This window comes from Mus musculus, chromosome 10, assembly GCF_000001635.26.
Source record: "Mus musculus strain C57BL/6J chromosome 10, GRCm38.p6 C57BL/6J".
NCBI classification, from domain to species: Eukaryota; Metazoa; Chordata; class Mammalia; order Rodentia; family Muridae; genus Mus; species Mus musculus.
The window spans coordinates 31,008,609-31,152,787 of NC_000076.6; the positions used below are offsets into that span (position 1 = coordinate 31,008,609).

Sequence of the window (144,179 nt, forward strand, 5' to 3'; positions counted from 1 at the left end):
CAGGCAGCTGGCAAAGAAGAGGCGAGAGTGTGTGCACAGGAGGGCATTTTCAAGACAGAGGCAGATGACAAAGTTTGGAAAGAATAATGTGGGCAGACACTTAGAGTGGGAAAGACAGGCTGAGAAATGTGTGCAAACATGGCATTTTTAATTTACCGTATAGTCTTACTGACTGGCATATTCAATTATTATTTTCTCTAGGGAAAACACATTAATTCTGTTCTCTGTAAAAGTAGAAAAAAAAAGCTCTATCATTCAAAATGGAAATAATTGGCAATAAGAGAAAAAAATTTTTTTTCCAATATCTGCGGACACAAGTTACTTTATTGTCCAAGAATTGGCTGGCAAATGCCCCTTAGACTTTACTTTCTGAGACAGTTGGCATTGGCCTGTCCTATAGGACATGGGTTCACACATACCTCCAGTCAAAGCACTCTACACTACCTTTCTCAGTGATCTGGTCTCAGTGACAGAAAAATGTACAAGTGGCAAGTTACTTAATGCACAGCCCCCCCCCCCCCCCATCAATATACCTCTGCAAAGTGCAGCTGGCAAGATTCGGAAGCAATATACTGGCAGAGTGAGACTTCCCTTTTCTTCTCAATTAATAACAACCTATGTGACAGAGACCTTTCAGATATGGGGGTGTCCATCCTGTATTCCTTCTTCAGCCTAGAAAGGCCTGTGCTATATAAACAGCCTCCTGTAGGGCAATTGCCATAGCAGTGCATATAAAAGGCACAGTGGAAAGGTGCAAAAGTCATTAACAGGAGAGAAATAGGAAGCAATCAGCAGCACTTTAAGCAAATGATTACCACAAAATTACACTCCCAGCTTGTGATAAGTGTCTTGGCTCTGTTAAAGCTATATACACTTCACTGGTTTGGCCGTGGCTGAGGAAACTTTTCCTGTTTGGTTTATTGATGAAGTGTTAAGTCATGATGGACAGGCCATGAGGCTAGTGGAGGAGAACTCCCCGCTTCCAGAGCTTCCTTCAAAGCCTTGCTTCCTGCACAGAGGACCTGTGAAGGGAGGCTAGAGGAATGCTCCATTGGACCACAGGCCTCATTTGGGGCTGGATTGGAAACCTAACTGGAAAGATGGGGTTTACCTCCAAGTTGTTTCATGGACAAAAGCACACACTCTTTCCTAGGGCGTTGAGGGCAATGACTCTGGGAGTAGGCAGCCGGATTCACATGGCATTTTCATGGTTCCCTCCTGCAGCTGGCTAATAATTATCTGCATAATGGGAAAGGTTACAATCTACTCCTAGCAATCCTGGGCTGTCCCCCACATACTCCTGCAAGCATCATCCTCTCTAGCCCCACCTTTTCAGTTTCTATGTCTCAAGTTGTTCCTGTTTGCTTTCCCACCCACCAGCCTATAAGACTCCAGATGCTGAATTGAGGCTGATGAGGATTGATCACTTAGCCCTCCAGTGCAGCAGTGGGGGAGGTGGGGCACCGAACTGGTCAAGCAATTAGAATAGCCAACCCTTCAGAATGTTCCACTCCATCAGATAGCTGCCTTTGAGCTTTTCCTCTCTCTGTTGGTGCTTGAAACCAGCATGTCTCACTAATGTCCTGCTTTTGATGGAATTGGGTTGGTATCCTGTGGATCTGAAAATGTTGCTGCTCAGTGAGTGTTTCTGGCTGACATATCAGCCTCTCCACATAGTGTCTGTGGACTGGGCCCAAAACTCTCATCACATACGTTCCCTGAATGCATCCTTCTGTCTCCTAGCAGCCAAGTGAGAGGCAGCATTTTCCTCTGTTAAACCTTCTCTCTTTCCTTTCTTGTACCAATCATAAAAAACAAAACAACCCTGTGAGGAAATAATGCAAAAAGGCATTACTTTATCTTTTTCTCACCTTGGTAATGACTTGAGTTTTGGGTGCTCATTCTGCCGAAAGGCAATGTGGCTTTGTAGTATACACAATGCACTCTGAAGGAAATACATGGAAGGAAGGCGTAGTAAAAGCATAAGAAACATAGTTAATGGATCTTGGCATTGCTGCAATAACACTCTTCCTACCTATTATATGTGCTCTGAAATCTTAACATCATACAACCTTGGCTTTGAAGACTGTTTTCTTTCCTTTTGCTGCTGTTGTAATCAAATACCTTCCAAGAAGCAGCTTAAGGGATGAAGGGCCTATATGGGGCTTATATTAATGGTTAGCAACATTCTAGATATGTTTCACTCCTGGGTGTCTGTGCAGATGACACCTTGGGTCCAGGGAGCCCCAAATGAATTTGTGACTGAGGACACATAGGCCTGTTTCTTTAGGTAACCAGACCTACTGACACAGCTCTGTGGGAATATCACCAAAACCAAGTATATCCATCTCACTGTCATTGACAAACAGGGCTGACAACTTGGTAAAACCACCCTGAAACTAACCTCGCGTTTGCGGTCACAAAGTCACACTTCACTCAGCAAGCACATTGCCTGTATTGGCCAAGGCCAGTACTGTGGAGACATGGCCTGTCCTTCAATAAAACTGTCCAGGCCAGCCAGTTTCAGGCTTCTTGGAATCAGGACTCAGATGTGGCCTGCTTAGTTCAGCATGTAGTTGGATAATGTCCTTCACGTTCTGGTCACTGCCAACCACTATTCATTTTAAAATATTTTCTGAGCTTTAATTTCTCTTAAGAAGTCAGTGGCCCCTTTTGAAGAGTCAAACTACAAGTGAGCCAATCTTGTTAAAGAACAAAGTCAGACTAAGGCATTTACATCTAAAAATGATCTTGTCTAGCAATCTACACATCTAGATTTCATTATGCCTCCTTGTATTTGGCATAGCTCTGGCTGCTCCCCAACTCTTTACAGACTGCTCGAGCCCCACTAGCCTAAGCAAGATATTAGTCAGTTGTAACACTGTTGCTAATTCCATCTATAATTTAAGGTCCTTCTGAGAATACATTTTTCTCCAAAATTGGTATCCTAGCAGGACACATCCCTCTCCTCCACCCTCAGGTCAAATCTCTTCAAGTGGTCACTCTGTTCTGAAGTAATCCCTCTGGGTGCTGGGCTATCTAGCCACTGTGGTATGACATCTTTCTGGCTTTAACAGGCTTAGTCATTGTCTATAGCTATAGAAGAATGGCAGGTGCTGGGTGTCCGAAGAGTAGAGGTGTGTGATTAAATTTCGGGAGGCCGAGGACAGTGGCATGGTGCTGGCACTGGCTCAGCTTCCAGTGCAGCCTTCTGCTCATGGAGGTAGGTGGGTGAGGAGAGGTGGGACTTGCTGGACAGCAGGGCTTTATGACACTGTGTTCTCATGGCAGTTTTATTATGGCTGCCTGCACTCTGCAGTCAGTGAGAATTTGCACCTGTGAGAATTAAGCCGGTCCCTGAAGGCCAACATTCGTCTTTTTACTGGAGCAGAGCCATAGTGACCAAAGCACCTTTAAGAGTTTCCACTTCCTCTCAACACCTTGACACTGGGTATCAAGTTTCAACATGAGGGGACAACTCAGATTCAAACCACAGCACTAACATACTTCTAGGTGTCTCCTTCTTACCACCCAGCCTTATTAATAAGGCTTCAGCCTACCTCGTGTCTGAGCAAGCCTGGATTAAAATTTCAGACAGGAATAATTCTTAGAAGAAAAAGCTATATTAAGCTGGCAAAACACCCACAAAAACAACAATAAAGTTTTAGAAGGCAAATGAAACTGAAAGATTATCCAGCCAGGTGATTTTTTTTTTTTTTGTCTTTGCAACTGAAACTTTTGCTTTTTGAAATGGAACAATTCAGATGAGCATTCATATGCAATTAATCAAAACTGATATTAAGGAAAGAGACTAGGAATTTGGTTCAAAACCTCTGCACGATAGTTGGAGAACTCTTGGCCTTTCCTAATTGCTTCTTTTAAAATTCCACTGAAAACTATAAATGATAGTAATTTTCATGGGATCAAGCATAGTTTTAGGTTGGATTTACAGTTTGTACATGCCAGGGTTCAGAATTCCAAGAAATTAAACCTAATGGGCTTGTTCTTTTTGGTCATATCCACATTCAGTTATATTTTTCAGTGCACAGCGCATGCAAAATAGTACACTGGTCCTTTGAGAAGCGAAGGTGTAAAGAACACATGGCCTCAGAGGGCATTTCCCCATGTTGTAAAAGCTGCCGGAAGCCTCAACCCTGAGGCCACCACAGCTGCCCTCGCAGCAGCTGCACTTCCAGCAGCAACAGGTAGTCATGAAAACCAAACCTTGGAGAGTGGGCACAAGTGATAAAGAACAACGCATGCCCACCAACCGAGCCTGCGGTGGTACAACCCATGGACCACATCCACAGCTCTAGATAACTATGAAAACCAGGCCATGGAGAGGGCGTGCGTGTGATAAAGAAACGCGTGAAGTAATGTGGAACGCCCTAATTGAAATTGGCTGAATTTAGCTTAAAAACTCTGGTCTGGCAGAGCAAAATCGCTCACCTCCCCAGGGCCCAGCAGAGACAACATCGTGCGGAGAAATAATCTCCATGGCCCCCACGGAACTGCTCATGCAGACATCCACTGCTCAGACCACAAAGCCTGCACTGCGGCTGCTCAGCTCCAGAGGATTGGCGGTTACCTGCAGTGCCCAGAGCCAGACTACACCTGCCAGACTGGAAAGGATAGCGAGGACTGTGTGTGTGTGAACAAATGCAGGCCCCTTTTACCATTTATTTGCTTTTTGCTATTTATGAATAAATATATAGTGTTAGCACCTTTTCCACCAGGTTTCAAGGAATTTGCTTTTCACCCCATTTTATGACAGGTCTCCACAAAAGGCAAAATACCCTCTATGGGCATGAGCAAATAGACACATCCACAACTGTAAAGACAGAGTCAAAAATCGTATAATAGAAACAATAAACAAACAAACAAACAAAAGTTTTAAAAACAGTCATGTAACTTGGGGGTTGGGAGGAGGAGTGTTGTTTTAAGGATTTGGTTCTTGTGATTGTAGCAGTAAGACCTCTAAAGATGGGAAATAAGCTGTTGCTATTACATGAGCTAGAGGAAATCTGAAGGCATCTCCTTATCTTTGGGGGAGGTCAGTATCATTATTATTATCATTATTATTTTCAACTGATTAGATAGTCTGTTCACATTATATAGTTTTGCTTTATTCAAAGCTCATTGATTTAAATGTTACTCTCATTTAAAGTTATCTTCACAAAGATGTCTAGATTAATGTTTTATCAAATATCTGGGTACCATGGCCTTGCCAAGTTGACACACAACAATTATCTATTGAAGTGCAGAGAAGTATATTTTGGTGCAATAACAAGGAAATCCTCAGATACGGTAAGGTATGAGAGAGTTAGCCTGTTTAGAAAGGGTGTATGTAAGGAGCAAACAGACAAAATTCTTAACAGATTAATTGGGGCCAAGTTCATACAAATAAACTTTAAAATCAACTGCATCCAGGCAATAGTTTGAGATTGGTTACTTTTACTCAATCTAGCTATTCCCTCCCCTACATCTCTAACTCGTTAACATATAGACATTCCTTTCTAACTTTAATCCTATCATTAGAGTTCACAGTCACAAATTCTTCCTTCACTGGAACCTAACTGCCAAACTTCTTTGTGAAAAGGGATCAAAGACTTTTATAAGGTGACAACCTTCATTTGCTCCTGTTTGCTGTGTTGCTGTGTGTTATAAAACAACTGTGAAGTCTCACCAGTTTTCCAAAAATACATAGCAATTTGCTTCCAAAGATTGGTACCAACTCACCTACCTTTCTATGTGATAAACATAGAAACTTTAGGAGCAAAATATCAGCTACCTATTTTATGTTAACTATTTGTTCCTTTTACATTTTTTTGATGAGGTTACACTTGCTTTTATATTAATGCTATTAAACAGTTTGCTGCAGTCCTTTTGAATGTGTATTCAAAGCAGGGCCAATTATTGGAAATTGTAATATTTAAGAAAGAGTAAAGACATTTTTTATTAAATATTTTCTTTATTTACACTTCAAATGTTATCCCCTTTCCTAGTTTCCCCTCTGAAAATCCCCTATCCCCTTCCTCCTCCCCCTGCTCCCCAACCCACCCACTCCCATTCCTGGTCCTGGCATTCCCCTATACTGGGGCATAGAGCCTTCACAGTACCAAAGACCTCTCCTCCCATTGATGACCGACTAGGCCATCCTCTGTTACATATATAGCTAGAGCCACAAGTTCCACCATGTGTTTTCTTTGATTGGCAGTTTAGTTCCAAGGAGCTCTGGGGGTACTGGTCAGTTCATATTGATGTTACTTCTATGGGGCTCCAGTCCCTTTCAGCACCCTGGGTATTTCTCTGGCTCCTTCATTGTGGACCTTGCAACTAAGACATTTTGATATTACTATATTTTTGTGGTAATGACTGTAGAAGGTAGCATTATGCATTGAATATTGTTTTTTCCTCAAATTTGAATGTCCTAACCTCTAGTATTCTGGAACCAGTAAGTAGAACCTTAAGAAGAAAGAAAATTTAGTTTTGACCATGTGGGTAGAGTCCCCATGATTGGATTAGTGTTAAAATGAGAAAACTTGGCAGAGCTTTCTATTGTCATCTTGTAAGAATAGACAAAAGCAGCCATCTGCAAGCAAAGCCCCAGGCCAAACCTGCCAAGATTTTGACCTTGGTTTTCTAAACCACTCAAAACACATGCCTCTTGCCTTAAGATCCTAAAGCTAGTTAACTAGATTTTTAATGTCACACATCATTCAAATATTTTAACTTTTATATGTTTTAGCCTTTGGGGAAGATACTGGAAAACAGTTGGGAATGGGGAATTAATCTAGCTATAGGATTTGGTTGCCAGAACGTGGTAGCTACAGGACAGTAGTAACATGCCAGAGTGATTTCAGGTTTGCTGGCCAAAGAGGACAAAGGCACCTTTCCAGAGAAGGTGGCTCTGATATGTTTCTTGGAAGCTAAGAATGGTGGCCTCAGAGGTAGGCAGTCACTTCCTATGTAGAGGAGAAGCATAAGCCATGTTGACCAATCATGGCATATCTGGTTTGCTCAGAGATGGCCAAGCTCTTACAGAATGACTGGTAGGGATGTGTAATGGGAAGGAAGAAAGGATGAGAGACTGCCATCTAGATAAATGGACAGAATCGTGTTAATGATCATTTTAATACTACTTTAGTCTTGTATATTTATAGTGTATTAGTCGTTGATTTTTTTTAACAAGACTCACAACACAGCTCTTACAAAATCTTCTTTTTGAGGCTTAATTCTTTATATTTTAAAATTTTTGTACATTTACTAGTATTATTATATATTCTTTTAATACTATTTTAATTTTGTACTCTATTAATCGTGGATTTTTACAAAAGAAAAACATATAACACATACAATATCTTTCTCTTTAAGTCTTAATTCTTTTATTCAAATGTGGCTATATTCTGAAACTTGAAACTCACTATTCTGTCTCCTTGGGTCAATGTAGGACTGAACTTTAGTCAATTTAACCCCCAAATATAAATATTTTGTTCTGTGGAGTTTTTACACCACTGTTTTTCTGCCTGAAATAGCAGATACAATTTTTGAATGCTGAGCAGTATGTGATCAAAGAGATTGCAGTATCTGGATAGTCAGAGAGAAGCTGTATTGTACCACCTTAAATACTAATACTAACTACTAAAATAGAGCTTGCAACTGACTAGTTGCAAATCTAGATAGAAATAGAGATGGAGAATATAATGTTCTCTATCACTGCAATGGCTGAACCAACTGCAATTGGAAATGGTCAGGTTTGAAAGTGTTTTAATACATTTTTTTAAAAGATTGATCTGTTTTTATTTTAAGTCAATAAACTGGTGACATAAATTACCCAAAGAATGTCTCCTGCCTTTATCTTAACACATTCTCATAAATAAGCTAAGTATCCATTTAAAGTGACAGAGAAATAGCTTCTATGAATTACTCAATCTCTGCAGAAATGCTGACTGCCTTTCTTGTTTCTCTCAAAAGTACGGTGCCATTGATTAAAACCCTTGTCCCATTTGTCTCTTAAGAGAGACTGTTTTAATCTGCATCCTCCATGGCAGATCATTTGTCTGCCTACCTGTCACTAACTACAACCTTCATATGAGCACACAGAACAATTATTTGGTTGTGATATTCAACTCCATTCAGCTCCAAACTCACAGAGTTCTGCCTGCCTCTGCCTCCTGAGTGCTGGGATTAAAGGTCACCAACACCTGGCACACTCTGATTTTGTTTTTATGTGGGGTGATTGTAGAGGCAAAGTATTCAAAATGAACTATTATAAGTCTTATGTTGAATATTTTTCAAAGTTTAGTTAACAAAACCAAAAATATACTGAAGTGAAAAACAAAAGAAAACATCAAAAGTCAAACATTGAGAGAAAGAAGCAACACCTCAGACATTTTGGTAGTTGAAGCAGTCTTGCGTCCCCATGCCACTGCTGTGGCACCCATTGCCTCTGGAGTTTCTCTGGATTAAGGTTTGAAGCTACTCTAGGGATAAGGTAAATATGCAAAATTTGTACAGAGCTCTTAATTGAAAATTTCAGCCTTGATTCTGCTGAGACTAGTCTCTGCAGGTGAGAGTGTGAACTATAGAAGCTACACAGATTCTGGGACAAGCCCTGTTTCAGGCCTTCATCCTCTGCCAGGAGGCAGGTCTGAATGCCAGATATTTGTCCACCTTCACTGCAAAAGGAGAGCTTGCCTACAGAGAGTGCTCTAACCACTGAAACTCAGGAGAGATCTAGTCTCCAAGATCTGCTGATAGAGGCTAACAGAATCACGAGAGGAACAAGTTTAACTAGAGACAACTATAACAACTAACTCCAGAGATTACCAGGTGGCAAAAGGCAAACGTAAGAATTTTACTAACAGAAACCAAGACCACTCACGATTATCAGAACCCAGCATTCCCACCTCAGCCAGTCCTGGGCACCCCAACACACCCGAAAACCTAGACCCGGATTTAAAAGTATATCTCATGATAATGGTAGAGAACATCAAGACAGACTTTAATAACTCACTTAAAGAAATACAGGAGAACACTGCTAAAGAGTTACAAGTCCTTAAAAAAAAAGAACAGGAAAACACATCCAAACAAGTGATGGAAATGAACAAAACCATACTAGACCTAAAAAGGGAAGTAGACACAATAAAGAAAACCCAAAGTGAGGCAACGCTGGAGATAGAGACCCTAGGAAAGAAATCTGGAACCATAGATGAGAGCATCAACCACAGAATACAAGAGATGAAAGAGAGAATCTCAGGTGCAGAAGATGCCATAGAGAATATCGGCACAACAATCAAAGAAAATGCAAAATGCAAAAAGATCCTAACTCAAAACATCCAGGAAATCCAGGACACAATGAGAAGACCAAACCTACGGATAATAGGAGTAGATGAGAATGAAGATTTTCAACTTACAGGGCCAGCAAATATCTTCAACAAAATTATAGAAGAAAACTTCCCAAACCTAAAGAGATGCCCATGAACATACAATAAGCCTACAGAACTCCAAATAGACTGGACCAGAAAAGAAATTCCTCCCAAAACATAATAATCAGAACAACAAATGCACTAAACAAAGACAGAATATTAAAAGCAGTAAGGGAAAGTAACATATAAAGGCAGGCCTATCAGAATTATACCAGATTTTTCACCAGAGACTATGAAAGCCAGAAGATCCTGGACAGATGTTATACAGACACTAAAAGAACACAAATGCCAGCCCAGGCTACTATAACCAGCCAAACTTTCAATTACCATAGATGGAGGAACCAAAGTATTCCATGACAAAACCAAATTCACACATTATCTTTCCACGAATCCAGCCCTTCTAAGGATAATAACATAAAAAAACAAAATAAAAAAACAATACAAAGACGGAAACCACGTCCTAGAAAAAGCAAGAAAGTAATCGTTCAACAAACCTAAGAGACCCACAAGGACAGAATGCCAACTCTAACAACAAAAATAATAGGAAGCAACAATTACTTTTCCTTAATATCTCTCAATATCAATGGATTCAATTGCCCAATAAAAAGACATAGACTGGCTACACAAACAGGACCAAACATTTTGCTGCTTATAGGAAACCCATCTCAGGAAAAAGACAGATACTACCTCAGAGGGAAAGGCTGGAAAACATTTTCCAAGCAAATAGTCTGAAGAAACTATTTGGAGTAGCCATTCTAATATCGAATAAAATCTACTTCCAATCCAAAATTATCAAAAAAGACAAGGAGGGGAAATTCATACTCAATAATGGTAAAAACTTCTAAGAGGAACTCTCAATTCTGAATATCTCTGCGCCAAATGCAGCCACATTCATTAAAGAGACTTTAGTAAAGGTCAAAGCACACATTGCACCTCACACAATAATAGTGGGAGACTTCAACACACCACTTTCATCAATGGACAGATCATGGAAACAGAAACTACACAGGGACACAGTGAAACTAACAGAAGTTAGGAACCAAATGGATCTAACAGATATCTACAGAACATTTTATCCTAAAACAAAAGGATATACCTTCTTCTCATCACCTCATGGTACCTTCTCCAAAATTGACCATATAATTGGTCACAAAACAGGCCTCAACAGATACAAACATATTGAAATAATCCCATGCATCCTATCAGATGACCATGGACTAAAGCTGATCTTCAATAACAACATAAATAATAGAAAGCCAGCATTCACGTGGAAACTGAATAACACTCTTCTCAATGATACCTTGGTCAAGGAAAAAATAAAGAAAGAAATTAAGGACTTTTTAGAGTTTAATGAAAATGAAGCCACAACATACCCAAACTTATGGGACACAAAGCATTTCTAAGAGGAAAACTCATACCTCCAAAAAGAAACTAAAGAGAGCACACACTAGTAGCTTGACAAAACACCTAAAATATCTAGAACAAAGGGAGGCAAATTCACCCAAGAGGAGTAGAAGGCAGGAAATGATCAAACTCAGGGGCAAAAATCAACCAAGTGGAAACAAGAAGAACTATTCAAAGAATCAACCAAACGAGGAGCTGGTTCTTTGAGAAAATCAACAAGATAGATAAACCCTTAGCCAGACTTATGTGAGGGCACATGGACAGCATTCTAATTAACAAAATCAGAAATGAAAAGAGGGGCATAACAACAGATCCTGAAGAAATCCAAAACACCATCAGATCCTTCTACAAAAGGCTATACTCAACAACACTGGAAAATCTGGATGAAATGGACAAATTTCTAGACAAATACCAGGTAACAAAGTTAAATCAGGATCAGGTTAATGATCTAAACAGTCCTATATCCCTTGAAGAAATAGAAGCTGTCATTAATAGTCTCCCAACCAAAAAAAGCCCCGAACCAGATGGGTTTAGTGCAGAGTTCTATCAGACCTTCAAAGAAGATCTAATTACAGTTCTGCACAAACTATTCCACAAAATAGAAGCAGAATGTACTCTACCCAACTCATTCTATGAAACCACAATTACTCTGATACCTAAACCACAGAAAGACCCAACAAAGATAGAGAACTTCAGACCAATTTCCCTTATGAATATTGATGCAAAAATACTCAATAAAATTCTCGCTAACCGAATCCAAGAACACATCAAAATAATCATCCATCCTGACCAAGTAGGTTTCATTCCAAGGATGCAGAGATGGTTTAATATATGAAAAATCCATCAATGTAATCCATTATATAAACAAAATCAAAGACAAAAACCACATGATTATTTCATTAGTTTCAGAGAAAGCATTTGACAAAATCCAACACCCATTCATGATAAAAGTCTTGGAAAGATCAGGAATTCAAGGCCCATACCTACACATGATAAAAGCAATGTATGGAAAACCAGTAGCCGGGGGAGTGGGTGGGTAGGGGAGTGGGGGTGGGTGGGTATGGGGGACTTTTGGTATAGCATTGGAAATGTAAATGAGCTAAATACCTAATAAAAAATGGAAAAAAAAGAATTTAATGAAGAAACTTTTATAAATTAAAAAAAAAAAAGAAAAGAAAACCAGTAGCCAACATCAAACTAAATGGAGAGAAGCTGGAAGCAATCTCACTAAAATCAGGAACTAGACAAGGCTGCCCACTTTCTCCCTACCTATTCAACATTGTACTTGAAGTCCTAGCCAGAGCAATTGGACAACAAAAGGAGATCAAGGGGATACAAATTATAAAATACCTTGGCATAACTCTAAGGAAGTGAAAGATCTGTATGATAAGAACTTCAAGTCTCTGAAGAAAGAAATTAAAGAAGATCTCAGAAGATGGAAAGATCTCCCATGCTCATGGATTGGCAGGATCAATATAGTAAAAATGGCTACCTTGCCAAAAGCAATCTACAGATTCAATGCCATCCCCATCAAAATTCCAACTCAATTCTTCAACAATTAGAAAGGCCAATCTCCAAATTCATCTGGAATAACAAAAACCTAGGATAGTAAAAACTCTTCTCAAGGATAAAAGAACCTCTGGGGGAATCACCATGCCTGACCTAAAGCTGTACTACAGAGCAATTGTGATAAAAAACTGCATGGTACTGGTATAGTGACAGACAAGTAGACCAATGGAATAGAATTGAAGACCCAGAGATGAACCCACACACCTATGGTCACTTGATCTTTGACAAGGGAGCTAAAAACATCTAGTGGAAAAAAGACAGCATTTTTAACAAATAGTGCTGTCAGAACTTGCGGTTATCATGTAGAAGAATGTAAATTCATCCATTCCTATCTCCTTGTACTAAGGTCAAATCTAAGTGGATCAAGGAACTCCATGTAAAACCAGAGACAGTGAAACTTATAGAGGAGAAAGTGGGGAAAAGCCTGGAAGATATGGGCACAGGGGAAAAATTCCTGAATAGAACAGCAATGGGTTGTGCTGTAAGATGGAGAATTGACAAATGAAACCTCAGAGCTAAACAAAGAATTCTCACCTGAGGAATACTGAATGGCTGAGAAGCACCTGAAAAAATGTTCACCATCCTTAATCATCAGGGAAATGCAAATCAAAACAATCCTGAGATTCCACCTCACACCAATCAGAATGGCTAAGATCAAAAATTCAGGTGACAGTAGATGCTGGTGAGGATGTGGAGAAATAGGAACACTCCTCCATTATTGGTGGGATTGCAAGCTTGTATGTACAACCACTCTGGAAATTTGTCTGACGGTTCCTCAGAAAATTGGACATAGTACTACCCGGAGGATCCCGCAATACCTCTCCTGGGTATATATCCAGAAGATGTCCCAACCGGTAAGAAGGGCACATGCTCCACTATGTTCATAGCAGCCTTATTTATAATAGCCAGAAGCTGGAAAGAACCCAGATGCCCCTCAACAGAGGAATGGATACAGAAAATATGGTACATTTACACAATGGAGTACTACTCAGCTAATAAAAAGAATGAATTTATGAAATTCCTAGGCAAATGGATGGACCCAGAGGGCATCATCCTGAGTGAGGTAACCCAATCACAAAAGAACTCACATGATATGTACTCACTGATGAGTGGATATTAGCCCAGAAACTTAGAATACCCAAGATATATGATCCAATTTGCAAAACACATGAAACTCAAGAATGAAGACCAAAGTGTGGGCACTTTGCCCCTTCTTAAAATTGGAAACAAAACACCCATGGAAGGAATTACAGAGACAAAGTTTGGAGCTGAGACGAAAGGATGGACCATCTAGAGACTGCCATACCTGGGTATCCATCCCATAATCAGCCTCCAATCGCTGACACCATTGCATACATTAGCAAGATTTTGCTGAAACAACCCTGATATAGCTGTCTCTTGCGAGGCTATGCCGGGGCCTACCAAACACAGAAGTGGATGCTCACAGTCAGCTATTGGATGGATCACAGGGCCCCCAATGGAGGAGCTAGAGAAAGTACCCAAGGAGCTAAAGGGATCTGCAACCCTATAGGTGGAACAACAATATGAACTAACCAGTACCCCCAGGAGCTCGTGTCTCTAGCTGCATATGTATCAGAAGATGACCTAGCCGGCCATCATTGGAAAGAGAGGCCCATTGCTCTTGCAAGCTTTATATGCCCCAGTACAGGGGAAAGCCAGGGCCAAGAAGTGGGAGTGGGTGGGGGGGGGCAGGTTATGGGGGACTTTTGGGATAGCATTGGAAACGCAAGTGAAGAAAATACCTAATTAAAATAAAATAAAATTTAGAATAAAAATAAAGTGAAAAAAAAAAAAAAGAAAATTTCAATGAACCAGCAGAAGAACTGAAGTCCAGGGTGTGAACTGGAGATAAGTAATCATTGTTCTGTGCCTGAATGTATCAGGTGTCTCTCAAATGTGTCTTTAACCTTGGTGTGTGTGATGTGTGGAGGAAAAGCCACCAGAGACAGATCTGCACCCAATAAGGGTCCTTTCTGTAAAAAGCATCTTGCCTCACATATGTAAAATGTGAGTCAAATGAGAGGATTTCAAGGCTTTCTGAACTAATTTTAACTAGTCAAACAAGCACCATGACCACCCCACTCCTTGCAGGTTCTGATTCCTCTCTTTACCTGTGACTCTGACCCATGGTGGTAAGGTTTGTTTCCCACATACCTGAACGATAGTAGCAGCCAGGGTCAAAATTGTTAGAGACAAGGATTTAATGTGACATAATATAGAGCAACCCTCATGTTCTTGTTTTTGTCATAATGGAGACAAACAAGACGGCAGATGCACTGCACGTTTGTGTGTGTATATGTGTGTGTGTGTGTGTGTGTGCGCGCACACGAGCGCGTATGCTGGAGGGTGAGGTTGGAGTGAGGGCAGTGAGTGGGTATAGAGGAAGGGAGTGGGTGAGGAAGGAGACCTAGGGAGGAGAACAAGGGATTGGGAAATAAGCCCAGTGCTGGTATCTGGGGAAAGGAGAACCAATACTCCTTTTGTTGTCAGGAAAACCCTGGGCACAAAGGGTGAGTTTGAGTTTCGCTTCAGGTCAGTTGAGGGCATTGTGCAAAAAGGCAGCTTTAGACAGCAAAGGCAACCAACTGACTCTGAGGCAATTAAATCACTACATTAGGCTGCTGACCATGAAAGCAGAAAAATGCCAGCACACAAAAGGAAGAAAACCAAACCTTACATTTGTATCCAATTATATAATTAAAATGTTTACTGTTCCATGTAATAATTACGTGGCTCACATTTGATCATGGTGAAGTTACTCTAATTGGTTAAAAGTTTTACCCATTCTTCTTCTGGGACAAAATTGGATTTTATTTAGTCATTTTTCATCCAGGCATGGAAGACTTCATGCCATCTGACTTTGTTTTATTCTGACTGGGCTTTTTGGCAACTCCTGTGTTAATTTTCAGTTTTATTTCCTCCCTTCACTGATGTCTAAAATTATGGGTAGCCAGTTCCTTGAGAAAGGAATTATATCTCCCTCTCCCACTTCCATTCTTTTTTTGGGGGTTGGGGCACAGGGTTTCTCTGAATAGCCTGGCTGTCCTGGAACTCACTCTGTAGACCAGGCTGGCCTCGAACTCAGAAATCCGCCTGCCTCTGTCTCCCAAGTGCTGGGATTAAAGGCATGCGCCACCACATCCGGCTTCCATTCTTAAGATAAGTTTTCTTTTTACTGGCTTCACAGCACAGTAGGGTTGTAGGAGAACAGTTCTCTGAGCCATTCCCAAGAAAGGCCCCTAAGAGGACCTGGTGGCCTTTCTTCAAGACAGCCACGAATTCCCTCCTTCAGCCTGGTGTCTCCCGCAGCTGGATATCTTGATTGATAGACGGATTAATCGCATTGCCAATTACCCAGCACTTTATTTCTCCTCCTTTTTTCTTTTTTCTTTTTCTTTTTCTTTTTTTCCCTGAGCCAGGGTTTCTCTGTATAGCCCTGGCTGTCCTGGAACTCACTTTGTAGACCAGGCTGGCCTCGAACTCAAAAATCCACCTGCCTCTGCCTCCCCAGTGCTGGGATTAAAGGGGTGCTCCACCACCACCCAGCTTATTTCTCCTCTTCTCCTACCTCATTTAAATTTAATTACATACCCACACACATACACACACACACTTGTGTGTGTATTCCAACAGACAAAGTAAGGCTTGTGAAAAGAAAAATGGAAAAAAGGAAAAGCTCTCATATGTTCTATTGGTTTTTGGTGTTTGTTTATTTATTTATTTATTTATTTATTTATTTATTCTTTCAGGTTTTTTGCCTTTAGTAGTTGGAGAAAGTATGTGTTTAGGAATACTATTAGATTTTAATTTTATCTCTGGAATTTATTATCTGTTATCAGTTACTTGAAATAAACAAAGATGTATTAAGAATTCACAAAAATCAGGGACTAGAAAGTTGACTCAGTGGTTAAGAGCACTGGCTGCTCTTGTGGGAGATGTGGATTTGAGACTCAATACTCCACAGTCATCTGTTTAACTCTAAGTCTAGGGATCCAACATTCTTTTCTGGTTTCTGCAGGCCAGGCTTTGTATGCATGTATATGTGTGTGTGTATATATATGTATATGTGTGTGTATATGTGTGTATATATATATATATATATATATATACACAAAACCACTTATACATATAAAGTAAAATAAATTTATTTTTTCAAAAAAAAAAGAATTCATAAGAAATTCAAAGATGAGACAAATTTTTTGTTTAATTCAAGGTGGGTGGGTGCCAACAAGGTGATTTGTAGTGTGATATCCAAAAGGGACATCAGAACATGTTGATGTGGGAATACAGTTTACTAGCCCTCTAATATGCTTTTCATCATGGACAAAAACACTGTGGTACTTCCTAGAGGCAGATATCTTTGTCAAAGCAGAGTCAACTCTGGTGTCCTGGTCACTCACTCAAACCTTGGAGTGAGCGGATAGATAGAAGACAAGCTCAGGACGGAATTACCTGAATGTACTCAGTTTCAGATTTTGCAATACATACCTCCACTTTGCTCAAGTCCAACATGAAGCTACTGCCATAGACAAGAGTATTGATAGCTTTCAAAGTGATAATAAATTGAAAGATCAAAGAATCTTCTTCATACTGACCAGGAAACATTGGGTGTTATCAATCAGGGCTTATTGTATTGCTCAGAGGACTCATGGCAATATGTGGAGACACTCATATGATCACTACTGATTGGCATCAGCTAGGTCAACCCAGTGATGTTTCGACATCAGTGTAGAAAACAAAAAATTATCTAATCTGAAATATTGTAGAATTAGAATTTCCAAACTTAGGCCTCTACTTACATTTCTTAATTTGTTTCCAGGGTAACAGGTGCTCTTTTTGTGACATGCCTCTATCCATATCTCAACATGATGAGAAAAAAAAAAACCAAACTACTAAAAATAGGTAGTGTCCATGGATGACACCATGACAACATTTTCATATGGAGCCTGATTAACTAATGATTGCATTCACTAATAAACTCTGGAGAGCTCAACAGAGGAATTGAAGCTGAATATCCCTAATCTGAAACATTTGCCACAAGATTTCAGGTTTGTTTATGTTTGTTTGCTTTTAATTTCCATGTATTATAAATTGAGAATCCTTAATTGAAAAGACTAAAATGTTTGATAGAACATTTAGAATTTTGAGTCAGGGTTCTTCCCCCCTCAACAATCACACACATACATACACACAAACACTTGCACACACATATATTCACATACACACACACTCTCACACATACAGACGCACACACACACACTCACACACACACACATACACTCATATACACATATATTATTCTCAAAGCAAATTTGTATTTGTTAACTGTTCAAGGAAACATCTTGATCTTTAAGCTCATTGATGATTCTAAAGATCTTAAAAGTTTTGTCAGCCTCAATGACTTTATGCTTTCTCATTCTACCCACTAAATATTTAATGTTCTCAAAAAAACCCACATAAAAACACATACAAACACAAAACAAACAAATGAAAACCTCTACTACTATCACCAAGGAAAACTTACCTTAGTATAGCCTTCAGGAGAAACACAAGCACCAAAGACTGTCTGTTAAGGTTCCTTGGTTGTCATGGCAACTCACCAGGCACTAGGTGGTTTAAAACAGCAGCAATTTATTCCAACACACTTCTCCAGACCGGAGGCTGTATGTTAGGTTATCAACAGGATAATGACTCCTTGAGGGAAATTAAATTTTCTTCTGGAGAAGGCTGGCATTGCTCCCATCTCTGCCTTTGTCTTCATATCATCTCCTCTGTGCCTGTATGTGGCATCCTCTGCCCCTCATAAAAACATGTGTCACTGATTTGAGGACCACTCTAAATCAAGAACAAACTCACCTCCATAATTTAATTACTACAGCTACATCCCTTTCTCAAATATAGTGATACTAACAGGTTCTAGGGATTTGAACACTGACTTTCTCTCCCCTCAGCGTGCCCCTCTCTTTCTGAACCACTACTCATGGGCCAGTTGTCACTCTTCCACAGACAATGTAACTTGCTGCTCCACAGCTACAATGACTGAGAACTTTGTTCTCCCTACCCCATGAAAGGTTTTGGGGGATTGTAGAAGTTTTAGTGAAAGAACACAAAACAAGGGAATGAGTGTTCCAAACAAATCAAGATGGTTCGTAAGCTCAGAGCAGAACAGAGCCTCTGTGATCCACATTTTCAAGTCTAAAGGTTCAGAAGTCATTGCTATCTGTGCTTTGTGCTTGTCTTGTTGGTGAAGGTGTGAGCTTTCAGCTGTTCTTGCTCCCAGTTGTTGCCTTGCCTCGATTTTGCTATTGTGGACTCTAACCCTCTGGAGCTGTAAGCTAAAATGAACTCTTCTGTAAGGCTGTGGGGACAATCTCAAAACATGAAAAGGTTAGTAAGAACCACATCAGAGAAGTAGCCTGGCTGGGGGTTGGCCTTCTCCTCCTCCTGTCCCCTGCTTTGGCAGCTGTCCTGATAGATGCTTGAAGGAGAGCCCTGACCAATTCCTCCCACCTCCCACCTCCAAGGGACTGTGGTGGTTTGAATGAGAATATCCTCCAACAGATTTGGGTCCCAGTTGGTGGCATCAGGAGGCTTAGAAAGCATGGCTGTTCTGAAGAAATCATGTCACTAGGCTTTGAGAGCTTATGCCTTTCAGTTGGCTATCTCTATTTTTGTGTTTGTAGGTTAAGGTGTGAGCTCTCAGATGTTCTTGCTACCACATCCTCCATTAAGCCTTCTGTAAGCTGCTTTGGCCATGGAAGTTTATCATAACAAGAGAATAACCAATATGACACCACCACCATTTGTGTTATTGAAGGCAGCTGAGGCAGGGATCACTGGCTGGTTTCATTTTAGCTACCCACCCAGATCTACTTCAACAGAGCTTGTAGAGGTAGTAGTGGTTGATGTGGCTTGCTAAGACACCCATCCTCCTTTCTCTGCCCACCCCAGTTCACCCAGCTCCATCAACGTCCTCAGATGGAGAGCAAAGAAAAGCTGTAAGGAAAGCTAGGGCTTTGATCTTCTACAGAAATGGGCCCCTTTCTCTGTACACATGACTAGGGGTCACTGAGGAGCTGACCCCAGTCAGGATCCACAGGTCTAGTGACCTGCTTTGAAGAGTCCCTCAAAGCCAAGGACAATGAAAGGGATCTGTTCACTATGAGGATGTCTGGTTGCAATAGCCCTCGACCCTGTTCTAATGACTTCTGTCTTGGGAGGACAAGATAATCCTGCCTTTGAGCCAACTTTATGAGCTCCTTGCTCTGCACATCTTCTCCTCTGACTTGGGGTCTCTGTAGGGATGAGGGCTGTATCTGCTTTCATTCTTAACTCTGTTTTATTCCCCATGCAGAAAAAGATAAGCCTCCTTGTGGGAAAGCAGCTGCTTTGGATCAGGTTAGAAGCAGTAAATCTGGAAACAAACATAACATGAATGAAACGGTATCAGGACATGACGTCATGATGATGAAAGCCCAGGCGTTTGGCTCTTGCACAGTCAGCCTGCTCTAATCTTTCATTCACACAGACTTCACACTGTTCTGTAATTAAAAATTTTCATCGCCTGATTTGATAATTCACACAAGATCCTTTCATCAATGCCACATACAATTTTGATCATCTTCAAATTCTCATGGGTAATTGTCTTGATTTATAACAATTTAAATAAAACTATGTTGTTCTCCACAGCTAATTTTTATTTATCCATTTCATACTAATTTAAAAATTAAATATTCACTTTAGTTATCTTTTAATTTAAATATAAAATATAATCAGTGTTTTGAGCATAACTTTCCCAATGTTTGGCCCCCAGCCTCTGATACACATATATATCTGGTTTTAGTGTTGTTTTGCTATCTCAGGTACAGTTTAGAAAACCAACTTTTATTCTGGCTCCATTACTGCCACATTTAAAAAGTGTAATAATTTCTACTTCCCTTGTGTATACATATCACAATATCTGATAGTTTTACAACATTTGATCAGGCATCAAATAGTATATAAAGGTCTCATGAAAATTTTTATTTATAGTAATACATCTTGGGTATATTTATAATATTTATGAATATCCATTATAATTATCCACTTTCCCTTTTTTTCTTATGGAAGTTCAAGTTGTCTTTTGGAATTGTTTCACTCCTATATAGAGAACATTCTTCAGCCATTCTTGGCTAGCAACAGACTTGCATAGTACTTCCTTTACCGGAGGTTATCTTCATTGCCCATCTGTTGATGAAGACGTATTATTGAATTCACAACCTTAGTTTGACAATTATTTGCCCCTTCTATGTAAAAATTATTAATAGAAGTTGTTCTTTCTCTCTGGTAAGATCAGAACACTCATTTTCTCTGGATACTCTGAAGATGTCTTTCTCTATCTCCCTCTTTCAAGTTTAAGTGTGATACACTTTGGCCTGGCTTTCCTTCAGTTTGTTCTGATTGGTGGCCACTTAATCTCTTCAATGAATACAGATTTTACTTTACACACTCACAATGTTTGAGTAATTTTCTCTAATCTCCTCTAAAGACAACAGTGACTTGCACTCTTTCTGCCATCTTAGGAGCTCCTAGGACTCTGTTTTCATCTAGTCTGTCTTCTTTGTTTTGTTGAGACTGATCCTCCCCAGAGCTCACTGCATTTATCCTGTCATGTGCTGGCCTCTTGGTTAATTTCCTGCTGCTGTCACTTCTGTTCCTTTGCTGGGATTTCCTACATTTTTACTTGTTTTGGGAGGACCCATAATTGTTTGTTAGATCAATTTTGTCATGCCTCCTTGAAATCTCTGTAAAGTATTTCTAATACCTGATTCATCCCAATGTGTGGATTAATGTCTCAAAAAAAAAAAAAGTTGTGATTGCCTTAATTCTTGGGATGATTTGCTGATTTTCTTCTTTTTGTATTTTTGAATACTATGAAACTGTTGATCTTATTTAATCTTCTTTATTTAACAGGTATAACATGAATGCAGGGTATATGTGTACATTGAGTTTCATGATGAAACCTGCCAACTGTGTGTCAGCAAAAGTAGACACTTAAATATACTTCTTACTTGCCGTTAAAGAGAATAAGCCTTCAGGTTCTGCCTCAATCCAATGAAACTTTTCAGAGAAGGCAGGGTATGACTCATTTGTCTCTCTGCTGGGTTGTAAATTCAATTCTTTCAGGCTTTGTTGGTACCAAAGAAAGAACAGGAAAATATCAAAAAATTCTGTCTTCCACTACCTCATGGATGCAGGGGGTGGGGCTGGAGGCGTGGTTTTGTATCAGATTTCACTACAGAAAGATTTAGAGAGCCAGGTGAGGATACTCCAGCCTCCACTCATAGAGCACCTTTCTTACTGATATCAAATGAGGGATGGAAGATAACAATGCTGATCAATCAGTGCCAGGGCTAGCATCCTGGAAGGACAAAGACCTGCTGACAAAACAGAAGACACTCTGGGGCATTGAGGCATCCTGGCCAAAAGATGTTTCCTTTGAAACATCACTATGTGATATCTACTGTACTGTTTTTCATTGACCCCAAAAGAAGATAGAGGAAAAACCTGAGCTCTCTAGGAGACAGGAGTGAGCAGAAAGAGGGAGTAGAAAATCATGTGCTCACAAGGATAGAAAACTCTCACCTTACAAAGACACAGCCTTAACTCCCTGACTTTGGTATGTCAGTGAACTAATGTTAGGCCCAGTTGCAAATAATTCTGACACAGGAGGGTGATATTGGGATTACATGAGATAATATTCAGAAAAAAACCTGTACAATTGTGTTACTTGTCTTCCACCCTTCTCCGTCTGCCTTGTTTCCTCTCTGTTGCTGACTGCTCATATATTACCATGCCAGATCTTCCATGCACATTACTATTTGGAGATTTTAGTTGGAATGCAAAACGAAACAACATGTGTAGCTAGAACCTTCTGTCTTAGTGTAGAGACATCTGTTTATATTTTAAATGGTTTGTGATAACATTTTAAAACCAGGATTTCACAAATAATATAAAATACCTTGGTGTGACTCTAACTAAGGAAGTGTGAAAGATCTCTGTATGATAAGAACTTCAAGTCTCTGAAGAAAGAAATTAAAGAAGATTTCAGAAGATGGAAAGATCTCCCATGCTCATGGATTGGCAGGATCAATATAGTAAAAATGGATATCTTGTCAAAAGCAATCTACAGATTCAATGCAATCCCCATCAAAATTCCATCTCAATTCTTCAACAAATTAGAAAGGGCAATCTCCAAATTCATCTGGAATAACAAAAAACCTAGGATAGCAAAAACTCTTCTCAAGGATAAAAGAACCTCTTGGGAATCACTATGCCTGACCTAAAGCTTTACTACAGAGCAATTGTGATAAAAACTGCATGGTACTGGTATAGTGACAGACAAGTAGACCAATGGAATAGAATTGAAGACCCAGAGATGAACCCACACACCTATGGTCACTTGATCTTTGACAAGGGAGCTAAAACCATCCAGTGGAAAAAAGACAGCATTCTCAACAAATGGTGCTGGCACAACTGGGGGTTATCATGTAGAAGAATGCCAATTGATCCATTCCTATCTCTTTGTACTAAGGTCAAATCTAAGTGGATCAAGGAACTCCACATAAAACCAGAGACAATGAAACTTATAGAGGAGAAAGTAGGGAAAATCCTCGAAGATATGGGCACAGGGGGAAAATTCCTGAACAGAACAGCAATGGGTAGTGCTGTAAGATGGAGAATCGACAAATGGGACCTCATAAAATTGCAAAGCTTCTGTAAGGCAAAAGACACTGTCAATAAGACAAAAAGGCCACCAACAGATTGGGAAAGGATCTTTACCTATCCTAAATCAGATATGGGACTAATATCCAATATATATAAAGAACTCAAGAAGGTGGACTCCAGAAAATCAAATAATCCCATTTAAAAATGGGGCTCAGAGCTGAACAAAGAATTCTCAACTGAGGAATACCGAATGGTAGAGAAGCACCAGAAAAAATGTTCAGCATCCTTAATCATCGGGGAAATGCAAAAAAAGCAACCCTGAGATTCCACCTCACACCAGTCAGAATGGCTAAGATCAAAAATTCAGGTGACGGCAGATGCTGGCAAGGATGTGGAGAAAGAAGAACACTCCTCCATTGTTGGTGGGATTGCAAGCTTGTACAACCACTCTAGAAACCAGTCTGGCGGTTCCTCAGAAAATTGGACATAGTACTACCGGAGGATCCAGCAATACCTCTTCTGGGCATATATCCAGAAGATGTTCCAACCGGTAAGAAGGACACATGTTCCACTATGTTCATAGCAGCCTTATTTATAATAGCCAGAAGCTGGAAAGAACCCAGATGCCCCTCAACAGAGGAATGGATACAGAAAGTGGTACATCTACACAATGGAGTACTACTCAGCTATTAAAAAGAATGAATTTATGAAATTCCTAGGCAAATGGATGGACCCGTAGGGCATCATCCTGAGTGACGTAACCTAATCATAAAAGAACTCACATGATATGTACTCACTGATAAATGGATATTATCCCAGAAACTTAGAATACCCAAGATATATGATCCAATTTGCAAAACACATGAAACTCAAGAAAAATGAAGACCAAAGTGTGGACACTTTGCCCCTTCTTAGAATTGTGAACAAAACACCCATGGAAGGAGTTACAGAGACAAAGTTTGGAGCTGAGACGAAAGGATGGACCATCTAGAGACTGCCATACCTGGGTATCCATCCCATAATCAGCCTCCAAACGCTGACACCATTGCATACACTAGCAAGATCTTGCTGAAAGACCCTGATATAGATGTCTCTTGCGAGGCCTAGAAAACACAGAAGTGGATGCTCACAGTCAGCTATTGGATAGATCACAGGGCCCCCAATGGAGGAGCTCGAGAAAGTACCCTAGGAGCTAAAGGGGTCTGTAACCCTATAGGTGGAACAACAATATGAACCAACCAGTACCCCCCAGAGCTGGTGCTTCTAGCTGCATATATATCAGAAGAAGGCCTAGCTGGCTATCATTGGAAAGAGAGGCCCATTGGTCTTGCAAACTTTGTATGCCTCAATACAGGGGAACGCCAGGGCCAAGAAATGGGAGTGAATGGTTAGGGGATTGGGGGGGGAGGGTAGGGGGGACTTTGGGGATAGCATTGGAAATGTAAATGAAGAAAATACCTAATAAAAATTTTTTTTAAAAAAAATCCAGGATTTTAGGCCTCAAACCTTAGAGTCATCAACATATTGAACATCAACTACTATTGTGATATTATATCCAAAATCTATTTTGCTCTAACACTGGCATAGCCACTACTATCTCTTTTTTTGTAATATTATTCCTAAATGTTCATTTTGTTTCCTCCATGTTCTCTGTCTGTCCATCCAGTCTCAACACACTTATTAGAGATTTTTTATCATATGTATTTATGATTGATATTGTGTTTAAAATTCATCTTCAGCTTGCCTACTCACTCAGAGGACACACCAAAGTCTTTACAGTGGTGAGCAAGACTCTGCTGTCTGGATTACTTGTTTCATCTTGTCCTTTCTTATGACTATTCTTACCCTGACTCAGTTTTCTACTAAAGTTGATCTGATATTTCTGAGAGTGCAAAGTGGTATCCAGTCATTTCAGAGCATTTGTCTGATTGTGATTGGTTTCTTTTGTTTAGACTGTTCCATGATGCTCTGCTTCTTTCAAAGGGTGCTTTCTCAATAAGACTATCCTGGGCGCTATTGTTCTAAATGATAACAGTCTACTCTAGTATCCTCTGCAAGTACTTATTAGCTCAATGCCTCACAGTGTTTAATTGGACTCTAAAGGCCATCACTGAAGGGGATCAGTATTGAATGTGCCACCGTAAGTGCCAAGCGTGATATCACCATCAGTTTTCAAATGCCTGCTGTGTCAGTTAACTTTTTCGTAGTTGTGACAAAATACCCACATCAAGTAAGGAGTATTGATTTTGTCTCATGGTTTCAGATATTTCAGCTCACTGTGGTGGGGAGGACATTCTGTGCTAAGCAGACACAAGGGGTGAAAAACAGCACACATGGCCAGGTGCAGAGCGTCTAGATGCAGTCCCTTGCCTCTGGGTCCTATTTTCTCCAGCCCTTTCCATCCTCTGAAGCTTTACCACCTCCCAGTTGGTGCTCTTCTAAAATGTTAAATCCATCAATAGAGTAATCTCTTCATCAAGTTAGAGCTCTTATAATCCAGTCTTCTCTGAGAACACCCTATGAGATTTCCGTAAAGGTGCGCTGTATCAAGCTTGTAGGCCCTTGTCAAACTTACTCATGCATATTAATTTGCAGATGTTAAAATGTGAAAGGATATGCTAATAGTCAATGGAATGCTATATCAGATTTACTCAGTACTATTGTTAGATGCCTCATTTGTCAGCAAATGTATCTACTCCATGGGAGCAAGGATTTTTGTCTTGTTTGTTGTCTAGAACAGGGCCTAGAATTTAGCAGGTACTTAACATGAGTAACTGAATGGATGTTTATGTAAGATACAGACCTTTCCCAAAATGAGGGCATTGCACCAAGGAGGTCATTTGCAGACCTCTATACCTGTGCTCTGCACATCCTCAAGGAAAAGGAAGCTAACATGCTTGCTTACACTTTTATTTTAGTTACAAGCATACTGCGTAGCTAAGCCTGATAGGTATTAGTAAGGCACAAGACTAACTTTCATTCTTCTTTGCCTGGATAAGGAAAGAGGACTCTGGCGTGGGCTAATGGCTCTCTGAGCACACATACACATAGCATATATAATCATGTGCTTTTTCTTTCTTTTTTCCTCTCATGTGCATGCACTTGACCTTTGCTTCCCCCTTTTCACCTGGAGCTCTGCAACAGCTCCATGACAAGGGCATGTAATCGTTACTAGCATGCAGCAGCATTTGGTTTAGATTCCCTTATCAGCATTACCTCTGCTTGGCTCCCACTTGCCACCCCCCTCCCCATCCCCTGACCCTGCTCCCCACCTTAACAGAGTCAGGGAATGCGGCTCCAAGATCAGTGTCACGTCCACCACTTCTTCAAACACTTCACACAGAGAATCTTTTAGAGCTGTGATTGTGGGACCCTGGACCTGGAAAATACCTGTCATCAGGACCTGTACATCTGCCAAGGGGGCTCATTCCAATGATATTAGTTGGTGTCTGGCACTTATTTTGTAGTTAGGAGAAGAAGAAAAAAAATCAATGTACACTCATGGGCTTTATTAAAAAATAGCTTAAAATAAATACAGCTACTCTTAATTTACTTCCATTTGGTATTTATAAATCAGTTTATTTAAATAATTTGAGAACTCTAATGTGATTTCTTTTGATGGTATGTATAAAGGAGGTCTCAGTTATGTTTGTAGGGCTGAGGTTTTGTTTTTGTTTTTTACTTTGAAAAACACATGGATAACATTATTTTAAATATGCCTCATATTTTCAGTAAATTTTCTTTATGTATAATTACTATGAAACTGAATTATTTCTAGTATGTATTTTTAAAAATATATTTCCCTCATTTCATCACCGTATTAGTGTTCAGGGCATCCGCTTCAGCTACAATGAAGCAGTTAACACAGCATTTAATTGACACTTAGGAAATGAAAGGTGTTGAAAGGGTTGCCTTCTAAAATCAGTGTTGACTTCAGATTTCTATAGCATCTTTACTCTGTAAATGCTTCAAAAATGCCAAATTCTGTGGGAGGAAAAATTGGAATCTCTCACCCTGTTGACCTTTGAATTTTTTCATGATTCATTTGAGAAATATCACATCTTTGAAATTCTAATGCTCTGTGTAATTCGTAGTGATTCAGTGCGAGCCATGGAACCTAATAGAGAGTAAGAGAAGTTCCTCACAAATGAATGTGAGATATCCTTACAGGCACTCAGGTTCTTTTTGTTGGGGGAGGGGGGTTCGAGACAGGGTTTCTCTGTATAGCCCTGGCTGTCCTGAAACTCATTTTGTAGACCAGGCTGGCCTCGAACTCAGAAATCCACCTGTCTCTGTCTCCCGAGTGCTGGGATTAAAGATGTGTGCCACCCACGCCTGGCTGGCACTCATGTTCTTAAGCAAGGTGAAAAAGTGAAACCAAGTCGTCATATGAGTCCATGAGCTTTCAAGTCATTTAATTCTTAGACAAGCTTTAAAATTTTAATCTTATTTTTATGAGACTATCACATGTGACACAGGGACTTCATAAATCTTTATTGTGATTTCTTGCAAGAGTGACTTTTTTCCTGTGGTTTGTTTTCTAGACGATTGAGAGGTGAGCAGTAGATGGGAGGAAGGAATTTGAAAGAGTTCTGAAGGGTCGGCTTCAGCTACAATAAGATATTTAACACAGCATTTATGCTCACTCGAGCCAGTGGTGCATCTTGGCAAGATTTTAAAATTTGAAAAAACTCTATTGATTTTTTTTTCTCATTTTTTTTTCTTTTCCTTTCTTCTCTATTTTCCCCTCAAGACAGAGTCTTATGATGTACTCATTTGGGCTACACTGACCTAAAACTCAGATCCTCTGTATCATCGATACTGGGATGAAAGCATCAGCACTATGCCCAGTTTTAACATTGTTTTTAGTGTAACTCCACCTTTAAGTTTAGTTGCTTTTAAATGTAGTGTCAACTGCTACTACATATTTTGTAGTAATTTTTTTTGTAAATCATCCTAAAAATAAAATTGGTATCCAATCCTGAAACTGATAAGTATGCCACATTCTCGGATTTCATCAGGATAAATGTAAGAAGGACAGTTCAAAAAGAAGGCACAGGGAAATAAAATATCTCGATGATATTTGAATTTGAGTTAAACAACATCTTTATCTTGAGAAAGACTTACAGATATATTTTCTTCAAAGAGTTATGATTTTCTTCTTCTGACATTAAACTTGAATGAGGCTATCTTCCATTTTAAATACATTTTAAAATTTGGATGTTTCAAATTATAATATTTTATTTACATAATACATGCACTTACTGACTAGAGATTTTGGTTTGTTTCTTTCTTTCTTTTTGACAGGGTCTATCTGCTTTCCCAGGGCTGGCCCTAAATTCATGGAAATGCACTTGCCTCTACCTCATAAGTGCCAGGATTAAAGATGTGTGCCATTGTATCTGGATGGATGACATTTTTTGTTTTGTGGGTAGCAATATTAAAATAATATCTTTCCTTTCATTGAAAGTAGATATTACTTTCTTACATAATATCTTTTCCCTCCCTCTACTCTTCTTAATTCTTCCCCATGTTCTCTCCTATCTTGACCCACACTTTTTCTGTCTTTCATTATGTAAAAAATAAACAGATTTCTAGAGGATAATGATAAAATAATTGGACAAAACAAACACACAGAACAAAAGGAGCCAAAGAGAAAGGCACCAGAAACAGAGATCCAATCACTAACTTGGGAGCCATAATATATACACAAAGGCTCTGTAGGGTATAAGAGAGAAGAAAAAAATAATAATAATATACTTTTTTAAAAAGGAAGAGTCCTGATAAAACACTATGAGACAGGAAATCTTCAAAGATGCCTTTTAGTTCATTTTCCTTTGGCTATCTCCTGCTGGGCATGCAGCCTACACTTAAGAGTAGTTTGTTTCCTCAGGGAGACTTCCATGCAGAAACAAAATTTTCATTTGCAAGTGGTGGTCAATGGGAGAATGCTTCTGGGTTAGGCATGGGGTCATGTGTCCACTTTTCCTTTTATCTATAGTACCTCAACTGGTACAGACCTGTGTATGCCCTATACATGGTTCCTCAGTCTCAGTAAGTTTTCACATGTATTGACCCTGTAGATTCAGAGGGCCTGGTTTTCTTGATGTCCTCCATCCCCTCTGGCTCTCACACCCTTTCTACTTCCTCTTTCACAGGGTTTCCTGAGCTCTACGAGGAGCAATGGGATGGGAGCATCCCATTTATGGATGAATGTCCAAAGGACTCTCATTCTACAAACTCTCTGGCTGTGGGTATTCGTTCCCATCTTGTGCAGGATGAAGCCTCTTTGATGATGGCGGAGCAAGGTGCTGAAGGGTATCATTAGGAGTCATATTATTGCCACACTTTGTTGTTGTGTGTTGGTTTGTTTTATAGAATAGTAGCATTTGGCTTTATCCTAGGTCCCTGGGCTACCTACTCTCAGGTTCTTAGTCACTGAAGTAGTCCTGGGTTTGGGTTCCATCTTGCTCAGTGGGTCAGTCTTCAGTCAAATCAGATATTGGTTGGTCACTCCCACAAGTTTTGTGCCACCACTGTACTAGCACATCTTGCAGGCAGGACACAACTGTAGATTAAAGAGTTTGTTACTCAATTGGTTGGTTCCTTTGGTAACATGCATAGTACGTTCCTGTTCTAAAGACACTAGGTGTTTTGAAGGCTCTATGCAGGCACCAGCTGGACTTCTTGTTCAAGGAGTTGTGCAGGTGTTGTCTTCAGCAATGGGAACTCCCTGTCAGTTTATGGAGAACAACCTATAGTCTTGACAGTAGCCTGGGTTGTTTGGGTGTTCCTAAGGAACTCTTTTGTCCAACAACTCAGTTAGATGTAGCCTAATCTGGAAGCTTCATCTGGTAACAAGAGGTGCCCAGTTGGGGTTTTGTTTCACCTGTTCTTTGGAGATTGTGTTTAGATTCATTCACACATGGATATTAGTTTACAAAACTTCTACTGTATTAAGTTTTTATGATATCCCTCAATGACCCTTAATTTTAGCTGTCTCTCTCCATATTCCTTTCCTTGTTTTCCTCTTTCCCCCCTACCCCCAACTTGATCCTACCATTCCAGCCCCACATCCAACCATAGCTATCTACTCTATTTCCATTTCCTAGGAAGATCTAATTGTCCCAGCCTAGTTCCTTATTCTACACCTAACATCTGTAGTTCTACGAATAGCAGTTGGCTATTGTTGACTTAACAGCTAATATCCTCATATAATTGAATACATACTATATTCTCCTTTCTGGATCTGGGATACCTAACTCTGGGTGATGTTTTTTCTACTCATTTACCTATGAAAGTTATGAATTCAATTTTTAATTACTGAGTAAAATTTCACTGTGTAAATGTACCACATGCTCTTTATTCATTCATCTGTTGAAAGTCATCTAGGTTTTTTCCAGCTTTTGGGTATTAATACGGCAGCAATTTAGTAGAGTATCTCTGTGGTGGGATGATATGTCCTTTGAGTATATGCCCAAGACTGGTATAGCTGGATCTGGAGGTAAAGCTATTCCCATCTTCCTTAGGTACTGCCACACTGATCTCCGCAGTAGCTGTACAAATTTTCATTCCCACCAGCAATGGATGAGTGTTCCCTCGCTCCACATCCTCACCACAAATTCACACTTGTTTTACTGATCTTACGCAATTTTACTGATGTAAGGTGAAATCTCTGATTTGCATTTCTCTGATGACTAAGGATATTGAACATTTCTTTAAGTGTTTCTTGCCCAGTTGAGTTTTCTCATTTGAAAATTCCGCTTAGATCTGTACCCTATTTTTTTTTACTTTTCTGGGGATAATGTGGTATTTCAAATTCTTTATATTTGGATACTATAAATCTCTAGAGAATGTGTAGTTGGTTAAATTGTATCCCCATTCTTTAAGCTGCTGCTTTGTCTGAATGATGATTTCCTTTGGTGTAGAGAACTTTTTGATTTTATGGCATCTCATTTATTAATTTTTATCATAATGCCTTTGGTTATAATGTTCTGTTTAGAAAGCCTTTCCCCTTGCCAATAAGTTCAAGGATATTCCACACAATCTCTTCTATCAGGTTCAGAGTATCTGGATGTATGTGAAGGTCTTTGATCCAGTTGAGTTTCATATAAGGGGATAAATATGGATCTATTGAATTCTTCTACATGCAGCCTCTTTTGATTTTGTTGGTGTGAAATTACTTCTTCCCTGTGTTGTCTTGGGTGACTTAACCTCTTCAGGTTGGAATATTCCTTCTAACATGTTCTGTAGAGCTGGCTTGTAGATAGACATTGCTTGTTTTGTTTTGTTTTTTGATTTTTGTTTTTTACAAGACAGAGATTCTCTATATATCTCTGGCTGTCATGGAAATATCTCTGTAGACCAGGCTAGCCTCAAACTCAGAGATCCACATGCCTCTGCTTCCAGAGTGCTGGAATTAAAGGCATGCACTGCCAAGCCTGGCCTAGACTTGTTTTTATCATGAAATGTCTTATTTTCTCTATCTATGGTGATTGAAAAAAGTTTTGCTGAGTATAATAGTTTGGGTTGGCATCTATCTGTGTTGTCTTAGAGTCTGTAGAAGATCTGTTCACGGCTTTCTGATTTTTAGAGTTTCCATTAAAATGTCAGGTATTATTCTAGTAGGTTGACCTTTATATGTTAGTTTTTTATTATTATTATTATTTGCAGTTCTTAATATTCTTTTTTGTTGTTATTGTTCTGTACATTTAATATTTTAATTATTATGTCCCAAGGGAACTTTCTTTTCTAGTCCAGTCTATTTGGTGTTCAGTATACTTTTTGTACCTTGATAGGTATCTCCTTTTTAAGTGGGTGAAATTTTCTTCTATCATTTGATGAAAATATTTCCTAAATTTCTTATCCTTCCTCTATTTCTATTATTTATAGATTTGTAAGTCTCCTATATTCCTTGGATCTTTTTTGCCTATATTATTTTAATATTTATCTTTCCTTTTTTTGACCAAGGTATCCATTTCTTTTATCTTGTCTTCAATGCCTGAAATTCTCTCTTTCATTTCCTGCCTTTCATTGGTAAAGTTTGTCTCTGAGGGTTGTCTCTGTTAGAGTTGTTTCTGAGGGCCTGTTACAGTTCTGACATTTTTCATTTCTAGTTTTGTCTCAGTTTTTTTTTTTTTTCATTTTTGATTCCATTTCCACTTTTATGTCTTGACCTGTTTTCTTTCATTCTAGTGTTTGTTTCTGTTTTCATAAATTTCATTACTGTATTTACTCATATTCATGTCCTTAAGCTCATTCATAAGAGCTTTGTTTAAGTCCTTGTTATGTGCTTCATCTATATTGCATTGTTTCAGGTCTTGCTATAGTAGAATTTCTGGGCTGTAGTGGAAATTTCTGTCCTGGCTGTTGTTGATTGTGTTTTTACACTGGTATCTATGCATCTGGGTTTGGGATGATTATAATCATAGCGTTGACATCTGATCTTGTTTTTGTTGGGTGAGTGTTATGTTCTTTGGTTTCTGTTGTCCTGTCTGGTTCTTAGGAGAGTTTGGTGCCTGTGAGCTGCCTGGTCAGGAGTGCTTCTGAGTCCCTGCCAGGTATGATGTGGGACTGCAGGTGAGGCTGCATGTGGAAAAATTCAATAGATCCATATTTATCCCCCATATAAACCTCAACCGGATCAAAAACCTTCACATACATCCAGATACTCTGAATCTGATAGAAGAAAAAGTGGGAAGTAACCTTGAATTTATTGGCATAGAAAAAGGCTTTCTGAACAGCACACTATAACCTCAGACATTATGATCAAAAATTAATAAATGGGACACTGTGATAGAAAGTGTTTCTAGGTATTGGGAGCTGCCATAAAGGAATGGGTATTGGCAAGAATGAGGGGGTGGTGCTAAGAGAGTCTACTGTCATAGTCCCCTGGGAATGGGAGCAGAGAGGAAGGAGAGGCCACAGCAGGGGGCCTGATACAAAGGTAGAGTAAGACTTGGGGATTGGAAGTGAAGTACAGGATGGAGACTGAAGATTTCCTATCTGATTCCCTGACCAGTGTGGTGTCTTGGGAGTCAATACATGCATATTTTACATTTCTTCTAAACTAAGGCGTAGCAGCCGCCATATGGAGAGGCTAGAGCAGGTGGTCTGCTACAGAGCTGGAGACTTAGAGATTACATGTGGAGAAGAGGGAGAGTGAAAGTCTGAAGTGAGCTTACCTGCTTTGCTGGCCTTCTTGCTTCTCAATTAGGCTTTGGGTGGTGAGTTCCCAGAAAGTGTGCTGGAGTTGAGGGCAGGTATAACAGGAGGAGTGAGGCAGAAGGTTCGGGAGATCTTTATGATCTGCTGGAAATGGGGCCAGAGAAAAGGGAGATGCTGCAACAGGTGGTCTGATACAGAAATGGGGTAAACTAGGTTTGGAGGAGAGGACAGAGTGATGATCTGATGATCTGCAGTTAAGCTCCTTGCTTCCCTAGCCAGAGTGGACTGTGGCTTCCCAGGGGATTCCTCTTGGAGTTGGAGACTGGGATAACGGGATGAATGGGAGGAAGGAAGGTTGGAAGAGAAGGTCTATGTGATCCAGGACCTGTTGGAAATGTGGGTCAGAGACTGCAGTAAGTGGTTTGCTACAGAGCTGTTGTTAAGAGTGGGCAACTATACTCAGTTAGGTGGAGATCCATAGTTAGCCCACCTGCTTCCCTGGTTGGCATGGTCTGTAGGTTCCTAAGGAATACCTGCTGGCATTTTGGGCTTGGATAAAGGAATCATGAGGGTAGGGAAGTTTGGAGGGCAAGAGCTGTGTGACCCACCAGAAATGGGTTTGTAGGAGTAGAGGGAGAGGAGATCTGCAGGTAGCCTATCTAGTGTGTCCCTTAATAATCTACTTTGTAAAGTGTGGAATTATAATGGAAGTTTAAGGTAGAATGCCATTTAAAAATTAAATAGTAAGTATTGATAGGATAAATCCTGACAAGACTTACCAATACACAAATTAAGATATTACAAGAATTCCAAACAAAAACTCTATAAAGGTTTTTCTTTCTTTCTTTCTTTCTTTCTTGCCAATGTATTAAAAGGCAAAATCACTGTATTGGTAGCTGATTGGAAAGCATGGGTTGAATCCTATAACAGTTACAATTGTAACAAGTTGCAATTGGCACATGTTTGTTGTCTTTTTGATTTCCTAATCAAGTATGTCCAGAAGCACTTTGCTCTTCATAATTTTATAGAATATTTCTATTGATTATGAAGTTCTATGAAAAACTATTCCAAGATTTTGACAACATAAAGTAACATTTGGAAACAGAATTTATCTATGCATATATTTAAATGCTCCTCTTAAATACAATCATAAGCCAGGTATGTAGCTTACTCAAGCCAGGAACTGATAAGAATTCATTTGTTTGCAACTTAATTTTTAATGTATTGTGACATATTTGAAAACTAAACTGTCAAGTACAGCTATCTTTAAACTGCTTAAAAACCTATTCACATTGTCCTTAGTGGCTTCCTAAGTGGTGGTGTTAGTGTCTGTCTAGATGTCTGTCTAATGTTAGCTAGATGTCTGTCTAATAACAAATTAGTTCTTTCTCATTTTATGCCATACTAATTCTTTTTAAAAATGGACATATTGAAATATAATTCACATACCATGAAAATTCCTTTAGATGTGTAACTCAATAAGTCTCCATGCATGTATAAAGCAGTTGGACAACCATCACTATAGTAAATTCTAAACTGTTTTCTTCACTCCCCAGAGAACCACTTCATAAAGCTCCCATACAGGCTTTCTGTCCTTATACCACCACTAATTTATTTTATTTCTATAAAGTTTCCATTTTCTGCGATTGATATAAATAGAATTTTAAAAATACTTGGCCTTTTGTGACCAAATTCTTTCCCTTGACATAGTAATCCTAAAGTTTATCTATGTACTTTTATCAATATTTCATTCTTTTTCATTATTAAATCATATTTCACAATTTATCTTCTTTTGTTAAATCATTGCCCGTGAAATCCTGTTACATCCCAGAATAACTTTGTAGTTTGATTCTGGACAGAACCAACCCTTATCTTCTCAGTAAGGAGCGATACATTACTTCTCCTGTAGTTCATGTTCATTCATTTGTATGCAAACATTGCTATTCGCATAACCTCAATTGGTGGTTGCACCAGTCAAATGAGATAAGCCAGCCTACCAGTGTTAGCTCAGTTTTCCAGAAGGGAGCCTACAGTTCTGTGAAATCCGTGATTTGTTTCTGTTCGCAGAGTAAAGGCAAGGACTGGAGGACTCATGACTTCCTTATGCATCGACCACTGTTGCTCCCGTGAAGGATCTGCTCATCGGGTGCAGATGGTATATCATGGGGGCTAGGGCAAGAGAATTCAGGTTTTGTGGCTAGCCTGATCTAATCAGCATACTGTGAAGAAAGCAAAATCTAAACTGAAAAGGAGCAATACAATAGATAAGATCCCTAATTTATGGTAGTTGGCAATATGCTGCCCACTGCAGGAGTCATGATTTCCATATTAGTGCAGAACCCTCACCCCACCCACCCAAATAAATAGAACATAAACATTCTTTGTTTTATAGATGTGGGAGTAGGACAAAGTATGAAAATCCAGGGAAGAAGCAGCGAAGTGATCAGCACTGGCAACCCCCGAGGCACTAGCTACAGAGGGTGTACTCATCTGCCCTTTCTGGCCAAGGTGAGGAGCTGATACCGGCTGATAACCCAGAGGGAGGTGGTGGAGTAACAGCAACAGTGTAGAGCACAGTTATCAGCTCCTAGCTCAATGAGATCTCTGCCTAACCAAAGTAAAAAGAGAAATATAGAAGCTTTTTTTCCCCCTTGAGCTTTCCATACCTCTTTTGTCTTAAAATATTTTAATATAATCTGAGAAGGAATATAAATTTTCAGATACTTTTGCATACATAACCATCCTGTGGAAAATACTAAAGTACAGCAATTGCTACTTTTTATGCTTTACACCGAGAGACTAAGACTGAAAAGGTGTCTCAGCAATTAAAAACACTCAGGTACTGACCTTGTGGAAGATCTGAGTTTGGTTCCCAGCACCCATTTTTAACTGCAGTTCTAGGGACATATCACCCTCTTCTGGATTCTTAGGCAACTGCACCTATACACACACACACACACACACACACACACACACACACACACACACAGGCATGCATGCATACACACATCCACCCATAAAAATAAATAAATAAATTATAAGGCTGCAGAGATGGCTCAGTTGTTTGGAGCTTTGGTGCTCTTGCAGAGAACTTAGGTTTAATTCCCAACACTCATGTGGTGGTTCACAACCATCTGTAACTCCAGTTACAAGGGAGCTGATACTTTCTTCTAACTTCTGCAGACACCAGGTATGTGGGTGGTACACATACTTAAGTACATGCAAAACATTCATACATATAAAATAAAATAAAAATCTTTAAAGTCTGAAATAACTAACTAAATAAATCTTTAACTTTAGAGAGTAATTGAGAGATTTGGAGTTCCCTGTGTCCTTTTCCCCAAAATCATGTAGAATCATAGGAACAATGTTTTAATAAAGAAAGAAGCTGTGGCCTCAGAGAACATGTAGGTTTATTCATTTGTTTGTTTGTTTGTTTATTCATTCATTCATTCATTTATTTGGTAATGTTTTTATTTAGAAGAATTTGCAAAGCAACCAGTAACGTAGATTAGTGAAATATACAATCCACCAGGAGAGGTATATAAGGGGAATGACTAAAGGATCAAATAAAAAAAATCAATTTAAATCAATTTTTCAACAATTTGATGGTGGTAAAATCAACATTAAAAATGGTGAATATATAAAAATGGTAAGCATATGCATATATTGAGATGTAGAAAAGTTCAGAAACATATATCTTAAGAACAGTGTTCTCAATTTATTTCTTAGTACTTACTGTAGGGGCATGATCAGAGAAAAATTATCACCCTAAATATTTCTGGCAAGAATACAGCTAAATAATAGAAATAATTGAAATCAATGTTCAAAAATGGGACATGGTATATTGCAGCTTATTTACCTGAGGTAATATTGCATAGCAAGTATAAAATGATAAAATATCATGTAAAATACACCATCATTAGCAGTTAGGTAAAAAAGGAAAGTAGTGTCTCTTCAAAAGCTTTTCCATGAGGTGGAATAATACATGTAAAAATAGCGTAAAAATAATGTAAAAATAAGCGCAGATAAAACTCGATTGAATTTGCTTGTAAGTCTCCATGGTCCCACGTTTTGGTTCCCACATTCAAGCAGACTGGATTGTTTTTGTGCATTAAGTTTTATTTTGTGAGAAAGAAATAAATCACAAGTTATTGTGAAGATTTTATTTAGAAGTGCACATCCCACGTTTGCTCTGTGGGGAGTGAGTTTATGCTCCCAAAGCTCTTAAAAACGACATTGTTTAATGTTGGCCCAGAGGCTCGTTACACTCAGAGGCGCCTTCTGAATCAAGCATGCTTTTGCTCAATATGGTTTTAATACTAGGTGTGATGCTGTCTTCTAACTTCTTTGAAAAGTAGTCATCTCTGTACAGGATATTTAGGAATCTTATGCAAATAAAGGAGTCAACTAAGCAGGAAAAGCAGCACTCTCTACTTTGTGGTTAACCTGACACTTACAGTCTTATGGAAGCCAGTTTTGTTCACTTAAGAAATTAATTTTTGTATTAATATTTACTTAATTAGTGGATCTTACTTGGTTCCAAATGGACTCCCATATGAGAAGGTCTATGTGTAAATACCGAAAATAAGCAGATGTCTTTGGGCAACTTCAAATATCAACTCATGCCAACTTTTAAGTAACAATTTCCACTGTTAACAAATGGAACCGTGAGACTGGAGACAGGCCCCCCAGTGTGCCTCCCACAGGCCACTGTGTCTTCCCTGTGTATCTCCCCAGTGTGACCAATGCGAGCTTGGCATTTCTGCAGGAAGTGAAAGCTTCTTCTTCATATTTTAAGCCACCACATGTTTTGAGTTGACGCTGATGCTTTCAAGGTTTAGCAAAGTGGCCACAGGGCTTTGCTTGTTGATGAGCCTTTGGACGGGTTTCTGAAGACCGTGTCCCGTAGCCATTCAGGAAATTTTAACAGCTTTGTTTGCAATTAGGCATACATATGGCCTGGCATCAAATATAAACTTTGAATTGGAGTCAAAGGTTTAAATGGGCTACCAAAGATGTTTTCCTTCAAAGTGTGTCAAAACAGCAGCTTGATTTTGTGCGGTACATTTCTGGGTTTACACAGGCATGGCTCTGAAGATTGCAAGTTCCAGGTGTTTGGAGAACCCCTCTTTTTGATTAGTGACCCAAAGTCTGATGTCTGAGCATCTCCAGTTACTACTCCTAGATCTTTTCTGCTTTTTGCTCCATCAAACCTCTGTATAACTGGATCCTAGTGGCTAAATCATTTAGGATCTATGTTAGACTCCAAACAATAAAGCTACTGTCTTTATAACTGAATTTCTCTGGAAGAGGAATCACTCATGGATTAGTGTATCAGGTAACAAGCAAGAAGCTGATGAGCAGTTAAAGGAAGTTCCTGGTTAAAGGAAGGAAGGAAAAAGTTGCTTTGATGGAGGCCTTTTTATGTTTGAGTTACTGGGATGCAGATCCCAGAATCATAAGGATAAATGAATGTGTATACATTACTTGATACAAACTGTAAAACAATGCCTAGATGGGAGCATATATGACTTGAGCAGGTGAAGTCTGTAAGAACGTAGAGAGTACAGATAGACTTAAATAAAACAGTTGGAGGAGATTCGAAGCAGGTTTTATTTGGAGATATATTGGTTTTACTTTTGCTCATTGGAATGACACTGTCTAATACAAGAAAACGATATGCTGTGGTCCAGGACTAATAGAGGGTTTAAGCATGAACAAACTCAAAGTTAGAGTTGGTGGAGTTAGGGTAGGGACTGCAGTAAGAAATATATAGATTTGGGCTGGAGAGATGGCTCAGCTGTTAAAGGCTAGGCTCACAACCAAAAATATAAGAAATGCTAGGCTCACAACCAAAAATATAAGAAATGCATAGACTTAATAGCCTCCGGAGACCCCTCATTGGTAGAAAAAAAATTCTCTGCAGTTAACAATGGTTAATACAGAGAATCCTGATAGGTGGAGGGACTATGAAGTAACGTGAATGCTTAGCCTTACCTAGCCACTTCCCTCCACAGCCCAGAGAACACCATAGAGGAAGGAGCCAGATGATGGGGAGGAGGGCTCTTCAGTCTTACAGGTATGACAAGGCTGTGGCACTCATCAACTCACAGCACCCGCAATTGCCTCTTGTAAAGGTTTCTTAAGACATAAATGTTCAGTCACAGATGGTAGAGGGGATGATGAGGCCTGAGCCTAGGGAGCTAAAGGAAGGCAAAGGCTTCCAGGAGAGAGGAAATCATTGTCCCCAGTGGTATATAGCCACTGAAATTACTCATGGCCCAGCAGATAGTTCTGACCTCCCATGCCCAACCAGGTGGTCCTGAATAAACCATGTGTCTCACAGAGAAAGAAAAACCAAAACAACAAAGATTAGAAACTGGGAGGGAAACTTAGTGGGAAGAAAAAGGATAGGAGAGGAAGAGAGACAGTAGAGAGATGAATCTGGCCAGTAGTATTAGACACATGTATGGAAATGTCGATTACTAAAACTAAAAAGCTTGCAAAAGGTTGAAAAGTCCAATGTCTACAATAATGTGAACTCTTCTGATGAGGAACAGGACAAGGCATACAGCTTTGTACATGCAGAAAGGATACACCTAGCTCTCAGAGGAATAGCTGAAAACCTTACTTCACTGTACATGCATAGGAACACACACACACATCCAAATAATACCTCCTTCTACTGAGTCTCTATGTTTACTTTTTTATTTTTATTTTTTAAATTTTTATTTATTCTATAAGTATATATCAAGAATCATCTCTGTCTCAGACACTCTGATTAGTGCTGGGAGTACAAAAAAAGACAGGATCCCTGACCCAAAGAGACTGGGAGTCTGAGAAGTATAAATAAATCGGCAATTGAAGCACACTGTCCCCAAAGCATCACTATTGCATTTATTTATGTAGATGTCTCTTCTGTCTATTTAGATGACTTAATTTAAACTATATGAATCTGGGTCTCATAGATGAATTTTATTCATTAGCATTTGAGATAAATCCTTTACACTTAAACACATTGCAAATTACTGGTATAGATGTAGCTCCCATATTTGTATTTTGCTCATTTTATTATGACTCTTTCAGAAAAAGTACTTTTTATATTTATTCTAGGTTGACACAGACAGATCTAAGTCTAAAGGGCTCTTGGAAAGGGTTTAGGCAATGAAAATAATATAAAGGCTAACTTATGATGCCAACCTAAATGTACCGGAGTTATATCACGTGTTCCTGGGGCTAACTCTCAAGTCTACCACTGGACCTGGGTAACCCTGAACACATTCACACATTCAGAATCTCCCAGAGTCCATGAACCCTCAGTTTGAAATGAGATAATAAATAACACCCAAATCTTTGCTACTTATTATCATCATTATTCTGTATTTGTGTGTGTTGTATGTATGTATGTATGTACATGTGTAGAGGACATACAAGTACATACACACATTGATTATGGGTATCTTCAGCTATAGTTCTCAAACTCAAAGGAGGCAGGGTCCTTCCACTGAACCTGGAGCTTAAGGTTTCAGCTACACTGATTAGCCAGCGTGGCTTCTATATCTGCCTGTCTTCATGCCCCAGAGTTAAGGCTACAGGCATGCATTACCATGCCAGTTTGTGTACAAGTGCTGAGATACGGACTCAGATGCCCCCCCCTGCCTGCACAGTGAGTACTTTACCCACTGAATGTTCTTCCCAGCCCATGCTTGATTATTTTTAGAACCCTGACAAACTGATCTCATTTGTCACACATTTACAACTGGACAACATTGATAAAGACAATATTGGCATCTCTTTTGCCAACCCAGAAAGATCCTGTTTTTATACAAAAAGTACAAGGAAGCTAGAAGAAGAGTCTGTGAAGTCAGATCTTAAGATAAGGAGAGGGTCCCTGCATATGGCAGTCTCTAGATGGTCCATCCTTTTGTCACAGCTCCAAACTTTGTCTCTGTTACTCCTTCCATGGGTGTTTTGTTCCCAATTCTAAGAAGGGGCAAAGTGTCCACACTTTGGTCTTCGTTCTTCTTGAGTTTCATGTGTTTTGCAAATTGTAAATTATATCTTGGGTATTCTAAGTTTCTGGGCTAATATCCACTTATCAGTGAGTATATATCATTTGAGTTCTTTTGTGATTGGGTTACCTCACTCAGGACATTGCATACACTAGCAAGATTGTGCGGATAGGACCCTGATATAGCTGTCTCTTGTGAGACTATGCCGGGGCCTAGCAAACACATAAGTGGATGCTCACAGTCAGCTATTGGATGGATCACACGGCCCCCAATGGAGGAGCTAGAGAAAGTACCCAAGGAGCTAAAGGGATCTGCAACCCTATAGGTGGAACAACATTATGAACTAACCAGTACCCCGGAGCTCTTGACTCTAGCTGCATATATATCAAAAGATGGCCTAGTCGGCCATCACTGGAAAGAGAGGCCCATTAGACTTGCAAACTTTATATGCCCCAGTATAGGGGAACGCCAGGGCCAAAAAGTGGGAGTGGGTGGGTAAGGGGGTGGGGGGAGGGTATGGGGGACTTTTGGGATAGCATTGGAAGTGTAGATGAGGAAAATACCTAATTTAAAAAAATAGAAAAAAAAAGACTGCAGATTCCTTCAACCATAATTTTCCCTTTCCTGTTTACTTGAAAAGCCAATAAACATGTTTTCTAAGGTGTATACAGAAGACTATATAAAGTAGTAGGGTGCTTTCCTAGGGTTAAGGCCTCATCATATGTTTAGAGCCCTTTAGAATTGTCAAAAAGGAGAGAGATCTTATTACAGAGGAAGTCTTTATGGTGAGCCTAATTTTATTGTGACCATTCTTAAGGGATTGGTAGGAATCACAATGTTTGTACTATTTGAAAATAGGTTAGCCTTTAAACTGAATATATGGGGCCAGAGGCAGCTCTTGTACTCAATGGAAAGAGTAATGCCCTGAGCCCTGAGCCCTGAGCGTTAACCTTCACTGTCAGCTCAACCAGATTTAGAATCCTGGGGAAAATATTTCTGAGTGTGAGTGTAAGTGTGCTTACAGGAAGGACTGATGTAAGAGGGAAGATCCACCAGCATCTGGATGGCACCAGACCATGTGCTGGGATGCCAGACTGAATAAAAGACAAAAGGAAAAAGCCAGGTGGGCACCAACACTCAGATTGTTCTTAATCTGAGATGTGCGATGTCTGCTGCTACCAGAGCTGTAAGCCATCCTGCTGTCATGCCTTCCATGACATAAAGACGTCTGTCTTCAAAATGTGAGTCATTCCTTCTCTGCCATGAAGAAGGAATCTTTCAAACTGTGAGCCAGAATAAACCCTTCCAGCCTTAAGCTGTTCATTGTCAGGAATCTCAATCTCTCTCTCTCTCTCTCTCTCTCTCTCTCTCTCTCATTTTCTATTTGTTCAGGATAATATGTAAATTTGAAACAAGTCAAAAATTGAATTTCAAGAGATCTTAATAGCTGCCCAAGTGTTCTGGTGCATAAAGCTACAATTTGCTATTCTGTAGTGTTGATGAAGCAATCATAAGTGACAACTGTGAAGCCTTGTGACAAGCATGTCAGTCATATTTACCGCAGTTGTGCAGCTGTCACATTTGCTTTATGCTTAAAAAATTATAAACAACTGAAATTCAGGAAACTGTTAGCTGTACAGCCACTTACTTTACAAAGCAACTACATGAATCACTAATCTGCTCAGTAACTTGAAGGCTATAAATATCCATTTTACAGAAGAGGAAATGGAGAGCTTAAACTGCCAAAGCCACCAGGACAGTAAGACTTGAACCCAGAACACAATTCTGTCTAGTTCAAAGATTTGATAATTTCCATCACCCCTACTGGCACATTTGATTTATTTTGTTTGTTTGTTTGTTTGTTTGTTTGTTTCCAAGACAGCGTCTCATTATAGGGCTCTGGCTGTCCTGGAACTCACTCTATAAACCAGACTGGCCTTGAATTCACAGAGATCCAACTGCCTCTGCTTTCCAAGTGCTGGAATCAAAGACATTTACTTTAGTGAGAAGTCATCATGAATTATACATGTGTCCGTCAGGAAAAGTGTGTTCCATCTGAGATGAAGACAAGGCATGAATGACCCTGGAAAAAGCAGATGTGTGGGAAAAGCAGGTTAGTCTCAGAAAGCAGTAACTGACTGTGTTCTGCAAGATGACAGTGATGAAAGAGAACTCTTCATTTCTAAACTAAATTTTCTTGGGCCAATCATTTTTCTAAATTCTGTTATAGAAAACACTTGTTCGTGGAACTGGAGAGAATGACTAGCATTTAAGCATGTATATTGCTCTAGTAGAAGCCTGATGCTTGAATCTGAGAACCCACAATGGGCAATTACGTATATAACTCTAACTCCAGGGGACCAGGTATTGGATGACCTTTTCCAGCTTCTGAGGGCATTTACATTCACATGCACACACCCACATACATACATAAGTTTAAAAATATGTCTCAAGTTGTTCAAATCACTGTCAGTAGCTGAAAATGATGGCTCATGCTTATAATCCCAGGACTTGGGAGGTAGAGGCAGGAGCATCAAGAGTTCAAGGCTAATTTTGGCTAATAGTGAGTCCAAACCCTGATTTTAAAAACTGTATCACTGTTAACAGGTCTTCAAGAGATAGCATATACTCAGCCCCATTTATCTATTGGCAAGGTTTTGTTAATTAGTATTTGGCAATTGGTTTTGTCTGGGACAGCTAGTTAAGGATAAAGCAGAGCAGGAGGAAGTGCCAGACAGAAGAATAAAATTTTATGCTCTGGTAGGTAAAAAGAAAGTTTTGAGATGGAAACTATCCAAGGGCAGAAAGATGGAGGTAGGCAATGCGTTGAGGAATGTTTGTTGTTGAAGGAATCAGTGGAAGTGAAGGGGACTGATAGTTGAACCAGAAAGACAGACAGTCTCAAGAGTCTCCACTCCTCCTGTTACTTTTATCTTAATACTTAGAATGAATGGGGGATTAAGACAGATGGGATGGGACATCAGATTTGGAGCAGAGAATACTAATTAATCTTGTAAAGTACAGCTTAATGTGGAAAAGGATGGAAGGCCAGGGAGCTATCACTTTACCAAAATACAGACCTGGGGAGACAATGAGTCTAGAGGTTGATAATAGAAAATCCAGGCTGACTGGAAGATTAAAAATGGCTAGAGACTTGTTACACAGGTGGGAACCTTCTCCTGCAGTGAGATGGGAAGTCAGAGACAGTAGGACAAGACCACCCTGAGAAGACATACATCTCTAAGAGAAGTTATCCCTGGCACCATGGATCATAAGGAAGGACATTTCTGTTAACAGATCTGGGAAGACTGGTAGCTACTGAAGGCCTAGAGTGTCTGGCTTGACCCCCCACTTGACTCGTGGCACCTCTTCTGTGATGAAGACCATGAGCTACTCCCAGGCCTCCACTTGTTGAGTGTTGAAGTGTTAGGCCCATAATCCAGCCTACAAGTGGTTAGTTATATGGGCGCTTGGAGCACAGCACAAATTCCAGCGCCTTCGATAAGTTATCTGGTCCCAGGCTTGGGCTGATCAAAAGGTGCAGACTGGGATTAAGATTTGAGATAAGTAAAGGCAGTATCTAGGGGAGTGGCCCCTGAGTCCTTTGTGGCTGACGGTTGGAACGTGTGATCTTTATTTAACCCGTGTACAGGCAGGATTCATTTCTATTTCTGCTCAGTTTAGTGGACAGCCTGTCTCTCTAATGGTCTGAAATCTACATACTGCGCACACTAAAGTGAGGTATTTCCCCACACAAAGCCAGAGGCTGGTTTCTGAATCTCCTCTGGTAAGGGGCACTCTGAATACCATGAACATGTAGTTAAAACAAAGGAAAGCAAAAGGCAGTGTTATCTGCTCCTTCTCGGAACCTAATGAAACCGCTTGTCTCTAGGTTCCTCACTTGCTTTTCTATGCAGCCTGTCTGCTGCCAGTGGAAGTTTTGAAAATCCTACCATTGAATATCTTTGACCCTAAGAAAATTAAGTCAATAATCCACTATTTAATGCTTGCTTTGCCTGTGTGTGCATAAATGTAATTTGGGTAAAACAGGTATAATTAGAAAAACAAAATAGCCTGGAAAGGATATATTGTAATAATTGATTGTGAAAGAGCTTGATTTACAAGACTCAGTCGTGAGCAGGACAGGGAAGGAACCCAGGAGAGAGTCCAAGATGTTCTGCCAGAAAATACAGATGTTCCTGGAGTAGGATGACCTGTGCATTTTAACATGCTTAGGGAGTTTAATTCCCTTTAAGAAACTAAAGGGCTTCCTCCTGTTGAAGCAAATTCTGGAACAATCTCAGATCAGCTTATAATGCTTTTTTATCATAAAACTGGACACAGAAAAACATATTTACATATTTCCCAGATTTCTTTATAAATGATGTTATTTCCTCAGATTCCCCCCTAAATCTACCTAGAAACTGACAAGGTGATAACAATAACTGACTCCCCAAATCCTGTCACCAGAGATCTGAAAGATCAATTTGAAGAAAGAGGCTAATCTGGACTGGGAAGCAACTCCCTGACAAACAGAGTAGGGGGACCACCAACCACTTTTGTCATGTAATGTGTTTGTTTTGTAGTTATGTGTTTTGTATTTTTCCCTTGGATATCTGAAAAAAAAAAAAGGGATACTTTCTCAGAACTTTAGTTTTGTTTTGTTTTAATTTCCAACAGTTTCAACACCTCTGAATTCTAGTAGGAGGCAGCGCCCCCACCCCCAGTCCCCAAGCATGCTCAGAAAGTGCTGCTTACAGAAACTAAATGGAGACGATTTACTTACCAGTTATCTATAAAAGAATAAATGTTTCCTACCAGCCATTAATGCTTCAAATTTCCTTTTAGATAAACCCCCATCCACACATCACTTCTTGTTTTACAGAAGAACTCAAAAGTCATTTTATTTCATTAAAATTTCATTAGTTTCTAGAATGGATTTAAAGTTCAAGAAATGAGTAACCTGGTCCGGGACCCGCCGAACTTAGGAAATTAGTCTGAACAGGTGAGAGGGTGCGCCAGAGAACCTGACAGCTTCTGGAACAGGCAGAAGCACAGAGGCGCTGAGGCAGCACCCTGTGTGGGCCGGGGACAGCCGGCCACCTTCCGGACCAGAGGACAGGTGCCCACCCGGCTGGGGAGGCGACCTAAGCCACAGCAGCAGCGGTCGCCATCTTGGTCCGGGACCTGCCGAACTTAGGAAATTAGTCTGAACAGGTGAGAGGGTGCGCCAGAGAACCTGACAGCCTCTGGAACAGGCAGAAGCACAGAGGGGCTGAGGCAGCACCCTGTGTGGGCCGGGGACAGCCGGCCACCTTCCGGACCGGAGGACAGGTGCCCGCCCGGCTGGGGAGGCGACCTAAGCCACAGCAGCAGCGGTCGCCATCTTGGTCCGGGACCCGCCGAACTTAGGAAATTAGTCTGAACAGGTGAGAGGGTGCGCCAGAGAACCTGACAGCTTCTGGAACAGGCGGAAGCACAGAGGCGCTGAGGCAGCACCCTGCGTGGGCCGGGGACAGCCGGCCACCTTCCGGACCAGAGGACAGGTGCCCGCCCGGCTGGGGAGGCGACCTAAGCCACAGCAGCAGCGGTCGCCATCTTGGTCCCGGGACTCCAAGGAAATTAGGAATTTAGTCTGCTTAGGTGAGAGTCTGTACCACCTGGGAACTGCCAAAGCAACACAGTGTCTGAGAAAGGTCCTGTTTTGGGCCTTCTTCTTCGGCCAGGAGGAGGTCCAAATACAAGATATCTGCGCACCTTCCCTGTAAGAGAGCTTGCCAGCAGAGAGTGCTCTGAGCACTGAAACTCAGAGGAGAGAATCTGTCTCCCAGGTCTGCTGATAGACGGTAACAGAATCACCAGAAGAACAATCTCTAAACAGAGTCAACTATAACTACTAACTCCAGAGATTACCAGATGGCGAAAGGTAAACGGAGGAATCTTACTAACAGGAACCAAGACCACTCACCATCACCAGAACCCAGCACACCCACTTCGCCCAGTCCAGGGAACCCCAACACACCTGAGAACCTAGACCTAGATTTAAAAGCATATCTCATGATGATGGTAGAGGACATCAAGAAGGACTTTAATAAATCACTTAAAGAAATACAGGAGAACACTGCTAAAGAGTTACAAGTCCTTAAAGAAAAACAGGAAAACACAATCAAACAGGTAGAAGTCCTTACAGAAAAAGAGGAAAAAACATACAAACAGGTGATGGAAATGAACAAAACCATACTAGACCTAAAAAGGGAAGTAGACACAATAAAGAAAACTCAAAGCGAGGCAACACTAGAGATAGAAACCCTAGGAAAGAAATCTGGAACCATAGATTTGAGCATCAGCAACAGAATACAAGAGATGGAAGAGAGAATCTCAGGTGCAGAAGATTCCATAGAGAACATCGGCACAACAATCAAAGAAAATGGAAAATGCAAAAAGATCCTAACTCAAAATATCCAGGAAATCCAGGACACAATAAGAAGACCAAACGTACGGATAATAGGAGTGGATGAGAATGAAGATTTTCAACTCAAAGGTCCAGCAAACATCTTCAACAAAATTATTGAAGAAAACTTCCCAAATCTAAAGAATGAGATGCATATGAACATACAAGAAGCCTACAGAACTCCAAATAGACTGGACCAGAAAAGAAATTCCTCCCGACACATAATAATCAGAACATCAAATGCACTAAATAAAGATAGAATACTAAAAGCAGTAAGGGAAAAAGGTCAAGTAACATATAAAGGCAAGCCTATCAGAATTACACCAGATTTTTCACCAGAGACTATGAAAGCCAGAAGAGCCTGGACAGATGTTATACAGACACTAAGAGAACACAAACTGCAGCCCAGGCTACTATACCCAGCCAAACTCTCAATTATCATAGAGGGAGAAACCAAAGTATTCCACGACAAAACCAAATTCACGCATTATCTCTCCACGAATCCAGCCCTTCAAAGGATAATAACAGAAAAAAACCAATACAAGAACGGGAACAACGCCCTAGAAAAAACAAGAAGGTAATCCCTCAACAAACCTAAAAGAAGACAGCCACAAGAACAGAATGCCACCTTTAACAACTAAAATAACAGGAAGCAACAATTACTTTTCCTTAATATCTCTTAACATCAATGGTCTCAACTCGCCAATAAAAAGACATAGACTAACAAACTGGCTACACAAACAAGACCCAACATTTTGCTGCTTACAGGAAACTCATCTCAGAGAAAAAGATAGACACTACCTCAGAATGAAAGGCTGGAAAACAATTTTCCAAGCAAATGGTATGAAGAAACAAGCAGGAGTAGCCATCCTAATATCTGATAAGATTGACTTCCAACCCAAAGTCATCAAAAAAGACAAGGAGGGACACTTCATTCTCATCAAAGGTAAAATCCTCCAAGAGGAACTCTCAATTCTGAATATCTATGCTCCAAATACAAGAGCAGCCACATTCACTAAAGAAACTTTAGTAAAGCTCAAAGCACACATTGCGCCTCACACAATAATAGTGGGAGACTTCAACACACCACTTTCACCAATGGACAGATCATGGAAACAGAAACTAAACAGGGACACACTGAAACTAACAGAAGTGATGAAACAAATGGATCTGACAGATATCTACAGAACATTTTTCCCTAAAACAAAAGGATATACCTTCTTCTCAGCACCTCATGGTACCTTCTCCAAAATTGACCACATAATAGGTCACAAATCAGGCCTCAACAGATTCAAAAATATTGAAATTGTCCCATGTATCCTATCAGATCACCATGCACTAAGGCTGATCTTCAATAACAAAATAAATAACAGAAAGCCAACATTCACATGGAAACTGAACAACACTCTTCTCAATGATACCTTGGTCAAGGAAGGAATAAAGAAAGAAATTAAAGACTTTTTAGAGTTTAATGAAAATGAAGCCACAACGTACCCAAACCTTTGGGACACAATGAAAGCATTTCTAAGAGGGAAACTCATAGCTATGAGTGCCTTCAAGAAAAAACGGGAGAGAGCACATACTAGCAGCTTGACAACACATCTAAAAGCTCTAGAAAAAAAGGAAGCAAATTCACCCAAGAGGAGTAGACGGCAGGAAATAATCAAACTCAGGGGTGAAATCAACCAAGTGGAAACAAGAAGAACTATTCAAAGAATTAACCAAACGAGGAGTTGGTTCTTTGAGAAAATCAACAAGATAGATAAACCCTTAGCTAGACTCACTAAAGGGCACAGGGACAAAATCCTAATTAACAAAATCAGAAATGAAAAGGGAGACATAACAACAGATCCTGAAGAAATCCAAAACACCATCAGATCCTTCTACAAAAGGCTATACTCAACAAAACTGGAAAACCTGGACGAAATGGACAAATTTCTGGACAGATACCAGGTACCAAAGTTGAATCAGGATCAAGTTGACCTTCTAAACAGTCCCATATCCCCTAAAGAAATAGAAGCAGTTATTAATAGTCTCCCAGCCAAAAAAAGCCCAGGACCAGACGGGTTTAGTGCAGAGTTCTATCAGACCTTCAAAGAAGATCTAACTCCAGTTCTGCACAAACTTTTTCACAAGATAGAAGTAGAAGGTATTCTACCCAACTCATTTTATGAAGCCACTATTACTCTGATACCTAAACCACAGAAAGATCCAACAAAGATAGAGAACTTCAGACCAATTTCTCTTATGAACATCGATGCAAAAATCCTTAATAAAATTCTCGCTAACCGAATCCAAGAACACATTAAAGCAATCATCCATCCTGACCAAGTAGGTTTTATTCCAGGGATGCAGGGATGGTTTAATATACGAAAATCCATCAATGTAATCCATTATATAAACAAACTCAAAGACAAAAACCACATGATCATCTCGTTAGATGCAGAAAAAGCATTTGACAAGATCCAACACCCATTCATGATAAAAGTTCTGGAAAGATCAGGAATTCAAGGCCAATACCTAAACATGATAAAAGCAATCTACAGCAAACCAGTAGCCAACATCAAAGTAAATGGAGAGAAGCTGGAAGCAATCCCACTAAAATCAGGGACTAGACAAGGCTGCCCACTTTCTCCCTACCTTTTCAACATAGTACTTGAAGTATTAGCCAGAGCAATTCGACAACAAAAGGAGATCAAGGGGATACAAATTGGAAAAGAGGAAGTCAAAATATCACTTTTTGCAGATGATATGATAGTATATATAAGTGACCCTAAAAATTCCAACAGAGAACTCCTAAACCTGATAAACAGCTTCGGTGAAGTAGCTGGATATAAAATTAACTCAAACAAGTCAATGGCCTTTCTCTACACAAAGAATAAACAGGCTGAGAAAGAAATTAGGGAAACAACACCCTTCTCAATAGCCACAAATAATATAAAATATCTCGGCGTGACTCTAACGAAGGAAGTGAAAGATCTGTATGATAAAAACTTCAAGTCCCTGAAGAAAGAAATTAAAGAAGATCTCAGAAGATGGAAAGATCTCCCATGCTCATGGATTGGCAGGACCAACATTGTAAAAATGGCTATCTTGCCAAAAGCAATCTACAGATTCAATGCAATCCCCATTAAAATTCCAACTCAATTCTTCAACGAATTAGAAGGAGCAATTTGCAAATTCATCTGGAATAACAAAAAACCGAGGATAGCAAAAACTCTTCTCAAGGATAAAAGAACCTCTGGTGGAATCACCATGCCTGACCTAAAGCTTTACTACAGAGCAATTGTGATAAAAACTGCATGGTACTGGTATAGAGACAGACAAGTGGACCAATGGAATAGAATTGAAGACCCAGAAATGAACCCACACACCTATGGTCACTTGATCTTCGACAAGGGAGCCAAAACCATCCAGTGGAAGAAAGACAGCATTTTCAACAATTGGTGCTGGCACAACTGGTTGTTATCATGTAGAAGAATGCGAATCGATCCATACTTATCTCCTTGTACTAAGGTCAAATCTAAGTGGATCAAGGAACTTCACATAAAACCAGAGACACTGAAACTTATAGAGGAGAAAGTGGGGAAAAGCCTTGAAGATATGGGCACAGGGGAAAAATTCCTGAACAGAACAGCAATGGCTTGTACTGTAAGATCGAGAATTGACAAATGGGACCTAATGAAACTCCAAAGTTTCTGCAAGGCAAAAGACACTGTCTATAAGACAAAAAGACCACCAACAGACTGGGAAAGGATCTTTACCTATCCTAAATCAGATAGGGGACTAATATCCAACATATATAAAGAACTCAAGAAGGTGGACCTCAGAAAATCAAATAACCCCCTTAAAAAATGGGGCTCAGAACTGAACAAAGAATTCTCACCTGAGGAATACCGAATGGCAGAGAAGCACCTGAAAAAATGTTCAACATCCTTAATCATCAGGGAAATGCAAATCAAAACAACCCTGAGATTCCACCTCACACCAGTGAGAATGGCTAAGATCAAAAATTCAGGTGACAGCAGATGCTGGCGAGGATGTGGAGAAAGAGGAACACTCCTCCATTGTTGGTGGGATTGCAGGCTTGTACAACCACTCTGGAAATCAGTCTGGCGGTTCCTCAGAAAATTGGACATAGTACTACCGGAGGATCCAGCAATACCTCTCCTGGGCATATATCCAGAAGAAGCCCCAACTGGTAAGAAGGACACATGCTCCACTATGTTCATAGCAGCCTTATTTATAATAGCCAGAAACTGGAAAGAACCCAGATGCCCCTCAACAGAGGAATGGATACAGAAAATGTGGTACATCTACACAATGGAGTACTACTCAGCTATTAAAAAGAATGAATTTATGAAATTCCTAGCCAAATGGATGGACCTGGAGAGCATCATCCTGAGTGAGGTAACACAATCACAAAGGAACTCACACAATATGTACTCACTGATAAGTGGATACTAGCCCAAAACCTAGGATACCCACGATATAAGATACAATTTCCTAAACACATGAAACTCAAGAAAAATGAAGACTGAAGTGTGGACACTATGCCCCTCCTTAGAAGTGGGAACAAAACACCCATGGAAGGAGTTACAGAAACAAAGTTTGGAGCTGAGATGAAAGGATGGACCATGTAGAGACTGCCATATCCAGGGATCCACCCCATAATCAGCATCCAAACGCTGACACCATTGCATATACTAGCAAGATTTTATCGAAAGGACCCAGATGTAGCTGTCTCTTGTGAGACTATGCCGGGGCCTAGCAAACACAGAAGTGGATGCTCACAGTCAGCTAATGGATGGATCACAGGGCTCCCAATGGAGGAGCTAGAGAAAGTACCCAAGGAGCTAAAGGGATCTTCAACCCTATAGGTGGAACAACATTATGAACTAACCAGTACCCCTGAGCTCTTGACTCTAGCTGCATATGTATCAAAAGATGGCCTAGTCGGCCATCACTGGAAAGAGAGGCCCATTGGACACGCAGACTTTGAGTGCCCCGGTACAGGGGAACGCCAGGGCCAAAGGGGGGGAGTGGGTGGGTAGGGGAGTGGGGGTGGGTGGGTAAGGGGGACTTTTGGTATAGCATTGGAAATGTAAATGAGCTAAATACCTAATAAAAAATGGAAAAAAAAAAAAAAAAAAAAAAGAAATGAGTAACAAATTTAATTGCATCAATAAAAGGATTATTGAAAAATACCAACTTTTGAAAACAAAACTTTCAATTTTCTTTTTCCAGAACCCCTATTTCTGATAGAATAGTTCCTTTAAAATTATTTTGAATCCTATGGGCAGAGATGGAGAAGACTTTGTGAATTTTAGTTAGCTCTTGGAGCAAACGGCAGGTACATTATTATCTTAAAATGCAAATGATGGTTGATCCGTGTTTAAAGCATGTCCATGCATCAGTAGCTTTGCCTGCCACAGGGGAGCCACAGTAGGAATGCTTAAAACTATTAATGAAACCACCATTTCATCTGAAGTAAAAGAATCCAATGTGTTTCTATTACATCTGTTTCTATCGCTCAAACCCCTGGAAGTGTTTGTGTTCTTGTAAGCACATAGCATTTTAAAACCGGAAATAAACAAAAATGTCTTTGCCAGGTATAACAATCTTAAAACTGGTGGGAAAGTGTAATGAAAAGAACGAGCAAAATCTATGAAAACTTTATGGAACACATTACCGAAATAGTGCACCAGGTTCTTCTAGGTGACAGGCAAAAATAAGTAAAACAAATAAATAGGCTTTGATACATGTTTTAATTGACACCAAGCTGAAATCATAAGTCTACTATTGCTTGCTCAGTTTACCTTGTTGGCTGTTGTTGTGAGCATACACACACACACACCCACACACACACACATACACACACATACACATACACACACACACATACACATACACACACACACACACACACACACACACAGACACACAGACACACAGACACACACACACACACACACACACACACACACACACATACTTTGTTCATGTCATCCTTCACAGTTTTCTCTCATTTGTATTTGGAAATCAGTACTTAAATCTGGTATGGCCATTTCAACAGTTCAGTTTCCCCAGGCAGCTACAATACCAGCTCTTTCTCCCTGTGCTCAGGGAAACGAACCAGGATCCTTGGGAGCTCCTACAGCAAAGACATCTAATTAAAGCACCACCAAGAAAACACACAATGTTTTACTGTACACCACAGTGCCCACTAAGTGGTGTACGCCCACAGTGCCCACTAAGTGTACCCACACAGTGCCCCCACAGTGGGGTTGAGCTAAAGGCTGGAGCACTGAATAAAATGACAGGGGACATACTTTCTAAATAGGAGTCTGCACCTGGGTCAGAATCCCCATAAGTCCTGCTCAATCCATTTCTCAGCTTAGCAGCAGTAAACACTTGGCAAAGCCCCAGAAAGCCAACACTCATGGCTTCCTTTGGCACAGATGGTTATCAGCACTCAAGGACCTCTCCAGTCTTAACTCCTGGTAATGACACTCTGTTTAGATAGCATCTGGGGATTAACTGGCAAGAAGCTGTCTCCTGATACTGGTTTCTTCTGTCCACGGTTGACAAGAGAATGCCACACCCACCACTTCTCAGTGCTGTTCTGGAGCTGAGAGAGGCCAGCAGACAGGCCTCCATCATCCTGCTGCTGTGCACTTGTCCTTCCCAGGGACTAGAATTGCAGTTAGAAAGGAAAACAATGGCCTTCAGTGCCACGGTGGAGATTGGTAATGGGAGGAAATGGCAGAGACACGGGAAACTGGGAGAGTGGCTTTCTTACACAAACAAGCCCAGGGAGAAACAAGACTAGAGAAACAAAGGTGAAGCTGGAGGAAACAGCCTAGGCCACAGGAGAGTGTGGTCAGTAGAGAGGGCAAAGCTACACATTGTTTCTTTGTGCAGGTGGCAACTCTGGGTGGCCCAGTATCCCTAGGCTGCTGGAGTACAAGACAATGGAGAGGTGGTTTTTTTTTGTTGTTGTTGTGTGTCTTTGTTTGTTTGCTTGATTTAACAAGTCATTCTCAACTCCTAAACCTGATAACTTCAGTGAAGTAGCTGGATATACAATTAACTCAAACAAATCAGTGGCCTTTCTCTACTCTAAGGATAAACAGGCTGAGAAAGAAGTTAGAGAAACAATAGTCACAATAGTCACAAACAATATAAAATACCTTGGTGTGACTCTAAGCAAGTGAAAGATCTGTATGACAAGAACTTCAAGTCTCTGAAGAAGGAAATCAAAGATCTCAGAAGATGAAAAGATATCCCATGATCATGGATTGGCAGGATTAATATAGTCAAAATGGCTATCTTGCCAAAAGCAATCTACAGATTCAATGTAATCCCCATCAAAATTCCAACTCAATTCTTCACCGAGTTAGAAAGGGCAATTTGCAAATTTATCTGGAATAACAAAAAACCTAGGATAGCAAAAACTCTTCTCAACAATAAAAGAACCTCTGGTGGAATCACCATCCCTGACCTCAAGCTCTACTACAGAGCAATTGTGATAAAATTGCATGGTACTGGTACAGTGACAGACAGGTAGATCAATGGAATAGATTGAAGACGCAGAAATGAACACACAATCCTATGGTCACTTGATTTTTGACAAAGGAGCTAAAACCATCCAGTGGAAAAAAGACAGCATTTTCAACAAATGGTTCTGGCTCAAATGGCAGTTAGCATGTAGAAGAATTCAAATTGATCCATTCTAATCTCCTTATACAAAGCTCAAGTCTAAGTGGATCAAGGAACTCCACATAAAACCAGAGACACTGAAACTTATAGAGGAGAAAGTGGGGAAGAGCCTCGAAGATATGGGCACAGGGGAAAAAATTCCTGAACAGAACACCAATGGCTTGTGCTGTAAGATCGAGAATCGACAAATTGCAAAGCTTCTGTAAGGCAAAGGACACTGTCAATAAGACAAAACGGCAATCAACAGATTGGGAAAAGATCTTTACCAATCCTAAATCCAAAAGGGGCTAATATCCAATATATATAAAGAACTCAAGAAGTTGGACTTCAGAAAACCAAGTAACCCTATTAAAAATGGGGTACAGAGATAAACAAAGAATTCTCAACTGAGGAAAACCAAATGACTGAGAAGCACCTAAAAAAATGTTCAACATCCTTAATCATCAGGGAAATGCAAATCAAGATAACCTTGAGATTCCACCTCACACCAGTCAGAATGGCTAAGATCAAAAACTCAGGTGACAGCAGATGCTGGCGAGGGTGTGGAGAAAGAAGAACACTCTTCCATTGATGGTGGAATTGTAAGCTGGAACAACCACTCTGGAAATCAGTCTGACGGTTCCTGAGAAAATTGGACGTAGTATTTACTACCTGAGGATCCAACAATATACCCAGAAGATGTTCCAACTTGTAATGCTCCACATGCTTCACTACGTTCATAGCAGCCTTATTTATAATAGCCAGAAGCTGGAAAGAACCCAGATGTCCCTCAACAGAGAAATGGATACAACAGAATACCATGCAGCTATTAAAAATAATGAATTTATGAAATTCAAATGGATGGATCTGGCAGATATCATCTTGAGTGAGGTAATCCAATAAACAAAGACCACACATGATATGCACACCGTGATAAGTGGATATTAGACCAGAAGCTCAGAATACTCAAGATACAATTAGCAAAATACATGAAACTCATGAAGGAAGACTAAAATATGGATACTTCAATCCTTCTTAGAAGGGGGAACATAATACCCATGGAAGGAGTTACAGAGACAAAGTGTGGAGCAGAGACTGAAGGAATGACCACCCAGAGACTGCCCTACCTGGGGATCCATCCTATAAACAACTACGAAAACCAGACACTATTGCAGATACCAACAAGATTTTTCTGACTGGAACCTGATATAGCTGTCTCCTGAGAGGCTTTGCCAATGCCTGGCAAATACAGAAGTAGATGCTCACAGCCGTCCATTGGATGGAGCACGGGGTCCCCAATGAAGGAGCTAGAGAAAGCACCCAAAGATCTGAAGGGGTTTGCTGCCCTATAGGAGGAACAATATGAACTAACCAGTAACCCCAGAGCTCCCTGGGACTAAACCACCAATCAAAGAAAACCCATGGTGGGACTTGTGTCTCTTGGTGAATATGTAGCAGAGGATGGCCTAGTTGGTTATCAATGGGAGGAGAGGTCCTTGGTCTTGTGAAGGTTGCATGCCCCAGTACAGGGAATGTCAGGGCAGGAAGCTGGAGTGGGTAGGTTGGGGAGCAGGGTGAATGGGGAGGTCACAGCTACTAACTTATAAAGGCTTACAGACTCTACCTCCCTCCAGGGTTATTTCTCTTCAGGTAGCTCTAATAGAAGACCCCACACTCACCTTCCAATCATGCCAGCCTCTTAATATTTCCAGTCTTCTTCCTCGACCAAATACTGACCACTCCCTATCTCACTCCTGCACTGAAACTTTAGAGGAACTATTACCTCATCCTTCACACATACAGGAGGGTACATTGCCTCATGCCATCTATACCTGGTCTACAGATGGCAGCTCCTTTTTACATGAAGGGGCCAGAAGTGCTGGCTATGCCATAGTATCAGACACCGAGGTGTAGAAGCACAGGCCCTTCCTGCTCCTACCACCAATAAATAGGCTGAACTAATAGCCCTCACCTGTGCCTTTCAACTGGCACAGGGAAAATCCCTCAACATCTACACAGGTTCCAAATATCCTCCTATCCCTCCCTACTATCTGGAAGGAGTGCGGGTTACTTACCACAAAAGGAGGATCAGTAACTAATGCAAACCAAATTATGGCTATGCTAAAGGCCTCCCATCTCCCCACAGCTATTGGGATTGTCCACTCTAGATCCCACCAGACAGAAGATTCTATTGTCTCCAAGGGAAACAAACAAGATGACAAGGCAGCCAGAGCTGTAGCCCTTAGGGGCCTAGACTTGTCTCATCCTCCCTAGGACATTTTTACACTACAACCTCCACTTTCACCCCCTGACACCCACCAAACTCTGTCCTATCCTCACCAACTCTTTCATCCTAACAACCAAGCAATGTCTTTTTTTTTTTTTTTTTTTGTCAAGACCCACCTACAGCCTACTTCTGAGGACCTAAGCTTTTTAAAATCTATCACTGTGTCTTGCAAAATCTGTCAGATATCTGTCTCCAACTCAAGGTATTGTAGCACCCCTTTTCCTACCCATCAGGCTAGAGGTTCCCTTCCTGGAACTGACTGGCAACTTGACTTTACCCACATTCCCACTGTCAGACTTGCCAAGTACCTCCTGGTCCTGGTGGACACCTTCTCAGGGTGGGTAGAGGCATTTCCCACAACTAACAAAAGGGCTCAGACAGTCTCTGAGCTCTTCCTCTGAGAGATCATCAGAGGAGATCATCACTGGTTTGGTGTCCCATTCTCTCTCCAATCAGACAATAGTCCTGAATTTACTTCCCAAGTTTCTCAAATTCTATCTAAGGCCCTAGACATCCCCTGGCATTTTCATATCCCCTACCACCCTCAATCTTCAGGTAAGGTAGGAAGAATAGCCTTTCTTTACAAACCATTCTTGTTAAGCTGTCACAAGAACATCACCTTGACTGGGTAAAACTCCTACCTCTGGCTCTTTTCAGGCTACAAGCTCTCCCCAAGTGACCTCTCCTCATCCTTTGAACTCATGTATGGACATCCAGTCCTAACTCCTGGTCTTTCACCTAAATGCTCTCCCCTCCCAGACCATATGCTCAGCCCATTACTTTATCACCTCCATTCTCCCATATGGAACTTTGCTGACCACCATATACCGCAGCCATACACTGTCTCCTGCCCACTGCCTGTCAACACTGGAGATAAAGTCCTTCTATCCCCTCCAGATTATCAGCCCTCACCCTTCTCTCCCAAATGGCAGGGCCCTTTTAAAGTAATCCTTGTGATGCCCACAGCTGCTAAACTCCAGGGACTTTCTCATTCAGTCCATCTGTCTCACCTCAAACCTTTCATTCCTCCACCTAAAAATGACTCGTCTTCATACACATCGACCCTATCAGGACTATGCTCTGTTAAGTTCTGAGGATACATATGCTAGGATCACAGACCAATCCTTTCTTCTATCAACACTGCAAGACACTCTTTTTCTACATACAAGACCCCTAGAATTCCAGGTAGGAGACAGCAGTTGTTGAAACAGATCCTTTGGCAGCTGTGGTGCTTCAGAACCGATAGGGGCTAGCTGTCCTGACAGTTAAAGAAGGTGGTCTTTGCCTGTTCCTTCAAGAAAAATGCTGTTCCTACATCAATCACTCTGGGATAGTAAGAAACAAAATCCATGAGCTACAGTCAGAAATAAAGAACTTCAGGGATCATGAGACCTCCATTTCTGAGATTTTTTCGAAAATCCTCTATTGAAGTGGATACTCCCTTTCATAACACCTTTTCTAGTCATCTTCCTGGCATTATTATTTGCTCCCTGCATCATTAATCTTGTTTCTACATTCCTTCAATGACAAATACAAAAAAATTTCTAACCAAAATATTAATCAGCTCCTGTAACAGGATTATCAGCAGCTGCCAGAGAAGAGCCACTGATCCCAATGGTGAAAGTCAGCTACACCCCAAAATTGACGATGCCCCTAGACAACAGGAAGCAGCTTAAGAGACACAGCGCCCTCATTCCCTTTTCACCTTAGGCTTCCTGCTCCCTATCTTTTCCTTCTCTTTATAATAACAAGAAGGGAGGTATGTTGGCATCAGGTCTTCTGAAATCTGTGATATCACATAGGTGACAGTGCAACCTACATACCTGTTGCCAACACAATGGCCACCATATTCCCAGAATCCATTGACCTCACCTCCCACCTTTACTTGTGACCACGTCACCACCCATATATATATATATATATATATATATATATATATGGGATATATATATGGGATATATATATATATACATATATATATATATATCCCTCTCTCTCTTCTCCCCTTCTCTTTCTGCAGCCACTTCCTTGTCCCCTCTTTCTCCTAATAAACCTCTTAACAGGTGGAACTGCTTTGGCCTGGTGTGTGTTCAGAGTTGCACCGATATTCTAACACATCACTATCTGACTCTCTCTCTTTTATTTCTGGCCTGTAAGCTGCACTCTGGGTAAACGGGTCCCATGGAAAACCCTAAGTGACCCAGGCAACATGAAGCAAAATCTTTCTATAAGGAAAGATTAGGCTTTAACATTGTGAAGGCCACTGAGAAGGGAAGTGCTTGACCACTGCAAACTCACAAGACCTTTAGCCTTCCCTTCCCTTCCCTTCCCTTCCCTTCCCTTCCCTTCCCTTCCCTTCCCTTCCCTTCCCTTCCCTTCCCTTCCCTTCCCTTCCCTTCCCTTCCCTTCCCTTCCCTTCCCTTCCCTTCCCCCATCACATTTCTTTCCAGACTGCTCCTTATCAGTGAACTCCACCCCATTCTACCAAGTTAGCTTTTTGCCTGGAAAATAGAGAACTGTTTTTATTGCCTTATCAGTGTCCCAGGAAAGGGGAAAGGAGCTCTGGTGGCTATCTGCACCTTGCCTGGAGACAATGAAATGCTGAAAGCAGGCTCCTGAGCCAGGAACTGTCCCTTCAGGCCCACAGAGTGTCTGCAAGGACCCAGAGGGAGGGGCTGGAAGAGGCACTGGGCTTAGACTGTGAAAACAGAATAGACCTTGGGGTGGGTTGGTAGGAGCAGGAAGGGTGTGGGCAGGATCTTAACACAGCTGCTCCTGCCTCCTATCCTCACAGCCTTTGATCAGTGGGCAAATGGCATTTTGTGCCCTGAGATAAATGCCTGGTCAGAGGGTGTGGGTGGCTACTGAGAAGGATAAGGATTAAACATGAAGGTGTTTTGTAGCCTGTCTTAAGGATATATGTGTTTTAAACTTGGGACCAGGGATGTTGAAGCTAGATGAGAACAGGTTTTCGCCACACGTGGGTTCACTCAGTCACCAAACATTTGCTTTGAGTGTAGTGAATCCCAGGCACCATGCTACACATGGCAGCAGGTATGTTGGAGCAATGCGCAAGCTGCTTCCAGTCTGGAAGGGTGATCTGAAAAGAGAGGTTATTGAGATGTCAGAGATTGCAGTAGTAAGAGGTGGATACTGTTTTGGGCTTTAGCATTTTTCCTTTCTCAAATCTGGTATTTGATATACCCGCTCCCTCTTTCCCACTTGAGATGTTCATCTTTCAGCTGAAAGTCATTGGTAAAGCCGGGGTTTACCAGGCTTTGGAACTGTATGGAGATGGGAGATGGGATTAGAAAAACAGAGGGAAACATCTGCTTAGTCTAATAGCAAACTAAGGCTCCTGTTCAAGCAATCAGAACTCCCAAAGGGACAATGGAGAGAGGTGCTGCCACAGGGCAGGAAGGAGATGTTGAATAGAATAAAGAGAGAGACACACTCCAGGCCAGGTGATGGTGGCGATTACGGACAATGCATACCCCTTGTAGAAGGCCTTGGCAGTAGATGCCATGGAACTTCCATGATACCAGATGATGCTGGGAAGCATGGGAAGAATAGAAAGAATATCTTGGGGAAAAAGAATATAACAAAAACCCAGTGGCAAAAATGATTACATCTACTGAGAAACAAAACATTTCACCTCAGAATGGATGGAGGGGTAGTGCGTATGCATGTGTATGGGAGAAGTCAGCTGGAGCCATACCTAACAGACTTTTGAATGCAAATGCGGGCATTGAAACCTTTGGTTAAGCCACAGTTATTCCTTTACCAAATGAGGACTTAGGGTTTGAATGTAATGTGAATTGGCCCCCCCAGGCGATGTGATGTATTTGAACCCTAGTCTACAGCTGGCAGTGCTGCTTTAGGCAATTGTGGAACCTCAGGATGTGGGATCTCGATAGCAGAGGTAGGTCAGTGGGGTTAAGACTTTGAAGAGTGTACCTACCTCTCTTCCAGTCTGAGCTCCATGCTTCCCCACTATTTGAACAGGGCTAGTCTCTCTGTTCGCAGGCTTCTGTAGACATGGGTTCCATGCTAGGATGGATGGGGCCTTTGAATCTCTGGTTCAAGATAAGTCCTCTGTCTTTTTGTCATTTGTGTCATAGCAGCAAGAATACTGAATACAACCACAAAACTTGATTCTCCCATAGTCCGGAAAAATCCTCCAGGTGTTGTTTTGATACCCTTTCTTCTTAGTCTCTCTCTCTCTCTCTCTCTCTCTCTCTCTCTCTCTCTCTCTCTCTCTCTCTCACACACACACACACAGCTTGGGAGCAATACCCTATAAACTTAATAATAGCATGACCATGCTCTGACACTCTAGGCAAAGAACCTTTTCGCAACTACTCATAAACTCATGCAGCAAGTTCTGTCTGAAGGGGAACATATTTTCAAGCCTTATTCCAGGTATGAGTGGATTAGTGCATTGAACCAAAATGATCATTTTTACCCCACTCCCCCCACCCCCCAGGTGCTTGGCATTTGGGGAAAGAAGCAGCCAACAATAGGAAGTCAGAGCTGTAGAGAATAAATAGTACAGGGTAAGAAAAAAAAATCAAGAGATGGTGCCTATGTGTTGGTTCCTATAGGTCAGTCCCTGAAGGCCTTTTTGAGAGGTAAGTAATCTTTATGCAGCAACTGACTGAACTGAAAAGAATTCAAGACAGGCCGGGCAGTGGTGGTGCACGCCTTTATTCCCAACACTTGGGAGGCAGAGGAAGGCGGGTTTCTGAGTTTGAGGCTAGCCTGGTCTACAGAGTGAGTTCCAGGACAGCCAGGGGAACACAGAGAAAACCTGTCTCAAAAAACCAAAAAAGAAAAAAAAAAGAATTCAAGACAGAAGATGATGTCAGTAATGTGGTGGGCCTGTCCACAGACATGTAAAGATGAAGATATGGCCAGGCCACAGTCAGTTATGCTTCCTTATCCTGGAAACAAATCTCTCGTGCGTCAGTGTGCTTCCTCGGGAGCTTTGAGTCTTGGTGGCCAATTCTTGATGTTGCTTAATAACAACTTGTTGTCTCCAAAGATGGAGACAAAGTTCACCAGACTTTCTTCATAGGTTCTGATTTTGATGATTCATTAGGAATAAAGTTCTAGAAGAAGATCATACAATAATATTAAAGGTGTAATAACTAACATTAGAAACGAGGAAAACCTTTCTTATATGTGAAGCATAGGATGTATCTCTCATGCCGAACTGCTAACTGTTCGCTAATATTGGATTGTTTCTGACTTTCATTCAAATAAATCCAGTTGGAGTGAAAAAATGAGCATTAAAAATGGGTATTATGGACAGTGTGTACAGTGCTGGAGAATCTTTTTGCTTGACTCTTGCTGCTGTAATGACTTATGGGCTCAAGATAATGCTTACACAGTACCAAAACAGAGTGAACCATGAAAAGGGGGAAGGTTGGGGTGTGGCTTAGTGATTAAGAGATTGCCATGCAAGTGTGAGGACTAGAATTTGGATCCCAAGAATCCACATAAAAAGAGGATAAACCTCAAAAGACAGATTCAGGGTATCCCCAGAGTAAGATGACTAGAGAGACTAGCAACATCAGGGTGTCCTGAATTTGATTAAGAGTCCTCCTCTCACTGATTAAAGAGGGAACATGTTGGAGGACAATTCCCAACATCAACTGTGGACCTCCATAAGCACCCATACCCATATGTACATGTATCCAAAAACATATGTGCCCCCACTTGTGCAAGCATGCATGCACATATGTACACCACACATATACATGTGTGCACATATGAAAATAAAGAAGGAAAAAACTGGAAAAAATCAATCAACTAGCTGATTAAGCTATCTATACACAATGAAAATGACTTTTATTATTATATTCTAACTCCACCAAAATAACTCATTCTGTATTTTGGTCGGTGGCAGCATGGATCTGATTACCTTTCGTTTATTTTTTTGTTTGTTACATACTGTTTCTATTATGACTAACTGAAATATTTGATAAGATGTTGCCAGTTTATATTTTTGCATAGTTTGTTGCTGTTGTTTAAATGAAAGTATTTACCTTTAGCAAGACTAAAGTCTGCTGACACAGAGCGGCACTTGGCAGTGCTATGTACAGGTTGATTTCAGTGTATCTACTTGTGACAGTGCAAGTGGACGACTGATGCTTTGATATTTGAGGTTTTGAGTCATCTAACCATCTAGAAACAGAATATATTCCATCTTCCTGAAAGGTGGATTTGGCTTTTTGTTTTTACTCTTACAAGAGAGTTTTGTCTGGTTTCTGTTTGAAGTTGACCATGTGAGATATAGATGAGATATAGATATAGACAGCAGGGAGTCTCACACTTCTTAAACAATTAGAAGGGGCTGTAGAGAATTACAATCAATACTACTAGAAGGGATTTTAGGCCCAGCCTCAAGGACTCAAACTCCCATTACTTTGTTTACAGGGTCACTATTGCCTCTCAGTAGGATTAAAGCTACATATCTCTGGGCAGTTTGTCTATTATTCTTTATTAGCTGTGTGTGTACATGCTCAAGCACACACTATGTTACTATTTGCCAAATGTTAGTTTTAAGCCCTCATACATACTTAATTAAATTTATCAAGCTATATAATGCCATTTTGAAACTGATCACTTATTTTTCATCTACTAAATTTTTGTCATTTAGGAGACTTGACTTTTTTCAAGTATTTGCTTTGAGATTTAATCCTATACAGGAAATAGACATAATCTCTAATAAGTGTAATGTTTCTAACTAAGACATGAGAGCCTTTTCTGATTGAAAAAAAAAATTGACTCTTCCTTATGGGATATCCTATCCTAGCTAGAGTTGAAGGTCAGCAGAGCTTTACATACAGAGGCAGATGCTGCAGCCAAACATTGGACTGAGCATGGGGTCCCCAGTGGAGGAGTTAGAGAAAGGACTGAAGGAGCTGAAGGGGTTTGCAACCCCATAGGAAGAACAACAATATCAACCAACAAGCAACCCTCCCCCCAGAGTTCCCAGGGACTAAGCCACCAATCAAGGAGTACACATGGCTCTAGCTGTATATGTAGCAGAAGATGACCTTGTCAGGCATCAATAGGAGGAGAGGTCCTTGGTCCTATGAAGACTGATAGATGCCCTAGTGTAGGGGAATTGAGGGTGGGGAGGCAGGAGTGGGTAGATAGGTTGAGGAACATCCTCATAGAAGCAGGGGGAGGGGAAATGTGATAGGTGGTTTGCAGAGGGGAAACCGGGAAAGGGGATAACATTTGAAATGTAAATAAAGAAAATATCCAGTAAAAGATTATTTTTTTAAAAAAAGAAAGAAAAGCTTTCTAAAACACCCTGCATCCTCTTCAGAATTAAATTCTGCTGTAACATTTTCTTTCTTTTTCCTAGTGTCACTGTGTTTCCTACACACACACACACACACACACACACATACACACACACATACACATTTATATATAATTGAAAATATATTTTTGTTTTTTAGTATATTTTTTAAAATATCAAGTCAGGGGTTATCTTTTCTCCAATTTTTATGACACAGACAGAGTGGTAACAATGTAACTTTAAGCCAACTAGCAATTATTAATAATAAACATGAAGCTAACTGCATAGCCAACAAAGCAAGGAGGGTATAGGTACAAATGAAACATTGCTTAAGTTCTTCCACTTAAATCACCCATTCTAAAATACCCCTGTAGTAAATCTGCTCTGTAAATGTGCTAGATCAAGCACACAAATACTACACAGATAATTTGCTTTGTAGACTCCTGAGGGGGAGAAACCCTTTGGCAGGCAGAGGTACTGATAGGTCTCCTCTTCCCTTTGCTTTCTAAGGCTTGGAGCAACTCAGCTCCTTCCCAGACAGTCAGACATGCTATAAAAAGTAACATCAGCCATGGGAATTATAAAGGGAGAGGGGTTCAGCTATAAACAGACAGAAGCATCTTCCTTTACGCAAAACTGGCAGATGCATTTAAGCAGAGACCTATTCTTTGTCCCAGCTGCAGGCTCTTTCCTTTTCAGGGACCAGCAAAACAGGGCCTTTCCTGACTAAGTGGCCTGTGGTGAGAGACTTAGATAAGGTGCAAAGTTGCCCTCAATGGACTTAAAACCCCTGTCTCCGGGACAAAGTGGCAAAGCTCTGCTTTTATTACCTTTCTGCCATGGGGGGTTGGGGGGGCACAATAAGGAAAACAGCTACTGTACAAAGCCTTTATTGTGTGCTGAGAAACCCCGATCTTTGACTTCCGATTTTTGATTTCAGTCTTGTTTATGAAACAAAGATGATTATTTTCCCCAGGAGTTTAGCAAATTTGCCAGCAGGGCCACTTTCATACCCTGTGTTTATTTGCCTAGCACACACTCCATCTTCTACCTGAATAAGAGCAAACACATTCAAGCAACTTTGTCTCAACAAAGAGTTACTGAGGGAAAATAGTCTTTGTTTCCAGGAAAAAAAGTTCTCACCACAGAATGCTCTGGTATGACAAGAAAAAGACTTTATTTCAAGTCTTCAAAACTTACACATACACACTGTGTAGATACATCACATATTTATATTTGTATTATATAGTAGATGTGTGGTATGTACAGTACAATTTGTAATGTGGCCATATGATGCAAAAGGAGGGGGTGCCCTGCTAAGGTATCTTCCCTGAGGTATCAGCCATAGGACATGTCCAGTATAAAATAGTTTATTTGAGGCATGGGAAGGGGGTATGTAGAAGTAGAGGCAGAGAAAGAAAGGACAGGAAGAGAGAGGAGAGAGAAAGAAGGGAAGAAGGGTCGGCCAGGAACAAGTGGAGAGAGATATGATGGAGAGAAGGGTGGGGGGGTCAGGGAGTAATGTGTTTAAAAAGATAAGAGAGGGGGCATATATTCTATGGAGGTGTGGTGAAGTATCGGGGAAAGGAGTGCTTCAGAAGGCCCATGCCAAGGCATCCTTTCCCCTTAGGGACCAGCCATACGATGGTATAGTATAGAAGAGTTTATTCATGCAGTGGGGAGGGGAGTTAAGAGGGTAGTAGAGGCAGAGAGTGAGAGAGAGAGAGAGAGAGAGAGAGAGAGAGAGAGAGAGAGAGAGAGAGAGGAAGGAAGGAAGGAAGGAAGGAAGGAAGGAAGGAAGGAAGGAAGGAAGGAAGGAGGAGGAGGAGGAGGAGGAGGAGGAGGAGGAGGAGGAGGAGGAGGAGAGGCTGGCCATGAACATGTGGAGAGAGATGGGAGAAGGGAATGTGGGGAGAGAGGGGGAAGGGAAGAGCAAGAAAGCAACAGAGCGAGGAGGTGGCAAGCAGCCGCATTTTTAGTGGGTCAGGCCTACTTGGCTGTTGCCACGTAGCCATGGGATGGAGCTTAGACAGAATTCTAACATTCCCCCATTTTGGTTTAATTAAAAAAGAAAAAAATTAGAAAGAGGTGATGGTGAAGCAGGAACAGGGTTGTCGTGAAATCTGATTACTTCCTGCTGGCATTGGGGGTGATTTGTCTCTAGGAAACTTAGAAAAATTGTCCAGTCTTAGAGCCAACTCTAACACTGTCAATGTAGTCAGGAATCTGGGAGGAATAAACAATAATTTAGCAGTCATGTATCAATTAAAAACATGACAGAGTCCACTAGCCAACAGTTCCCTGTGATCTCTGCGGCAACTTGGGCAGAGTCAGTCTGATTTTCAAGCTCAGAAGATGAAGAGCCTTTTTTTTTTTCTCTGAGGAATGGATATGTGTGACATGAGAAATGGCTTACCTTGATTTAGATAAGTCATTTGGCTCAGGGTATCCAGTTTTGTCCACTGTGCTTCTCAGTGATCATCATATCACAATCCAGGCAGTATCTTGCATCTGTGTCCAAATCTTCTGAGACCTTGTGTGAGTAAACTCCTATAGGTTTCCAGAGATTCTGTCTGTCATAAACTTAAATATATTAATAATTAGCAGACTTCTGACAAGATTGAAAGCTATATCAATTGGCTATATCTGAACAGAGAACATCATAATTTAATGGCAATAGAAAAAAATCATCTATCAAGAAAGGATAGGATGAAAATCTTAAGTAACTTTGGTTGTGTAAGTAGAGAAAAACATACGTTGCATTAGCAGAGAAATATTTGTCTTAGAGTTGGTGTGGGCCAGAATAAGAGAGCTAACAGCAGTGACTTCAGATCATGGTGACAGAAAGTGAGTTTGTCCAGGCAGGTTCAGGCCTGTGATACAAACTGTGCTGGCAGGCAAGACATGGGAATGGCCAGTCTGCAGAATGAAGGACTGGGGCAGGCATGCATGTGCTCACAGCTGAGGCTCAAGTGCGCGCTCCGGTTGGGGTGCGAGTGGAATGGTGTGTGGTGCTCCTCCTGCTGAACGGAGGTGGCAGCGGTGGTGGCAGCAGTGGTGGCAGCGGCAGTGGCAATGGTGTATTTACTTTGACCAGGCATGGAGTGAAATTTCCTACTAGCACCTGGAAGCCATGGCCCAGTGCTTCCAGAGGTAGGAGACCACAGTGGGTGGGAAAAAGGAAGTGCCTGAAGTAGGGTCCGATATCCCAGCAACGTGCACACTATTCTTGTGACTCACGGAACTGCTAGCTCTCACTTATAAGTCCTGGGGAGAGAGAGGGAGAGGGAGGAGAGAGGAAGAGAGGGACGAGAGAGGGAGAAAGGGAGAAACGGAGAGAGGAGAGAAGGAGAGGCTCCAGTGCGTGCACAGGAGCAGGCAGCTAAGCACTTTGTGTGAGAGAGCATGCAGATTGTCAGAGAAGGAGGTGGCAACAAGTCAGGGGAGGGCAGGGCCAAAGCTGTGAGCTGAGCAGGCAAGCAGGGCCCAGTGGCAGCTTTGGTGGGCAGAGCTCAGGAGCACCTCATGGTGAGAGAGCAAGCAATTGTAGGGATGTTGGGAAAGCAAGTCTTACAGAGTCCCTAGCAGGGTGCAAGGGGTGGGGCCAGACCCAATTTTCTCAAGGTGAACCATGAGCGAATTTGAGGGGAATGAGGGCAGTAGACAGGGTCCCTGGCAGGGGGGCAGGGCCAGGGAAGCCTAGACTTTGCTAGAGAGAAAGTGCCAGTTTAGTGGCCATGTAGAGATATTGTTTTCTGCTACTGTGAATTAGAACCAAGACTTCCTAGTAAGTAAGGAAAAGGTGGTGAAGACTGACCCACGGGTGAGAGAATAGGGTTATTAACTGCCCCTACCAGCATCCTGAGGGCATCATTAACAACCAGAGAGATTCTAGCACAGGTCAGACTATCAGGTTGTCACATGAGCCTGGGGCTACACAGGGAGCCAGTATTCCTGAGCCAGAAAGCAGGCTACCCAGGCCCAAGAGTTGCTCTGCAGAGAGAAAGAAACTGTCTCCAAGGAAGAGAGGAAAATCTCACCCAAGGGAAAAAGTTGGGAAGGAGGGTTGGTGAAAGACTGGATGTCTCCCATCCTCAAGGGCAGCACAAAGGTAGCTCTGAGCTCAAGAACTCTCCCCTGGGACCATGCAGACATTTACTCTGTCAAGTTGGGGAGGGAGCTTACCAGTTCTCTGAAGTTTAGGCTAGAGAGCATGGATATCCATGTGAGCATGTGAGAGCAGCAGGGGGGGTGGGGGTGGGGATGGGGGGGTGGGGTGGGGGAAGTGGGGGATGCAAGCCGGCAGAGTTTCTAAATCTGGGATTTCAGCACTAATGATTTGTTTATTAAAAGATAAAGAGAGGATGGTATGTTCTATGGAGGTGTGGTGAGGTATGGGGCAAGGGGGTGCCTTAGCAGGTCTATGACACGGCATCCCTTCCCCCTGAGGGATCAGCCACAGGATGGTATAGTATAGAGTAGAGTTTATTCAGGGCATGGGGAGGGTAGTTAAAAGGGCAGTAGAGGCAGAGAAAGGCAGAGAGAAAGAGAGTGGAGAAGTATAGAAGTAGAGGCTGGCCATGAACACATGGAGGGGGGTGGGGAAGGGAATGGGGTAAGGGAAGAGCAAGGCAGCAAGAGAAGAGCAAGTGAGTGAGGAATGGGCAAGTAGCCCCCTTTTATAGTGGGTCAGTCCTACCTGGCTGTTGCCAAAACTGTGGGGCAGAGGATACTTGGCTGTTACCAGGTAACTGTGGGGCAGAGCCTAGACAGAATGCTAATAGGGAGAGAGAAAGAAAGGAACGGAGGAGAGGGGGAAGAGAAGAAAGAGAAGCCAAAGAGAGAGAAGCCCAAACAGTATTTTTATATGTGAGTCAGGCTCCAACCTGGCTGTTGCTAGGTAACTTTTGGCCGGAGCCTAGAAGAAATGCTATCTACTGGGCCACGTTGATTTTATCTAACTCCAAAATCCAACCTGTTTTCAGTTGTTTATAATACTTGATGCTTATGAGAAGGATGGAGAATGGAGGAAAAAGTGAAGAACACACAGGCACACACATGTGCACACATACAGAGAGAGGGGGAGGGGAGGGGAAGGAGAGGGGGAGGGGGAGGGGGAGGGAGAACATTGTCACTATAGCCTGTGGCCCAGCTTTTGAAGTTTTTTTCCCACAGCATTAGAAATAGACTTAATGACTGCCTTTTGAGTCTCAGGACAATGTCAGTTAGCCTGCAGACCTCCAGTCACTCATGTGATATTTTCTCTTGTAAAGCAATTGTGAATAGTAAACATTTTTAGGCTCCATTTTTATTTTTATTTAGCTGTATGAATGAATGTCTACTACATGGGAGAAGAAGCCTATAAGGGCTGGAAGAAGGTGTCAGATTCTTTGATGCTAGAGTTACAAGATGTTACAGGAAGTTGTGAGCCTGCAGATATGAGTACTGGGAACTGACCTCAGGCCCTCTGAAAGATCAGCAAGTGTTTTCTTAATGGCTAAGCCATAGGTCCAGTTGTAAAAAAGTAAGTTTTGAGGTGATTAAGTGCCAAGGTTAGACTGAAAGGCTGAATTTGCTATCCTACTTTCCCTTGAGAGGCTAAGGAGTCTCAAAAACGTCTTTGATAGATCATAGCATTAAACTAGAATCCACCATCATCTTTCAGCACATGTTATACAATGCTGTACTAGGCACTGGGATGGGTCTGAAAGAACTCTTCCAAGTGCTTCAGGGAGACTTCAATACTTGATTTGAATTTTATTCTAAGCATATACTACAATTGTTACTTTAGAAGAATAGACACCAAGAGTGTTCATTCACTATATGCAATGTTTGCAATTTTTAACTCTTTAAATGCTATGGATGCCTTAAATTATTCTTTCTCTCCTCTCTCCTCTCTTCCTTTTTTTTTTAAACAAAAGTTTTCATTGATTTGTTGTTTGACATCTCATCTGCTCATATCCACCTTTCACCCTTGCAACCTACCTCCAAAATAAAACACAAACAAACAAAGCAAAGCAAAGCATAAAAAACAGCTCGTCATGGTGGCTGTCACAGTCTATCCCTCTGTCCACATATCTTCATGTGCAAATATTTGTGGCAGTGAATCATTGGCGTGGTTAATGTCTCTGGCTTCTGAGACACCATCAATATCAAATCCTCCTTGGGACTCCTTCCAGGTATCCTGTTGTTGCCCGATGCCATGGAGATTCTTCAGCTTTGGATCAGCATGAATGAGCCTTTCACCCATCTCAACCCTTCGCAGATGAGATAGATTTTGGTGTAGGCCACCCAGTGCCACCATCAGCATGAGGTGGAATCAGCTTTCATGACCTCACACCTTCAGGGCAGGCTCACAAGTACCCACATCTCCAGAACCAGCTCCAATGTGCTTCCCAGTCAAGGTTCAGGTACCACTCTGCCAAGTGCTGCAGCCCCGGGGGGTGGGGGGCATGGTTAATGCTCCTGCTCTCATGACCCCAGGGCCAGCTCTTCTGGCTACTGCAGATGAGGTGGCATCATACCCACACCCAAGCCACCTCACAGCAGAGGAGTGGCAGCACCCACTCTCCAGTGCTCCCTTGTCTTCAGGGCTGGCTCACCTGTGTCCTGTGTCCTGTGCCCCATCCATTCATGTCCATCCTTGAGATCCAGCGTAGGCAACGCAGTTAGACGCTGTTTCAGTAAACAAACAAACAAACAAACAAACATACATACAAACAAAATCAGATTGCTCATTTCTCCCTAATTCAACTGTAAAAATGATGCTCAGATCTTTTTCCCAGTTAAATATCATCAAGCTCTTGGCTCTCAGGGTTCAGCACATACTCTCTTCCTAATGCTATTGTATGGTTGTATGATGATAAATGATAGGCTATCTTACACAGAGTTTGAGATGTTCACTGGAGGTTTGAGTGCTTTTCTTTTAACCAGTATGAGGGAACATGATCAATTCATACATATTATTGGGAAGCAATGTTTGCAGTGAAATGTCCCCTATTTGTTTCTTGAAGGAAATCACCTTAATTGAAGAGAATGCTAAGGTTGTATACGGGAAGTTGTGAAAACTACCATTTATAATGAAAATGTAAATGAGGAAAATACCTAATTAAAAAAAAAAAAGAAAAAAAAAGAATTTACATGGTTGGGCGGCACCATCTTTGGCTCCAGACAACTGGCCACCTTCCTGGTGAGAGCACAGGGGTCCGCCCGGCCCGAGAGGTTTCTGCCTCAGGCCCCGGCGGGAGCCTCCTTGGCTCTGGGACTCCTCGGAGGGCAGGTTGCACGGGTGACTGTGTGGAATACAGAGGCCAGCCTTTTCTGGGTCAGGTGAGAGCCACAGAGCTTCTGAGGCGGCGCCATCTTCAGCTCCAGACAACCGGCCACCTTCCTGGCCAAAGCAACACAGCTTCTGGGAAAGATCCTGTTTTGGGCCTTCATCTTCAGCCAGGAGGAGGTCCAAACACCAGATAACTGTGCACCTACCTTCCCTGAAAGAGGACAGCTTGCCTGCAGAGACTGCTCTGACCACCGAAACTCAGAGGAGAGAGCTAGTCTCCCAAGTCTGTTGATAGAGGGTAACAAAATCAAAAGAGGAACAATCTCTAAACAAAGACAACTATAACAACTAACTCCAGAGATTGCCAGATGGCGAAAGGTAAACGTAAGAATTCTACTAACAGAAACCAGGACCACTCACCATCATCAGAACCCAGAACGCCCACTTCGCCCAGTCCTGGGCACCCTAACACACCAGAAAAGGTAGACTTGGATTTAAAAGCATATCTCATGATGATGGTAGAGGACATAAAGAAGGAATTTAATAACTCACTTAAAGAAATACAGGAGAACACTGCTAAAGAGTTACAAATCCTTAAAGAAAAACAGGAAAACACAACCAAACAGGTAGAAGTCCTTATAGAAAAACAGGAAAACACATCCAAACAGGTGATCGAAATGAACAAAACCATACTAGACCTAAAAAGGGAAGTAGACACAATAAAGAAAACCCAAAATGAGGCAACGCTGGAGATAGAAACCCAAGGAAAGAAATCTGGAACCATAGATGCCAGCATCAGCAACAGAATACAAGAGATGGAAGAGAGAATCTCAGGTGCAGAAGATTCCATAGAGGACATTGGCACAACAATCAAAGAAAATGGAAAATGCAAAAAGATCCTAACTCAAAACATCCAGGAAATCCAGGACACAATGAGAAGACCAAACCTACGCATAATAGGAGTGGATGAGAATGAAGATTTTCAACTCAAAGGACCAGCAAACATCTTCAACAAAATTATTGAAGAAAACTTCCCAAATCTAAAGAAAGAGATGCCCTTGAACATACAAGAAGCCTACAAAACTCCAAATAGACTGGACCAGGAAAGAAATTCCTCCCGACACATAATAATCAGAACATCAAATGCACTAAATAAAGATAGAATACTAAAAGCAGTAAGGGAAAAAGGTCAAGTAACATACAAAGGCAAGCCTATCAGAATTACACCAGATTTTTCACCAGAGACTATGAAAGCCAGAAGAGCCTGGACAGATGTTATACAGACACTAAGAGAACACAAATTCCAGCCCAGGCTACTATACCCAGCCAAACTCTCAATTACCATAGATGGAGAAACCAAAGTATTCCACGACAAAACTAAATTCACCCATGATCTCTCCACGAATCCAGCCCTTCAAAGGATAATAACAGAAAAAAAACTAATACAAGGACGGGAACCACGCCCTAGAAAAAACAAGAAGATAATCCCTCAAAAAACTAAAAGAAGACAGCCACAAGAACAGAATGCCAACTTTAACAACAAAAATAAAAGGAAGCAACAATTACTTTTCCTTAATATCTCTTAATATCAATGGTCTCAACTCCCCAATAAAAAGACATAGACTAACAAACTGGCTACACAAACAAGACCCAACATTTTGCTACTTACAGGAAACTCATCTCAGAGAAAAAGATAGACACTACCTCAGAATGAAAGGTTGGAAAACAATTTTCCAAGCAAATGGTATGAAGAAACAAGCTGGAGTAGCCATCCTAATATCTGATAAGATTGACTTCCAACCCAAAGTCATCAAAAAAGACAAGGAGGGGCACTTCATTCTCATCAAAGGTAAAATCCTCCAAGAGGAACTATCAATTCTGAATATCTATGCTCCAAATACAAGGGCAGCCACATTCATTAAAGAATCTTTACTAAAGCTCAAAGCACACATTGCACCTCACACAATAATAGTGGGAGACTTCAACACACCACTTTCACCAATGGACAGATCATGGAAACAGAAACTAAACAGGGACACAGTGAAACTAACAGAAGTGATGAAACAAATGGACTTAACAGATATCTACAGAACATTTTATCCTAAAACAAAAGGATATACCTTCTTCTCAGCACCTCATGGTACCTTCTCTAAAATTGACCACATAATTGGTCACAAAACAAGCCTCAACATATACAAAAATATTGAAATTTTCCCATGCATCCTATCAGATCACCATGGACTAAGGCTGATCTTCAATAACAAAATAAATAATAGAAAGCCAACATTCACGTGGAAACTGAACAACACTCTTCCCAATGATAACTTGGTCAAGGAAGGAATAAAGAAAGAAATTAAGGACTTTTTGGAGTTTAATGAAAATGAAGCCACAACATACCCAAACTTATGGGACACAATGAAAGCATTCCTAAGAGGGAAACTCACAGCTCTGAGTGCCTCCAAAAAGAAACTAGAGCGAGCACACATTAGCAGCTTGACAACACACCTAAAAGATCTAGACGAAAAGGAAGCAAATTCACCCAAGAGGAGTAGAAGGCAGGAAATAATCAAACTCAGGGGTGAAATCAACCAAGTGGAAACAAGAAGAACTATTCAAAGAATTAACCAAACGATGAGTTGGTTCTTTGAGAAAATCAACAAGATAGATAAACCCTTAGCTAGACTCACTAGAGGGCACAGGGACAAAAATCTAATTAACAAAATCAGAACTGAAAAGGGAGACATAACAACAGATCCTGAAGAAATCCAAAACACCATCAGATCCTTCTACAAAAGGCTATACTCAACAAAACTGGAAAACCTGGACGAAATGGACAAATTTCTGGACAGATACCAGGTACCAAAGTTGAATCGGGATCATGTTGACCATCTAAACAGTCCCATATCCCCTAAAGAAATAGAAGCAGTTATTAATAGTCTCCCAGCCAAAAAAAGCCCAGGACCAGACAGGTTTAGTGCAGAGTTCTATCAGACCTTCATAGAAGATCTAATTCCAGTTCTGCACAAACTATTTAACAAAATAGAAATAGAAGGTAGTCTACCCAACTCATTCTATGAACCACAATTACTCTGATACCTAAACCACAGAAAGATCCAACAAAGATAGAGAACTTCACACCAATTTCTCTTATGAATATTGATGCAAAAATCCTCAATAAAATTCTCTCTAACCGAATCCAAGAACACATTAAAACAATCATCCATCCTGACCAAGTAGGTTTTATTCCAGGGATGCAGGGATGGTTTAATATACAAAAATCTATCAATGTAATCCATTATATAAACAAACTCAAAGACAAAAACCACATGATCATCTCGTTAGAGGCAGAAAAAGCATTTGACAAGATCCAACACCCATTCATGATAAAAGTCTTGGAAAGATCAGGAATTCAAGCCCATACCTAAACATGATAAAAGCAATCTACAGCAAACCAATAGCCAACATCAAAGTAAATGGTGAGAAGCTGGAAGCAATCCTACTAAAACCAGGGACTAGACAAGGCTGTCCACTCTCGCCCTACCTATTCAACATTGTACTTGAAGTCCTAGCCAGAGCAATTAGACAACAAAAGGAGATCAAGGGGATACAAATTGGAAAGGAAGAAGTCAAAATATTACTTTTTGCAGATGATATGATAGTATATATAAGTGACCCTAAAAATTCCACCAGAGAACTCCTAAGCCTGATAAACAGCTTCAATGAAGTAGCTGGATATAAAATTAACTCAAACAAGTCAATGGCCTTTCTGTACACAAAGGATAAACAGGCTGAGAAAGAAATTAGGGAAACAACACCCTTCTCAATAGTCACAAATAATATAAATACCTTGGCATGACTCTAACAAAGGAAGTGAAAGATCTGTATGATAAGAACTTCAAGTCTCTAAAGAAAGAAATTAAAGAAGATCTCAGAAGATGGAAAGATCTCCCATGCTCATGGATTGGCAGGATCAACATTGTAAAAATGGCTATCTTGCCAAAAGCAATCTACAGATTCAATGCAATCCCCATCAAATTTCCAACTCAATTCTTCAACGAATTAGAAAGGGCAATCGGCAGATTCATCTGGAATAACAAAAAACCGAGGATAGCAAAAACTCTTCTCAAGGATAAAAGAACCTCTGGTGGAATCACCATGCTGGACCTAAAACTGTACTACAGAGCAATTGTGATCAAAACTGCATGGTATTGGTATAGTGACAGACAAGTAGACCAATGGAACAGAATCGAAGACCCAGAGATGAACCCACACACCTATGGTCACTTGATCTTTGACAAGGGAGCTAAAACCATCCAGTGGAAAAAAGACAGCATTTTCAACAAATGATGCTGGCACAACTGGCGGTTATCATGTAGAAGAATGTGAATTGATCCATTTCTATCTCCTTGTACTAAGGTCAAATCTAAGTGGATTAAGGAACTCCACATAAAACCAGAGACACTGAAACTTATAGAGGAGAAAGTGGGGAAAAGCCTCGAAGATATGGGTACAGGGGGAAAATTCCTGAATAGAACAGCAGTGGCTTGTGCTATAAGATCAAGAATCGATAAATGGGACCTCATAAAATTGCAAAGCTTCTGCAAAGCAAAAGACACCGTCAATAAGACAAAAAGGCCACCAACAGATTGGGAAAGGATCTTTACCTATCCCAAATCGGATAGGGGACTAATATTCAATATATATAAAGAACTCAAGAAGGTGGACTCCAGAAAATCAAATAACCCCATTAAAAAATGGGGCTCAGAGCTGAACAAAGAATTCTCACCTGAGGAATACCGAATGGCAGAGAAGCACCTGAAAAAATGTTCAACATCCTTAATCATCAGGGAAATGCAAATCAAAACAACACTGAGATTCCACTTCACTCCAGTCGGAATGGCTAAGATCAAAAACTCAGGTGACAGCAGATGCTGGCGAGGATGTGGAGAAAGGGGAACACTCCTCCATTGTTGGTGGGATTGCAAGCTTGTACAACCACTCTGGAAATCAGTCTGGCGGTTCCTCAGAAAATTGGACATAGTACTACCGGAGGATCACGCAATACCTCTCCTGGGCATATATCCAGAAAATGTCCCAACCGGTAAGAAGAACACATGCTCCACTATGTTCATAGCAGCCTTGTTTATAATTGCCAGAAGCTGGAAAGAACCCAGATGCCCCTCAACAGAGGAATGGATACAGAAAATGTGGTACATTTACACAATGGAGTACTACTCAGCTATTAAAAAAAATGAATTTATGAAATTCCTAGGCAAATGGATGGACCTGGAGGGTATCATCCTGAGTGAAGTAACCCAATCACAAAGGAACTCGCACAATATGTACTCACTGATAAGTGGATAATAGCCCAGAAACTTAGGATACCCAAGATATAAGATACAACTTGCCAAACGCATGAAATTCAAGAAGAATGAAGACCAAAGTGTGGACACTTTACCCTTTCTTAGAAATGGGAACAAAACACCCATAGAAGGAGTTACAGAGACAAAATTTGGAGCTGTGACGAAAGGATCAACCATCTACTGATTGCCATATGCAGGGATCCATCCCATAATCAGCTTCCAAATGCTGACACCATTGCATACACTAGCAAGATTTCGCTGAAAGGACCCAGTTATAGCTCTCTCTTGTGAGACTATGCCGGGGCCTAGCAAACACAGAAGTGGATGATCACAGTCAGCTATTGGATGGGTCACACGGCCCCTAATGGAGGAGCTAGAGAAATTACCCAAGGAGCTAAAGGGATCTGCAACCCTATAGGTGGAACAACAATATGAACTAACCAGTACCCGGGAGCTCTTGTCTTTAGCTGCATATGTATCAAAAGATGGCCTAGTCGGCCATCACTGCAAAGAGAGGCCCATTGGACTTGCAAACTTTATATGCCCCAGTACAGGGGAACGCCAGGGCCAAAAAGGGGGAGTGGGTGGGTAGGGGATTGGGGGGTGGGTATGGGGAACCTTTGGGATAGCATTGAAAATGTAAACGAGGAAAATACCTAATTAAAAAAATATATATAATAATAATAAAAAGAATTTACATGGTTGAGTTAGGTTTTCTCAAAGGTATATCAAAATACAGAAAAATTTCCAAAAGCACAGAGGCTATTTCCAATAATTTTCTAAACAAAATAGTAGTTGCACTCAGTACTGATTTCCTAGTGCATGTTGTCAATTAATTACATTAACCAAATGCAGTAACAAAATGACATCCTGTCTGTTCCTGTACTGGGGCATAAAAAAGTATAAAATCTGTGTTTCTGCATTAGCAGTCTCTCTCATAGCTAGCTGGGTCTTACTGAACAGAGCAGCCAAGCCAGACTACACAAGCTCTTTATAACACAGCACTGATTTTGATTTTCTGGTAAAATGGAATCTCCAACCCCAAATATGAAGCATGTGCAGTCACACAGAGAGTGCACAGAGTGTGTTCAATGACACAAAAGGACACTGTGTAGAGATTTTCTTCAGATGTAAAGACACTATCCAAGTGTGCTCTCCTCTCATTTCCCAGAACAGGGGATCTCTCGGAACAAGAGCCTTATAAACTTCCCAGACTTTGTGGGGTTTGTTACTTCTTTAGCCAATACACCAACTCATCTTTAATTATTTAATTTTTTTCTGTTTTTAAAAATTATTTATTTATTTATTTATTTATTTATTTACAGTCCAGATTTTATTTCCACCCCCAGTCTATCCTCCGACTGTTCCACTCTTCCCTGTTCCCTTGTCTCCGTGAGAATGTCCCCACCACTCACCCAACCTGACCTCTAAACTCCCTGGGGCCTCCAGTCTCTTGAGGATTAGGTGCATCTACTCCGACTGAACCCAGACCTGGCAGCCCTCTGTATGTGTTGGGGGCCTCCTATCAGCTGGTGTATGCTGCCTGGTTGGTGGTCCAGTGTTTGAGAGATCTCGGGGTCCAGATTAGTTGATACTGCTGGTCCTCCTACAGGATAGCCCTTCTCCTCAGCTTTTTTTAGCCTTCTCTAATTCAACAACAGGGGTCAGATGCTTCTGTCCATTAGTCGAGTCCAAATATTGGCATCTGATGCTTTCAGCTGCTTGTTATGTCTTTCGGAGGGCAGTCATGCTTGGTCCCTTTTTGTGAGCACTCCATAGCCTCAGTAACAGTGTCAGGCCTTAGGACCTCCTTTTGAGCAGGATCCAAATTTGTGCCTGTTGCTGGACCTTCTTTTCCTCAGGCTACTCTAAATTTCCATCCCTGCAGTTCTTTCAGACAGGAACAATTATGGGTCAGAGATGTGACTGTGGGATGGCAACCCCCTCCCTTTCTTGATACCCTGTCTTCCTGCTGTAAGTGGGCTCTAGAAGTTCTCTCTCCCTATGGTCAGGCCTTTCATCTAAGGTTTAGTGAGAATGATTGTGTTAGATAATCACAACTTGATGAATAGCCACTTTAGAATATTTTCTGTAACCTTTTAGAATATAGTTTTGGCTAACACATTCAACTGTACAGGGAACTGTGGGCTAAACTTTGGATGAGCTATGGGTCATTTAAGGATCTATTCTTTTGAAAACCAAACTAAGAGAAAGCACTTTAAATTATGATTAAAATTATTTAATCATAATTGTTGGGAGCCGCCCCCACATTCGCCGTTACAAGATGGCGCTGACATCCTGTGTTCTAAGTGGTAAACAAATAATCTGCGCATGTGCCAAGGGTATCTTATGACTACTTGTGCTCTGCCTTCCCCGTGACGTCAACTCGGCCGATGGGCTGCAGCCAATCAAGGAGTGACACGTCCGAGGCGAAGGAGAATGCTCCTTAAGAGGGACGGGGTTTTCGTTTTCTCTCTCTCTTGCTTCGCTCTCTTGCTTTTCTCTCTCTCTTGCTTTTCTCTCTCTCTTGCTTCTCTCTCTTGCTTCTTGCTCTCTTTTCCTGAAGATGTAAGAATAAAGCTTTGCCGCAGAAGATTCTGGTCTGTGGTGTTCTTCCTGGCCGGTCGTGAGAACGCGTCGAATAACAATTGGTGCCGAATTCCGGGACGAGAAAATCCGGGACGAGAAAAAACTCCGGACTGGCGCAGGAGGGATACTTCATTCCAGAACCAGAACTGCGAATCAAGGTTATAAGGTTCCCGTAACACAGACTGTTGAGAAGGATTCAACTGCCGAATTCAGAACTCATCAGCTGGGGAACGACGGTGATAAAGGTTCCCGTAAAGCAGACTGTTGAGAAGGATTCAACTGCCGAATTCAGAACTCATCAGCTGGGGAACGACGGTGATAAAGGTTCCCGTAAAGCAGACTGTTAAGAAGGATTCAACTGTATGAATTCAGAACTTTTCAGCTGGGGAACGAGAGTACCAGTGAGTATGTTTGGCCTTGAATTTTTTCTGGTGTTAGGAGCCCTTTTGTTCCTTTTCACATGTTATATAGTGGTTAAGGCAGGGCTGAAAATTCTGGATGAAATTCAGGGCAGTCTATCAGAAGTAAAGCGGGGAGAGAGAGTAGGAGCAAGGAGAAACGGTAAGTATACAGGCCTTTCCAAGGGTCTTGAACCCGAGGAAAAGTTAAGGTTAGGTAGGAATACCTGGAGAGAGATTAGAAGAAAAAGAGGAAAAAGGGAGAAGAAAAAAGATCGATTAGCGGAGGTCTCTAGGAGATACTCGTCACTAGATGAGCTCAGGAAGCCAGCTCTTAGTAGCTCTGAAGCAAGTGAAGAATCCTCCTCTGAGGAAACAGACTGGGAGGAAGAAGCAGCCCATTACCAGCCAGCTAATCGGTCAAGAAAAAAGCCAAAAGCGGCTGGCGAAGGCCAGTTTGCTAATTGGCCTCAGGGCAATCGGCTACCAGGTGCACTCCCGCCCTATGCGGAGTCCCCGCCCTGCGTAGTGCGTCAGCCCGTAGTGCGTCAGCAATGCGCAGAGAGGCAGTGCGCAGACTCATTCATTCCCCGAGAGGAACAAAGGAAAATAGAACAGGCATTTCCAGTCTTTGAAGGAGCCGAGGGTGGGCGTGTCCACGCTCCGGTAGAATACGTACAGATTAAGGAAATTGCCGAGTCGGTTCGTAAATACGGAACCAATGCTAATTTTACCTTGGCGCAGTTAGACAGGCTCGCTGGCATGGCACTAACTCCTGCCGATTGGCAGACGGTTGTAAAAGCCGCTCTCCCTAGTATGGGCAAATATATGGAATGGAAAGCGCTTTGGCACGAAGCTGCACAGGCGCAGGCCCGAGCAAACGCAGCTGCTTTGACTCCAGAGCAGAGAGATTGGACTTTTGACTTGTTAACGGGTCAGGGAGCTTATTCTGCTGATCAGACAAACTACCATTGGGGAGCTTATGCCCAGATTTCTTCCACGGCTATTAGGGCCTGGAAGGCGCTCTCTCGAGCAGGTGAAACCACTGGTCAGTTAACAAAGATAATCCAGGGACCTCAGGAATCTTTCTCAGATTTTGTGGCCAGAATGACAGAGGCAGCAGAGCGTATTTTTGGAGAGTCAGAGCAAGCTGCGCCTCTCATAGAACAGCTAATCTACGAGCAAGCCACAAAGGAGTGCCGAGCGGCCATAGCCCCAAGAAAGAACAAAGGCTTACAAGACTGGCTCAGGGTCTGTCGAGAGCTTGGGGGACCCCTCAGCAATGCAGGTTTAGCGGCTGCCATCCTTCAATCCCAAAACCGCTCCATGGGCAGAAATGATCAGAGGACATGTTTTAACTGCGGAAAGCCTGGGCATTTTAAGAAAGATTGCAGAGCTCCAGATAAACAGGGAGGGACTCTCACTCTTTGCTCTAAGTGTGGCAAGGGTTATCATAGAGCTGACCAGTGTCGCTCTGTGAGGGATATAAAGGGCAGAATTCTTCCCCCACCTGATAGTCAATCAGCTTATGTGCCAAAAAACGGGTCATCGGGCCCTCGGTCCCAGGGCCCTCAAAGATATGGGAACCGGTTTGTCAGGACCCAGGAAGCAGTCAGAGAGGCGACCCAGGAAGACCCACAAGGGTGGACCTGCGTGCCGCCTCCGACTTCCTACTAATGCCTCAAATGAGTATTCAGCCGGTGCCGGTGGAGCCTATACCATCCTTGCCCCCGGGAACCATGGGCCTTATTCTCGGCCGAGGTTCACTCACCTTGCAGGGCTTAGTAGTCCACCCTGGAGTTATGGATTGTCAACATTCCCCTGAAATACAGGTCCTGTGCTCAAGCCCTAAAGGCGTTTTTTCTATTAGTAAAGGAGATAGGATAGCTCAGCTGCTGCTCCTCCCTGATAATACCAGGGAGAAATCTGCAGGACCTGAGATAAAGAAAATGGGCTCCTCAGGAAATGATTCTGCCTATTTGGTTGTATCTTTAAATGATAGACCTAAGCTCCGCCTTAAGATCAACGGAAAAGAGTTTGAAGGCATCCTTGATACCGGAGCAGATAAAAGTATAATCTCTACACATTGGTGGCCCAAAGCATGGCCCACCACAGAGTCATCTCATTCATTACAGGGCCTAGGATATCAATCATGTCCCACTATAAGCTCCGTTGCCTTGACGTGGGAATCCTCTGAAGGGCAGCAAGGGAAATTCATACCTTATGTGCTCCCACTCCCGGTTAACCTCTGGGGAAGGGATATTATGCAGCATTTGGGCCTTATTTTGTCCAATGAAAACGCCCCATCAGGAGGGTATTCAGCTAAAGCAAAAAATATCATGGCAAAGATGGGTTATAAAGAAGGAAAAGGGTTAGGACATCAAGAACAGGGAAGGATAGAGCCCATCTCACCTAATGGAAACCAAGACAGACAGGGTCTGGGTTTTCCATAGCGGCCATTGGGGCAGCACGACCCATACCATGGAAAACAGGGGACCCAGTGTGGGTTCCTCAATGGCACCTATCCTCTGAAAAACTAGAAGCTGTGATTCAACTGGTAGAGGAACAATTAAAACTAGGCCATATTGAACCCTCTACCTCACCTTGGAATACTCCAATTTTTGTAATTAAGAAAAAGTCAGGAAAGTGGAGACTGCTCCATGACCTCAGAGCCATTAATGAGCAAATGAACTTATTTGGCCCAGTACAGAGGGGTCTCCCTGTACTTTCCGCCTTACCACGTTGCTGGAATTTAATTATTATAGATATTAAAGATTGTTTCTTTTCTATACCTTTGTGTCCAAGAGATAGGCCCAGATTTGCCTTTACCATCCCCTCTATTAATCACATGGAACCTGATAAGAGGTATCAATGGAAGGTCTTACCACAGGGAATGTCCAATAGTCCTACAATGTGCCAACTTTATGTGCAAGAAGCTCTTTTGCCAGTGAGGAAACAGTTCCCCTCTTTAATTTTGCTCCTTTACATGGATGACATCCTCCTGTGCCATAAAGACCTTACCATGCTACAAAAGGCATATCCTTTTCTACTTAAAACTTTAAGTCAGTGGGGTTTACAGATAGCCACAGAAAAGGTCCAAATTTCTGATACAGGACAATTCTTGGGCTCTGTGGTGTCCCCAGATAAGATTGTGCCCCAAAAGGTAGAGATAAGAAGAGATCACCTCCATACCTTAAATGATTTTCAAAAGCTGTTGGGAGATATTAATTGGCTCAGACCCTTTTTAAAGATTCCTTCTGCTGAATTAAGGCCTTTGTTTAGTATTTTAGAAGGAGATCCTCATATCTCCTCCCCTAGGACTCTTACTCTAGCTGCTAACCAGGCCTTACAAAAAGTGGAAAAAGCCTTACAGAATGCACAATTACAACGTATTGAGGATTCGCAGCCTTTCAGTTTGTGTGTCTTTAAGACAGCACAATTGCCAACTGCAGTTTTGTGGCAGAATGGGCCATTGTTGTGGATCCATCCAAACGTATCCCCAGCTAAAATAATAGATTGGTATCCTGATGCAATTGCACAGCTTGCCCTTAAAGGTCTAAAAGCAGCAATCACCCACTTTGGGCAAAGTCCATATCTTTTAATTGTACCTTATACCGCTGCACAGGTTCAAACCTTGGCAGCCACATCTAATGATTGGGCAGTTTTAGTTACCTCCTTTTCAGGAAAAATAGATAACCATTATCCAAAACATCCAATCTTACAGTTTGCCCAAAATCAATCTGTTGTGTTTCCACAAATAACAGTAAGAAACCCACTTAAAAATGGGATTGTGGTATATACTGATGGATCAAAAACTGGCATAGGTGCCTATGTGGCTAATGGTAAAGTGGTATCCAAACAATATAATGAAAATTCACCTCAAGTGGTAGAATGTTTAGTGGTCTTAGAAGTTTTAAAAACCTTTTTAAAACCCCTTAATATTGTGTCAGATTCCTATTATGTGGTTAATGCAGTAAATCTTTTAGAAGTGGCTGGAGTGATTAAGCCTTCCAGTAGAGTTGCCAATATTTTTCAGCAGATACAATTAGTTTTGTTATCTAGAAGATCTCCTGTTTATATTACTCATGTTAGAGCCCATTCAGGCCTACCTGGCCCCATGGCTCTGGGAAATGATTTGGCAGATAAGGCCACTAAAGTGGTGGCTGCTGCCCTATCATCCCCGGTAGAGGCTGCAAGAAATTTTCATAACAATTTTCATGTGACGGCTGAAACATTACGCAGTCGTTTCTCCTTGACAAGAAAAGAAGCCCGTGACATTGTTACTCAATGTCAAAGCTGCTGTGAGTTCTTGCCAGTTCCTCATGTGGGAATTAACCCACGCGGTATTCGACCTCTACAGGTCTGGCAAATGGATGTTACACATGTTTCTTCCTTTGGAAAACTTCAATATCTCCATGTGTCCATTGACACATGTTCTGGCATCATGTTTGCTTCTCCGTTAACCGGAGAAAAAGCCTCACATGTGATTCAACATTGTCTTGAGGCATGGAGTGCTTGGGGGAAACCCAGACTCCTTAAGACTGATAATGGACCAGCTTATACGTCTCAAAAATTCCAACAGTTCTGCCGTCAGATGGACGTGACCCACCTGACTGGACTTCCATACAACCCTCAAGGACAGGGTATTGTTGAGCGTGCGCATCGCACCCTCAAAGCCTATCTTATAAAACAGAAGAGGGGAACTTTTGAGGAGACTGTACCCCGAGCACCAAGAGTGTCGGTGTCTTTGGCACTCTTTACACTCAATTTTTTAAATATTGATGCTCATGGCCATACTGCGGCTGAACGTCATTGTTCAGAGCCAGATAGGCCCAATGAGATGGTTAAATGGAAAAATGTTCTTGATAATAAATGGTATGGCCCGGATCCTATCTTGATAAGATCCAGGGGAGCTATCTGTGTTTTCCCACAGAATGAAGACAACCCATTTTGGGTACCAGAAAGACTCACCCGAAAAATCCAGACTGACCAAGGGAATACTAATGTCCCTCGTCTTGGTGATGTCCAGGGCGTCAATAATAAAGAGAGAGCAGCGTTGGGGGATAATGTCGACATTTCCACTCCCAATGACGGTGATGTATAATGCTCAAGTATTCTCCTGCTTTTTTACCACTAACTGGGAACTGGGTTTAGCCTTAATTCAGACAGCCTTGGCTCTGTCTGGACAGGTCCAGATGACTGACACCATTAACACTTTGTCAGCCTCAGTGACTACAGTCATAGATAAACAGGCCTCAGCTAATGTCAAGATACAGAGAGGTCTCATGCTGGTTAATCAACTCATAGATCTTGTCCAGAAACAACTAGATGTATTATGACAAATAACTCAGCAGGGATGTGAACAATAGTTTCCGGGATTGTGTGTTATTTCCATTCAGTATGTTAAATTTACTAGGACAGCTAATTTGTCAAAAAGTCTTTTTCAGTATATGTTACAGAATTGGATGGCTGAATTTGAACAGACCCTTCGAGGCTTGCCATCATTCAGGTCAACTCCACGCGCTTGGACCTGTCCCTGACCAAAGGATTACCCAATTGGATCTCCTCAGCATTTTCTTTCTTTAAAAAATGGGTGGGATTAATATTATTTGGAGATACACTTTGCTGTGGATTAGTGTTGCTTCTTTGATTGGTCTGTAAGCTTAAGGCCTAAACTAGGAGAGACAAGGTGGTTATTGCCCAGGCGCTTGCAGGACTAGAACATGGAGCTTCCCCTGATATATCTATGCTTAGGCAATAGGTCGCTGGCCACTCAGCTCTTATATCTCACGAGGCTAGTCTCATTGCACGAGATAGAGTGAGTGTGCTTCAGCAGCCCGAGAGAGTTGCAAGGCTAAGCACTGCAATGGAAAGGCTCTGCGGCATATATGAGCCTATTCTAGGGAGACATGTCATCTTTCATGAAGGTTCAGTGTCCTAGTTCCCTTCCCCCAGGCAAAACGACACGGGAGCAGGTCAGGGTTGCTCTGGGTAAAAGCCTGTAAGCCTAAGAGCTAATCCTGTACATGGCTCCTTTACCTACACACTGGGGATTTGACCTCTATCTCCACTCTCATTAATATGGGTGGCCTATTTGCTCTTATTAAAAGAAAAAGGGGGAGATGTTGGGAGCCGCCCCCACATTCGCCGTTACAAGATGGCGCTGACATCCTGTGTTCTAAGTGGTAAACAAATAATCTGCGCATGTGCCAAGGGTATCTTATGACTACTTGTGCTCTGCCTTCCCCGTGACGTCAACTCGGCCGATGGGCTGCAGCCAATCAAGGAGTGACACGTCCGAGGCGAAGGAGAATGCTCCTTAAGAGGGACGGGGTTTTCGTTTTCTCTCTCTCTTGCTTCGCTCTCTTGCTTTTCTCTCTCTCTTGCTTTTCTCTCTCTCTTGCTTCTCTCTCTTGCTTCTTGCTCTCTTTTCCTGAAGATGTAAGAATAAAGCTTTGCCGCAGAAGATTCTGGTCTGTGGTGTTCTTCCTGGCCGGTCGTGAGAACGCGTCGAATAACACATAATTAAATTTATTTAATTATGATTTAAATTATGATTGTATTAGTTTGCAATTCCACCAGCAATGGTGGAGTATTCCTCTTTCTCCACATCCTCTCCAACATGTGTTGTCACCCGAAGTTTTGGTCTTAGCCATTTTGATTGGTGTAAGGTGGAATCTCAGTGTCCTTTTGATTTGCATTTCTCTGATCACTAAGGACTTTGAATATTTCTTTAGGTGCTTCTCAGCCATTCGAGATTCCTCAGTTGCAAATTCTTGGTTTAGTTCTATACCCCATTTTTTTTATTGGGTTGTTTGTTGTTTGGTGATTAACTTCTTGAGTTCTTTATATATTTTGGATATTAGCCCTCTATTGGATATGGGATTGGTGAAGTTTTTTACCCAATCTGTAGGTTGCTAATTTGTCTTTTCAACTATGTCTTTTACTTTACAGAAGCTTTCCAGTTTCTTGAGGCATCATTTATCAATTGTTGATCTTAGAGCATGAGTCATTGGAATTCTGTCTAGGAAATTTCCCCGTGTGTCAATGAGTTCAAGGCTCTTTCCCACTTTCTCTTCTATTAGATTCAGTGTATCTGGTTTTATGTTGAAGTCCTTTATCCACTTGGAATTGAGCTTTGTACAAGGTGACAAATATGGACCTATTTTCATTCTTCTACATACATGAATGCAGTTAGACCAGCACCATTTATTGAAGATGTTTTGTTTTGTTTTGTTTTGTTTTGTTTTGTTTTTCATTGTATATTTTTGGCATCTTTGTCAAAGATCAAGTGACTGTAAGTGTGTGGTTTTATTTCTGGGTCTTCAATTCTATTCTCTTGATTAACATGTCTGTTTCTGTACCAATACCATACAGTTTTTATCACTATTGCTCTGTAGTAAAGCTTGAGGTCAGGGATGGTTAGTTCCCAAGCTGTTCTTTTATTGTTAAGAACTGTTTTCCCTATTCTGGCCTTTTGGCCTTTCCAGATGAATTTGAGAGTTGCTCTTTAGATGTATTTGAAGAATTGTGTTGAAATTTTGTTGGGGATTGCATTGGATCTATATATTGCCTTTTGTAGGATGGTCATTTTTACTGTGTTAATTCTGCCAATCCATGAACATGGAAGATCTCTACATTTTCTGAGATCTTCGATTTATTTCTTGAGAGACTTGAATTTATTGTCATATAGGTCTTTCACTTGTTTGGTTAGAATTACCCCAAGATATTTTATACTATTTGTGGCTATTGTGAAGAGAATTGTCTCCCTAATTTCTTCCTCAGCCAGTTTATCCTTTGCATGAAGGAAGGCTACTGATTTATTTGAGTTAATTTTATATCTGGCCACTTTGCTGGGGTTGTTTTTCAGCTGGAGGAGTTCTCTGGTAGAATTTTTAGAGTTGCTTATGTATACTATCATATCATCTGCAAATAGAGATAGCTTTATTTCTCCTTTACCAATTCGTATCCCCTTGATCTCTTGTGTTGTCTTATTGTTCTAGATAACACTTTGAGTACTATATTGAAGAGATATGGGGAGAGTGGGCATCCTTGTCTTGTCCCTGATTCAGTAGGATTGCTTTAAGTATGTCTCCATTTAATTTAATATTGGCTGATGGTTTGCAGTAAATTGCTTTTATTATGTTTAGATATGGGCCTTGAATTCCTGATATCTCCAATATTTTTAACATGAAGGGGTGTTGCATTTTTTAAATGCTTTTTCTGCATCTAAGGAGATGATCATGTGCTTTTTTTTTTGAGTTTGTTTATATAGTTGATTATGTTAGTGGATTTTTCTATATTAAACCAACTTTGCATCTATGGGATGAAGCCTACTTGATCATGGTGACTGATGGTTTTGATGTGTTCTTAGATTTGGTTTGCAAGAATTTTATTTAGTATTTTTGCATTGATGCTCATAAGCTAGATTGGTCTGAATTTCTCTTTTTTGGTTGGGTCCTTGGTTTAGGTACCAGAGTAATTTTGGCTTCATAGAATGAGTTAGGTAGTGTTCCTCTGTTTCTATTTTATGTAATAGTTTGAGGAAAATTGGTATCAGGTCTTCTTTGAAGATCTGGTAGAATTCTGTACTAAATTCATCTGGCCATGGGCTTTTTTTGGTTGGGAGGTTTTTTAATGACTTCTATTTCCTTGTGTAATATGGGTCTGCTTAGATAGTTTACATACTCCTGATTTAACTTTGGTATGTGGCATCTGTCTAGAAAACCAACCATTTTATCTAGATTTTCCAGTTTTGTTGAGTATAGGTTTTTATAGTAGGAGCTGATTTTTTTTTAAATTTCCTCCCTTTCTGTTGTTATATCTCCCTTTTCATTTCTGATTTTATTAATTTGAATAATGCCTCTTGGCCTAATAATTTGGCTAGGGGTTTACCTATCTTGTCAATTTTGTCAAAGAACCAGCTTTTGGTTTTGCTAATTCCTTGTATTGTTTTCTTTGTTACTATTTGGTTGATTTCAGCCCTGAGTTTGACTATTTCCTGCCTTCTACTCCTCTTGGGTGAGTTTGCTTCTTTTTGTTTTAGAGCTCTCAGGTGTGCTGTTAAGTTGTTAGTGTAAGATCTCTCCAGTTTCTTTATCAGGGCACTTAGTGCTATGAACTTTTCTTTTAGCACTGTTTTCATTGATTCCCATAAGTATGGGTATGATATGTCAACATTTTCATTAAATTCCAGGAAGTCTTTAATTTCTTTCTTTCTTTATCCCCTGACCAAGTTATCATTGAGTAAAGAGTTGTTCAGTTTCCATGTGTATGTGGGCTTTCTGTAGTTTTTGCTGTTGTTGAAGACAAACCTTAGTCCAGGTGATCTGATAGGAAGCATAGTATTTCAATCTTCTTGTATCTGTTGAAGGTTGTTTTGTGATCAATTATATGGTCAATTTTGGAGAAGGCACAATGAGGTGCTGAGAAGAAGGTGTATCTGTCTTTGTGGTTTTTTTTTTTTTGGGGGGGGGGGGTTTGTGTGTGAAATGTTCTGTAGCTATCTTTAAATCCATTTGGTTCATAACCTCTTTTAGTTTCACTCTGTCTCTGTTTAGTTTTTGTTTCAATGACCTGTCCATTGGTGAGAGTGGGGTGTTGAAATCTTCCACTATTATTGTGTGAGGTTCAATGTGTGTTCTGAGTTTTAGTAGAGTTTCTTTTATGAATTTGGGTGCTCTTGCATTTGGGGCATAGATGTTCAGAATTGAGACTTTCTCTTGGTGGATTTTCCCCTTGATGAATATGAAGTCTCCTTCGTCATCAGACTTAATAACTTTTGGTTGAAAGTCTATTTTATTGGATATTAGGATGGCAACCCCTGCTTGTTTCCTGGCACCATTTGCTTGGAAGACCTTTTTTCCATCCTTTTACTCAGAGATAGTTCCCGTATTTGTTGTTGAGGTGTGTTTCTTGTATGCAGCAAAATACTTGATCTTGTTTGCATATCCAGTCTGTTAGCTTATGTCTTTTTATAGTTGAGTTCAGTCCATTAATATTGAGAGATATTAAAAAGAGATGGCTATTGGTTCCTGGTATGTTTGTTTTTGTAGGTGGCTTTATGTGCTTGTGGCTCTCTGCTTTTGAATTTGTTGTGAGAATTTCTTGTTCTTTGCAGGTATCTTCCTTGTGTTGGAGTTTTCCTTCCAGGATCCTCTGTAGGGCTGGATTTGTAGATAGATAATGTTTGAATTTGGGTTTTTCCTGGAATATTTTGGTTTCTCCATCCATGTTGATTGAGAGTTTTACTGGGTAGAGTCTTAGAGTCTTTGTTCTCTTATAGTCTGCATGACCTCTGACAAGGCTCTTCTGGTTTTTATAATCTCTGTTGAGAAGTCTGGTATAATTCTGATAGGTCTACCTTTGTATGTTACTTGGTCATTTTCCCTTGCAGCTTTTAATATTCTTTCTTTGCTCTGTGCATTTAGTGTTTCGAACATTATGTGATGAGAAGATTTTCTTTTCCAGTCCTCTATAGGTTTCTTGTTCCTTTATGTCCATTCCTTTTCTTTTGGTTGAAGAAGTTTTCTACTATGATTTTGTTGAAGACATTTTCAGGTCCTTTTAGCTGGGAATCTTTATTCTCCTCTTTTCTGATCATCCTTAGATTTGATCTTCTCATTGTGTCCTGAATTTCCTGGATGCTTTGGGTTAGGAGCTTTTTATGTTTTGAATTTTCTTTGACAGTTCTATCATTCTCTCCTACCGTATCTTCTACACCTGAGATTCTCTCTTCTATCTCTTGTATTCTGTTGGTAATACTTATATCTGTAATTCCTGATCTCTTTCTTAGATTTTCCATTTCCTCATTTGCCTCCATTTTTATTTTCTTTACTGATTCTACTTCCACTTTTAGGTCTTGGATCACTTTATTCAATTCCTTCACCTGTTTACCTGTGTTTTCCTGTATTTCTTTCAGTGAGTTATTGATATCCTTCTTAATGGACTCTATTATCTTCAGGAGATAGAATTTTAGGACAGATTCCTGATTTTCAGGTGTGTTGGTGTATTCAGGGCTTGCTGTGGTGGGAGAACTGGGTTCTGATGTTGACTACATATTTTGGCTGCTGCTGCTTATGGTCTTGCACTTGCCTTTCACCATCTAGATACTCCTGATTTTTGTTGATCTGAGTGACTGTATGGAGTCTCCCTGTTTTGTCTATGGGCTGCTACAGGTCTCCTGGTAGGTTTGTGGTCCTGGCTGTATCAGACTACCTGTGGGAACTTTCAACTTGGGGCTCTTCACAGGGGCAGAGAAACTGCTGATCTGTTGCCCTGGCTGCAGTAGATCTCCTGGGAGGCCTTCGGACTGTTGGGTCTTCAGTGGAGCAGTCAAGTTGTTGTCCAACTATAGTGCAGCCAATCCTCAATTGCTCTGAGTGCAGAGGTTCCTCAACTGCTCTGAGTGCAGCAGGTCCTCTAAGGTGTATTGGGATATGGAGTCTTCATGGGAGCAGACTAACTAGGAGTCTGCCCCAGCAGGTAGAAAGGGTGCTAGGAATGAAAGGCAGGGAAGTGGGATTCAAGAGGGCAGGGTTTTTGATGGGTGATGAGTTCTGAGTCCACCAGGCTCCCAGCAGCAGATCTGGGACTGGAGGTGGTGTGTTGAGGGTGTTTCTTACCAACTTCTCTGAGTGCAGCAGATCCTCTAGGATGGATTGGAATATGGAGTCTTCATAGAATCAGACCAACTAGGGGTCTGCCCCAGAAGCAAGGACCAGGCAGAAGGGGTCATCTTTAATTCTTTAAGGAACACACAGAATAATCCACTTCGATGTCAAAAGTGAAAGCATAGGTTTTACAAATATTCCTGTGGGAATGTTTCCTCTCTGTGGTCAACACTGTCTTTGGAGGACTTCCTCGCTATCCATCCTTGTTTTGTTCATATCAAAGAGTAAATGCCACTTTCTGTTCCCAGTTTGAAGGGCAAAATAGGCAGGGGATGAACAGGCAGCCCAGACTGATGACATCATTTGGATGGAGGTTATATCTGTATCAATAGGGTGGGGTATAAGAAAATCATTTATTGATGCAGTGAGCTCTGTGAGTAAAATATTGCTACTCCAATATTTATATCACTGGTAGTTTAGATGGAGACTTTCATTTTAAGAAGTGGCAATGACATGCTGGTCTTATTCCCTGTGCCAGACAATCAAGTAGATAGAGATTCCTATTTAGATACTAATGGTGCCTTTTTGGGCTGGCTCTGAAGGACATTTGTGTGCTGAATTTGCCTGTTTCTTTCCATCTTCCTGAAGCTTTTTCACAACTCTGCTTGTTAGGCCTCTGTTCTGACTTTCTACTGCCCATCCCCCAGCAGGCAGGCCTTTCTGAAAAGACCATCTCCCATACTTTCTATTCATCTGCACTGTTAATCTATAGGGTCCTCTTGTGAAGATCCCAAAGGACACAATCTGAATTGTGTCAGTTTTCACTCTTGAACCACTTCTGCACCCTGAAACCAGGTCAGTTGATGAACTTACTCTCTTCTCTTCCCTATGGGTCACCACCCGGCTAGTTGGTGGAGTCTAAAAGTCTTGATCTTCCCATCTTTCTCATCCCCCTACATGATACACTTAAACACTCAGAGTTAATCATCTCAAGATCCCACCAGTGTGTAAAATCAAGCAAGACTTGAAAAATATGTTACAACAGGTTGGAAGGAATGTATCCTGATGCTTACCCAAGTTTACAATTGAAATCAATGTTTCCCTTTTACAAAATAAATGTGTACAGCAGGCATAGCCTAGTGGGTGGATTTGATTTGGGTTTGTGGGGTATCTGCCTGGATGGGACTTAGTTCCCATTCTCAAGTAATTCTTTCCTTGTAGCCTTTCCCTAACTGTGTGTACTGGATGGTTTTGTGTCAACTTGACACAGGTTGGAGTTATCACAGAGAAAGGAGCTTCAAGTGAGGAAATGCCTCGATGAGATCCAGCTGTAAGGCATTTTTCAATTAGTGATCAAGCGGGGAGGGCCCCTTGTGGGTGGTGCCATCTCTGGGCTGGTAGTTTTGGGTTCTATAAGAAAGCAAGCTGAGCAAGCCAGGGGAAGCAAGCCAGTAAGGAACAATGGCCTCTGCATCAGCTCCTGCTTCCTGACCTGCTTGAGTTCCAGTTCTGACTTCTTTTGGTGATGAACAGCAATGTGGAAGTGTAAGCTGAATAAACCCTCTCCTCCCCAACTTGGTCATGATGTTTGTGCAGGAATAGAAATTCTGATTAAGACACTATGAAATGAAAAAAAGCTAACTTCATCTCAAAGGTCCTGAGTCTGACTGACAGTGAAGTACCTTGGAATCCACTGCTGAAATGCATAACATGATTCTTCCTAGTGTTGTTCCCTACACACACTAAAAGGAACTTTAGATTCCTCTATACTGTCAGATAACACTGTGCCAACTGTTTACATGCACAGACCCTTGCTCATCCTCTTTTGATTTGCAAGCATGTGCCAAGCCCAAGACAAAAGAACAGACTATACACAAGTGTGACTTATGTGAAAATTAAAACTTCATGCTTGATTTAATGAAAGGCCCTACTTGATTTCTGTAGGTTAGAATAATTGAGACTAAAGATAAACATGATAAAATAAACATGAGCACAAAGTCAATAAAGAAAATTTGAATCAATTGTTGGCTGATGAATCTAGTGGACAAATGTGGAAACTACAGGAATCTGTTGTTTTACTTCTCTCAACTGTGTTTTTTTTAATTAATATAAAAACACTTCACTATATTTGTATCTGTTTTAACAAATGATGGTTATAGTAATTTGGGTTTTATTCAAGAAATGAGAGAGCTGAGAAGAGGTGGAGAGGACATGGATGAAGGACAGGGAAAGCATTGGACAAAGCCCAGTAGAAGAGATGATATTACACAGTTGAGGAAAGAAAGGTGACATTCATTATGTGCCAGACATGATGCTCAGCTCCATAGACATAATATCCCACTGTATCCTAGCAGTGACTTTGCAAGATAGGCATTAAGATTATTTTCATTCTATTAAAGCTGAGAGCTTCTGTCATTTCCTAAGGTAATAGAACCAGTAAATGACAAAACCAGAATTCTGACCCAGTTTCACATGACCCACAGTCAATGCCTTTAAACCACACCCTGGTACCATTTAACAAAACCCAGAAACTGTTATTGGGTTCTGTACTGTGTCTCTTCCAAAGTACACTATCATAGTCCTATTGGTTTGCATATTGGTTTTCATCTTTGTCTGCTGTGTTTCTTTCATTTTGTCACGGCTATAATCCTTTCCTAAATCATATTTTGATTGAAAACAATCCCTTTAAACTCTTTGTACTATGTTTCTGATAAGATGTTGTTTGTAAAAACCTATGTGCATTTAATATAACATGTGGGAACCCTCTCACCAGCTGTAGACAAGGCTTGACAACATCTCTGTGAAATCTAAGAATTTTAGAATAAAATTTGGTAAAAGAAACTAGGTGTGAGCAACACTACTAGACTCAGCAGGCTATATTTCTGTATACATATGAATATATGTATGTAACATTAATAATTAGAGAAGAGTTCATGAATTTGAGAGTAGGTGGTGGGAGGAGGAAATGGAAGTGAAAAGAATGGGTCCAATATTATGCCACTATAGTACCTTGTAGGAAACTGTACAAAAAAAAAGTGGTTTTTAAAAACAAAATAAGGAGTAAGACTTCTGTCCCCCCTGATTTGTACCCTAGGAAAGGATGGCTCTCTGGGGATTTCTGTGAGAAGAAACTGTTTGGATTGCTGTGACCTTGTTGACATTTGTCCCAGTCACGTCTGTCTTTCAGTTTTGTCTTCCTATAAGTGTCCACCAAGAGATGTTTATAGGTTCCAGCTCTCCCTTGACCTCCCAGGACCTCTTCATTGGCTTCGTAAGTGCAGTGTGCATGCTGGCCTCTGGACCCTGTCTCTCTGTGAGTCTCAGAACTCTGCCTCAGTTTCCTGTCAGAAGCTTCTCCTCATCTAGCCTTCTCTGCACACCCACATTTCCACCTGCTTTCAGAACTGCATCTAAGATTCCTTTCTTTTCTCATCAACAGCAAGTTGGTGAAACGTAGAGATCCACAGTTCTTCTTCCAGGACAGAAAATGAGTGTCTTCGTTATGACCAGAACAGAGTAAAGGCTTTGAAGTGTGCCTGATATTTTGTTGCTAACTTTAATAATTCTAAAACTAGCAGCAAGTGTTTTTTTGTTTGGTTGGTTTGGGAAATTTTTTTTATGTTGATTTTTTATGTTTTTCAACACTTTCTGCCTCAGCTTCCTGAGTTCTGGGGTTATAGACATGGCCCAATATGGTAAACCTTATAGTAGCCGTTTATTTCATGTTTTAAGGTGACTTCTGCTCTTTAATACAATGATGGTCCATATTCTTTGGTTTGGACATAGTGTCCCTTACACATGCATGTGTTTGAACAGTTTGTCCCTAACTGTGAAACCTTTCAGAACATGGGGCCTGATACAGGAAATGACTCTTAGGGAAGCAAGCCTTGAGGATGATATCATGCTCTGGATCTGGCTCAAGCTCTCTCTGTTTTCTATTCCACTGATAGGTGATCAGCAAAACCTCAGGGTTCTGATGACATAGGCAAAACCATGATACCATGCTGTCATGAGGCAGTACAACCACAGCCACATTCAGTGCATCCTCTGAACCATGTTTGAAATAAACCCATCCTCCTTTAAGTTGTTTCTGTGATACCACAAGCTAGAGAGCCCTGAGATGCACACACGTGAAGTATGACAAACCACACTGTAATGACTATGGAAACTAAGTTGATTCTGTAAGATGCCAAAAGTTGGGTCACAGCCTGTGCTAAGGGTTCACTAATTGCTCAAATTTCATGTTTAAAAATGATTCTTTTTAATATAGTATTCAGAATAGTTGGGAACCACTTTAAAATGATTCATTATAGCAAGGACTTATAAAAATATTAACCCAAATAAGAAAGAAAAAATTATATTACAACACTAAGATGATGTTAAAGTTAATTACATGAAAGATTTTCAAGGCGATGTCTTTAAAATGTTTGAGCAAATAATTTAAAATACTTTTAAAATGTAGAGAAATGAAGAGAAGGTCTCAGAGGGGAAAAGGAGATAGAGATAATAAAATAAGCATTTTAGAATTATAAAATACAGAGGCTGAAATGTGAATCTATACTATGATAGAGATTTGAGGGATTTGAGGTGTATTAATAGAATTATTCAGTCTTAACAATAGTGATAAGATAGATTTTTAAAGGTGAACAGGGATAAATGAACAATAATAAAATGACCTAATATTTATATTGTAAGACTCCCAGAAAAAGATGAGAAGTGGTGAAGGTCTGTAACTTAAGAAACAAAAAAACATAATTGAAAACATCCTAAACTTAGTAGACTCCTTTTCACCCCCAATACACAAAATATATCCATGCCTAGACAATCATAATCATATTTCTGAAGATTAATTTTGAATGCAACTAAGAGAAAGTAACTCTTTGTAGAGGATCAATAATTTGAATGATAGAGAGTAGCTATCTCTCCAGAAACTATAAAAGCTAAAAGGAACTACTTCAAAATGTTCACACATTTCTAGATGAGAATTTGTTGAAGGAAATTTTCAAATGTAAAAGAAAAGATAAAGAATGTGAAATAACAAGAAAGGGTAATACCTTAGAAAGTATAATGATAGATCTTATTTGGGAGCAAAATTTTATAATGTTGTCTGATGTGGTGCCAGTATCTATGGAAAATCATGTAAGACAAGTATCCTAAACAAAGGCTAGTAAAATTTAAATACTGATGAATTTTCACCTTCCACTTGGAATGATAAGCTACAGATGGAAGCAAACTGTGACGACTTAAGTGCATGTAGTAGAAAGTATATGGAGAGGAATGTAAAATCAGGATAGGGAGTTAAGATAAATCTGAGTTTCAAAAGGGTGTAACTCACAGCCATGAGAAGCAATACAGAGAAACAAGAAAGATTTAGAGGTAACAAGTAACAAAGCACACTCTAACATGTTATCTATGACCTGTAAATATTATATACATGTTAATTCCATAGATAAATTGTGTAGATAACATGGCAATTATACAGATGAGCAAAATCCACCTAATACTGTCATCCACTTACCAGTTGTCCACTAGAAGATCAACTTTAAGTGCACGGGTGACAAAACAGGCCTATGATGAAGCTCAGCATCCTGCTGGATCATGAGATGAAACACAGCTGCCTTCTCATGGCAGGTGGGAAGCCAAAATGGGGCAGGCAGAGGCCACGGTCTCAGCAAACTACAGGGACAAGACCCTAGTGATGCCTCCAGTAAGTACCCGCCTCCTATGGTTTTCACCATCTCTCAGTAGCTCTATCAGGCTAGTGACAAGACTTTAGTACATTTTAGGGGACATTTTCAATCCAAATCCTAACAATCCTGTGAAAACAGCTACATATTAAAACTGATACAGGAAAATCCAAGATATTAGCATTATACGACATCTATAGAATGCCATTATCAGAGCAGACCTGGCAAATGGCACATGAAGAGTCTCTGTACTGTTCCTGCAGTTTCTATCAGAGCCATGAGTTGTTTTATAATAAAAATCAGCTAGGCATAGCAGCACATACTTGGAATTTCAACACATGGGAGATAGATGAAGACAGATCAGAGGCTGCATAGGAAGACAAACAAATGAACTAACAAACAAAAAAACCACTGAATTTTCTATTTGACTGAATTTTTATCGATTTGAATATCCACAAGTGGCTCATGGCTACAGATCTGGCAGTACAGACACAATCTAAGTTCTACCAAAAAAGTTCCCATTTCTTCACCTTTACTCCTAGGTTCCTGTAGAACCATTTCACCTATGGGAATTTTATTCAGCATATAGTAAGGGACGTATGTTCTCTAAGTGTCTCACAATCAAGTACAGTATTGTATCACTTTGTGGTATCAATAAATCTATGGTTGAGAAAGTAACACATTAGATTACCCTAACTGGTGCTGAGAAATAATGCAGATGCCAAGCTAACTTCACAGGTGAAATTTAAAGCTTTGTAAACTTATCACCGTGTTTTGTAAGCGCACTGAGTAGGAAGAGGTCTGTAGTTGCTGAGAACCTTAATTATCTCTTTTTACTGACAAAATATACGCCTTGCACTACCTCTAAATCCTCATTAATGAGCAGTTGGTCGTTGGCTTTAAATCTTTTGCCAGCACAGGTTAAGAGATCAGCACAGTTGAGCCCACACAGGTTCTTCTCCAACTTCCAGAAAGGGTGGATTTTTACTATGGTACCAGTCACGCTTTCCTTCTTTTCCCAGCGCACATTCTCACTACATAAAGTGCATGTAATTAAATTGATTAAATTCTTAATATGCTGGTCTGATCCTTGAAAAAAATATATGATTACAAATAACTTCCCAACCTTTCCTGAGTTCATGAAGGAAGTTGAAAGCCTCTTCAGGTTATGCTGGACTAAATGACTATAACACCTGACTTACAGCCACTCCTAAAACGATCATAAGACCAGGTGTGACTTCCAAACATGGGTAAGAGTCAACCCTGGCTGTCCAAGACTCCCTATAGATCAGACTGAGATTCCATTCAGGAGCATTTTATTGCAGTTCATATCTGAAATATCCACCCCCAGAATTGTATTTTGAGTGTGTGGTCTCAAGTTTATGGTGCCATTTTGAAGTCGTGGGACCTTTGGGATATAAACTCTGGTTGGCAGAAGGAAGTTTTAAGGGGTAAGGCTTTGCAGGTTCTACTCCCTCATGTTTCTAGCTTTTTCTGTTTCTTGTCCTACTGCTAAATGAAAGAGTTTGATTTTTCTGGAGTCTAATTTCTTGAGTTCTTTGTATATATTGGACATTAGCCCTCTATCAGATTTAGGATTGATAAAGATCTTTTCCCAATCTGTTGGCTGCCTTTTTATCTTATTGAGAGTGTCCTTTGCCTTACAGAAGCATTGCAATTTTATGAGGTCCTATTTGATAATTCTTGATCTTACAGTACAAGCCATTGGAGTTCTGTTCAGGAATTTTTCCCCTGTGCCCATATGTTCAAGGCTCTTCCTCACTTTCTTCTCTATAACTTTCAGGGTCTCTCGTTTTATGTGGAGGTCCTTGGTCCACTTGGATTTGAGCTTTTTTACAAGGAGATAAGAATGGATCAATTCTAATTCTTATACATGCTAACTGCCAGTTGAGCCAGCACCACTTGTTGAAAATGCTGTCTTTTTTCCACTGGATTGTAGCTTCTTTGTCAAAGATCAAGCAACCAAGGTGTGTAGGTTCATTTCTGGGTCTTCAGTTCTATTGCATTTATCTACCTGTCTGTCACTGTAGCAGTTCTATGCAGTTTTTATCACAATTGCTCTGTTGTACAGCTTGAGGCCAGGCATGGTGATTCCACGAGAGGTTCTTTTATTGTTGAGAATAGCTTTTGCTATCCTAGTTTTTTTGTTATTTCAATTGAATTTGAAAATCAGCTTTTCTAACTCTGTGAAGAATTGTGTTGGAATTTTGATGGGGATTACATAGAATCTGTAGATTGCTTTCAGCAAGGTAGCCATTTTTACTATATTAATCCTGCCAGTCCATGACCATGGGAGATATTCTTCAAATTCTTTCTTCAGAGACTTGAAATTCTTATCACATAGATCTTTTGCTTGCTTAGTATCACCAACGTAATATATATATAATTTGTGACTATTGTGAAGGGTGTTTGCTTCCCTAATTTCTTTCTCAGCCTGTTTATCCTTTCTGTAGATGAAGGCCACTGATTTGTTTGTGTTAACTTATCAGGTTTAGGAGCTCTCTGGTGGAATTTTGGGGGTCACTTATATATACTATCATATCATCTGCAAATAGTGATATTTTGACTTCTTCCCTTCCAATTTGAATCCCCTTGATTTCCATTTGTTGTCAAATTGCTCTGGCTAGGACTTCAAGTACTATATTGAATAGGTAGGGAGAAAGTTGGCAGCCTTGTCTAGTCCCTGATTTTAGTGGGATTGCTTCGAGTTTCTCTCCATTTAGTTTGATGTTGGCTAGTGGTTTGCTGTATATTGCTTTTATTATGTATAGGTATAGGCCTTGAATTCCTGATCTTTCCAAGACTTTTATCATTAATGGGCGTTGGATTTTTGTCAAATGCTTTCTCAACATCTAATGAGATGATCATGAGGTTTTTTTCTTTGTTTATATAGTGGATTACATTGATGGATTTCTATACATTGAACCATCTCTGCATCCCTGGGATGAAGCCTACTTGATCATGATGGATGATCATTTTCATGTGTTCTTGGATTTGGTTGCGAGAATTTTATTGAGTATTTTTCCATCAATATCCATAAGGGATCTTGGTCTGAAATTCTCTTTCTTTGTTGTGTCTTTATGTGGTTTAGTTATCAGAGTAATTGTGCTTTATAGAACAAATTGGGTAAAGTACCTTCTGTTTCTATTTTCTGGAATAGTTTGAGGAATCTTGGCATTAGATCTTCTTTGAAGGTCTGATAGAACTCTGCACTAAACCCATCTGGTCCTGGGCTGTTTTTGGTTGGGAGACTATTAATGACTGCTTCTATTTCTTTAGGGGATATGGGACTGTTTAGATCGTTAATCTGATCCTGATTTAACTTTGGTACCTGGAATTTGTCTAGAAATTTGTCCATTTCATCCAGGTTTTCCAGTTTTGTTGAGTATAGGCTTTTGTAGTAGGATCTGATGATGTTTTGGATTTCCTCAATTTCTGTTGTTATGTGTCCCTTTTCATTTCTGATTTTGTTAATTAGGATACTGTCCCTATTCCCTCTGGTTACTCTGGCTAAGAGTTTAAATATTTTGTTTATTTTCTCAAAGAACCAACTCCAGGTTTGTTTGATTCTTTGTATAGTTCTTTTTGTTTTCACTTGATATCAGCCCTGAGTTTGATTATTTCCTGCTTCTATTCCCCTTGGGTGAATTTGCTTACTTTTGATCTAGAACTTTCAAGTGTGCTTTCAAGCTACTAATTTATACTCTCTCAGGTTTCTTTTTGGAGGTACTCAGAGGTATGAGATTTCCTCTTAGGATTGCTTCATTGTGTCCCATAAGTTTGGGGATGTTGTGGCTTCATTTTCATAAAGCCCTAAAAAGTCTTTAATTTCTTTCTATATCTCTTCCTTGACTAAATTATCATTGAGTAGAGTGTTGTTCACCTTCCACATGTATGTGGGCTTTCTATTATTTATATTGTTATTGAAAATCAGCCTTAGTTCGTGGTGATCTGATAGGATGCATGAGATTATTTCAATATTTTTGTATCTGTTAAGGCCTGGTTTTTGACCGATTATATGGTCAATTTTGAAGAGGTACCATAAGGTGCTGAGAAGAAGGTATATGCTTTTGTTTAGGATGAATTGTTCTGTAGATATCTTTTAAATCCATTTATTTCATAACTTCTCTTAGTCTTATTGTGTCTCTGTTTATTTTCTGTTTCCATGATCTGTCCATTGGTGAGAGCAGGGTGTTGAAATCTCCCACTATTATTGTGTGCAGTGGTATGTGTGCTTGGAACTTCAGTGAAGTTTTTGTTGTTGTTGTTGTTGTTTTTTTGTATTTGGGGTTTTTTTGTTTGTTTTGTTTTGTTTTTGTTTGTTTTTAAATGAATGTGGACTCCCTTGCATTTAGAGCATAGATATTCAGAATTGAGAGTTCATCCTGGAAGATTTTACCTTTGATGAATATGAAGTGCTCCTCCTTGTCTTTTTTTTATGACTTTAGGTTGAAAGTTGATTTTATTTGATATTAGAATGCCTACTCCAGCTTGTTTCTTGGAATCATTTGCTTGGAAAATTGTTTTCCAGTGTTTTACTCTGAGGTAGTGGCTGTCTTTGTCCCTGAGGTGGGTTTCTTGTATGCTTGGGTCCTTTTACGTAGACAGTTTTTAGTCTATGTCTTTTTATTGGGGAATTGAGTCTATTGATACTAAGAGATATTAAGTAAAACTAATTATTGATTCCTGTTATTTTTGTTGTTAGAGTTGTGATTCTCTTCCTGTGTCTATATTCTTTTAGGTTTGTTGAAACATTACTTTCTTGCTTTTTCTAGGGTGTAGTTTCCCTCCTTGTGTAGGAGTTTTCCCTTTATTATCCTTTGAAGGGCTGGATTTGGGGAAACATATTGTTTAAATTTGGTTTTGTCATGGAATACTTTGGTTTCTCAATTGAGAGTTTTGCTGGGTATAGTAGCCTGGGCTGGCATTTGTGTTCTCTTAGAGTCTGTATGATATCTGCTCAGGATCTTCTAGCTCATAGTGTCTGGTGAGAAGTCCAGTATAATTCTAATAGGCCTGCCTTTATATGTTACTTGACCTTTTTTTCTTACTGCTTTTAATATTCTTTTTTTGTTTTGTGCATTTGGTGTTTTGATTATTATGTGACAGGAGGAACTTCTTTTCTGGTCCAAACTATTTGTAGTTCTGTAGGCTTCTTGTATGTTCATGGACATCTCTTTCTTTAGGTTAGGGAAATTTTCTTCTATAATTTTGTTGAATATATTTACTGACCCCTTACGTTGAAAAGCTTCATTCTCATCTATACCAATTATCCTTAGGTTTGGTCTTCTTATTCTATCCTGGATTTCCTGGGATTTTTGAGTTAGGAGCTTTTTGCATTTTGCATTTTCTTTGTTGTGTCAATGTTTTCTATGGTATCTTCTGCACCTGAAACTCTCTCTTCTAACTCTTGTATTCTGTTGCTGATGCTCACATCTATGTCTCCTGATTTCTTTCCTAGGTTTTCTATCTCCAGAGTTGTCTCCCTTTGTGATTTCTTTACTGTTTCTACTTCCCTTTTTAGATCCTGGATGGTTTTGTTCAATTCCTTCACCTCTTTGGTTGTGTTTTCCTATAATTCTTTAAGGGATATTTGCGTTTCCTCTTTAAGGCCTTCTACCTGTTTACCTGTGTTCTCCTATAATTCTTTAAGAGATTTTTGTGTTTCCTCTTTAAGGGAAACCTGTTTGGGTGTGTTCTCCTGTGTTTCTTTAAGGGAGGTATTAATGTCCTTCTTAAAATATTCTACCAGTACCATTAGATGTTTTTTTAATCCAAATCTTGCTTTTCTGGTGTATTGGGGTATCCAGGACTTGCTGTGGTGGGAGTACTATGCTCTGATGATGCCATGTAGTCTTGCTTTCTGTTGATAAAATTCTTGCATTTGCCTTTTACCATCTGGTAATCTCTGGCATTATATGTTCTTGCTGTCTCTGGCTGCAGCTTGTTCCTCTTATGAGTCTCTAAACCTGTGTCAGCACTCCTGGGAGACCAGTTCTCTCATGGCAGTACCAGTGCACAGAGGCTGTGGAGCTGCCCCATCCCCTGAGTGCATATAGAGACAGGTAGGGCTCTGTCCCAGCTGTTCTGTTGCTTCTGTGGCCTGTGGACTCCTGTCTGGTCCCGCCTTAGAGAGTCACTGGAGAGAAAATGGCTATCTCACCAGAGTCCCAGGGTCAGAGCACTCCCCGGAGGCAAGCTGTCCTCTGGCAGGGAAGGTGCACAGAGGACTAAGGATCAGCTCCGCCTCCTGGGTACAGCCCATTCCTGTTTTCCATTCTCTATAGATAACTCATTCACTTGGTGCTTTTACTTGGCAGCCACTTGCATCATCTCCCCTCCAGGAGCCAGCAGTTTTCTCTTGTAATCAGTATATCTTGCTCTTTTCTTTAAAGACAAACTGATGGAGACTCCTGGATAACCTAAATTCTAAAAAGATAAGAAGAGCCTGGTTTCCTCCTGTCCTTAACAAGTGACATGGTACATAGCTGTCCAGCAGCTTACATATAAAATATCCATGAATGACTCATGTGTCAAAGCATGTTCCCAGCTTGGTGCTATTGAAAGTTGGTGAACAGGAACCTGTCAGACGCCAGGCTCTATAGCAGGAGGATCATGTTGTGTTTTGGTCATGCCATTGCAGTGGATTTGGGAGCCCCAGTCCCTTCCTTTCTCCTGCTGTCTTTAGTTTTGCTCCACTGCATGTGTCCACCACATAAGCCTATGCTCAAAGAACGAAAAGGAGTGTGTCTTCCCTATCATGAATGGGCCTCTGAGAACATAGTCCAAACTAAAACTTTGACCTCTGATAAGTTCCTTGTCTCCAGAATGTGTCACAGTGATAGGACCTCCAGAACACTAGTTCTAAGAAGATGTCTTCAGGGGTGGTAGTTTCTATTTCATATCAAAAACATCTATTTTACACTGAGTGATAACTCAAAATTTAGATACTACTTTAGTGACCTGGGAAATGAATGCTATACAACCATGAAAATTGTTCATTGGCTTTTTGGTCATTTTTGAAAAACAATACTCTTCACCCCATTCTTCCTCCTTAAAAGAGCCACAAGCCCAAGATACCAAAACCAAGGAATTAACTAATGGTCATACCTGAACTTTTTTTTAACTGTACCAAGTCTTATAAGTGCTATACACTATATGAAACTACTCTTGGCCATCAGAAGTAGCTAAGTATGATCTATCTTGGGTCCAATTCCCTAGAAGCAGAGCCTGAGAGAAGGGTTTGTGTATGTATGATTTATTCAAAAGTGCTTCCAGGAGAAAGGAGCGAAGGAGCAGGATGGAGCAATACAGAGTAAGAATTCAGACTTTGTTGGAGTCCTCTGTGCCTGGGTGCCTCAGAGCTCTGAAGCATGGATCATGTCACAGTAACAGACTTTACTGCTCCATGCCCAAGGGTCACTGACTTCAGACTGCCTGATTGTGAGGATGGAGAGTTGCTTTATCTCTCAGGAAAGGTCATCCCTATTTGGTTCTGGTTAAGTTCACAGAGGAGGGAGCAGTTGTGAGCCTTTAGCAAACTCACAGCAGCTGCAGGATGAGTGTGCTGGCCTACACTGAAGTGGGGGCTTGGCTAAGCTCTAGGGGAAACTACAGCAGTTTATTCCTCTAGTGCTGCTGCATTATCCAATTGTTTCCAACTTGAAATTTGCTTCATCTAAAGAAAGGATTTCCAGTATCTTGTTATCCAGGAGATAGACTTGACTGACATCACTTGTTGAGTCTGTTGGTGGTCACTTCATTTCTGATGGATTAAGTCAGTAGTAGCATTATAACCTGTTCCAGTTTGGTAATGATTTTAACAATCTGTGGGTATTTTCCATATATATATGTACCTTTTATTTATAACATATATTATATAATGTTATATAACATATGGTTATATATGTTGTATTTATATATGTGCTATATATGAAATATGTTATATATTATAATATTATCTTATGTAATATACATTATATTTTTATAAGTATGTATTTATAATCATATTTATAATTGTAATCATATAAATAAAATATTTATATTAATATTATGTAAGATAATATATATAGCGATATATAAATATAAATATAATTACATAAAATATAAAAATTATATATTATATAATATATAATTTGCTTAGGTATATGTATAATATATTATAATTAAAAGATTATATATAATATATGGTATATGACTATGATATACAATATATAATTCTTTATATATGATGTGTCATTATATAATATATAATATATGATCTATCTTTATATATGATACATAATATACTACATATAATATATTATATATCATATATATTATATGATATTTTATTCATATATACTTATATATAATCCCAGAGTTGGGAAGAAGAGGCAGGAGGATCAGAAGCCAAGGCCAGCCTCAGCCACCTAGTTAATTTGAGGTCAGCCTGGGTTACCTAAGTCACCATCTCAAGCCCCCCAATCTCAATAAGTTTATTTATAAACACACACACATACATTGTAATATATTATATATAAAATCATATACTGTATACAATCATATATAATTATATATCATATATAATCTGAAAGTTTTAGGAGCCTTTCTTGCTATAACAGTTCCTTCATTCCTCTTTATGTTTCTTGCTTCTCCTCTCTTTATTCTTTTCTTGTTTCCTTGCTTCCTTCCTTCTGGCCTTCTATTTCTTTCTGTCTTTCTTCCTTCCTTCCTTTCTTTTTTCCTTCCTTCCTTCCTTCCTTCCTTCCTTCCTTCCTTCCTTCCTTTCTTTCTTTCTTTCTTTCTTTCTTTCTTTCTTTCTTTCTTTCTTTCTTTCTTTCTTTCTTTCTTTCTGAGATTGTGGGGGTTTAAGGTGGTGACTCATGTAACCCAGGCAGCTTAAATAACAAGTATTCTCACTAATTCTGTTCATGAGGGTTTCATTCCCATACCTTACTGAGTTCACCTTTCTAATACTTTCAGTTTGGGAGCTAGGACTTCAACTTATGAATTGGTGTAAGAATTTGACAGTATACAGCAAACTCTCCTACTTCCTTTTATGATATGAATGGCTTTGTAAAGGAGGAGGAGTAACCTATACTAGCGAGCTTGCTACTCTCTTATCATACAACACCTTCTGTGATTTTACGACGTAGTCAGAATGGTTGGATGCTAGTACTGTGCTGTTGGACTTTCCCTCCTGAAGAACTATGATTAACATGAATAGCTTTTCCCTTTTTAAAATGATTTATTTTGCTTGAGAAATTATAATGTAATAATTTCTCTCTTCCCTTTCTCCCCTCCAAACCTTCCCATATACCCTTCTTTGCTCTCCTTGTATATACATGTGTGTATATGTGTGTACTATATTGTCATGTATATGTATATGTATATGTATATGTATATGTATATGTATATGTATATGTATATGTATATGTATACGTATACGTATTCTAAGCACAAATTGTTTAGTTGCTATAGGGTTACTTGTGTTTATGTTTCAGGACTGAACATTTTCTACTGGACAACCTATTGCTATCTTCTTTCCTGGGAAAACTCTCTGGTTTCAGGCACAGAAAATGAGCCAAGGCATCGTGTTTCTTCTAGTTTCAAATAGCAGGTATCTCATTTCTGCCTGGTATCTCCTCTAAGGCCTATGAACTGTGAAACTTTGAAACTTGCCTAGTTTTTCCTCCTGACTTATTTTCACAACTGTTAGAGTAGCACTCCATTTATTGGTACCAAAATGTGTCTTAGTTCACTTATGCTGCCAAAAAGAAATACTGTATGCTGGCACTTTCAACAACAGCAATGCTTTCATCACAGATATAGAGGAGTTTGGTGAGGGCTGTCCTCTTTTCCTATCTTCTTAGCCTTTCCTTGGCACATGATCATAGAGAGAGACAGAGGATAAGATCTCTGATGCATCTCCTCATAAGGATGCGTGAGCACTCTCTTCAGACCTCATATAACTAATCTTTGTGAATATGTACAATGTGGTTGTATGTCATATGTGTACATATACACCCGTGCAGGCACTGAATGTCGCCTATCTATCTATCTATCTATCTATCTATCTATCTATCTATCATCTATCCACCCTTGTATGGTGAGTGATTTGTATGCATCTATGTAGTCTCTCTCTCTCTCTCTCTCTCTCTCTCTCTCTCTCTCTCTCATTCTCTCTCTCTTTGTCTTTCTTTCTGAATACTCATCACAATGGGGTCAAAGTGTAGCGCTTTAGAAGGATGTGTTGGGTGCACCTCTCCACATTAGAATGTTCATTGTCGCAGAGCTGCCATTCACAGCCTTTTTTTTTTAATGTTGGTTCTTATCACAGGAGTAGGGTTTCTGCTGCTAGCATGCTTTGTGACTCTCAGTTACTTTCCCTGCCCCCAAGTCTTTAGCACTGTTCCTTGAGATGCCCTCAAGCAAAAAAAGGTGACATGATTTGCATTTGCCTCAATGCTCCCACACAGGCTCTCCAAGATTATTTTACACTCAGACATATTATACTATTCCCACCCACCCACCGGATTACCAGTTGGAAATGGGAGCTGAAATGTATCCTATATCCTACAATTGCACATACAAAGTACTAATGTCTGAAGAGAAACAATGTCACCATATCTGTGGAATCTGGCTGCCAAGTGAAATATTCAGCAAATATTTATTACATGGAAGTATCTGATTTAAATGCCGGGTTCTCTAAATTACTTTGCTGGTCTCCAAACTCATTTTCAAGCTCCCAAAGACTGCCTTTCTTTCTCTTTTCACCTAAGTCCTTGAACACACACTGCATTGTCTAGCTTATCATCTGTAAAGAAGCAGGCTCCACTTGAATGACCCAAGCTCCTGGCTGGTGATGCTGAATTGTAAGCTGTTAGAAATAGGAAACATATAAACACAAAATTGTGTTTTTCTCTTTCAGCAATGTTTGGATTTCATCAGTTTAGAGAATGGAACCTGTGAATTAAGTAAAATCTTATGAAAGGTTGAGAGGAAAGATATAGTTTCTGCATAAAAATTGATGCGATTCTTGTTTGTGCCTGGACCACAAATCTCTATAATGGCAAGGGACAGCTGCTGCTGTGTATACAAGTTGTGGCTAACATTGCTCTCCATTACTATCTAAGCTTTATAAGACAGAGCTCTGGGTTTATGTTTGTTCATCTTTCCATTTCTAGTGCCTGGTAAATGTCACAGTCTTTTTATTATTGATCTTATTATTTATTTATTATTGATCTTATTATTTACTATCGATAAATAAAATATAACCATAAACCTGTGAGATTTTGTGTAACTGGCACATAATCAGAAACACAATCTTTGTAAATAGGAATACTCTGAATTTATACTAATGTCTTATGTACAGTTGAGGTGGGTGTTTATAACAAGGGTTTCTAATTTATGTTTCAAGACTCTTTTACTAAACGTCAGTAACTTTCATCATTCATTGTTTATATACCTTTTTTACATATAAGCACTTTTTGAAGCTAATTAAAGATTCACTTATGAGCTTTTACTCAAAAGAGAGAGAGAGAGAGAGAGAGAGAGAGAGAGAGAGAGAGAGAGAGAGAGAGAGAGAGAAGCTGTTAACAGAAGATCTTAATAAACCTTCAGTAGAAATCAAAGAAACTTTTAGATAACCCTGTGGAAGCTTGTCCTGGTAGTGAACCTGAGCTTGAGTTAAATATTGAAGTTACTTCTTGGAGACTCGTGGGAGTTTATCCAAGGTATGGAATGACAGTAGCAGGCACTTTTTAGAACTAATAAGGGAACTTGCAGATAATTGATGGGGATCTCTCTTTCAAATGTTATCCCCTTTCCTTATTTCCTCACCACAACCCCCTATCCTGTCCCCCATCCCCCTGCCTCTATGAGGGTGCTTGCTCTCACACCCATCCACTCCAGCCTCCCTGACCTCAATTCCTTGATGCTGGGGAATCAAGCCTCTACAGGACCAAGGGAATTTCCTCCCACTGATGCCAGATAAAGCCATCATCTGCTACATATCCATCTGGAGCCATGGGTGTACTCTTTGTTTGGTGGTTTAGTCCCTGGGAGTTTTGGGGGTGGGGGTTCTGGTTGGTTGATAATTTTCTTCTTCCTGTGGGGTTGCAAACCCCTTCAGCTCCTTCAGTCCTTCCTCTAACTTCTCCATTGCGGTCCCCGTGCTCAGTCAAATGTTTGGCTGCATGTGTCCTCATCTGTATTGGTTAGGCTCTGGCAGAGCCTCTCGGGACAGTTAAACCAGACTTCTGACAGCAAGCACTTTTTAAAAATTTTCTTTTGTTAGATATTTTCTTCACTTACATTTCAAATGCTATCCCGAAAGTTCCCTATAGCCTCCCCCGCCCTGCTTTCCAACACCCACTCCCACTTCCTGGCCCTGGCATTCCCCTGTACTAGGCATATAATCTGTGCAAGACCAAGGACCTCTTTTCCCATTGATGGCCAACTAGGCCATTCTCTGCTACATATGCAACTAGAGACATAAGCTCTGGGGGGTACTTGTTAGTTCATATTGTTGTTCCTCCTATAGAGTTTCAGATCCCTTTAGCTTCTTGGGTTTTTTCTCTAGCTCCTTCATTGGAGGCCCTATGTTCCATCCAATAGATGCCTGTGAGCATCCACTTCTGTATTTGCCAGGCACTGGCATAGCCTCACAAGGGACAGCTATATCAGGGTCCTGTCAGCAATATCTTGCTGGCATATGCAATAGTGTCTGGGTTTGGTGGTTGTTTATGGGATAGATCCCCAGGTGAGGCAGGCAAGCACTTCTTTTTAGTTTGTTTATTTATTTGTTTTAGTGTGTGAAATTATTTTTATTGGATATTTTCTTTTTTATTGGATATTTTCTTTATTTAAATTTCAAATGTTATCACCTTTCCCATCCTCCCTCTCCCTGCTTCTATGAGGATGTTCTTCTACCCATTCACTCCTAGCTCCCTGCCCTCGTTTCCCCTACAATGGGGCATCTATCAAGCCTTTATAGGACCAAGGACCTCTCTTCCCATTGATGCGTGACAAGACCATCCTCTGCTACATATGCAGCTGGAGTCATGTGTACTCCTTTGTTGATGGCTTAGTCTCTGGAAGTTCTGGGGGTCTGGTTGGTTGATATTGTTGTTCTGCCTATGGGTTGCAAACCCCTTCAGCTCCTTCAGTCCTTTCTCTAACTCCTCTATTGGGGACCCTGTGCTCAGTCCAATGGTCCACCCCTGCATTTTTAAGGTTCTGCCAAGGCCTCTCAGAAGACTATCAGAAGAAGCTATATCAGGCTCCTTGCAGCAAGCATTTCTTGGCATCCACAATAATGTTGGGTTTTGGTGACTGTATATGGGATGAATCCCCAGTGGGGCAGTCTCTGGATGGCCTATCCTTCAGTCTCTCTGCTCTACACTTTGTCTCCACATTTGCTCCCGTGAGTATTTTGTTCCCCTTTCTAAGATGGAACGAAGCACCCACACTTTGGTGTTACTTCTTCTTGAGCTTCATGTTGCCCATGAATTGAATCTTGGGTATTCTGAGCTTCTGGGCTAATTTCCATTTATCAGTGAGTGCATACCATGTATGTTCTTTTGTGATTGGGTTACTTCACTCAGGATGATATTTTCTAGTTCCATCCATTTGCCTAAGAATTTCATGAATTCGTTGTTCAAGGACACCAGCTCCACTATGTTCATAGCAGCCTTATTTATAACAACCAGAAGCTGGAAAGAACCCAGATGTCCTTCAACAGAGGAGTGGGTACAGAAAATGTGGTACATTTACACAATGGAGTACTACTCAAGCACTTCTTGACATCAGCGATAGTATCTGAGTTTGGTGTCTGCATATTGGATGAATTCCTAGGTGGGACAATCTCTCAATGGCCTTACCTTCGGTCTCTGCTACACTCTTTATCCCTGCATTTCCTTTTGATAGGATGAATTCTAGATTAATATTTTTGAGGTGGGTAGATGGCCCCATCTCTCAACCGGGGGGCCTTGCCTATCCACTGGATATGGTCTCTACATATTCTCTCTCCCCTTTGTTGGGTATTTTGGCTAATGTCTTTCCTGTTGTGTCCTGGGAAAGGCTTGGGTCCCTGGCATCAGGGACTCTCTAGTGGCTACTGCCAGTTCCCCCTGCCCCACTGCTACACAACTCCTTTCAAATTCCTGACCCTCTGTATGTCTTCCTCATCTCCTCCCATAACTTAACTGCCCCCCCATCCCTCCCAAATCTCTTTCTCCTTATATATCCCAAGATTATTTTCTTCCCCTTTCAGAGTAGGGATATAGCATCCACAATTTAGTGTGGCCTTCTTTCTTCATGGGTTTCATATAGTCTGTGAGTTGTATCGAGAGTATTTTGAGCTTTTTTTGGCTAATATCCACTTATCAGTAAGTGCATACCATGTATTCTTTTGTGACTGGGTTACTTCACTCAGGATAATATTTTCAAGTTCCACCCATTTGCCTGCTAATTTCATGAAGTCATTGTTTTTAATAGCTGAGTACTCCATTACACAATGAAGCATGAAAATAGTGGAGCATGTGTTCTTGTTATATGTTGGAGCATCTTTTGGGTATATTACCAGTAGTGGTATAGCTGGGTCCTCAGGTAGAACTATTTACAAATTTCTGAGGAACCATCAGACTGATTTCCAGAGTGGTTTTGCTAGCTTGGAATTCCACCAGCAATGGAGGAGTGTTCCTCTTTTTCCACATCCTCACCAGAATCTGTGGTCTCCTGAGTTTTTGATCTTAGCTATGCTGATGGGTATGAGGTAGAATCACAGGGTCATTTTGATTTGTATTTGCCTGTTGACTAAGGATGTTGAACATTTCTTTAAGTTCATCTTAGCCATTCAAGATTCCTCCATTGAGTATTCTGTTTAGCTCCATACCCCATTTTTAATAGGGTTATTTGGTTCTCGAGTCTAAGTTCTTGAGTTTTTTTGTATATTTTGGATATTAGCCCTCTATCAGATGTAGGGGTAGAAAATATCTTTTCGGAATATGTGGGTTTTGGTGTATTGATAGTGTCCTTTGCCTTACAGAAGCTTTTCAATTTTTTGCGGCCCCATTTGTCAATTTATCTTAGAGCATAATCCATGGGTGTTCTGTTCAGGAAATTTCCCCCTGTGCCTATGGATTTGAGGAGTAGATTTCCTCTTCTATTAGATTCATCATATCTGGTTTTATGTGGAGGTCCTTGATCCACTTGGAATTGAACTTTGTGCAAGGAGATAAGAATAGCTCAATTTACATACTTCTACTTGTGGACTGCCAGTGGAACAAGCACCATTTGTTGAAAATGCTATCTTTTGGTCAGGGAAGAAAGAAAGAAAGAAATTAAAGACTCTTTAGAATTTAATGAAAATGAAGGCACAACATACCAAAACTTATGGGACATAATGAAAGCAGTGCTAAGAGGAAAAGAAATAGCTCTGCGTGCTTCCATAAAGAAATTGAAGAGAGCATACAGTAGCAGCTTAACAGCACATATGAAAGCTCCAGAATAAAAAGAAGCAAATATACCCAAGAGGAGTAGATGGCAGGAAATAATCAAACTCAGCACTGAACTCATCCAAACAGAAAAAAAAAAAGAAAAGAAAAGAAAAGAAAAGGAAGAAAAAGAACTATACAAAGAGTCAACAAAATCTAAAGCTGGTTCTTTGAGAAAATCAACAAAATAGATAAACCCTTAGCCAGACTAACCAGAAGGCACAGAGATAGTATCCAAATTAACAAAATAAGAAATGAAAAGGGAGACATACAACAGAAACTAAAGAAAATAAAAAAATTATCAGATCCTACTACAAAAGCCTATACTCAACAAAACTGGAAAATCTAGATGAAATGGATGATTTTCTAGACAGATACCAGGTACCAATGTTAAATCAGGATCAGATAAACCATCTAAACAGTCCCATAACCACTAAGGAAATAGAAGCAGTCATTAAAAGTCTCCCAACCAGATGAATTTGCAGATTGCTCTTTCTAATTCGTTGAAGAATTGAGTTGGAATTTTGATGGGGATTGCATTGAATCTGTAGATTGCTTTTGGCAAGATAGCCATTTTTACAATGTTGATCCTGCCAATCCATGAGCATGGGAGATCTTTCCATCTTCTGAGATCTTCTTTAATTTCTTTCTTCAGAGACTTGAAGTTTTTATCATACAGATCTTTCACTTCCTTAGTTAGAGTCACGCCAAGATATTTTATATTATTTGTGACTATTGAGAAGGGTGTTGTTTCCCTTATTTCTTTCTCAGCCTGTTTATTCTTTGTGTAGAGAAAGGCCATTGATTTGTTTGAGTTAATTTTATATCCAGCTACTTCACCGAAGCTGTTTATCAGGTTTAGGAGTTCTCTGGTGGATTTTTAGGGTCACTTATATATACTATCATATCATCTGCAAAAAGTGATATTTTGACTTCCTCTTTTCCAATTTGTATCCCTTTGATCTCCTTTTGTTGTCGAATTGCTCTGGCTAATACTTCAAGTACTATGTTGAAAAGGTAGGGAGAAAGTGGGCAGCCTTGTCTAGTCCCTGATTTTAGTGGGATTGCTTCCAGCTTCTCTCCATTTACTTTGATGTTGGCTACTGGTTTGCTGTAGATTGCTAACACCCATGGAAGGAGTTACAGAGACAAAGTTTGGAGCTGGGACGAAAGGATGGACCATCTAGAGACTGCCATATCCAGGGATCCACCCCATAATCAGCATCCAAACGCTGACACCATTGCATACACTAGCAAGATTTTATCGAAAGGACCCAGATGTAGCTGTCTCTTGTGAGACTATGCCGGGGCCTAGCAAACACAGAAGTGGATGCTCACAGTCAGCTATTGGATGGATCACAGGGCTCCCAATGGAGGACCTAGAGAAAGTACCCAAGGAGCTAAAGGGATCTGCAACCATATAGGTGGAACATCATTATGAACTAACCAGTACCCCGGAGCTCTTGACTCTAGATGCTTATGTATCAAAAGATGGCCTAGTTGGCCATCACTGGAAAGAGAGGCCCATTGGACATGCAAACTGTATATGCCCCAGTACAGGGGAACGCCAGGGCCAAAAAAAATGGGAATGAGTGGGTAGGGAAGTGGGGGGGAGGGTGTGGGGGACTTTTGGGATAGCATTGGAAATGTAATTGAGGAAAATATGTAATAAAAATATTAATTAAAAAAAAAAGAAAAAAAAAGTCTCCCAACCAAAAACTGTCTAGGACCAGATGGTTTTAGTGTAGAATTATACCAGACCTTCAAAGAAAACCTAATACCGATACTTCTCAAACTATTTCATAAAATAGAAAGAAGGAACACTATACAATACATTGTTTGAAGCCACAGTTACACTGATACCTAAACCACACAAAGACCCAACAAAAAAAGACAACTTCAGACCAATTTCCCTCATGAATATTGATGCAAAAATATTCAATAAAATTCTCGCAAACAGAGTTGGAGAAAACATCAAAACAACCATTCATCATGATCAAGTAGGCTTCATCCCAGTGACGCAGGGATGGTTCAATATACAGAAATCCATCAATGTAGTCCACTATATAAACAAACTCAAAGGAAAAAAAAACCATGATCATCTCATTAGATGCTGACAAAGCCTTTGACAAAATTCAACACCCCTTCATACTAAAAGTTCTGGAAAAAACAGAGATTCAAGACCCATACCTAAAAATAGCAAAAGCAATATACAGCAAGCCAGTCAGTAGCCAAGATCAAACTAAATAGAGAGAAACTTGAAGCAATCCCACTAAAATCAGGTACTAGACAAGGCTGTCCATTCTCCCCCTATGTATTCTATATAGTACTTGAAGTTCTACCCAGAGCAATTAGACAACAAATGGAGATCAAAAGGATACAAAAAAGAAATCAAAGGAGGAAAGGAAAATATCCCTATTTGCAGATGATATGATAGCATGCATAAATACCAAAAAAATCCAGGAGACAACTCCTACAGCTGATAAAACAACTTCAGCAATGTGGCTGGATATAAACTCAAACAAATCAGTAGCCTTTCTCTACTTGAAGCATAAAAGAGATGAGAAAGAAATTAGGGAAATGATACCCTTTACAATATTCATAAATAATATGAAACATCTTGGTCTGATGCTAACCAAGCAAGTGAAAAATGTAGATGACAAGAACTTCACATCTCTCAAGAAATAAATTGAAGAAGACCTAAAAAGATGCAATGTCTCCCATGCTCATGGATCGCCAGGATTAACATAGCAAAAATGTCCATCTTACTGAAAGCAATCTCCAGATTCAATGTAATCCCCATCAAAATTCCAACTCAATTCTTCACAGAGATAGAAAGAGCAATTCTCAAATTTATGTGGAATAACAAAAAACCCAGGATAGCAAAAACTGTTCTTACAATAAAAGAACTTTTTGGGGAATCACCATCCCTGACCCCAAGCTATAGTACGGAGCAATAGTTATAAAAACTTCATGGTATTGGTAGAGAGACAGGCAGGTAGATCAATGGAATATGAGTGAAGACCCAGAAATGTACCCACAAACCTATGGTCACTTGATCTTTGACAAAGAAGCTAAAACTGTCTAGTGGGGAAAAGGCAGCATTTTCTTTTTTCTTTTTTCATTTTTAATGGTTATTTTATTTATAGACATTTCCGTTGTTACCCCCTTCCCAGTTTTTCCTCCACAAATACCGTATTTTTTTTCCCATCCCCTTTCCTCTATGACGGTGCTCCCCCATCTGCCTATCGACTCCTGCCTCAGTGCCCTAGCATTCCCCTATGCTGGGCCATTGAGCCTCCACAGGACCAAGGGGCTCCCCTCCCAGTGATGCCCTATAAGGCAATCATCTGTTCCATATTCAGCTGTAGCCATGGGTTCCTCTCATGTGTACTCTCTGATTGGTGGTTTAGTCCCTGGGAGGCTTGGGGGGTCTGGTTAGTTGATAATGTTGTTCTTCCTATGTGGATGCAAATGCCTTCAGCTCCTTCATTCTTTGCCCTAACTTCTCCATTCTAGTCCCCATGCTCAGTCTGATGTTTGGCTGTGTGCATCTGCATCTGTGTTGGTCAGGCTCTGGTAGAGCCTCTTAGGGGACAGCTGTGCCATGTTCCTTTGGTGTTGTCATGGAATATCTTGATTTCTCCATCTATGGTAATTGAGAGTTTTGCTGGGTATAGTAGCCTGGACTGGCATTTTTGTTCTTGTGGAGTCTGTATGACATCCACCCAAGATCTTCTGGCTTTTAGAGTCTCTGTTGAGAAGTGTCATGTAATTCTGATAGGTCTCCCTTTATAAGTTACTTGATATTTTTCTCTTACAGCTTTTAATACTCCTTCTTAGTTCTGTGTATTTGGTGCTTTGATTATTATGTGATAGGAGGAACTTCTTTTCTGGTCCACTCTGAGGTTCTGTAAGCTTCTTGAATCTTTATGGGCATCTCTTTCTTTAGGTTAGGGAAGTTTTCTTCTATAATTTTATTGAAGATGTTTACTGGCCCTTTGAGTTGCGAGTCTTCACTCTCTTGTATACCCATTATACTTAGGTTTGGTCTTTTCATTGTGTCCTGGATTTCTGGAATGTTTTGAAGTAGGAGCTTTTTGCTTTTTGTATTTGTTTTTGACTGTTGTGTTGATGTCTTCTATGGTATTTTCTACTCCTGAGATTCTCTCTTCTATCACTTGTATTCTGTTGGTGATGCTTGTATCTATAATTCCTGATCTCTTTCTTAGTTTTCTATCTCCAGGGTTGTTTCGTTCTGTGTTTTCTTTAATGTTTCTATTTCCACTTTTAGATCCTGGATAGTTTTGTTCAATTCCTTCACCTGTTTGATTGTGTTTCCTGTTTATGGGCTTCTATTTGTTTATTTGTGTTCTCCTGTATTTGTTTAAGGGAGTTATTTATGTCCTTCTTAAAGTCCATTATCATATTCACGAGATAGGATTTTAGTTCTGAGTCTTGTCTTTCAGGTGTGTTGGGTTTATCCGGGTCTTGGTGTGGTGGGAAAACTGCATTCTGATGTTGTTATATATCATTGCTTTCTGTTACTTCTGGTTTTGTGCTCGTCTCTCAACACCTGGTTATCTTTAGTGTTAACTATCCTTGCTATCTCTGACTGGAGCCTGTTCCTCCTGTGAGCCTGGTTGTGTTAGAATTCCTGGGAGTCCAGCTATCTCTGTGATCCCGTGATTCTGGGATCCTGTGATCCTAAGATCCTAGATGTTGTAGAGTTACTGGGAGTCCAGCTGCCTCTGGAATCATGAGATCCTGGAGTGACCCAGCTCCTGGGAGTCAAGCTTTCTCCAGGTGTTGTAGGAGTGAGTGGGGAGCTGGAGCTCTGGGTCCTCTCTGGTCACAGGTGCAAGCTAGAAGGAATGTGTGCTTCTGGCTGGGCATGGGTTCCTGCTTCCCTGGTTCCCAGGGGGTCGGGGTTGGGTCCCCAGTTATGCTGGGTGTTGGGGCAGATGTTGTAGCCTCAGTTGTGATCTTGGTTATGTCAGAGCTCCAGAGAGTCAAGCTTCCTTTGGGTGTTTTAGAAGTGGGTGGGGAGCCAGAGCCCTAGGCCCACTCCCATAATGCATTTTCTTAATCAGAGATTGATGGGGGAGGGCCCAACCCGTGGTGGGTGGTGCCATCCCTGGGCTGGTGGTCCTGAGTTTTATAAGAAAGCAGGTTGAGCAGGCCACAGAGAGCAAGCCAATAAGCAGCACTCTTCCTTGCCCTCTGCATCAGCTCCTGCCACCAGGTTACTTCCTTCTTTTAATCCTGTCTTGATGTCCTTTGTTGATGAACAGCAATGTGTAAAGTGTAAGCTGAATAAACCCTAGTCTCTCCAACTTACTTTTTGATTATGGTATTTCATCACAGTGATAGAGACCCTATAGAACAATGAATATTTAGCCATAGTGATATGAATTGTCTAATTCTATAGCTGGGAGGTATATGTAAAGAGTCCTTTGTCCCCACCATTTTATTTGCTTTTTTATTTTTTATTTTTTTATTTTTTGAGTGTTCAGCACTGGCTTTTAGGACATTAATACCTTCCCCTGAGTAACCTTAGTTCTGTGTATACCTTGTCCCCAGGTTTATAGCTACTAATGGCATGAATTAAAGGCAAACCTAGTTATTTTGACATTGAGGTGTCCCTTATCCAGCCCTAACCCTGACAAACTCCTATTTGTTCTGTGAACCAGAGCCAGCAATTTATGTTATCCAAACCAATCTCTGACCTTTCTTCTAGCCATCTCTACTATGGAAACTGTGGCTTTTAACGTATGTAAGACATTTCTTCTTTCTTTTTATTTGGGTATTACTGAAGAGTAGAATGTGTGTAGATGGGGGTGGGGGAGTCACAACTCATTATATATTTTGCTTTTGTGGTACCTGCTCTTTGATAATGGAGTTATGTAAGAATTTTTTAATACCTTGTTGAAGTGACTTGAACTAATTGTACTCTGAATAAGCTATAATGTTTTAAAAAGGAAGCAGGAAATGGCAAAAGGACAACTTAGTGGGTTAAGTATAGTTACATAAGTTATGTGCTGGAGAGCGCCCAGTGTGGGAACACTGCAACTTCCTTGCATTTATGCCACCTGGAGAGATAGAAACAGATTTCTGATCCTGAGTCTTCTCACTGGCAGAGACATGGAGGAATCATACTAATTCTCAGAGCACCATTTTTCTTTCAGAAAAACTTCTGGTCCTAAAGCTAGAGAGTTGTTTTCTTCCAAACACATAGATAATAAATGCTTAATAAACATGGAAGAATCTGAATGAAAAGCAGGTAAAATAAGGATAAGTTCTTAGACAGAGTTGAAATCCCTTCATCACAGTGGGGGGAAAAAGCCTCACTTGGGAGGCAAAGAGTATGTGTTTACAACTGGTGTTATTGTATTTTTAATTCATGAGAAAAACAAAAGAACTGTCTTCCCAGGCCTATTTAACAGTGACTCAAAAGGGCTGAGTGTGCATACTTCTGGAGTCCCATGGTTTTTATCAGCCATATGATCTTAGTTGACAATAGCATATTTAGCAGATTGGTATATTGTAGTAGTTTGGGCAGCAGTCTGAGTTCTCTCCTCCCATAGATTAACTGACCTCTTCCTTTTTGAATTTCAAGTAGTCTCTGTTGACATCAAGCCAGGGTTCTGGGAAAACATAAAACAAGTCTAGGACAGGGTTTGCATACTGTCATTCTGTCAGCTACATTTTGCTGACTGTCATTCTGTCAGCTACATTTTGTGAATTCCTCCGTGGAAGACTAGGAATAGTTTTGTTTTGTTTTTTTTTTTTTGTTTTTTTTTGTTTTTTTTTTTTTATGTATTTGATGACAGAAGAACACAGAGCCAAACCATTGTGGAGAGGCACACAAGTATTTAAGTATCCCACATGACTGCAGAGACATATTTGTGATAGGCTAAAGAGTGAGACTAAATTATGTATATTCAAAATTAGTAGCTGCCTTTAAAATTGAGTGCATTGTGATTTTAAAAAATGCTAGAAGATGCCGGCAGATGCTACAGTCCAGTGAAAGACTCTCTAAATAGACCACTGCATGATGCAGTATATGGAAACCAAGTCATCATAAGGATGAGCAACCAAGCATCACCTTTGCTGAGCAGCGAGCATGAATCCTTGTTGTCACTTGTTGTGTCCTCATTTGTTCATCCATTGCTCTTCTCCCCTGTAGCCTCACAGATACATTTATATTTCTCCTCAGCCTAAACAGTTCCTCCTAGTGTCCTCTGCTAGAGGTGGCACAGAGCTCATAAACTCCTTTAGTCTGTTTGCTCTTACTGTGGAAAGTTGTCCTTTCTCCTTCAATTGGGATAGTTTTTCTGAGTACATTAGTCTGGGTTGGCAGGTATTATCTTTCATTATCTGAAATACATCACAACCAGCCCTTCTGGTTTTTAAGCTTCTTTTTCTTTTGAGAAATCTATTTTGATGAGCCTAACTTTATACAAAGCTAGATGTTTCTGGCAACTTCTGACATTTTTATGTATTCTGCTGTATTTTGTATTTTAACTATAATATGATGTAAGAGAGGTTCTTTTAGTTTTGTTTGCTGGTATAAATGTTTCAAACACCTACATGGGTATCATTCTTTCAAGATATGAGATAGTGTCTGTTGTAACTTTATTGAATATACTTTCCATTTCTTCAGTAAGAAGCTATATTTTTCTTCTTCTATGTGCATAATTCATCTATTTTGTCTGTTCATATATGTCCCATTCTTTTTTAAGCTTAGTTTTGTCATTTTGATGGGTTAAACTTTATATGCGACTTGTATGTTTTTTCCTCTTGCATCTTTCAACACTCTTCATTCATCCTGTGTGTTAAGTGTTTTAACTACATATCATGGACATATTTTGTTTTCTGATCTTATCTAGTTGGTATTGTATGTGCTTAAGTCTGCATAGGTGTGCATTTCATTAGATTGGGGAAATTTTCTTATATGATCTCATTGAAGATTTGGTTTATGCCATGGCCTGGTCCCCTCACCTATTCCTGTAATTTGAAGATTTGGTCTTTTATTGGTATCCCCATTTTCTGCATGCTCCTTTCATTTGCCTTTTAAGGAACCATCATCTTTGCTTGTTTCTGTCTATTTTCTCTACTTTATCCCTGAGGCTCATGTTATCTCTTCTACTCAGTCCATTCTACTTCTAAGGCTTTCCTTTGGGTTTTCTAGTCAGGTCACTGAACATTTCAATCCCATCTTCTTTTCAATATTTCTACCTCCTTACTGAATTTGTGTTTCACATTGTTGTCGAATTCATCATCTTGATCAGTTTTCTGTGTGTTTCCTTGGGCCTCACTTAAGAGTGTATTCTCCTGGAGTTCATTCTCTCTTTTAATTCTCCAGGATGTTTGTTTGAATCTTCTATAAACTCCTTGAACTCTTTGATGAATTTATAGTTATCCTTGTTAAACTCTGTGTCCTGGGGTTCATCTCAACAATTCTTATTGAAGGGCATTGCTATAGGAATGGTGAATTGTGGGATGTATACTGCTTCTCCTTTCATACTGTTTTGATGATAAGACCTGGGCATGTGGACTTCTTATGTTGGTTTGTGTCTCCTGTGAACAGAGAAGGCTGGGCTGGCCCCTGGAGACTGGAAAGAAGGCAAATAGGGCTCACCAGGCTGGGCTGGCCTTTGTTTGTGGCACTTAGTATAGGCAATTGGAAAGGGTACAGGCAGGGTATGATTAAAGAAACCCACCATGCTGGGCCAGAGCACAGGTTATATGATCTGGGCTGGGACTGGAAAATGAATCTGGCTGAGGCAGCAGTTGGGAAACTGGAGTGGGAAGGGATTGTACCTGTGAGCACAAGAAGGTTACCTGTCCCTCTGGATGACATGGGCTGGATATACAATCCCTAACAGGAAGGGATCTACAGTCTAGTGAGTTACAAAGTCTGGGAGAAAGTCTGGGAGGTCATGATCTCTGGCAAACAGCCATAGATAGGCTGAAGTTGAGACATTGGTTGAACTTAAACAAAATAAAACAAAACCAAAAAATTTATGCAATGTTGAATAGGGACAGGATTGTGGTAAGGCTGAGGTTTCAATTTCACCTTCAAGACCACTGTTCAGGAGCACCAGGCTTTATCCTCTGTATTCTTCTAAGAATAGAATGCTATCATCATATCCAATCATTGTGAGAGGATAATAGTAGTCAAATGAAAATAATTATCTCCCCCAACCCCCAAGCAGCAACTACATTAGGAAGTAGAGAAGCACTGTGTGTTCTGATGTGTTAGTTACTGTAGCTTCGTGGAAAGGGAAGAAAGGAGGAAGATGAGTACTTAGTAATGAGTCAAAGAAAAATGAGAGAAGAGAAATGTGAAGAGATAGGGGAATGTTAGGGACAAAGGAAGGAGCTGAAGTGGTTTGAGTTCAAAGTATAGTCAAAGGATTAATGAATAGAAAACAACCGGGTAACTTCAAACAGTCACAGATCTCGGGATGCCTAGACAGCATAGCCCTGGACAAGCTTGTGTATAGGAAGAGGAAAAGAGAAAGAAGGGGGAAGGGTAGGGAGAGGACAAGAACAGAGCAGGACAAAGTGTAGTTTGGTTGGTTTTGTTTTCAATTGGCCGTAGTATTAAACAAAAGAAAATAAGGCTGGCGGGCTATAGATTGTGCAGTCTACTATGCTTGCTGGTCCCTCATGAGTCTAGTGGTATTTTCTGGCCTCTCCTGTCTTGTCACACCCAAAGAATTCCTGTGTGAGGCTGGGCCCTCAGATATTGCTCTCTCCTCTGGAAGGTCCTACAGAAGACTGGTTGCCTATACGTACCTCAAGCAGCTCTTTGCAAAATTGGGCCACAGATGTTGGTCCAATGGTCATGGGTTGGGTTGTGAGTATTGGGCCTGTTTCTGTGCAATTCTCCTTTGATATACAGCTTGAAGAATCCAGAGTCTGTTTCCCTGAAGACTCTGTCTCAATCGGGGTTTCATTCCATCTTGCTGAATGCAATGTGGTTTATCTCCCTTGCACCTCAGGTATTATTCTGGCAATTATTATTCTGGTATTCTAGTATTATTCTGGCCAGGTTGCAGCATAAAGTCTCAGGACACATGCTGTGAGGTTTCTTTCACACAAAGTTTACAGAGATTCTGGGTCGGAGAAGCCACTGACCCTGCAGGGATCTTTTTAAAGTGGTACCCTGCAGCCGTTTGCTCAAGTGGAATAAGGGCAGCATTCCCCTGCCCAAGCATCCCCTATTCTGTGATCTTCTAAGGATCAGTTTTAGATGGTACTTCTACCTTATAAAGATCAACACCTACCCACTTTGCTTCTGCTTTAGTCTTACTACTGTGTGAAAATCTGGACTGCATGAGAGTGGTCCTTAGCCCAGATTAGAATTCTGTCCTCTCAATTTCACATGTGACAATGCAGACAGAGGCATTTATTTTCTAAGCCAGTCATTTTCATTGACTCTTTCCTCCTCCTGCCCTGACATGTCAGTGATGCGAAGAGACCAGATCCTTCAAGTTGGGGTTGATCTCCTGGGCTATGTATTCAGATGCTGAGTTCTCTGCCCCAAGACTAGGTTGCTGTTTGAACATGGGTATCATATTGAACAATGAACTTGTAAAGAATGATCCCAAATAATCTCTGATTGAGTGATAAAAGGCTAGAGCCTGAGACTAGGTAGAGAAGTGAGGAAGGCAGGACTTGAGATCAAGTAGGAGGGCTCAGGTAGAGACCATGAGGACAGAAGAGAAGAAGATCACCATGAGGCAAGATAGTCCATGAGCATGTGGCCAAGAGAAGGTCACCCTGAGGACACATATGGAGCAGAGCTAGTCAGGTGAGACTCAAACAGCATGTAGCACAGGCCTATGACTGAGATATAGGTGAAAACAGCTCAGAACCCGCCCAGCACAACACCAACATCCATACTGGCTAGAGTAGGGCAGAAACCATCCCCCATAAAATTACTTTGATAAGCACCCAGTAAGTTTACTCTTAGACATCTGTTGAAGTCTTCTGGTGGGCTTTTGTCTAGACCAGACTTCATGGGAGACCTTACAATAGGGCTTTTATCTGAGTCCAGGAGCTTGTATGGCAGTGGTTCCTGCCCTACCTAATGCTATGAACCTTTAACACAGTTCCTCATGTTGTGGCTGCCCCAACCATAAAATTATTTTGGCTGCTACTTCATAACTGTAATTGCACTACTGTTATGAATTGTAGTGTAACTATTTTGGGAGATAGAGGTATGCCAAAGATGTCAAAGGTTTACCACAGGTTGAGAACCTCTGCTGTAATGAGCTTCTTTCCTTCCTTCTTAATTCCTCCGGTTTGCCCACACCTCTCTGTTCAGCACATGCCTGTCTAATCCATCTACCCTCCGTCCCTCCCTCTCTATCATCTAAGCCATTCCCAGACTCCATCCAAACACCTTTCTGCTGGACATGGTCCTTGTAGCTTCCTTCCTTCTGCAAGCAGCCCTCCCCGTTTGAGTGATGATTATTCTTCTATTTCTACACTGCTTCTGACATGAAGATATTCAGAGAAGACACTAAATTTATGATCATCTGAATGCTTGTATAATTTTGATTCCACACACCTTCTCTTGCCCAGTGTGTGGCTACAGTCCCTGTGTAGTGTATGTACTCATATAAAAATTTACATTTGGAACGACAGTGAGGTGACCTGGTAAACTTAGTTTCTGTGGTAAAGCTTTTGAGCCACACTGAGTGTATTATTTGGGCAACTGAATCATTTGGCTGTTATAATCAGTGGGACACAATTTAAATAAAAACAAGATAACATGAAAATTTTGGACAGCTTTTATGGAATGTGTTTATTATTCTGTCTGAGTTTTGGCTAGCATGTGTGACTTTTATGGCAGAATCTTTCAAACTTACATAACTAAATCGAATAATCTGAAGTGGTGAAAATTCCTGATTGCATTCATTTAAAAATGAAAACACTTCTGTTACTTTTAAGAACATATAGTGATGTTGACTCACAAAGTATTAACAATTTTGCTCAAGACACTTACTGTATTAGCATAACAGTGAGTACGCCACTTTTTATAATGAAGATAGCATGACCTTACTGTGAACCCCAATTTTCTTTGTAAAAGCTCTATGTCCTTGATCAAACCCTTTAGTTTTCACAGGCCAACATCCTCTGAATCAGTCCAGAAGATCCCAGGAAGGAAATATAAACAGGGCCTGACTAGGAGTGCCCATGTCTGGACTCATACAACTTTTTATAACTCCAGATCTAGGGGATTTAACATCCTCTTCTGAACTCTGTGGGCACCTGTACTCATAACACACACACACACATACACACACACACAAAGAAAAAGAAAATATATGCAAACTAACCTGTGTGGATGCACTGAGACATTACCTACTACAGAAATTTGCCATTATCAATATTTTCATTTGTTTCTTTCAAAAGATATGTCCAAAGTAGTTATTAACTTCTATATAACTGTATATTTATTAAGCATTTACTAAGCAAACTCCTTAAAGGTTTTTATCTGATTGTATCTCCTTTATAAGAGATTTAAATTAATGCAAACTCTATGTGATAAGAATGAGAACAGCTTTCCTCAGCTTCCTCAAACACCTTGCTCCTCAAATCTTCTGTCAGGTTTGAGCAGAGAATTGTAGTAGCAGGAAGCAAGTTTTTTTGCACAGCCCTTCACAGCAACTGAATGTGAGTCCCAGAGGAATACAGTTTAATATGGAGTGCAGGTGGAAGGCACACCCACACTGGAACTTTTGTAGCGTTTTTCATTTCATTGGCCCACAGGCTTAGTTTCAAGTTCTTGTAAATCCAGAGATGTGGACATTCGATAGACATCAGGTTGCTCAACATAGATCAGATATGACTCCGGATCCATTCTCAGGCCAGGCAGAAAAGGATGCAAATGAGGAAAAAAAGCATGACCATAGTGAACGGGTTGGATACTGGTGTGTTTATATAAAAAACTGTAACCAATGCCTGTATATGCCCTCAAGACTTCACAGGCATTCCTCAGCAAAGAATCTTGGAAACTCTTATTTTAAAACATCTAGGAATGAAGAGTTGGGAGAAAGGTTAGGATTGGTGCGCATGGCTATAGGAGAACTACTCTGACAACTGCATTCATTTCCAGTTTCTCTGGGGTGGCAGCTACAGAAAGATTATCTTTGTGCCACCCTGGTGGAGGAGGCAGAGCATGACACCAAGAAGAGGTTGAAGGTTAATCTTTCCTCTGGAAAGAAAAACAAAACAGCAATTCAGGAACTCTGGGAAGTGTCATATGTCTAGACAGCCTCAGCTATTCTCCTCTTTCCCTTTTTCGTGTGTGTATGTGTGTGTGTGTGTGTATGTGTGTGAATTTTCCTGTGTACAGACAGAGGTCACAGTAGAACTATCCATCTTATTTGTTGGGACAGGGTGGTCATTGAGCCAGGAGCTTAGGGTTTTGATTGTTGTGAAGAGACACCATGACCAAGGCAACTCTCATAAAGGACAGCATGTAACTGGGGCTGACTTTTAAGTTCTGAGGTAAAGTCCATTATCATCATGGTGCTGGATGAGCTTGTCATGAAGGCAAACAGGAAAAGAGTCTCTTGCAGGCACCTAGGAGAAGGATCTTTTCTGCACCGAATGTAGCTTCAAACCCACATCCACAGTGTTGGACTTCCTTCAACAAGGCTACACTTATTCCAACAAAGCCACACCTAATCATAGCACTTTCCATCCCAAACTACCACATTCTACTCCCTGGCCCCATAGACTTGCTCAATGGCATAACATAATGCAAAATATATTTAGTTCAACTTCAAATATCTCCATAGTCTATTACAGTCTCACCAATGTTTAAAAGTCAATATCTCTTCTTAGACTCATGCAATTTTGTGATTCCCTCATGAAATCAAAATAGAAAAGCCAATCACATATTTCCAAAATCAAAGGATATACATTAGCATTCCAAAATGTCACAGTGGGAAAATACTGGTACAAAGCAAGACTGAAAACCAGCTGGGCAAACTCCAAACTCTGTGTCTCTGTGTCTGATGTTCAACTACTTACAGCTTTGGTGACTGAAACACGTTTCTTTTTCTTGGGCTGCTTCCATTCCATTTTACAGCTTTCCTAAACAGGTATCCCATGACTCTGGCATCTTTAACATCTTGGATTCTCCAAGGCAACTTTAATTTTATACTTCTTGCTCCAAGGTCTGGAATCCACATATGGTCATTTGGACTTCTTTAAAGGGCTTAGGTCACTTCTCCGGCTCTGCCCTCTGTAGCACTCTAGGTTTAGGTTGACTCTACTCTATTTCTGCTGTGTTTCTTGGTAAACATCCCCCAAGTATTTGAATCTCCAATTTATTGGAGCCTTCCATGGCAACTAGGCTTTATTAATTGCTTCTTAGAGGCTTGCTTCATGGTGCCAGGTCTCAACTTTTTTACGTGACCCCTTAAGTCCTGGGCTGTCAACTGCAAATGAAGCTTCACCTTCATTGATGACCTTTCCTGGCCTGTCACAGTGACAAGATTCAGCTACTCTTCATGACCTCATCATGCCTTCAAAACCAGTACCACCTTGGTGATTCTTACACATTATCAAGTCCAGCTGCAGCGTAAGGTACAACATTGGTTATCTCTGGAACACAGCTTCTTTGTGCTCTCAGAAATCACTTCCCAGATGATTTCACCTCAGTGGTGCTGGTCTCTTAATCACTGCCAATTTCTTAGCTCCAGCGAATCCCAGATTTTCCTTCTATTTTTGACTCCAAGCCAAAGCCATGTGGTCAAGGCTTCCAAGTTCTGCTGCTTCTTGGGGGTAGAACATACTCACTCCCCAAACCCATGTTCTATTACATCCTTCATTGCCTAAGCTTGGCTGTCCTGGAACTTGCTCTGCAAACTGACCTAAAACTCAGAGATCTACATGTCTCTTGAGTTCTGGGATTAAATTCATGTACTTCCATGACTGGACCTAAGCTTTTCCCTACTTGGAAATTGCTCTGTACCAGACTGGTTTAAACTCATAGATCTGCTTGCCTTTGTCTCCTGGGATTGAAGGCATGTACCATCATGCCTGGGCCCAAGCTTCTCATGGCCATTATGCCTCAAGATCTAGATCAAAATCCTGTGACTTGTAGCCTCAAGTTATGGATCACAGGTGTGCCCTCCAGTTTTGGATTGTAGTTCATGCCTGACTAAAAGTGCAGATGAAAACAATAACCAGTTCACAGGAACACCTAACATAATATACTATCCCTTATGCAACTACAAATCATAAATAATAAGCTTAGCTGGGTGGGATCTTGCCCTGAATTCACTACTCCCTTAACCTGTTTCTCTCCTTGAACACAGGATTTAGCTCCATTCCATTTCCTGCTGTCCCTTTAATACCATATGTTTTGTATTTTTCCTTTTTAAGCTGCCTGTGCTTAATCAGAATGTTCTTCATGAGATTAAATGAGAAGACAAAGTCTTTGTTAGGCTTTTGGATATAAATTCCTTTACCTTATATTCAGTAAGACTCTTCAGAGAAGGACAAAAAGCAGTTACAATCTTCATCAAAACATCATGAGAATGAACTCCAGAGTTCAAATTATCCTCAGCATCAATGCCTTCCATGTTCCTACTAGGGTGGCCCATTAAGTACCATTTAGCATTCCATGGCTTTCCAAATCCAAAATCCCTACCTCTACATTCCTTCAAACAAAAACATGGTCAATTCTGTCACAGCAGTACCCCAGTCCCTAGTACCAACTTCTGTCCTAGTTAGGGTTTCCATTTCTGTGAAAAAGACACCATGACCAAGGTAGCTCTTATAAAAGATTACATTTAATTAGGGCTACCTTATCTGAGATTCAGTCCATTATCAACATGGCAGGAAGCAAGACAGTGTTCTGGCAGACATGACGCTGGAGGAGCTGAAAGTTATTTTGTCCTGAAGACAAATAGAAGAAGACTCTCTCGAAGACATCTTGGAGGAGGGGCTTTTCTGCACTGAGTGGAGCTTCAAATCACCTCCCTACACACTTTTCTCAACCAGATCACACCTATTCCAACAAGGCCATACCTAATCATAGTATTTTCCATGGGCCAAGCATACTCAAAGCACCACAATTTTACCTTTCCTGTGTTCAAACTCTGAACTCCTGGTACCCTTCTCCTTTGAAATTTCTGAACATTTTCAGTCTTCATCAATGGAAAGTTCCATCCTTTCAGTGTCTGAGGCTGTACTCTTGGTATCATCCTTAAGTCTTTCATGTCACATGCACAGTCTGTTAGGATATCAGTTGACTTATATAACACACACCTAACTATCTCCTTTGCTTTAAACCACTGTACCTCACCTGGATCAACCTATAATTTTCTACCTGGATCAGGGGGTGGGGGGGAAGAGGACCTCCGAAAATTCTCAGCCATAGACTTCAAATACAGGAGCTGAAGTGATTCTTTTAAAACAGAAGGCAATTCACATCTTTTCTCTGCTTAAAACTGTCTAATGGCTTTATGTTTAATTCAGATTAAAGCCCAAGTACCCTTTGTGAGCCACAAGCAGCACATGAGCTGGCCTCCATAACCCTCTTTCTGTCTTCTGACTCACGCTCCTACAGCCAGTCCAGTCCCTTCTGCATCCATGATACCCCATCACAGTACTACCTCAAAGACTTTTCACTTACTGTTCCCTTTGCTTATCATTACTTTCCTGAGCTGGGTAGACAGCTCTCTTTCTTCAGGCCTTTTTACAATAAGGCTTTCCCTGGTTGTCCTGGGTATGTTTTAGCCTCTTTTGAACAAGTTTAGCTTCCTTCCCTTTATGCCTTAGCACTGATGCAGCACACATTCCTCCTATTTCTCCTATAATTTCAGTGTTTGCATAAACATCTGGTACTTAAGAAATGCCCAATAAATGCATGTTGAATTAACGTTTGTGACTGTTTTGCCCCTCAAGGCTACAGTGTTTAAGGTTTGACCCCAAGCATCATATTCTTAGAAGGTATAGAAACTTTTAATGGTGGAGCCTAGCAAAAGGGTGTTAGATCACTTGAGGTGTTCTTGTAGAAGAGACTAAAGCCAGATTTTCTTCCTCCCCTCTGGCTGCCATATGATAAGCCACTTCCTTTCCTGTGCATTCCTGCCTTGAAATACTACTTCACCACAGGTCCAAAAAGCAATGGAGCCAAGGGACCACAGATGGGAACCTCTGAGACCATGAGCCAAAACAACTGTTTCCTCTTACAGGTTCACTTACATTAGGCATTTGTAACAATGAAAAGCTGCATGATATAAGAATACTCATTATTTTAAAAAACAAACATCTGATTTTTGTTTAGGCTGAGATTCTAAACATAGTTTTACTTAGACATTAGAGATTCACCTTGGCCTTTGGGTGAAGAAATTGTGTCTCTGTCTGCTGCCTGTGGTTCCGAATGTAAAGCTCTCAGTTATTGCTCCAGCAGAGAGACCGAAACACTGGCCTGACATGGGATTTTGAAACAATGGACACTCTAGTTGTTTGCTCATTAGCAGTAGAATAATAGTGTATCATAAACGTTCTGTATAGTGTTGAAGAATTTCAGCATACTCTTCATTTGCCCTGATCTCAGATCATACGTCCAAGAACAATACATCCACTGTCCCAGGTTCCCTTAGTGTTGATTCATTCAGTTAACAGGGAGTGATAGAGACAGGAATCAAAAGACTCCCAATACTGTGGTCTAGATAGTGGCAAATGATAGAAAAAACAAGTGTGTGCATGCAGTGTGTGTGTGTGTGTGTGTGTGTGTGTGTGTGTGTGTGTGTGTGTGTCTGTCTGTCTGTCTGTCTGTCTGTCTGTCCATCTATCACATCTTCTTCAACAAAGCCACACCCTCTTAATCCTTTCAAAACAGTTCATTGACTGAGGACTAAGCAAGCAAATTATAACTCTATCGGGGCCATTTTTATTCAAACCATCACAAGCAGCCTTGTAGCCTTGAAGGCTCTGGGATGCTTTGGATGTATTTCTTAGGTACTGTCACTTGACAATGTTTTGCTAGGAGATGTGTTGTTCCTCTGCTGAAACTGATCTGAGTGTTGCTTAAAATCTTCTTTCAGGGGAATTATTACCATTTTGGTGTGAAAATATTGAAAAGATTTTTGTCTGCTACAAAGACCCTAAGTCAGTTTCTTGCAAAGACCCTAAGTCAGTTTTTGACAGTTGATGTGTGTGTGTGTGTGTGTGTGTGTGTGTGTATGCACATTCATCATGAAACTGAAGTTACCTATTCTTAGATCTAGATAAATAAGTTAAGGGGAGTTAAAAATTTTACTCATTTTTTAAAATATCAGCCTAAATATCATAAACTAGAAAGAATTATAAGATAACATTGCAGTTTTTCTAGAATTTTGCGACAAGAGTGCACACTACCTCAGCAGAGCCAGCAAGAAGTCCATATGCCCTATGCATGTTCACCTGGCCTAACATTTAAGAGAAGGTTCTGTGTGCAGTGTGACTAGCTCATTATCTAGTTCACCCTCTGCATTGCCCTTGCCCTCTTTTCTCCTATATCATTTTCACTTTGTACTCTAAGCAAATATTCACTTTTTCCTTTATTCCTCTCCTTTATTCATGGTGCTATCTGAGTATCTTTCTTGTAATGAGTTCCCTTACTAGATACGTGAATGTCAACTGTGAATAAAAGTGACTCCAAGTGAATCAAAGGCATTAATAACTTCTAAAGGACAAGAGAGTAAATACCTCAAGACACAGACATAAGCAAAGGGTTTCCTGAACAGGACAACAATACACAGGGAAACCTGGGAACTGACAAGTGCTAGGGCTTGACGTTAAAATGCTTCCACCCAATGGAGGGGCTGGAGAAAGTACCCAAGGAGCTAAGGAGATCTGCAACCCTATAGGTGGAACAACATTATGAACTAACCAGTACCCCGGAGCTCTTGACTCTAGCTGCATATGTATCAAAAGATGGCCTAGTCGGCCATCACTGGGAAGAGAGGCCCATTGGACACACAAACTTTATATGCCCCATGCAGGGGAACGCCAGGGCCTAAAAGTGGGAGTGGGGGGGTAGGGGAGTGAGGGGTGTTGGGTGACTTTTGGGATAGCATTGGAAATGTAATTGAGGAAAGTACCTAATAAAAAATATTAAAATAAATAAATAAAAAATGCTTCTGCACAGCAAAGGAAATAGTCATAAAAGTCAAGACAGCCTGCAGAAGGGGAAAAGTTTGTTACCAACTGATGTCAGAATGTTAAGAAATACTTAGTATTAATACTGTTTAAATTATACACTATTAATTAATAATAGTAACTAAATAATCAAAAATGAACTACAATAAATATCAAGAAATCCTCAAATCCTTTTCTTTTCCTTTTTAATTAAAATATAATTGCATCACTCCTCTCTCGTTCTATAAACCCTTCCATACTACTCACCTCAGCTCCCTCTCTAATTCATGGCCTCTTTTTCTTTAATTTTACCTGTTTTCCACACACTTATTCATCAATACACATGCACATAGACAGAGAGGGGGAGGGGGAGGGAGAGGGGAGATAATCTGCTGAACTTGTTTGTATGTATTTGTTTTTAGGGCTGGCCACTTTGCTTTGAGTAAGCAGTTAAGATACTCAATAAATGACCTAATGGACCAAACAGATAATCACAAAAGAAGAGATTCAAATTCCAATAATACTTTAAAAAGTGTTCACCATCCTTGACCATCAGGGAAGTGCAAATTACAACTGCCTTGGGATTTCATTTTACCCTATTCCAAATAACTATCATTCAGACAGAATGTGACCCCCAAGAGACACAGACCATCCAAAACTCTAGCACCAGGCATGATAAACTTTTCCAGTTGTTAGTCAGAGTTGTCTAAGAATCTTATAAAAACAATACAGACTATTTCTATTAAGCCTGGTTGTCTCCAAGAGGTTGAAAGCAATTCCCTGTTGCTTAAAAAAAATGATGTAATTTGGATATGAGACTCAAAAGATTAGAGCTGGATAGGACCTAGCAAATGCCTCCATGGAAACTATTTTTCATAGTGACAGAAGGTTCTGTGCAAGTTTCCAAAAGGGAAAAGCTATCAATAGTCCTAGCTGGTTGATGCCTCTGAAGAACATTGGCTGGCCAGTACAGCAAGGTGTTCCTAAATGTGCAACAGTGGCGTTCCTATATTTGCAGTAACCAACAATTGTCTAATTGAACATAAGGCTCACTTAACAGGAAAGAAATTAAGTCTGGTACTGTAATCTAGCCAATTACCTAAGGCTACTAGGTTCATAGATAGAGGAGACCATACAGATGACATTTTTTTTTATTAGACAACCATAATTCCTAACTGCATTTAAATATTTGTCCTTATACTCACAGGTAAGTGTAGTCCTCACTCTTCATCAAATTAGCTTCTCTTGCAGCTTATGATGATACATCACAGAAAAGTACAACTGGTCAAAATATAAAGAACAAATAGGATATCCCATCCTAATTGATGCATCTACAACACCAGCCCAACAGCAAAGATTTAGGGAACATGGTAGAAGAGAGGATAGAAAGATTGTTAGAGCTAGATAACCAGGAAGTCTGTTGTGAGATTGTGACTCTTAGAAATGACAAGAACACCATGCCCATGTTGCTGCAGCTGTATGGCTGCGTAAAGACCACCTTCCCCAAGTGACAACACCCATAGATATGATAATGTGAAAGGAAGAACTGCACAGGATCCCAACCCTAGACCAAGAACTACTAATGACATCTGAGAGAAGAATTAGCCTTCCCTAGGAAGATGCTCTCTAACTGGTTAACTAGCACAAAGTGATCAGCCATGGAATCAGATACATACAAGCAACATGAAATGGACTCAGTAGGATGTATTCATATATTTATGCATATATATGTAACAACAGAAGTCAAAGTAAAAGGGACTGTGAATTTGAGAGGCAGGAAGGGAGATATGGAAGGGATCAGAGGAAAGAAGGAAAATTATGTAATTATATTTTAATTAAAATAAGTAAGTGAACCTGTTGAAAGCTCTATAGATTGTTGTAAGGTGTGGCAGGCAAGATGACTAAGAGATCAAGGACACTTGCTGTCCTTGTAGTGAACCAGGTTCAGTTCCAAGCACCAATGTGGCGGTACACAATCATCCTCAATCCCAGTTCCAGGTGACGCAATGTGGTCTTCTGACCTCTATTAGCACCAGGCATGCTCAGGGTGCACAGACAAACATATAAGCAAACATAAGCGAGCACTTGTACACATAAGAAAAAAATTTTAAATGTCAAACAAATTTTTAAAATATTATTGTAAGAGGAAGTGGCTTAGCAGGTGAAGTACCTGTTGAGCAAATAAGAGGATATGAGGTCTGACCCCTACTCCTGTTGTGAGATTTCTTAAGCAGACCCTATACTACACTACAATTAGGCTGTACACTATCATTCAATCTGTGAGCACACAGAATAGACTGAAGGAAGGCTGCCTTGGAATGAAAAAGGATGGCTAGAAGGCTTTCTAAACTGTGACTATGACAATTTTCAAGGGATTTTAAAGCAAGTTGCACTAAAATGCCACCAAATTATAGATAGTCAAGGATGTATTTCAAGATGCATGTTTTCTAGGAAAAGCTGTACATGAGAATATGCGTTTGAAACTCCACTGTTGCGGAGGAGTGGAGACAGGGCAGTGTATTAGCTGGTCTGCCTAGCCAAATCAATGAGCTCCAAGTTCAGTAAGATACTCTTTCTCAAATCATAAGGTGCAGAAGCAACTGGAGAAGAAATCCATGACCACTTCTGTCCTCTACACACATGCTTGTACCTTCACACTCACACAAATACATACAAATGTTTTATATATATACCATACATGCATACAAGTGGACACCTGTACACATATATACATACACACAAATACCAACACATATACACACCATATGTACACACATATGTATGAACACATATGCACTTACACCCACACACATACACACACACACACAGATACCACATGCTCATATAAAAAGTGTCTGCAGGAACTATCATTTCCTTGTCTTTCCTGAGCCCAGATTAGAAGAATAACTTGCTTGGGGCTTTCTTTTCTAGAATGGAAGTTGCTTGCCAAGGCAGCAGTGCATCCTTTCAGTCCCATGCATGTTTGCCTGGGAGACTGGCTGCTTCCCAGAGATCACTGACTAGAATTCTCATTAGGCAAATCCAAATTGACTTAGTGGGCAATGTTTCAGCCCCCTAATTGATGGGTTTTGGTGGATGAGGTTCCAAGGCTTGGAGCCCAATTCCTGAGCAATCTGGAGAATTTGGCTAAGTTGAAACCTATTTGATAAACCATCTCCTTATAATAATTCCAGTTCTTTGACTGCAAAACCTCAATAACCAAAATGAATTCAACTCACAGGCTATAAATCCTCAGCATGCTTGAAGCCTGATTCTGAAACAGAATCATCTGAAGACTGGAATCTAATCAGAATTCTGGATGGAATGGACTCTACCAGCTCAGCCAAAGCTGCTGGATCTGAGAATGGGAAGCTCATTCGATGTTGGAAAACACATGTATTCCATTGTCGACCCATCTGTGAAAATAGCTCTGACTCCAAAGTCGAAAGAACATGAAACTAACATACTCTGCTTGGCTGTCTAAGTATCACTAGGAAAAAAAACCCCAAAACAAACCATGGGCTGGCATGCCAATAATCAAAACCCAGGCTTTCATCTCTACCACTGCATCAGAGAGGCTGGTGGCCTCCTCTAAATGTTCATTTGCTCCATTCAAGCCTCCCTGCTGCAATACCAGGCCATCAAATATATAGAAGGAACTGAGATGATGACTCAGAGTTGCTACCTGAAAAGCATGACTGTATCCTCTACTTGCAGTAGGCACTGGGGGCATTTCCTTTACTTTCCACCAAACCAAAAAACTGTATTTGAGAATCAACCTTGTTTGAGCCCAAATGAAGTCCTGTTATTCATTCTCTTTGCATTGACTAGTTCCCAAATGAACCATATTTCTCTTCATTTCTGAACTAACAGGGACTATATATTCAGAGACTCCTTCATTTCTACTCATTACCTAGAATAAACGTACTAGTGAATCTTTCTTGGTTCATAATGCCCTTAGTACTCAATAGTATATGTGTGTATGTGTACATGTGCATGTGTGCATGTGTGTATGTGTGTAATCTCCTCTTTTGGATCCAAAAATTTAGTGGCTGTAGGTTTTTCTGTGTTTATAAGTTATGTTGACTATGTTATTTTAACTATTTAAAAATATCTCATAGCTCTCCTGAAAGTTTGGTAGGGCACCCTAGTCCCATCATAGCACAGTTGGTTCTATCTTATATGCAAGTATAGGTAAGATTGATAAAGTTATGGTCTATTCAAAAGGAGCTAACTGATCTAGCAGAGGAAACAATAAAAGCATGGTAAAATTATTACAGAGCAAAGCAAGACATTGTCCCCTAATAAGAAAAGCCTTTTATCGATAAGTATGCCTAAATGCAGAAAACAGAATCCAATATAATGACCTTGGACAGTAAGTGGATGAGTGTGTTTATAGAATTTCTAAAAAGGCCAGGAAAACAAAGCTGGTTGCTTCATAGCTAATAAATATGTTCAAGCACATTGCAAACTATCAATGAAGTGCTTGTTAATTCCTTAGTCTCTGCTGTCTTCCACTGAGGACTTAAAATCCAGGACTCTACAAAGTGCCTTGAAATGAACTACCTTAGTAATGTTGAAATCTCCTGAATAAACCTGTAAACATACAAACATCCAGCTTCCCTGGTGATTGTTTTTAAAAAATGTCACAGGGCTCCATAACCAAATAGCACCAGAAGGGAATAAGCCAGAAAAGTAACTCTCTGATTTAAAATCACATCTCATGATGGTGATACAGGAATTTAGGAAGGACATAAATAACTCCCTTAAAGAAATACAAGAGAGCACAGGTAAGCAGGTAGAAGACCTTAAAGAGGAAACACAAAATTCCCTTAAAGAATTACAGGAAAGCACAACCAAACAGGTGAAGGAACTGAACAAAATCATCCAGGACCTAAAAATGGAAATAGAAACAATAAAGAAATCACAAAGGGAGACAACTCTGGAGATAGAAAACCTAGGAAAGAGACCAGGAATCATAGATGCAAGCATCACCAACAGAATACAAGAGATAGAAGAGAGAATCTCAGGTGCAGAAGATACCACAGAAAGCATTGACACAACAGTCAATCTGGAGGATATCATTCTGACTGAGGTAACCCAAAAGAACCCACTTGATATGTACTCACTGATAAGTGGATATTAGCCCAGAAACTCAGAATACCTAAGATACAATTTGCAAAACACATGAAACTCAAGAAGAGGGAAGACCAAAGTGTGGATACTTCAATCCTTCTTACAATGGGGAAGAAAATACCATGGAAGGATTTACAGAGACAAAGTTTGGAGCTGAGACTAAAGGAAGGACCACCCAGAGACTGCTCCACCCTGGGACCCATCCCATAAACAGCCACAAACCCAGACACTATTACAGATGCCAACAAGATTTTGCTAACAGGACCCTGATATAGCTGTCTCCTGTGAGGCTATGCCAGAACCTGGCAAATACAGAAGTGGATGCTCGCAGTCATCCCTTGGATGGAGCAAAGGGTCCCCAATGAAGGAGCTAGAGAAAGAACCCAAGGAGCAGCCCTATAGGAGGACTAACAATATGAACTAACCAGTACCCCCCAGAGCTTCCTGGGACTAAACCACCAATCAAAGAAAACACATGGTGGGACTTGTGTCTCTAGCTGCATATGTAACAAAGGATGACCTAGTTGGCCATGAATGGGAAGAGAGGCCCTTGGTCTTGCAAAGATTCTATGCCCCAGTATAAGGGAATGCTGGGGCCAGGAAGCATTAGTGGGTGGGTTGGGAAGCAGGGGTAGGGGGAGCAGATAGGAGATTTTCTGAGAAGAAACTAGGAAAGGGGATAACATTTGAAATGTAAATGAAGAAAATAATAAAAAAATAAAAAATAAAAATTAAAAATTGGCTTCCTCTTGATAGTTTTTTTTCTTTTTCTTTTTCTTTTTCTTTATTTTATTGGGAATTTATTTCATTTACATTTCCAATGCTATCCCAAAAGTCCCCCACATGCTCTCGCACCCACTTCCCCACCCACCCACTCCCCCCTCTTGGCCCTGTTGTTCCCCTGTCCTGAAGCATATAAAGTTTGCACGACCAATGGGCCTCTCTTTCCACTGATGGCCCACTAGGCCATCTTCTGATTCAAATGCAGCTAGAGACACGAGCGCCGGGGGGTACTGGTTAGTTCATAATGTTGTTCCACCTATAGGGTTGCAGATCCCTTTAGCTCCTTGTGTACTTTCTCTAGCTCCTCCATTGGGGGCCCTGTGATCCATCCAATAGCTGACTGTGAGCATCCACTTCTGTGTTTACTAGGCCCTGGCATAGTCTCACAAGAGACAGCTACATCTGGGTCCTTTCAGCAAAATCTTGCTAGTGTATGCAATGGTTTCAGCGTTTGGAAGCTGATTATGGGATGGATTCCCCGGATATGGCAGTCTCTAGATGGTTCATCCTTTCGTCACAGCTCCAAACTTTGTCTCTGTAACTCCTTCCATGGGTGTTTTGTTCCCAATTTCAAGAAGGGGCAAAGTGTCCACACTTTGGTCTTCGTTCTTCTTGAGTTTTATGTGTTTAGCAAATTGTATCCTATATCTTGGGTATCCTAAGTTTCTGGGCCAATATCCACTTATCAGTGAGTACATATTGTGTGAGTTCCTTTGTGATTGGGTTACCTCACTCAGGATGATGCCCTCCCGGTCCATCAATTTGCCTAGCAATTTCATAAATTCATTCTTTTTAATAGCTGAGTAGTACTCCATTGTGTAAATGTACCACATTTTCTGTATCCATTCCTCTGTTGAGGGGCATCTGGGTTCTTTCCAGCTTCTGGCTATTATAAATAAGGCTGCTCTGAACATAGTGGAGCATGTGTCCTTCTTACCGGTTGGAACATCTTCTGGATATATGCCTAGGAGAGGTATTGCAGGATCCTCCAGTAGTACTATGTCCAATTTTCTGAGGAACCCCCAGACTGATTTCCAGAGTGGTTGTACAAGCTTGCAATCCCACCAACAATGGAGGAGTGTTCCTCTTTCTCCACATCCTCTCCAGCATCTGCTGTCACCTGAATTTTTAATCTTACCCATTCTGACTGGTGTGAGGTGGAATCTCAGGGTTGCTTTGATTTGCATTTCCCTGATGATTAAGGATGCTGAACATTTTTTCAGGTGCTTCTCTGCCATTTGGTGTTCCTCAGGTGAGAATTCTTTGTTCAGCTCTGAGCCCCATTTTTTAATGGGGTTATTTGATTTTCTGGAGTCCATCTTCTTGAGTTCTTTATATATATTGGATATTAGTCCCTTATCTGATTTAGGATAGGTAAAGATCCTTTCCCAATCTGTTGGTGGTCTTTTTGTCTTATTGACGGTGTCTTTTGCCTTACAGAAGCTTTACAGTTTCATGAGGTCCCATTTGTCAATTCTCGATTTTACAGCACAAGCCATTGCTGTTCTATTCAGAAATTTTTCCCCTGTACCCATATCTTCCAGGCTTTTCCCTACTTTCTCCTCTTTAAGTTTCAGTGTCTCTGGTTTTATGTGGAGTTCCTTAATCCACTTAGGTTTGACCTTAGTACAAGGAGATAGGAATGGATAGTTTTGTAATATTAATTTTTCTTGTTCAGTGATATAACCCCATGATTATCTATTCCTTTATCAAATTTTACCAAATACACAAAATTCTCTCTTTCCTTGAGTCTTCAACTCCTCATATTGCTCCTGTGTCATATAAAAATTATAAGCAAAATCATTTAATTTTTCATATTAATCTTTATTTTATTATAGAGATCTCAGCCACAGATCCAGCAATGGATGAGAAAAGAAATATTTCATTCCCTTAACTGTGAGGCATGAGGATTGTGTTTGAAGATGGAAAAGAAGATGTTTCTGGGAAAGTTAACATTGTTCCTGTTTTCAGTTGCCTGACACATGAGGAAAATGGGACGGGAAGCTTCGTTTCACTTGGAAAATGGAGACTCAGAGATGACAACCTTATGGGAAGAGTAATTAGAGAGGTCTTAATTGCCTGTCAACAGGCAGTTCAAATACTTGCATATACATCCTAGAAAATGGAGAGTGCTGGAGGATATAACAAAACATCACCCAGTGACAGAACATACTCGTGAACTTATCAACAAAGCTTGAAGTGTCAAGAGTGACTTGTGTGTGTCCTAAGGATCGTGGGGACAAGAAACAAATGAAAGAATTCATGTAACTGTTTGGACATCTGTAATCTCTTACTTTACCTCAGTGACCTTTTCAATTAGGAGGCTTGTGACCCCAGACTGTCACTGTGACATAGAAGTTTCTGCTCAATTTACATAACAGGTTTGTTTGGACTTCTTATCCCCCTCACTAAAAAAAAAAAAAACAAAACAAGAAAAACCACTTTTAAGTCCTCAACTCAATAGCCTTTTCCAAGGCACCCTCACCCCCTCTCCCCTCCTAGAGATTCTGACTTAGATAAGTCAGTGGGAATATATGTTTTCAAACAATCTCCTTAGTAATTCTGATTTCCATCCAACTTTGGGAAGCATAAAGATCAATCTTTTTCTGGACTGTGGTGTAGATCCCGCTGTTTAAATAAACTCTTTGCTATTTGCTAGTGACACTGAGCAGCAAACTATTCCAGGTATTTGGAAGCATCTCTGGGTGACAGTGTGGTACAGTGATTTCCACTGGGCATTTTTTTGCACCAGAAATGAGAAAATTTCCCATGGAGTGACTTTTACAGGTTCTATGCTTGAAAACTCTCCAACCTCTGGACACGGTGCCACCAGTCTAGAGTACAAGGCATCCCTGTCTCTTTCCCACATCTTCAAAGCATCATACCTGCATTTCCATGTTTTTTTTCCTTCCTGTTGGATGGTGAAGGAGAATTATTGAATTTTCCATGGAAAACACATAAACAAGAGGAAGGGAACATTTATGTGCCTCCCGAGGAAGTGGCAGCCTGAATAACTAAGCATTTGGAGTGGAATTTCAGTCTTATTCAAAAACAATAACAAAAAAACCCCCACAATATTCAACCTTTTCATGGGAGGATTTAGTATTCTTTTCAAAGCTACATATCAAAACCCACACACAATGGAAACATTTCCTCTCGCTGGGTCATCAAAGCAGAAGGGACTTGCAGACCAAGCCTTCTCAAATGAGGCCTTTTCTTTGTGTCTTCAGACTTTCTCTTGGGAATCACTGCCTCAGACCATGAAGAAAAGGGTGAGGGAGCATCATAGCATTCCCATTAAAAGCAGTTGTCGATTGCCATTTTGTTTCTCCTCTTTCCTTTTTGCAGAAATGCTCGCATTTCAATAAAAGTGAGGCTTCCTGCACAGACCAGACAACATTATTCTTCCCCCTAATGCCAGTTGCTTTTCAAGTGGGTGGCAGGATCAGAAAGAACATTTGTTACTGGAAAGAGTCTCTTCAAACCCATTAAAACAGAGTATTATGCCATAACTTTACAGGGGGGATCGTTTTTCTCTATGCAACTTCACTTCATTTTGGAGACGATGATTACAGCAGCCTGTTAAAAATCAGTCAGTCCCTTCATCTATACAATCATCATGAAACAGTAGAGACTTCCCCATGTAACACAGGGGTTCTGTAGGATTGACTTCATCCTGTACACTGAAAAATGCATTGGGAAGGATAGGAATTCACACGTATCCAAATAGATTTTGTGGTTTTTTTCCTCTTTGCTCCAAGGAACTGCATACTGTGGAGGTAACATTTACAGGGCTCTCAAGCTTCTAGTAGTATCATTTCCTCTCTGTGATACCTAACAGACTATGACAAAGTTGATAGCAGGTTGCTTCCCCAGTCAGGCACAATAAGTCATGACTTTTGCTTTGCTGGCCTTCCAGCTTATAGGAGGATACTGCTGCCAAGTTCTGAGCAACATGGCTGAGTAGAAAGAAAAAAGAGGTCTGTTTACTCAGTGACCTATAAGGAAATGATCTCTCCTGACTGCCTTATGATTGGTCCAGGAAGATGATTGTTCCTTGCTGAACCTTGAGGGAGCCATATCTTGTGAAACCTAAAGAGCCTGAGAGTGCAGTTACGCCATGTCTGGACTCTTCACCATTAGAAACCATGCAATAATAAATGAATGATGTCATGAGACAACAAGTCTTCAGATAACTTACCAGAGAGTAGTAGATCTACCAGTAATATGCACTGTTTTTATAAGTATCATCTTTGAACTGAGACAGTCAAAGAGAAAAATATACAAATCATAAGATAAAAAAAAATTTATATAGGAAATACACATATAAGTACCATACAAATGAAAAGACAGAACATTATTAATATTCTAGAAGATTCCATTATACCCCTTAAATCTATACAACCTATCTTTATGGACTTTACAAGTAGTTCTGATGCAGTCACTGATGTAGTTTGATCTGTCCTCAGGGAGACTTAAGTATACTTTGTTGTACATATGGGACTAAGTTAAATTATCCCTTGAAGAAGCCGGGCGTGGTGGCACACGCCTTTAATCCCAGCACTCGGGAGGCAGAGGCAGGTGGCTTTCTGAGTTCAAGGCTGGCCTGTTCTACAAAGTGAGTTCCAGGACAGGCATTCCATTATACCCCTTAAATCATTAACATCTATCCTAAGAAAAGCCTTAGTTTTTGCCTTACATTATGATAAGCTAATTTGATATTTTTCAGCTCTATCCAACTAGAATCAAGTTTTAAAATCTTTTTCCTTGATCTCCTCACCACCTCTCTTAATCATATTTGGGGACTCATCCTTCCTGCTTCCTGCTTCCTCTTTCCTGCTTCTGCATTAAATTTTCCATATTAAATTTGAATTAATTGCAAAACACTACTTTTTTGTGGTATGGGCAATTGATATGTTTGTTGTTTATTTGTTTTTTTTGTTTTTTACCATTAAGAAGGATATAGCTATGAAAATTCTTCACTTGACCACAGAGTCCCAGCTCAGACCTTTAGCATTTTGGTACCTGTTTCAGTTATACACAGATGCATTTCTGCTGAAATTTAGTGAGACTCATACATAAGAGCGTGGGTTCTAGATCAGTGCACTTGTGCATGATTTGCTTCTATAAATACTACCTAATTATTACTCTCATCTATTTGCAGTGATGTTGTGTGAGACTCCCAAGGCTGCCATAATGAAGTAACAAAAATTGAATTGTTTTTACCATAACTTGTCTTACAGTTCTAGAGACTACAGTCCTAAGTCAAGCTAATGGGACCATACTCCCTCAGTTGCCTTTAGGCAAGTAACTGTCCTTCTCTCTCTCTAGCATTTGGTGCTTTGTTGGCAATGTTTGAAGTTCCTTTACAGTTGAGTAATCTAAGGTCTCCCTCTATTGCTATGTAATTTTCTCACTCCTTATGACTGTACGTACTCAAATGTCTCCCATCTCATAAGATGGCATTGCTGTTGGATTCAGGACACATACTATTTTATTAAAACCTTGACTTAAAACTGAGAATAACTGTTCTGAAATCAGGTCATCATTTAAGGCACTTGGACCTAAGAGCTCAGTATATCCTTTGAAGGGACACA

At 40.5% G+C, this 144,179-nt stretch overlaps 1 long non-coding RNA gene across 3 annotated transcripts, besides 2 other annotated features; it reads right to left on the bottom strand.

Annotated features, from left to right (window-relative positions):
• Window positions 1–20,594: 20,594 nt before the first annotated feature.
• Gm30676 lies at window positions 20,595–57,623 on the bottom strand. 3 transcript variants are annotated; one of them, XR_380235.2, is made up of 5 exons: window positions 57,539–57,623; window positions 35,294–35,465; window positions 33,314–33,440; window positions 26,402–26,508; window positions 20,595–20,648 (listed from the first exon to the last, which is right to left on the bottom strand). It is a non-coding gene; the product is annotated as a predicted gene, 30676 (long non-coding RNA). The 3 variants fall into 3 exon arrangements; XR_001779689.1 differs by lacking the exon at window positions 35,294–35,465 and having other exon boundaries at window positions 33,314–33,437; XR_001779688.1 differs by lacking the exon at window positions 35,294–35,465.
• Window positions 25,443–26,971: an enhancer, noted in NCBI's record as "VISTA enhancer mm764". NCBI's record gives its function as "enhancer in: somite[4/13]" and the evidence as "EXISTENCE:transgenic organism evidence [ECO:0001131][PMID:17130149]".
• Window positions 44,473–45,480: an enhancer, noted in NCBI's record as "VISTA enhancer mm763". NCBI's record gives its function as "enhancer in: heart[3/5]" and the evidence as "EXISTENCE:transgenic organism evidence [ECO:0001131][PMID:17130149]".
• Window positions 57,624–144,179: the final 86,556 nt, after the last annotated feature.